The sequence below is a fragment of the Haliotis cracherodii genome, unplaced genomic scaffold, assembly GCF_022045235.1.
Source record: "Haliotis cracherodii isolate W230 unplaced genomic scaffold, xgHalCrac1.p SCAF_14, whole genome shotgun sequence".
NCBI lineage: Eukaryota > Metazoa > Mollusca > Gastropoda > Lepetellida > Haliotidae > Haliotis > Haliotis cracherodii.
The window spans coordinates 12,076,099-12,201,632 of NW_027266269.1; the positions used below are offsets into that span (position 1 = coordinate 12,076,099).

General features: G+C 40.4%; 2 protein-coding genes and 1 pseudogene across 2 annotated transcripts; 2 read left to right on the forward strand and 1 right to left on the reverse strand.

The window, feature by feature from the left end:
* Positions 1-24,792: 24,792 nt before the first annotated feature.
* Positions 24,793-32,488, forward strand: LOC139460559 (uncharacterized). Its single transcript, XM_071242026.1, has 4 exons — positions 24,793-24,864; positions 26,056-26,245; positions 27,870-28,245; positions 31,842-32,488. The coding sequence occupies exons 1-4, from the start codon at positions 24,851-24,853 to the stop codon at positions 32,483-32,485; spliced, it is 1,224 nt and encodes a 407-aa protein (XP_071098127.1). The 5' UTR covers positions 24,793-24,850; the 3' UTR covers positions 32,486-32,488.
* Positions 32,489-38,297: 5,809 nt separating this feature from the next.
* LOC139460560 (ras-related protein Rab-13-like) lies at positions 38,298-106,764 on the reverse strand. Its single transcript, XM_071242027.1, has 8 exons — positions 106,533-106,764; positions 101,386-101,560; positions 57,216-57,276; positions 56,617-56,677; positions 45,818-45,895; positions 41,066-41,182; positions 38,968-39,087; positions 38,298-38,539 (listed from the first exon to the last, which is right to left on the reverse strand). The coding sequence occupies exons 2-8, from the start codon at positions 101,516-101,518 to the stop codon at positions 38,363-38,365; spliced, it is 747 nt and encodes a 248-aa protein (XP_071098128.1). The 5' UTR covers positions 101,519-101,560; positions 106,533-106,764; the 3' UTR covers positions 38,298-38,362.
* Positions 106,765-113,365: 6,601 nt separating this feature from the next.
* Positions 113,366-120,394, forward strand: LOC139460222 (uncharacterized; annotated as a pseudogene).
* The last annotated feature ends 5,140 nt before the right edge of the window (positions 120,395-125,534 follow it).

Consider the following 125,534-nt stretch of genomic DNA (forward strand, 5'->3'; position numbering starts at 1 on the left):
AACAGATCGATAGTGTCAGTACACACGAATATTGCCAACCAGTGAATAACAGAGGATCGATTAACACTGTCAATTAATAAACCTGTATCAAAAATATGTTTGAATAAAAAAAAATCTCACTAGAAAATGTCTTGAGATGGTCATAATCCGTTTTCACAGAATTTATTCCTTTTCCACTATTCAATAGTCCTTGCAGTTTTGCTTCCAAGTGGTGGCACATTTCTTACGTGTATGAAAAGAAATAAAATCTGTCCATAATATGGTGCCATGGCCTTGAATGATATTGAATTAGATTGTATCCTGTGAGTTACACTTTGAGAGTCGGACCACTATATTACTTCTGACAGGTTCTCTTTGAATTCCTCAAAAAATTGTCTTGGCGATGAAAGGTGCCATGGGTTCCAATCTTGGTATGGTTGCTGGATGCGTTAAGCTACTCTTGCCTTGTTGAACACCAACTGTACTTCTGTTACAGTACAAGCTAAAACAAAAGGAAATAAGAATTGTTACATTTGTTGTGACCCTGTCTGGCGCTCGGTATTAAGGGGCTAAAACAAGGACTGGTCGGCTCGGAGTCAGTATACTGTGTCTGAGTGGGGTATTCATTTTAAACTGCGGCATGGTATCTCAGTCAGCTAGCACTATGAATCGGCATCAGTCCGGACTAGTACAAGCAGCCACACACACACATACATGCATGCACGTCGCTATATAAGTGAAATACTCTTGGACGCGACGTTAAACCCAATTTCACCTCACATAACCTACAAGGTACATCTTATCATAACATCAAAACACAAACTTTCCGGATTTTAAACGAAGCCAGCTGTGACACACACTTCAACATGAAACTTACCATTTTACAACATTGACATTTGTTATAACATTGCCATTTATGATCTACAGGTTGTTTATGGTATTTGTTCACACTTTCAAATTTTGTGGGCCCTCTACACCGTATACAAATGAATTTGCAGCTTTAGTTGACCCTTTTGCGCAAACATTTTTTCGGATGGTGAACTATGTAAAAACCGAACTACCAGTCCGTTTGCTGCAATGACATGCCGATGGAATGCAAATTAGATAAAATACGAAAGCCACTATTCGTCTTAGATGGCATGACATATATTTATTTTGATATTTTGCTTGATAACGATGTTAGAACCGCTCTAAATTGTAATAAAGAAGTTGTTCATCCATAAATTCTTATTAATGCCTATTGTTACAAGGTGTGTGTGTTACAAGGTTGGGGGTCTGCCCAATTATCATAACAGCTTAAGGATATCACGGAACACAGGGATAGTCTCAAAACTTCTATTCCGAAATATTTTCAACTGAAATAATAATTTGACTGAAAGTTGCATGATCTAAACAATCTCTAGTACAATATGAAGCTTAAATTCCAGTCTCTACTTTGTCGGTGCCACCTTCTGACTTGCATTAATGTAACCGGGTTTTCTTGGCTTTATCCATGATTTTTTTTATAGATGACACCAAGACAGCTACGGGGTGTGAGGCTTATATTTATTTGGTGAATAATCACGATAGTCACCCCTATGTGTGGCACAAGGGTGTAAAACGTGTTACCCTTGAAATGTCACCATTCATGATATGTCCTTTTGTGGTGATCTATGAATACTCCCAGTGCAGTGCACAGTGAAGGTGGTAATATGGAGTTAGTCAGAGCAAGAAGGTAAAGTTTGAATGTGGCCAATCACAGGATCGCTTGGGGTGTGATTGATCAGCAGAGGGCTGGACAAAGAATGTAGTTGAGCTTGGGTTGTGATTGATCACTGAGGCCTGGACTTAGAATGATGGGATAAAAAACAAACACACACCTCTGTTGAATAAAGTTCAACAGAAACAAAACTTGAAATAGATTTATTTACAAAAAGACTAAAATTCAAATATATACACCTGCTACATTAATCATTAACGTGAAATACCAAGGTTTTCAAATCGTCTCTGAGTTTCATCATGTACCGAATTTTAATGATATATTGAGTTCTTGCTGTTTATACTTTATTATTTGCATTTAAAATTAGCTGAATAGCAATACCAAGAATATCCCTTACATTGCTTTGAGAATATTTTACATATTCTCATTGCATATTCCGTTCACTAACTATTACAGAAAGATACGCGTCTGATTTAGACTTTTCAGTTGATAGATTTTTATTACAGAAAAGACAGTAGTGGTTTGGCCTTACACGGGCAAATTTCACGTGCGAATGTAGGGCTGTTCAGTTTACAGTGCATACCCCCTTGTAAAAACAGGCATTAAACCACCAACAATACCACCAAACAACGTTTTCTATCCTTCATGACAATATCTGAAATTATGGTGATGGGTTGGTATGGACAAATAATTAACTTTCAAGCCATTTAAGACGAATTGTTGCTTTCGGATTCATATTTATTGTGATTTCGCCTCAAAAGGATTATTATTACTTAACATGAAAAAGAAGCGCACATAAAAGAACCATAGCGAACACTCTCATGAGCAGCTTAACAACACTGTCCATAAGGTAAGGCCATAAGGTAATGTGGTAAGGTATGAAACGGTTGCTTAGGGGAGTGAGTGAGTTGGGTTTAACGCCGCTTTAAACAGAATTCCAGTTATATCACGGCGTGTCAGCTTAATATGGGAGGAAGGCCCGAAGTGATGCAGGTCTCAGACGTTTACCACTTCGGTGAAACCCACGAGCACGGGTATGGTGCTGACAAACCTAGCAACATAGTCGTGGCGAACCGGGATTCGAACCCACAATCATAGGTTTCTGGCGTGCCCAAGGGACGCAACTCTGCACAGCGAATCGCGGCGCCTCGGCCACCCGTGCCCCCACGACGTGAACAGTATACCCGTCATAAGATTATATAAACAGGTTCAAAGCACAAACACCAAGCACATAGACGTGAGGGGGAGTGTTCCCACACACTTTACATGAGAAACTTTATGAACACTAACGAGCCATTGCTGGCAATATAATGCAGTTATGTTTCCGAACCATTGAAATAAATGCCATTTTTTGCAAATAAGGTAATCTCACTAAAATCTGATCTAAGTTCTCGCTGACGCTGAACAAAGATCTGAGGACATCCCATTACGGGTCACGTCAAAACGACCTTTCGGGAACCTTGACCTCCCACTGAAACGACAAACAAGATGTCGACATCAGCCAATTAGAAAGCAGCTTTCTCGAGCTTTACGGCACTCGTTTCAACCTGGCGACTTCCATTTCAGACTATGCTTGAAAAATATGTTCCTTAACCAAATCAATTGCTGTCCTTAAATCAATCTATATTGATTTCCTTAACTTAATCTATTGATTTCCTTGACTCAGTCGATTGATTTCCTTAACTCAGTATATTAATGTCCTTAACTCAATCTATTGATGTCCTTAACTCAGTATATTAATGTCCTTAACTCAATCTATTGATGTCCTTAACTCAGTATATTAATGTCCTTAACTTAATCTATTGATGTCCTTAACTTAATCTACTGTTGTCGTTAACTCAATCTATTGATTTCCTTAAATCAATCGATTGATTTCCTTAATTCAATCTATTGATGTCCTTAACTCAGTATGTTAATGTCCTTAACTTAATCTACTGTTGTACTTAACTCAATCGATTGATGTCCTTAAATCAATCTATTGATGTCCTTAACTCAATTTATTGATTTCCGTAACTCAACCTATCGATGTCCTCAACTTAATCTATTGATTTCCTTAACTCAATCTAGTGATTTCCTGAACTGAATTTATTGATGTCCTAAAATCAATCGATTGATTACCTTAACTCAATCTATGGATGTCCTTAACTCAATCTATTGATGTCCTTAATTCAATCTATTGATGTCCTTAACTTGATTGATTGCCTTAACTCAATCTATTGATGTCCTTAACTCAATCGATTGATTTCCTTAACTCAATCTAATGATGTCCTTAACTCAATCGATTGATGTCCTTAACTCAGTCTATTGATGTCCTTAACTCAATCGATTGATGTCCTTAACTCAATCTATTGATGTCCTTAACTCAATCGATTGATTTCCTTAACTCAGTATATTAATGTCCTTAATTCAATCTATTGATGTCCTTAAGTTTATCAATTTTTTTACTTCACTCAATCTATTAATGTCCTTTGTTCAATCTATTGATGTCCTTAACTCAGTCTGTTGATGTCCTTAACTCAATCGATTGATGTCCTTAACTCAATCTATTGATGTCCTTAACTCAATCGATTGATGTCCTTAACTCAGTATATTAATGTCCTTAATTCAATCTATTGATGTCCTTAAGTTTATCAATTTTTTTACTTCACTCAATCTATTAATGTCCTTTGTTCAATCTATTGATGTCCTTAACTTAATCTATTGATGTCCTTAACTTAATCTATTGATGTCCTTAACTTAATCTATTGATGTCCTTAACTCCTTCGATTGATGTCATTAACTCAATCAATTGATGTCCTTAACTCAATCTATTGATGTCCTCAATTCAATCTATTGATGTCCTTAAATTAATCAATTATTTTCCTTCACTCAATCTATTGATGTCCTTTATTCAATCTATTGATGTCCTTAACTTAATCTATTGATGTCCTTAACTTAATTTATTGATGTCCTTAACTTAATCTATTGATGTCCTTAACTCAATATATTGATATCCCTAAATCAGTCTATATTGATATCCTTAAATCAGTCTATATTGATGTCCTTAACTCAATCTAAATTTTTTTTTTGCAAACATGTACCGTGGATCTACATCACGACCGATATTCAGGATTAATTGACGCTGTGACTATCAATATTAATTGACTTACTGACGATAAACTTTTCATGACCCAGGACCGGGTAGCTAAGGGAAAGACCATGGAGCTGAGGGAACGACCATGACCCTGGGTCTTGACCCAGGACCGGGTAGCTCAGGGAACGACCATGACCCTGGACCATGACCCAGGCCCGGGTAGCTAAGGGAACGGCCATGACCCTGGGGCATGACCCAGGACCGGGTAGCTAAGGGAACGACCATGGCCCTGGAGCATGACCCAGGACCGGGTAGATAAGGGAACGACCATGACCCTGAAGCATGACCCAGGACCGGGTAGCTAAGGGAACGACCATGACCCCGGGGCATGACCCAGGACCGGGTAGCTAAGGGAACGACCATGACCCAGGACCAGGTAGCTAAGGGAACGACCATGGCCCTGGAGCATGACCCAGGACCGGGTAGATAAGGGAACGACCATGACCCTGGAGCATGACCCAGGACCGGGTAGCTAAGGGAACGACCATGACCCTGGAGCATGACCCAGGACCGGGTAGCTAAGGGAACGACCATGACCCTGGAGCATGACCCAGGACCGGGTAGCTAAGGGAACGACCATGACCCTGGAGCATGACCCAGGACCGGGTAGCTAAGGGAACGACCATGACCCTGGAGCATGACCCAGGACCGGGTAGCTAAGGGAACGACCATGGCCCTGGAGCATGACCCAGGACCGGGTAGATAAGGGAACGGCCATGACCCTGGAGTATGACCCAGGACCGAGTAGCTAAGGGAACGACCATGACCCTGGAGCATGACCCAGGACCGGGTAGCTAAGGGAACGACCATGACCCTGGAGCATGACCCAGGACCGGGTAGCTAAGGGAACGACCATGACCCTGGAGCATGACCCAGGACCGGGTAGCTAAGGGAACGACCATGACCCTGGAGCATGACCCAGGACCGGGTAGCTAAGGGAAAGACCATGTAGCTAAGGGAACGACCTTAACCTGGAACGGGGTAGCTAGCGGAACCACCATGACCCAGGAGCGGGGTAGCTAGGGGAACCACCATGACCCAGGAGCGGGGTAGGTAGGGGAACCACCATGACCCAGGAGCGGGGTAGGTAGGGGAACCACCATGACCCAGAGCCGGGCCAGCTAGGGGAACCACCATGACCCAGGAGCGGGGTAGCTAGGGGAACCACCATGACCCAGGAGCGGGGTAGGTAGGGGAACCACCATGACCCAGGGCCAGGGCAGCTAGCGGAACCACCGCTAAGGGAACGGCCTTGGCCCCAGAGCGGGGTAGTAAATATAATTTGTTCTTAGGTTTCACACACCCGTCCATCTCACTACTATCAACCCCTACCCCACAGCCACACCCATAGCCACACCCCACCCAACCCACACACACACACGTCCCTTGGGCACGCCAGAAACTTATGTTTGTGGGTTCTAATCCAGGTCCGCCCGATTATGTTTCTACGTTTGTCAGCACCATACCGTGTGCGATGGTTTCACCAAAGTGGTAAACATGTAGGACCTCTATCACTTTCGGCATTCCTCCCACATTAAGCTGGCACACCCGGATATAACTGAAACACTGTTGAAAGCGGGGTTAAACCCAACTCACCCACACTGAACAACATATTAGGGTGCAACACGTAATTATTCATTACTGGTCTAGTTAACTAGAAAGAAGACTCACACAAAAATGTCCTTTGAACCATTCACTGCGCTGTTCAATCTCTCGAGTGTCTGATATCAAATGGTAAGGGTACCAGCCATTCTAAACATCATGTTTGTTAGCGTTCTTTTCAACCATCGTTTAAGTTTCAGTGTACTAATATTCATAGCGGCGGTATTAATATTTCAAAGCTCATCGTCCTTCTGAGTAAACTGCAAGGGCCTTTTTCATGTCATCATTTATATAGGGTTGTAAATATTATGTCATTGTCACACAAAGCAAAACCGTGTTCATTAAAGGACGCATTCATGCATTATATACAGACGTTCAAATGGGAACTGCGATTGAGGGCGTTGTGGTGTGCCAAGTTGTGTCACTTTGTTGTTCATGTGAGCAAGTACACACAAAACACACATCACATCTATAGCGTAACTTTTATGTGGTGTCAGTTAAGCTTAAGAAAACCGTCAGGCTACTGTAGCTCACCTTGCTATACATTCAAGTTAGCTTCAAAGCGAGAGCGCGAGAGAGAGAGAGAGAGAGAGAGAGAGAGAGAGAGAGAGAGAGAGAGAGAGAGAGAGAGAGAGAGACACACACACACACACACACACACACACGGGGTTGGGGTGTAAAGTGAATGCAGTTCGTCAGTTCAAGTGACCAAAGAAAACCGATGTTAATCCCATTTTTAATAAATAAACAATGCTGCAGTGAATAAACGATTCTAATATTTATTCGGTAGAATGCAAATATTGAGTGTACATTGGAGCTGTATTGAGGTTAGAGCATTCGTGATCAAATGAAACTTTCAATACAGGCAATACCTCCCAACGACAAGTGCTGTTTGAAATGTCAATATCAAATAAACTATTACTGTTTCTGAAGTTTGTCACTTGATGTGGAGTTAAAGTATTTCATTTTTTCAAATCGGTTTATTTCACCATGACATCGTATAGGCTTTCAACCGGGAAGATCCGGAATATATCCGGATTAGAATGAGTATCCAGCAACGAGACTTGTCGGAGGAGGTGGTGGTCAGGATCGCTGATGCATGTCAACGATTCCCACTTCCGTAGATCGTTGCTCATGATGTCAATCACTGGATTGTCTGGTCACGACTCCTGATTTATTTACAGAGCGGCGTCATGTAGCTGGAGTATTGCTGGGTGCGGTGTTAAACAAATAAAGAAGCAAACCACACACACACACACACGCACACACACGCACGCACACACACACGCACGTACGCAAGCAAGCACACACGCACGCACGCACGCACACAATCGCACGCACGCATGCACGCACGCACACACACACACAAACACGCACGCGCACACACACACACACACACACGCACACATCTTATAGGTTTTACAGCTCGTGTGAACTCATACAGCTATGACTTCTTTCTTCCAGCTCCGTGGGGATCCCAGGTTCGAATTGTTCCCGAGTAACACATGCTGATCGTGATAGGCCGTCACTTGGTTCATAGCGTGCCTTCGTACCCCGACATATATTGCTTGCAGTATCGATAACCAGATTGTTTGGTCCAGATTGGATTATTGACAGGACATCGTCATACACCTGGAAAATTGATTATTGTGGCATTCAACATCAAAATCAAACGTCACCCTAATGCATGCACACAGCTGGCTTATATCTCTCGATTTACTTTTGTTTCAGAAAACGTCAAACATTTTAGACTTAAAAATATCTTGGTTGTAGAAATGCCTCAGTCATGTGTTAAAATTCATTTTCGGTTCTTTCTGACCGTAGTTTTACACAGACATTGTGATAGTTAAATATTTCATGTCATTATTAAAAATACAATGTGTATGTAAAAACGCTGATATAACAGGAATACTGTTAAAAGCGGCGTAAAAACCAAATTCACTCTCTCACTCAAGACCTTAATAATACTTTGCTTTTTTTAAAGTAAAACGCGGCCGTATTATTCCATTTTTTCATTTAAGTAGAACATACTGGTACCTTTAATAAGAACCGCCTGGTCCTGTAAGGATACGTTATTTATTTCCACGAGCTGAAAGTTACGAGAATGTCCTCGAATATAAAAAAAAAACATCCCCATATTTAAACAAAACACTCCGGATCATTGTGGAATTTGTTTGACAACCTAACTATACTCACCGCCAAAAGAAACGCGAACCATAGAGACAAATAGAGAAGTACGTACGTTAAGAAGAGATGTTTCCAATGTGTACCAAAACAAAATGTCAAAACTAACAATCAGTCAAGTGTTACCACAGATTGTCTTTATTCTTTTCACGATATGCTGTACGTAATTTCCAAAATTTACACGCTAATCCTGCACCAGACGAATGGTGTATCTCGAGTCCAGGATCTATGACGTCACATGTGATGCGTTCATGAGCATCGGTTCAAACAAAATAACAGTATGTTCGTTTGTGCATCGAATTAATCTAATAACTCTTAAATATGAAGATTCTTTTTATATATTAACCAACATGTATGGTTTTTGTGTTTCTTTTGGCGGTGAGTATAGAACTCTTTGTTGTCTTTATGTTCTGTGTATGTCGCCCTTCACTCTCACAATATTTCTCTCTTTCCGTCATTTTATGACCGCCTCCGTGGTCTAGTGGTAGAGCGTCCGCCCGGGGAGCGGCAGGTCCCGGGCTCGATCCTAGGCCGCGTCATACAAAAAGACGTTAAAATATGGTACTTGTTGTTACCCTGTCTGGCGCTCGGCATTAAGGGGCTAAAACAAGGACTGGTCGGCTCGGAGTCAGTATACTGTGTCTGAGTGGGGTATTCATTTTAAACTGCGGCATGGTATCTCAGTGAGCTAGCACTATAAATCGGCATAAGTTCGGACTAGTACAAGCAGCCACACACACACACACGTGCATGCACGTCGCTATATAAGTGCAATAATCTTGGACGCGACGTTAAAACCAATTTCACCTCACCTCATCTCAGCTCCGTCATTTTATCTTTTATTTTTCACTATTCCTCATGTTTCGTGTCGATTCCCAAATTGAAACAATATGTTATCCCAGAAACAAACAAACAAACAACAAATTGTATACAATCAACAATTAAACTACAAAATTAATTAGGTTAACAAATCAAAACAAATTACTGCACGGTAACTACAATGGCAGAACACAATAGAGTGATGGTACAATATCCAATGGCAGTACACAATAGAGTGGTTGTACAATATCCAATGGCGGTACACAATAGAGTGATGGTACAATATCCAATGGCGGTACACAATAGAGTGATGGTACAATATCCAATGGCAGTACACAATAGAGTGGTGGTACAATATCCAATGGCAGTATAAAATGTGACAGCAGTGGCAATGATAATGCCAAGAACAATAATCATCTCGCCGCAACAGCGGTTAAGCTTCTGAGAAAGTCCTAGGCTGGGAATCTGGGGTGATAGGTGATCTTCACACGAAAGCTGATCTTGATGTAATGTCAGATAACATGTAATATGGAATGTGAGATGAGGTGTGAGATGACAGACACGCTCCCGCTCCACATATACAGTCTAACGAGCTATGAGTACTTTCCACATAGTGCTTCACCAGTTCAGTGTCACTAGAACAGCACCGAATATTTCACATGTTTCTATAACGTTGACATCCATCCACTCTATTCCGGAAGTTTACAGATAATTCGAGCATCTAAATATGATAATTTATGACAACTACTCATTGTCCAAATACAATGAAATGAACGTCTACTGAATTTCCACGGAAATTAGGTAATACAATTTCATCATTGTTTAACAATAAACTGCACTACTTATAAAGAATAGCATGGGATGAATTAAATGAAGACGGATAACACGAGTGTTGAGATAGTGCGTTACTTAATGCTGAGTGAGTGAGGTCAGTTTCATATCAAAGTATGCCAGCTAGATATGGGAAGAAAGACCAAAGTTATACAAGTCTGACACGTTTGCCACTTTGGTGAAGCCCACGACCAAGAACCAGAACCAGCGTGAATCTGAGTTTCGGGCAAACAAACATAGGACTCCGGCACGCCTAATGGACGCAACTCTGCACAGCCATTGCGGCACAATAGGGATGCACGCTATAAGCAATTATACATCTGGGGCCTTAGTATTGACAACAATAACTAATTATATTTCAGCAAAAATTGGAAAAGATCTTATGTCCACAGCTTTTACACACACAAATATAGTTAATTGGACATGCAAGTTGTCTTGTAAAACGTGTGTTGTGAAAAACCTTAATTGTACTGCTCTTTCTGACGGACGGACATTCCCAAACCCATTCTGCCCCGGACTTCCTACGAGATGCTCACATGGACAGTCCCAAACTCATTCTTTCCCAGACTTCCTACGAGATGCTCACACGGACAGTCACAAACTCATTCTGTCCCGGACTTCCTACGATATGCTCACATGGATAGTCCCAAACTCGTCCTGTCCCAGACTTCCTACTATATGCTCACATGGACAGTCCCAAACCCATTCTGTTCCGGAATTCCTACGAGATTGTCACACGTACAGTCCCAAACCCATTCTGTCCCGGACTTCCTACGAGATGCTCACATGGACAGTCCCAAACCCATTCTGTCGCGGACTTCCTACGAGATTGTCACACGTACAGTCCCAAACCTATTCTGTCCCGGACTTCCTACGAGATTGTCACACGTACAGTCCCAAACCTATTCTGCCCCGGACTTCCTACGAGATTGTCACACATACAGTCCCAAACTCATTCTGTCTCGGACTTCCTACGATATGCTCACATGGACAGTCCCAAACCCATTCTGTCCCAGACTTCCTACGAGATGCTCACATGGACAGTCCCAAACCCATTATGTCCCGGACTTCCTACGAGATGCTCACACAGACAGTCCCAAACCCGTCCTGTCCCGGACTTCCTACGAGATGCTCACATGGACAGTCCCAAACCCATTCTGTCCCGGACTTCCTACGAGATTGTCACACGTACAGTCCCAAACCCATTCTGTCCCGGACTTCCTACGAGATTGTCACACATATAGTCCCAAACTCATTCTGTCCCGGATTTCCTACGAGATGCTCACACGGACAGTCCCAAACCCATTCTGTCGCGGACTTCCTACGAGATTGTCACACGTACAGTCCCAAACCTATTCTGTCCCGGACTTCCTACGAGATTGTCACACGTACAGTCCCAAACCTATTCTGCCCCGGACTTCCTACGAGATTGTCACACATACAGTCCCAAACTCATTCTGTCTCGGACTTCCTACGATATGCTCACATGGACAGTCCCAAACCCATTCTGTCCCAGACTTCCTACGAGATGCTCACATGGACAGTCCCAAACCCATTATGTCCCGGACTTCCTACGAGATGCTCACACAGACAGTCCCAAACCCGTCCTGTCCCGGACTTCCTACGAGATGCTCACATGGACAGTCCCAAACCCATTCTGTCCCGGACTTCCTACGAGATTGTCACACGTACAGTCCCAAACCCATTCTGTCCCGGACTTCCTACGAGATTGTCACACATATAGTCCCAAACTCATTCTGTCCCGGATTTCCTACGAGATGCTCACACGGACAGTCCCAAACCCATTCTGTCCCGGACTTCCTACGAGATTGTCACATGGACAGTCCCAAACTCATTCTGTCTCGGACTTCCTACGATATGCTCACATGGACAGTCCCAAACCCATTCTGTCCCGGATTTCCTACGAGATGCTCACATGGACAGTCCCAAACCCATTCTGTCCCAGACTTCCTACGAGATTGTCACATGGACAGTCCCAAACCCATTCTGTCCCGGACTTCCTACGAGATGCTCACATGGACAGTCCCAAACCCATTCTGTTCCGGAATTCCTACGAGATTGTCACACGTACAGTCCCAAACCCATTCTGTCCCGGACTTCCTACGAGATGCTCACATGGACAGTCCCAAACCCATTCTGTCGCGGACTTCCTACGAGATTGTCACACGTACAGTCCCAAACCTATTCTGTCCCGGACTTCCTACGAGATTGTCACACGTACAGTCCCAAACCTATTCTGTCCCGGACTTCCTACGAGATTGTCACACGTACAGTCCCAAACCCATTCTGTCCCGGACTTCCTACGAGATTGTCACACATATAGTCCCAAACTCATTCTGTCTCGGACTTCCTACGATATGCTCACATGGACAGTCCCAAACCCATTCTGTCCCAGACTTCCTACGAGATGCTCACATGGACAGTCCCAAACCCATTATGTCCCGGACTTCCTACGAGATGCTCACACAGACAGTCCCAAACCCGTCCTGTCCCGGACTTCCTACGAGATGCTCACATGGACAGTCCCAAACCCATTCTGTCCCGGACTTCCTACGAGATTGTCACACGTACAGTCCCAAACCCATTCTGTCCCGGACTTCCTACGAGATTGTCACACATATAGTCCCAAACTCATTCTGTCCCGGATTTCCTACGAGATGCTCACACGGACAGTCCCAAACCCATTCTGTCCCGGACTTCCTACGAGATTGTCACATGGACAGTCCCAAACTCATTCTGTCTCGGACTTCCTACGATATGCTCACATGGACAGTCCCAAACCCATTCTGTCCCAGACTTCCTACGAGATTGTCACATGGACAGTCCCAAACCCATTCTGTCGCGGACTTCCTACGAGATGCTCACATGGACAGTCCCAAACTCATTCTGTCCCGGACTTCCTACGAGATTGTCACACATACAGTCCCAAACCCATTCTGCCCCGGACTTCCTACGAGATGCTCACATGGACAGTCCCAAACTCATTCTTTCCCAGACTTCCTACGAGATGCTCACACAGACAGTCCCAAACCCATTCTGTCCCGGACTTCCTACGATATGCTCACATGGACAGTCCCAAACTCGTCCTGTCCCAGACTTCCTACTATATGCTCACATGGACAGTCCCAAACCCATTCTGTTCCGGAATTCCTACGAGATTGTCACACGTACAGTCCCAAACCCATTCTGTCCCGGACTTCCTACGAGATGCTCACATGGACAGTCCCAAACCCATTCTGTCGCGGACTTCCTACGAGATTGTCACACATATAGTCCCAAACTCATTCTGTCCCGGATTTCCTACGAGATGCTCACACGGACAGTCCCAAACCCATTCTGTCCCGGACTTCCTACGAGATTGTCACATGGACAGTCCCAAACTCATTCTGTCTCGGACTTCCTACGATATGCTCACATGGACAGTCCCAAACCCATTCTGTCCCGGACTTCCTACGAGATGCTCACACGTACAGTCCCAAACCCATTCTGTCCCGGACTTCCTACGAGCTGCTCACATGGACAGTCCCAAACCCATTCTGTCCCGGACTTCCTACGAGATGCTCACATGGACAGTCCCAACCCGTCCTGTCCCGGACTTCCTACGAGATGCTCACATGGACAGTCCTAAACTCATTCTGTCCCGGATTTCCTACGAGATTGTCACACGTACAGTCCCAAACCCATTCTGTCCCAGACTTCCTACGAGATGCTCACACAGACAGTCCCAAACCCATTCTGTCCCGGATTTCCTACGAGATGCTCACATGGACAGTCCCAAACTCATTCTGTCCCAGACTTCCTACGAGATTGTCACATGGACAGTCCCAAACCCATTCTGCCCCGGACTTCCTACGAGATGCTCACATGGACAGTCCCAAACCCATTCTGTCCCGGACTTCCTACGAGATTGTCACACATACAGTCCCAAACCCATTCTGCCCCGGACTTCCTACGAGATGCTCACATGGACAGTCCCAAACTCATTCTGTCCCGGACTTCCTACGAGATGCTCACACGGACAGTCCCAAACCAATTCTGTCCCGGACTTCCTACGAGATTGTCACACGTACAGTCCCAAACCCATCCTGCCCCAGACTTCCTACGAGATGCTCACATGGACAGTCCCAAACTCATTCTGTCCCGGACTTCCTACGAGATGCTCACACGTACAGTCCCAAACTCATTCTGTCCCGGATTTCCTACGAGATGCTCACATGGACAGTCCCAAACTCATTCTGTCCCGGACTTCCTACGAGATGCTCACACGTACAGTCCCAAACCCATTCTGTCCCGGATTTCCTACGAGATGCTCACATGGACAGTCCCAAACTCATTCTGTCCCGGACTTCCTACGAGATGCTCACATGGACAGTCCCAAACTCATTCTGTCTCGGACTTCCTACGATATGCTTACATGGACAGTCCCAAACCCATTCTGTTCCGGAATTCCTACGAGATTGTCACACGTACAGTCCCAAACCCATTCTGTCCCGGACTTCCTACGAGATTGTCACACATACAGTCCCAAACCCATTCTGTCCCGGACTTCCTACGAGATTGTCACACATACAGTCCCAAACCCATTCTGTCCCGGACTTCCTACGAGATTGTCACACGTACAGTCCCAAACCCATTCTGTCACGGACGTCCGACGATATGCTCACATGGACAGTCCCAAACCCATTCTGTCCCGGACTTCCTACGATATGCTCACACGTACAGTCCCAAACCCATTCTGTCCCAGACTTCCTACGAGATTGTCACACGTACAGTATCAAACCCATTCTGTCCCGGACTTCCTACGAGATGCTCACACAGACAGTCCCAACCCATTCTGTCCCGGACTTCCTACGAAATGCTCACACGGACAGTACCAAACCCATTCTGTCTCGGACTTCCTACGATATGCTCACACGGACAGTCCCAAACCCATTCTGTCCCGGACTTCCTACGAGATGCTCACATGGACAGTCCCAAACCCATTTTGTCCCGGACTTCCTAAGAGATGCTCACACGGACAGCGATACTTTGTTTACCTAACGGGTGGGTTTCGAAACATGCAATGTATAAGAGTCTTTTCTTCGCCATCTCGAATCTCATACACGACGCTCAGGTCCTAATATTTATCCAAAAGTAAACCATATGTGATCAAATGCGTGGAAATAGTTTCTTTCAAATGAACAATTCGCTTCCAATGCTCTAGACAGGTCATGATCGTGGCCATGACATAGTCAATATGAACATGAGAAATGTCAATACTTCTCTTGAACTAATGATGAATGTGAGTATGCGTTAGTCAAGGTTCTCTACCCTCATCCCTGCGATTATATTGACACACGTGTTAAGTGCTGATACAGTCACAGAAGTGACATACCGCATACGAAAAGAGAAAAATGGCATTTTTAACTGCTTCAGCTTCTAGTACTGTAAGGATCGGGGACACCGTGGGGGAGCCCAGTGGTTAAAGCGTTCGCTCGTCCACGCCCAGGTTCGATTCGCCTTTGACAATTTTATGCATCTCTTGCAATCAGTTTCTTTACAAGTTATCGCTTGATCTTACGCGATATCGCCTGTGGACGCCTGATTGGATGATAAGAAGCGGATAAAAAGTGAATAAAATGCGATTGGGGTTTGTTTTTTACTCAGCACAACGCAAAGACAAAATATATAACCCCATGCCTGTTAGGAGGCAATGAATAACCGAATGACCATCCACGATAAGGTTATACCAATGGAAAACTATAGGGATAGAGCTAGGGGTGATTATTGGCCTGGAAATCACTATTACGATAACTATTGATATTGAAAGAAACTATTGGATCAATATCGATATTGCAGGCAACTACTGCGATAAATATCAATAGTTTTCAGTGTATCATTTTAGATGGATTTTAGAGTTGAATTAATCCTTGGAACTGAAGTTTCCTTTGAATGTGATAACCCTAACAGCACATAAAAAGTACAGTTTGAGATATGACTGATTTGTTTTTTCTTTACCCTAATAATTTAATTAGAGGAAACTTCCACATTACCATGTGTAAATTACTACCACTCACGATCAAAAGGAAAACCAATTTGAACAGCATTGCATGTATTCTATTGTTATGGTAAATACAATCGATACTCTCGATATTCCAAACTGAAATCGATACTATTGATCGGAAACTGATTTAACAATCGATTTATTGACTTTAAGTGCTTACCAATAGCAATATATCGATATGTCGATTCATCGTGACACCCCCAGATAGAACCTCCTGTCATCTTCTCCGAATTTAACCTGACGAGTTTCAGGGCTTCCCCTAAACATGAACGTAATATAAAAAATCAGGAAAACACTTCATTTCATCTTATCAAATACGCAGGATACAAAATGATGTTGTTCTATACAACATATTGAATGTCTTTTCATACTGAACAAAGTTCACAGTACACATCCAGCCACATTTTTTTATATCTACCAACACATCATGTTTTGCATTATCGGAGGAACCTGGTCATCAAATATTTAAATGTATACAAGCAGGCTACTTTGTGTTAAGCCATTACAGTCCTTCACAAAAGAATCTGACCTCCTTCGCCGAGGTCGCGATCGACTTCAGAATGATTCAGAATGAGTAAACACTTGATGGCTTCTTTGTTGTGTAGGGTAATGTTAGTCGTGCAAGTGACATGGCGTGTTAATATTTGCACAGTTTCTTTTCCCTGCACTCTCTGATGAAGGAAGCTATTGAAGTACATAAGTCACGTGGTCTAATTGTATCCTCGTGGGGTAGGGGACTAAATGGAGTTAGGGGACCGTGAGTGAGCAGCGATCAGTGCGTGGGCGGAAAAAACAGAAGGGAGGAAGACTGAGTTGGTGGGAGGAAGAAGTCAGGGGAGGTCAGTTAGTGGGCGGGGATCACTTGATTCTTCCTTGACCATAACATCATCCTATTGAGTTGATCAGCATGTCGCTGTACAACTCCTGGACGCATTGATGACGTCCGAAGGAATGTTGTTTAAGGGCGCCAAGTCAAGACTATGCCTAAAAATAATATCAAAAAGGAAGAGAATCAATGAATGTAAACTTCTTTATTATGAGGGGCTCAACGTTTTGGAGTATATACTTACTCCTTCATCTGGTGAATAAATGCTATGAGGCAGAGAACATATACTCAACAACAAAAGTTCCTGTGACACCAACATTTTGGTGTATTTTTCAAACAAGTAAAATTTGCTTTAATTTCAATATTGTAGTACATGTATGGAATCAAGTCACAAAAACGCAAATGCTACAGAAAAGCATACATTCCATGCAAAAGTTGACTTTTATGCAAGCCCTATGCATTTCACTTCCCAAGAATGGGTATAAAAATATGTGCGTTAACGGGATTCCATATACATTGTTAAGCATCGTGCTGACAACAACCACTCAGAAAAACAACAAAATTACGCAATATTTCAACATTACGAAATGCTACGCTTGTCCGAAAATGAGCGTCTTTGATCCATTGGTATGCTTGAAGCAGGATCGAGTCAACGTGATGTTGCAAGTCAATTTAACGTCCACAGAAATACCATTTGGTGTTTATGGCAACGTTGACAACAGACGAATGCAGTCAGAGACCATCCTTGGAGTGGCAGGTCACGCGTAACCAATAATCGACAAGACAACTGGATTCGAACAACACACCTACGAAATCGATTCCAGCCAGTCAACAGTGACTGAAAGAAGCATCCCTGTCCTTCGACGAATATTTTCACAAACCGTACGTCGTCGCCTGGGATTGTCGACAGAAGACCCACCAGACGTCCCATTTTGACAGGAAACCACCGTCAAGCACGTCTACAGTGGAGCAGACAGCGTCTACGCTGGACGGCCATGCAGTGGGGACAAGTTCTATTCACTGACGAGTCTCGTTTTCATCTCAGCCACAGCGATGGACGGATTCGAGTGTACCGACGTCGAGGTGAACGTTACGTCAATCATTATGTCATGGAAGAAGATCGGTTCGGGGGCGGCAGCGTTATGGTATGGGGTGGGATTACAGCAAGACAGAGGACCCGTTTGATAGTGGTAGAGGGAAATCCCAATGGACAGAGCTACCGCGACGAGATCATCAGCCCTGTTGTTCTACCGTTTTTGCGTCGTCCTGGCCCAGGCATTACCTCTCAGCATGACAACGCCCGGCCTCATATTGCTCGACTTGTTCAGGATTCTCTTCAACAAAACAACGTGAATGTCATCCTCTGGCCGACTCGCTCCCCTGATCTCTCACCAATCGAGCACATGTGGGATGAGATGGATCGGCGCCTTCGACGTCAACCATGTGTTCCACAGACACTCCAGGAACTTCGAAACATGCTCCAGCAGATATGGACAGATATCCCACAGGACTTTGTGCGACGCCTGGTCCATGCCATGAGACGAAGATGTGTTGCTTGCATGGCAACCAGAGGTGGACACACACGCTATTGATTAATTTTGTAAATTGACATTTTGGCATGTTCGTGGGTTGTTTTTTTATGAAATCACGCATTTTCTGAAGGCAGTATGGCAAATTAAACCATTTGAACACTTACAGGGGTCTTTTATCTGTTGCCTACCGAAAATGTTTCAGATTTGGTAAAAAACATAACTTTGCCTTAAATCTTATTCAATGTCACAGGAACTTTTGTCGTCCAGTATATATATATATATATATATATATATATATGAACCTGTAATTGGTGCTGATGAGGGAGTAAGTATGTTTATCTAAACGTAGTGCTCCACATAATAAAGAAGTTGACATCCATAAATTCTCTACCCCGTGTGTATCACTTCTATATGCCTTTCAAAGACTTGAACATCGAAAAGCTTTGAATGATGATCCCTGTTGTTGTTGTTGTTGTTGTTGTTGTTGTTGTTGTTGTTGTTGTTGTTGTTGCTGCTGCTGCTGTAACCTATATGAAAAATGTTAACATTACATTCAATTTTGAGAACTTCCAAATTTGAATGTTCAATGCCAGGCGTTGCTTTAGTTAACATTGTAAAAATATATTATATGTATACAATAAGTTTATAATACTTAAGAACTGAACGTCAGTTTGGATGGGTTCATTGAAATGTGAACGATTGAAAAGCGATGGTTAAACTGTGTGAACCTCCGAGCTTGTTTCCCCACTCATACTCAGTTACGCAAAGAAAAATAGTTCTTTGAAGATATACAACATAATCTAGAAATATGTCAACATAATTTCATTCTCTGAACAAATTTACAAACAATATTTGGGATTAATCAAATCTTAAAAATAGGTTACAGGAAGTTGAACAAAAATATAAACATGACCTCGATGCACCCAGGCGAGGTCAACCTTTACGCGCGGATTTATATATGACGTCACATAAGTTTGTAAAGAGGTGCATTTCGAGTCGAACGGGAGCATGAGGATAAAATTTATACTTTAAAATTACTGCTGTTGAAAATGACGTTTATGGAGCAGTTATGGTAAAACACCTCGACGCGTGAACCCTATCATGGCACTAGCAAATTGGGAATATCACCGATTTATGATTGTGTTGCTTGTGTTTGGATAATCGCAAACTAATTCGGACGATGCGGAATGGACTGGTTGGGATTTCCCGATACGATAGTAAATCGGGTTTTAGTTTGGTATTGATCAGGAGCAGTCTGTCAGCGGCCACATCTGAGCAGGGTACGACATTATTTTCATTGGTGCTAGATTCCTGTCATTTCCGAAAACAAGGCATCAAAGTCAGTATCGCTCAATAAATCAATTTCGTTCTCCTCATTTATTTTACAGAATTAATTTTCTTCACTTGCGTTATTAGTATTGAAAGATAGCAGTTCCATATCCTAATCACCACAAGGACAATCCATTTTGTTTCATGTAGCAGCTAGACGACATCAATCACCAGAACCAAAGCATTTATTTATTCATATGTCAGATGAAATGTTACAAGACCAGGCAAAAATACTAAATTAATTATATTGCTGATAATTGCAGGTATTAAAAAGAAAATAGAAAATCGAGTTGATCGTAAACACCGATCGAGAATACGGGGAAACCCCGGAAAGTAGTTCCGGCAAAAGTTCACACGATCAATTTCACAAAAAATTGTTCACATCGTGCGAACTTTTTTTGTCCGTTCACAGGTGTGTGAACTCCAAATATCAGATCACGTAACTACCCCTTCAGCCAACTAGCAAGAAAGAAACAGTGTAAACTTCAAAGTATGAAATCATATAGCAATGATGCCATCTTTGTTCACGAACATAATTATACTTATAAAACCTTTCAAAAGGTACATTTCTAAAACGGAAACATTTGAGTGAGCAGTATTAATATATGTGTGTCTTTTTTTCCTTTTCTGTCAGAGATTGCAAATAACTGTGCATTTAGAAACAGGTTGGTGGACATCGTTGTCGTGGCCAGTCCTTTCCATCTGAATGAAATACTGAAACTAGAAATGCTTTACCGTCGATGTACGATTACACACAATCAGCCAATGATGTCGATTAGTGAGGTCATTGCAAGTATTGAGTGCATTCGGGATTAATGCACTTTTATAGCGACGGGCATGTAGACAGGGAAAAACATCAAACACTCCACGTCAAACAAGATATATATGGTGGTGGTGGTGCGGGGGTGGGGGTGGGGGTGGGGGTGGGGGGGGGGGGGGGGGCGCACTGTCTGCAGTGGAGCTTTCGTCTTATCACGAATGCTCCAACATCAATGCACGGGGCACTATGTATACTCGATATTTACAATCTACCGAATAAATACTAGAATCGTTATTCACAGCCTCGGTGTTTATTTTTTAAAACGTAATAAAGTTTTTATTTTGCTCACATGAACTGACGCCATGTATTCGCTTTCTCAATAAAATAATTTTCCCACAGTGTGTGTGAGAGTGTGTGTGTGTATGTGTCTGTATCTGTGTGAGTGTGTATGAGAGAATGTCTGTGTGTCTTTCTGTGTGTGTATTTGTGTGTGAGTGAGTGTGTGAGTGTGAGTGTGAAGGTGTGTGTGTGTGTGTGTGTGTGTGTGTGTGTGTGTGTGTGTGTGTGTGTGTGTGTGTGTGTGTGTGTGTGTGTGTGTGTGTGTGCGCGCGCGTGTGTGTGTGTGCGTGTTAGTGTGTTAGTGTGTGTATGAGTGAATGGCTGCTTGTTCTAATGTCGGTTATATAGAATTAGCCTACTTCGATCCAATGGTTTAACATAAAAATCCCACTCAGACACCGAACACAGAAAAAAAGGTAAATCTGTAAACATCATTTGGTATGGCGCGGCCAGAAGATCGGACTCACGACCTTCCGCTCTCCTGGCGGGCGTTCTAGCGACTTGACCTTGGAGGCGGTCTTACCATGCACTGCAACACTGTCCACCGCCATGATCAGTGAAAATAGACACAGGCAGAATCAATTCTGGAAAATTTAAATATATGAACAGTGAATAATACTGGTATGGACTGATGATATCCGTGAGGTGTGCTTGAATCTTTAACCAGACAATCCAGTTATTGATGTGTGACCAATAGGGATGTCACGATGAATCGACATATCGATATATTGCTATTGGTAAGCACTTAAAGTCAATAAATCGATTGTTAAATCAGTTTCCGATCAATAGTATCGATTTCAGTTAGGAATATCGATAGTTTCGATAGAATTTACTATATCAATAAAATACATGCGATGCTGTTCAAATTGGTTTTTCTTTTGATCATGAGTGGTAGTTATTTACACATGGTAATGTGGAAGTTTCTTCTACTTAAATTATTAGGGTAAAGAAAAAACAAATCAGTCATATCTCAAACTGTACTTTTTATGTGTTGTTAGGGTTATCACGTTCAAAGGGAACTTCAGTTCCAAGGTTTAATTCAACTCAAAAATTCATCTAAAATCATACACTGAAAACTATCGATATTTATAGTAATAGTTGCTTGCAATATCGATAGTTATGGCAATAGTTTCTTTCAATATCAATAGTTATCGCAATAGTGATTTCCAGACCAATAGTCACTCCTTGTGACTAACGACCTACGACGGCGAGGTACGATAACACCCAATCCACCAAGTCTGACCACCCGATTCATCACATCGCTCGTACATGCATAGGTTGCAGTGTGCCGGAATCCACTCGGGGCTGTCCATGAAGTAAACAGGAGACTCTCTGTGCGATCAGTTGATCGTAGTCGGGTGAGCATGTAATCATCTTTAATGTCACAGCTTACATACAGTCCAACCACACTCTAATACATACAATCAAACCAACTTAAGAGAAATATATACATTGTGATCTTGACATGGACAGGGTGCACGGGAGAGTTTCGTCCCTTGGGCATGCGAGAAACCTATGGTTGTGGGTTCGAATCCCGGTTCGCCCAGATTATCTTTCTAGGTTTGTCAGCACCATACCCGTGGGTTTCACCAAAATGGTAAACGTCTAAGGCCTGCATCACTTCGGGCTTTCCTCACACATTAAGCTGAGAGGCTTTACTGTTAAAGCGGCGTTAAACCCAACTCACTCACTCACTCACTAAAAGCTGGTGTCTCAGATCATCGTAGCGGGGTCAAAATAAAAGAACACGGGTTTCATTAACTATTTTGGATGGACATACTCTATTTTCTTCTGAAATGTTTTCAAGTTTGTACCTGCGACTAACGCGTCGTTATGGCGGCCGTTACTGTATTCCGCGACTTCACGCACGATAGCGATATTAGTCACTTGTGTATGCTGTTCAAACATAGTTAGCACAAGAACCATTTCAGACTGTATGAGATGAACTCCGAAAAGTATTTTGTTCGGTCACTGTAGATAGTCATTAAATATCTACATATTTACATTGACGTCAATCTCAACGTTACACTCCTTTGACCTCTGTGAGGTCAACAAGTTGTTTACGTATTGTCTGATCAGATTATATTTGAAATGTATCTGATTGGTATTATTTGCATTTAATTAAATTGGGATTATAACACAAGAAACTATATGAAGAAATCAGTTTTATCAATCTTGGAGAAGTTTAGTATTAGCATAATCTAAAGGAAATAAGTATCAGTTATTGCAGGACTATTCATCCTTTGAAGGATATTTGCCACTTCCAAAAATAGTGGTCTTGTCCAATTATAAAATTCCGAACATCTAACCACAATCTGTCAACAGAAGCTGGAAGATGATTTGGTCTACCCCGAGAGGAGAGAGCCTGTCATCTTTGTGACTCGCCTGCACTAGTAGATGAATTACATTACATCTTAATATGTACTGCCTTTGAAAAGGGGAGAAAACAGTATGTTAGTGAATTGTGTTATATATGACCTAATTTATATAACGTATATTCGTACATTCAAACATATTTTATGCTGTCAAAAGAGAAGTGACCTTTTATCACAGTATATCCATATTATTAATGTGCGTTTTAAGCACATTTGAGTGAGTGAGTGAGTTGGGTTTAACGCCTCTTTTAACAGTATTCCAGTTATATCGCGGCGTGTCAGCTTAATATGGGAGGAAAGCCCGAAGTGATGCAGGTCTCAGACATTTACCACTTCGGTGAAACCCACAAGCACGAGTATGATGCTGACAAACTTAGAAACATAATCGGGGCGAACCGAGATTCGAACCCACAATCATAGGTTTCTGGCGTGCCCAAGGGACGCAACTTTGCACAGCGAACCGCGGCGCCTTAGACGACGGGGCCACCCGTGCCCCCTTAAGCACATTGAGAATTCTGCATTTTTGTCGTAAATCGTAACGATTCTTGTCATATCCTCTAAATTATGTGAGTGATTGAGTAAGTGACATTATACAGTTCAACCTGCACTCATCCACCCAATAGAAACTTCAGCACATTGTGTGTAACACTGCTACTGAATGTGTTAAAAGGATTGACTGTTACAGCATGTGGTTCGTCAAGTTACGAATACAAATCAGCGTCCCAGATTCTTACAATTTTTTCACTCTATTTGGTTTTCCAAAACCGGACTTTTGATATTCTCTGCCAAAGGGATTGTTTGCTGAGGATGTGGGATTTCCTGAACAAGTCTGTGTTATGAAAAGCGTTTTGTACAAAAGCAAATCTCAATTTACTGTATAAAAGCAGAGCGTAATGACAGTCGACCATCTGTCCATTTTCTTTTCCATATGCAAGACGCACAAACACTCGTGACCAGCATTCAAGTCAACATATCCTGGTTTACTAGTACTCGCTATAACACAAAAGACACATACAGAATCATTTTCCCAAATTTAATTATATTTTCTTTTATGAAGGAGTGATCAAGATCCGTGTATGTATTATATACTTATTTGCAACATCGCGCCTCTCAAAGGCTTTAGAAGGGGTACTTGGTAAACATTTGACGACCTCGATGATATCAGACAACTCGAGCCCACCAGTCGTGTTCAGAAAGAGTACCTGGTCAAATATATCCAGCTTTTGTTGGAAATTCTTTTCATAAATTACCTCATCTGTGCATACATGTTCACAAAGTGGGCTATGTATATAAGAGCGTTCTGGCGGGGCTGTTCAGCTGCGTCCTTGCCGTTGTCGGAGATACACCTGTCCTTAACAGTAAAAGATAAGGATAGAGTATGTCTCCCTGCAGGTTGGTAGAACTGTTGCTTTTTCGCGTTGGTCCAACACATTTTGATATTTTTTTATAATTTCATACCACAAATATGTATTTATCAGTTGAATTCTTACACTTTGGATGACTTTAATCTTTTCTCTAGTCAACGCTTATAGTATAACATGTGTTATGACGATAAATAGTTGCGAGTGGCACGTTCTCAGTGTCACTTAGTTAACATCACTAAACATTCACCAATTTGTCATCGAATTATATATTTCCAAATATTTGGGGAAATGGTGTGTTATGTTGCTTTTTAGCCAAAGGGTAATTAGTTCGCACGATTTCCCATGGGCATTACAACGATGTAGTTGGTACTTGAATCCAAAATATTTCAGGATTGATTGATATTAAACTTCGTCGTATGAAATTAAGGTACTGAACACATATATTCTAGGGAGGCTGGCGGGGAGCTGGAAGTGTTTAACAGAAACAGCATACTTACACGGCCACTGCTTCAATTCTTTTCACTGAGAAATATGGCCAATTTTATTATCAGTATTTTCAGGAACAAATTGTACATTTCCCAATTTTTGGAAATAATATACCAAAGAGTAATTCTTATTATGACAATAATTTCACAAAGTTCGAATTCGCACGATTTCCCGGAGGAGTTTCAACGATTCTGTAGGTTTACATGTCGAAGATGATTCAGGATTTCTTGATATTAAGAATTATTCAGTATGTCCAGGCAAGCAATTACTTTATTTTATCTTCTTTGTTTTTGGCATGAAGGGGTGGTTTTGGATGGGGGTTGGGTGTTGGGGGTTGGGGGTTGGGGTTTGGGTGGTGGAGTTTGTGGTGGTTAAGACGTGAGGCAATTTGTTTCCAGTATTTATAACAAATTATTCCAAGTAGCACACCAGTACCCAAAGAAGACACTTAAATACGTATTTGTACATCTGACGAAAGCACTAACATGTGTAGTACACGGTCGACCGGGGTCGTTTCTTTCAAAGATTGAATATTGTTACTATTCTTCCATCGGAGCGGTCGGATAGCCTAGTGGTTAAAGCTCGCTCGTCACGCCGAAGACCCGGGTTCGATTCCCGGCATGGGTACAATGTGTGAAACCCATTTCTGGTGTCCCCCGCCGTGATATTGCTGAACTATTGCTAAAAGCGGCGAAAAATCATACTCACTCCCTCACTACTATCCTTCTTGCAGATCGAAGCGGTCTGCGATGCGTTCCGTTGTTGTGTGCACGTGGCTTGTGCTGGCGTGGACAGTGGTCACTGAGGTGGACGGCCATGGCTACATGCTGGTTCCCCCTGGTCGGTCTTCAGCCTGGAGAGTCAGCTTGAACTACTTCCACGTCAACTACAACGACAATGCTAACTACTGTGGTGGCCGTTCTGTAAGTACTACCTTGATACTGATACCCATTGTTAGGCGGACCTGAATGGCGGCTACCGTCTCGGTAGTTTATATGCTGTATTTACTTTTATGTGAGGTGAATTTGTAGACTGGTGTAGTGGATAGAACGTCTGCAGGGCTAGCAGAAAGTCGGTGGTTCGATCCCCGGTCGCGTCATACGTAAAGACGTTAAAAGATGGTTCTTGTTGTTACCTCGCCTGGCGCTCGACATTAAGGGAATAGAACAAGGACTGGTCGGCTCGGAGTCAGTATACTGTGTCTAAGTAGGGTATCCTTGAAAACAACTGGGATAGGGTATCTCAGTGAGCTAGCACTATAAAACCGGCGTTAGTCGTACTGGTACAATTAGCCACACACACACACACACACACACACACACACACACACACACTCACACATACAAACACACACACACTCACACACACACACACACACACACACACACACACACACACACACACACACACACACACAGACAGACACACACACTCACACTCACACATACAAACACTCTCACACACACACACACGTGCATGCACGTCCCTATATAAATCCTATAATCTCGAACGCGAAAAATCTCATTTCACCTCACCTAACCTCACCTGAATTTGTAAACACTGGAGATAGAAAGTTGCGAAGTTAAGACATAATGACAGGGAATCGACTGACGATGACCACAATCACCGACCAGGCATGAATCATCTGATCACACCCAAAACATTATATCATGTCCACGTTTTTTTAGCCAATCAAAATGCAGTCTCAGAACAATAGGCAAACCAGGCGCGAACACCTTAACAAGACCTTCCAAGCGAGTAGTGGGTGTTTGCGGTCTAGAGATCTTGTGGGAGCTCGGTGCCAAAAGTTCTATAACAAGTCAGTCCTGTTAGTTGTGTATTTGAGGATGGGTGAGGTGAGGTGAAATGGACTTTAACGTCGCGTCCAAGATTATTGCATTTATATAGCGACGTGCATGCGCGTGTGTGTGTGGCTGCTTGTTCTAGTCCGGACTGATGCCGATTTATAGTGCTAGCACACTGAGATACGATGCCGCAGTTTAACATGAATACCCCACTCAGACACAGTATACTGACTCCGAGCCGACCAGTCCTTGTTTAAGCCCCTTAATGCCGAGCGCCAGACAGGGTAACAACAAGTACCATCTTTTAACGTCTTTTGGTATGACGCGGCCGGGGATCGAACCCCGGACCTTCCGCTCTCCGGGCGGACGCTCTTCCACTAGACCACGGAAGGGGTGTATTTGAGGATGGACTGAAGTGCAGTAAGGTTTCTAGAAGTGAGCATCAAACCACGTGTTGTAGTAATTCCTGTGTGGGTGTGCAACAGAACACGAGTGTACATGTAGGAATGAGGTATGGTCTCAGTGTGCTAGCGCTATAAATCGACATCAGTCCGGACTAGTACAAGCAGCCACACACACACACACACACACACACACACACACACACACACACACACACACACACACACACACACACACACACACACACGTGCATGCACGTGCAATAATCTTGGACGCGACGTTAAACCCAATTTCACCTTACCTCACTCTTTTTTCACATTTTCACCGACTTCATCTTCAGACACAGCACGACATCAACAACGGCAGCTGCGGACTCTGCGGAGACGACTTCAGGACTTCCCGCCCACGTGACAACGAAAGGGGCGGGTTCTATTCTACCGGCAACATCGTCGCGCAATATGCCAGCGGCGGCGTGCTGGACGTGGCGGTCGTCATTACTGCCAACCACATGGGGAAGTTCTACTTCGCCATCTTCCCTTCCAATGACCCAAGCGAGTGGGAAGAGGAGTCCTTGTTTCAGCCGCTGTACAATGCGGACACGGGGACGACGTACTATGACGTTCCTGACAACACAGCGCGGACTTTCAGCGTTAAGTTGAAGATACCAGACGACATGCTGTGCAGTAACTGTGTGCTTCGCTGGAAATACGTGGCAGGTCAGTAAGACCGAGTCACACAAAAATGGGTGTGGGTCGGAGGGTTTGTCTGTTTCAATTATTTTGTTTACAGTTTTAAGTTTTGTGATTTTGGTGCTTGTTCGGCTCTGTGATTGGTTGCAGTTTTCGCTTCAATATTTGTTGCATGTTCAGGTTTTTAAATCGGTTGCGGTGTACGCTTCTGGAATTTGTTGCAGTTTTAGGTTCGGTGACTTGGTGCAGTATTCGCTTCTACAATAAGTTCAGTTTAAAGGGCACGTTAAGTCAAAAGGCGATTTTGCGGATTATGATACATGTATTTAATCACAAATGGTTGACCAAAATTATATTTGAACAAGGGAAATAGCGTAAAACAGACGATAAAAACGACAGGCGGAATCGACCAGAAGCGAAAGATTCCGCCATTGGGGGGATTCCCCAAACTGGGGTTTAAGCGGGTTCTCGATGTTTGACGCGCTGCGCAATTTTAACGATCGGGGAGGCGCCCTGTCTGCTTGCTTCAGCCTCTGATTTTGTTATCGCTTTACGGGGTTTTTTTCTGCCTGTTCATTACTGCATCCACTACTTACTGTATCATGTCAAGTTATGGCTTAGAAGTAAGAACATAGGCAATAGCTTCAGTTGTCTACTCAGGGAATTAATCCAGTGAACGATTATTATTTCACCTCTAGTTGGTCTGTGAATCATGTAAGTGGAAATGTTAGATGTGAAATTGGACAAATAAGGTGAGGTGAAATTGGGTTTAACGTCGCGTTCAAGATTATTGCACTCATATAGCGACGTGCATGTACGTGTATGTGTTTGTGTGGCTGCTTGTACTAGTCCGGACTGATGCCGATTTATAGTGCTAGCTCACTGAGATACCATGCCGCAGTTTAACATGAATACCCCACTCAGACACAGTATACTGACTCCGAGCCGACCAGTCCTTGTTTTAGCCCCTTAAGGCCGAGCGCCAGACAGGGTAACAACAAGTACATTTTAAGGTCTTTTGGTATGACGCGGCCGGGGATGGAACCCCGGACCTTCAGCTCTCCAGACGGACGCTCTACCACTAGACCACGGAGGCGATCGGACAAATAAGACATGTACGAGATATATTTTAAAGAAAACGAATGCGGAATGCACGTATATACGGATGTATGTTGCTTAAAGAAACACGATGGGGATTATCCCTTGGCCTGCTGCAGGAAGTCAACGTCTGTGGTCCCCAAACAGGATGTTAGCTATAAAAAGGCTCATTACTGACAATTATTTTAATTATTCACAATGCCAAGGTCAAAGGTCGTTTCACTTACTCAACGATCTGTGCAATGTTTTGTTTGTAGGATTAACAGAAAGAGCAACACTTTTAGATTGACTGCTTCCTGACGTGTCTGTATAGCTGCTAAGCATCCCAAGTCTACATATTAGCATTTGTCACGCACCGCTGTACGGTAGCGCCGGTAGATTTAGGCCACTCCCTAATCCGATTACGGAGCGTTTGATTTCAGCACTTTCACTTGGACGTTTAAATACTTTCTACGAATTCAATTAACTCTGTGACTGGTTCCTGTGTTCGCTTCTGTGATTGGTTGCAATTTTGGTTTCGTGATTATTTAAAGTTTCCGGTTATTTGATATGTCTCGAGCAACCTATGCCGGTCTGTGGTTGGTTGCAGTGTTGGATTCTGTGAATGGTTCTGTTTGGCTCTATGAGTTGTTTGGTTTTGTGATTGGTTGCTGTGTTTGGTTCTATGATAGTTTTTTGCGTCACATTCGCTATTGTTTACTTTGTTCGGTTCTGTGATCGTTTCACGCATTCGGTTCTGTGAGTGGTCGCGATTCTGTGGTTGATTGTTGTGTACGACTCTGTGGTTGGTTGTTGTGTACGATTCTGTGGTTGGTTGTTGTGTACGACTCTGTGGTTGGTTGTTGTGTACGATTCTGTGGTTGGTTGTTGTGTACGATTCTGTGGTTGATTGTTGTGTACGATTTAGTGGTTGATTGTTGTGTACGATTCAATGGTTGATTGTTGTGTACGATTCTGTGGTTGATTGTTGTGTACGATTCAATGGTTGATTGTTGTGTACGATTCTGTGGTTGGTTGTTGTGTACGACTCTGTGGTTGGTTGTTGTGTACGATTCTGTGTTTGATTGTTGTGTACGATTCAGTGGTTGATTGTTGTGTACGATTCTGTGTTTGATTGTTGTGTACGATTTAGTGGTTGATTGTTGTGTACGATTCAATGGTTGATTGTTGTGTACGATTCTGTGGTTGGTTGTTGTGTACGATTCTGTGGTTGGTTGTTGTGTACGATTCTGTGTTTGATTGTTGTGTACGATTTAGTGGTTGATTGTTGTGTACGATTCAATGGTTGATTGTTGTGTACGATTCTGTGGTTGATTGTTGTGTACGATTCTGTGGTTGGTTGCTGTGTACGATTCTATGGTTGATTGTTGTGTACGATTCTGTGGTTGATTGTTGTGTACGATTCTGTGGTTGGTTGTTGTGTACGATTCTGTGGTTGATTGTTGTGTACGATTCTGTGGTTGGTTGCTGTGTACGATTCTATGGTTGATTGTTGTGTACGATTCTGTGGTTGGTTGTTGTGTACGATTCAATGGTTGATTGTTGTGTACGATTCTGTGGTTGATTGTTGTGTACGATTCTGTGGTTGATTGTTGTGTACGATTCTGTGGTTGATTGTTGTGTACGATTCTGTGGTTGGTTGTTGTGTACGATTCAATGGTTGATTGTTGTGTACGATTCTGTGGTTGATTGTTGTGTACGATTCTGTGGTTGGTTGCTGTGTACGATTCTGTGGTTGATTGTTGTGTACGATTCTGTGGTTGGTTGCTATGTACGATTCTGTGGTTGGTTGCTATGTACGATTCTGTGGTTGGTTGCTATGTACGATTCTGTGGTTGGTTGCTATGTACGATTCTGTGTTTGGTTGCTGTTTACGATTCTGTTTGTTGCTGTGTTAGGATTTAAATGGTTGCTGTATTTGCTTCTGTGAATGGTTGCAGTGGTTATGGTATATGTAAGCGAAAAGGATTGTCAAACTTCAAACAAAAATATGGACAGGCACATCCTGAACGAATGTGATTGTGTGGCAGATTGATATTCTTTAATGTTTCCAACCTACGAAACCAAACATTTACAGCATTTAATTAAATCTTTGTACTTGTACACAACGGACGTAATTCAAAATTATCATGTAGTTTTCTGTTTACCAAAATCAGTAAATGCGTTATTGCGTCACTTGATTGTCTGGCCCATCACTTGATTGCCTGGCTTGTTTACAGGCCGCCGTTGCATGGCGGGAGTACTGTTGTGTTGGCAAAAGACAAACACTTACTTGTCCATGCAGATTGTGAGTGACAGGTGTTACCGATAAAGCAGGGCATACTTACGCTTTTCGCGAACAGCTGATGTCATCACTGATTTTCAATTATTTCACATTATTTTCACAGCTTTTTTGCCTTTTACGACCAATGGAATGTTTTGGTAGATAACTCAAGACTGGCGTTTTATATCATAACCTTCCTGTCCTTGCCCTGTCCATTCCATAGTTTACGTGTACCAATGACGTCATCGTCTGTGTGTTGTAGGCAACAGCTGGGGCTGCAACTCCCCCGACGACTGCTGTCTGGGATGCGGCAATCAACAGGAACAGTTTTACTCCTGCGCTGACGTCATGATAACAAGGTCGGGAACAGATGCTATTCCACAATGGATTGCACCGAATAAAGACTCTCCCAGCACACCTGGAACTGCGGCAACTACAACAGCTTCACCAACCGTTCCTATCGCACCTGAACCAACAACCACTACCCCTAAACCTACAACCACTACCCCTAAACCTACAACCACAACCCCTAAACCTGCAACCACAACCCGAAGACCTACCACCACTACCCGAAGACCTATCACCACTACCCGAAGACCTACGACCACTACCCGAAGACCTACAACTACTACTCGAAGACATACGACCAAAACCCCTAATCCTATTCCAAGGACCACCACTGCGAAATCTACTACCACGTCAACGACAACCAGAGCCCCCGCTAATCCGACCAGAGTCCCCGCTAATCCGACCAGAGCCCCCGCTAATCCGACACAGACAAATAAGCTGCCATTGGCCTGTACAATATATTGTTTTGCTGTCTGTAAACCAGGAAATACATCCACATTCTGTTATAAAGAGCTTTGTGAAAAGTGTCCTGGATATAAAAACATGTTTAATAAATGATATACTTGCTTTGTTGTTTTGTTCTGTTTTAAATCTTCAAAATCACAGACAGTGAAATCTCGATAACTCGAACTGGAACGCAATATATCCTTTAGGGCGATGGAACTTCATTGCCCCGAAAGAGTTTGGGTTGCTAAAGACCTAACTTAACCCGTGTCTTCACGGGTGGTCAATATATGGACAACTTCAACAATATTTCAACCCTGGTCATAACAGATTAACAAACAGGTTGGAATAATTTTCGCTTCGTTTAAGAGCGGCAGAGAACACAAGCAGCTGTCCATTCGTGAACAATAATGGAGCGCTCAAACATTAGAATGACGTCACAGATGTTTATATCATGTGAGGATGCGCCAAATATTTTTTACAATATGCATGTGTGCAAAAGAAGACTTTCGTATCAAGGAGACTGCGTGTAGCTGCATTATATAAACAAAATAAAGGTATATTTCCACAGTGTGTTATATTTTACGAACGCTTAAATTTGTAACATAGCCTTTATGCAAAGGTAAATGTGCCCGCAAAACCTTTTTTATAACAAAATTAGTTGCAATTACGATGTGAGTTTTTTTTATGTTAAACGTCGCACTCAGCAATATTCCAGCTATATAACGGTGGTCTGTAAATAATCGAGTCTGGACCAGACAATCCAGTGATTAACATTAGCATCGAGCTACGCAATTGGGATAAGATGGCATGCATCAACCTAGTTAGCGAACCTGTTTGTGTTTTCCATTCTATACTATGAACAAACTATATCGAAATATTCAGGTTTATTGAAAGGAAATAGTGGGTGTGAAAATGTCCAAGATGTCGATCTCCTATTTGGACTTGCGACGCGACCATTCGGTGCTTGTGAGTGAGTGAGTGAGTGAGTGAGTATGGTTTTACGCCGCTTTTAGCAATATTCCAGCAATATCACGGCGGGGTACACCAGACATGGGCTTCACACATTGTACCCATGTGGGGAATCGAACCCGGGTCTTCGGCGTGACGAGCGAACGCTTTAACCACTAGGCTACCCGACCGCCCCTCGGTGCTCGTGAAGGCCGGTACAAAACCAATCATGCATGTGTGACCAATACATTACAATCAGCGGTAGGTTTGATCTACTAGTCCGTTTTTAATGATAACATGTAGCAAAACCCTTAAAAAGGCAAATGTCTACTCGTCCTTATGATACCTTAACTATTGAGCTGTTTGGCAAGGACTACAGGACCAGTGCCAATTTCTAACGCAAACAGTATAATTGTAAAATTATGTATTGTATAGTCTAGATATGATACGTCTTATTTCAAACATCAAATATCGAGATAAAATGCTTTTTCGTCATCCTGTTCAATTAACTTTTTCCCCAATAATTTTACATGAACAGCTACACTGCCAACATGATCGACTGTTCCGATAAGTTTGTAGAAACAGCCGTGTCTCGTGATGAACCTGCAACCTCATGTGAAAAGATTTTGGTGTCTTTGTTTGCTTTTGCGCGATGACTGCCGTTAACATGTATAACTTTCGTAGAAGAATGGGCCTAAAGCGTAGCGGCGTTAAACAACATTCACTCACTTATTTCAAGGATATCAATGGTATGATAAAGTGACTGAGTGAGTATGGTTTTTTCGCCGCTTTTAGCAATATTCCAGCAATATCACGGCGGCGGACACCTGAAATGGGCTTCACACATTGTACCCATGTCGGGAATCGAACCCGGGTCTTCGACGTGACGAGCGAACGCTTTAACCACTAGGTCTCCCGACCACCCCGGTTTGATAAAGACTCTATTAGCTATTTTTAAACGAATCAGCACATCACAGGGCGGTTCGGTAAAAAGAATACTGAAAATGTCGATATATACCGGCAGCTGGTGGTGGTGAATAAGTGACGAGACAGGAGAAGATCTCCCCACTGCCGTAGGGCTGTCGTAAGATTGGACTAATGGGCCGTGTACACCTAGCCGGTTTTTCCCCTGTATCCGAGACCCGTGAAGATCCGGGGTAGAATAGGTCTTCAGCAACCCATGCTTGCCGTAAAAGGCGACTATGCTTGTCGAAAGAGGCGACAAATGGGATCGGATGGTCAGGCTCGCTAAATTGGTTGAAGCATATCATTGAAGTGAATAATAATTTAGGACCTAATTGAAAATACCAGTTTTGTAATATCTCATGTCCGATTAAAAATATATCTTCATTGTAATCATGTAATTTTGTGACCGCTGACATGATCCTGTCAGGGGTGGGTTTTTTGTTTGTTTTGTTTGTTGTTTAAAGTTGCACTCAGCAATATTCCAGCTCTATGACGGTGGTCCGTAAATAATCGAGTCTGGACTAGACAATCCAGTGGTTGACATCATGAGCATCAATCTACTCAATTGGGATAAAGTACATGCATCGACCAAGTCAGCTTGCCTAAACCACCTGGTCCCGTTAGTCGCCTCTTACGACATGCACAGTCGCCTCTTACGACATGCACAGTCGCCTCTTACGACAAGCACAATCGCCTCTTACGCCAGGCATTGGTTTCTGAAGACATATTCTAACCCGGATCTTCACGGGGACATTACAACATTCATATAAACTTGATGGGCGCCGTTATGCACGTCTGCAACAAGGGACACGCGTGGAAATATGTAAAGACGTGTGATCCCAGCTTCCCGAGGATTGGGGGACTACAATGTGTGACCACAGCTGTCGTATTGTGATCGTGCCCAGACACCATGGATCGCTGCTCATGCTATCGGCCACTGGTGTGCCGGGTCACGTCACGATTTCGGGGACACGGTGACATTTTTTATGACATGTAAGTGCATACGTATTCATTTTCCATGATAGTGTCGATGTTGTTGTTTTTAATTTTGTCAGGATGCCGCGAATGTTGAAATAAAGAAGACTGTCGTATCAGTGAAACTGATGGAAACTACATTATCCTAACAAAAGGCATATTTCTACAGGGTGTTATATTTTACGAATGCTTAAATCAGTAATATAGCCTTTATGTAAAAGTAAGTGTGATTGTATATCTTCTTTTAAAACTGAAAATGTGTTGTAATTACGATGATTTGATTTAAAACTGATGTACATTTCTTACTGGTAATAACATAACCTATACATTTCATAATACAGACTCTTCAGAAAGAGTTATAAGGTTATAACGAACTCAAAGGGACCACTAATTTTAGTTCGTAATAACCGTAGTTCGTGATAAGCATATTTACAGCCTACATCCAACAAATGGTCGGGACTAAAACCTAAGTTCGTTATATCGATCAGTTCGTTATAAGCGTGTTCGTTATAAACGTGGTTTACTGTAACCCTTCAGACATACTTCAGAAAATGCCGATGTTTAGGGATATTAGTTTTGAAAATTCATCACAGAATCACTTATATTCAAAGACAATCACTTTTATTGCATATAATGACGTTAAATACATTGATGCTTATACGTATTTTGGATTGTGATGGCATGCATGTGTCACGTGCACATAACCCATTGAAATCCATCTCCAATACTTGACAGGGTTGCATACACTGCGTTCGACCATCACCCGGGAATACATGACAGCGCGTGTTCAGCTTCAGAAGCTCAAAACTCAGTGCAGCAACCTTGTGCGAAGCCTACCCTTTGATTTCCATTAAAGCAATGTGTGGAATAGATGGAAGCATGGCTTTTGCACACGTTGCACACGAAATATTGCTGATGTAATCTGGGTGCTCATTGGTCTCTTGCTGAAACCAGATCGAGGCTAGTTTCGTTTGGACACAAATTAGGGGCGACGCCGCAAAGCTGTCGCATGTATTCACGGGTATTGGAGGAACGTTAGGAAGTATTAACGATGATAAAAATCAGACCTTTTATTAGAGGTGTAACGATACGGGAGGGTCGCGATACGATACGTATCGCGATACAGGGGTCGCGATACGATACGTATCACGATACAGTGTTTACTGGCACAAGCTTAGCCAAGTTGATGTCTTTCTGCTCTCTAAAAGATGTGACAAGTACAGTTGAAGAAGATATAAGGTGTTTATTTACTGTTATAGCAAAGTGTCAGCAATACAGTATGTTTTACTGAAACAACAAACTGGCTTTGAAACTGTTAAACGTATTTCATGTATTTTCTTGAGTATAGTGCCCACCAATGTATAATGCGCACCCCCCTCTAGCGGGTTCAATATTTTGGAAAAAAGAAATTTGAATATTTTTTCGCAGAAAAAAATTACACCGTACCCCTTCAGCGAAGTCCGGCAAACGAACGGGTGATGAGAAACTTCGTCAGTACAAATTCGAAATTTGAGATAAAAAATCACCAGACATGTTGATTTACCGTTTAAATTGTATTTTTTGTTCAGCTAGGCATTGTTTTATATCCAGGGATTAAGATTACCTTGTGTATTTTCTCGTAAACTAAGCCGGAAACAGCAATCAGCTGTACACACGTTTTCTTGGAATCTACCGGTGATTCGGTCAAGACACACCCAATGATATAACTTTACAGGATTTTAAATGCAAGGATCGTCAAATGTTGTATCTGAAACTATTTTTTTTATCAGGAATAATATATTCCAATATCTTGTTAATTTAGATGCAGCATTTACTAAACATATTTAAAATAATGATAACCCTAAGCGAAGCAGCTGATCGCTATTGCCGGGTATTATTTTTCACATGGAACCAGTCTGACCAGTCACCGTCAAGGCTCCCGTGCACGTGATCGCGTGATAACGAGAATTACGTGTTGACATAGAATCGTCCAACAAAAACAAATATGACTTTTAACGAATCAAAGTATGGCATTTATGATATATGTATCCATTCTCTGTCAACTTAAGTTCGTTTCAAGGCGTCAATAGCGGTAATCTGACCGTGGTTGCTGTTAATAACGGTGAGTTGTGCGATCTTCCGATCGCTTCCGATTTCGCCGAAATTTTTAAAAGGATATTAAAAGGAACTTTGAATAAAATTAATGAATTAAGTTACAAACATAAGTCCAGATATACAAAAAACACTTTTTATAGCCAGACAGTGTAATTACATGAATAATTTGCGAACTTCAGTATGGATTTGTTGACATGGTATTTCCAGTGTTACGTGCTCACGGTAATGTCTTTCCATGGGGGAAAAAACACCAAAACTCATTAATTCGTGTATAATGCGCACCCCCTTCTACACAGCTGTGTTTTTTGGGAAAAAAGTGGGCACTATACTCAAGAATATACGGTAAGTAAAACTGTGTTATGAAAATATCGTATGTATCGCGATACATGCTTTCCAAATCGATGCATAGCATCGTGGGCTGTGCATCGGGATACAATACTGTATCGCCGTATCGTTACACCATTACCTTTTATTCACACTCGATAATTCTCTGTCAAGATCTGAAAACTCACCAACGTCAACGGAACTCTGAACGAACTTTGATCCCCGAATCATTGTGAGCATGTGTGGGTTTTTGAAACAATCAGATTTCCGATAGTGACCGATTTCGGTTTCAAACGGGCGGTCTTGTCAATGATTTTGCGGGGAATTCTGCTGGATGTTGGTGTAGGAGAAAATAACAGCTAAAAAAAGTTCTTATGACGTTCACTGAAAGACGTCACTAAAACGATTGTCAAAATATTCACACAACAGCGTGGTCATTATTATTGTTCATTCGGAACTGCCCGTTTACGATCGTTTTCGAGATACAGACGTTGGATATGCTGCTTCGAATTCTTCGCTCGGTGGGTAACTGAACTCGGGCCTTCGGCGTGACGAGCGAACCTTTAAACCAAAAGGCTACCCCGCCCCGCCCCGCCCCGCCCGGCCCCTCCCCGCCCCGGTAAAAAGATCTGATTGTAATGAATGGTTATTAGATTGAACATGAAGCTGTGATATCCTTCGTCACCTGAAACACCCGCAACAGAAACTCTTTTTCCACTTGACACACTTCTTCCCCTCTTTAGGGACAATCTTGTCTTTCTTAGTTGTAGTCCTTTTTGGCTTGACATGGTCACGTGCCTCATCGGTTGTTTCCGTGTCGTCATAGCAACGTATCATGTAGGGGTGGTAGGATTTCATCTGGAGTGAAACATATGAGAGTGAGTGAGGTTGGTTAAACGCCGTTTGAACAGTATTACAGTTATATAACGGCGTGTTAAATTGATGTGGGATGAAAGCTTAACTAGGTAAGGTCTTAGACCTTTACCATTTTTATGAATTCCATGAGATCACACAGCGAAACCATAATCTGGGCGAGTCTTTGATTCTGGCACGCCTAAAGAATGCAAGAGGCGACTAACGGGATCGGGTGGTCAGGCTCGCTGACTTGGTTGATGCATGTCATCGTATCCAAATTGAGTTGATCGATGCTCATGTTATCAATCAGTGGATTGTCTGGCCCAGACTCGATTATTGACAGACCGCCGTCATATCGCTGGAATATGGATGCGTGCGGCGTTAAATAACAAACAAACAAACAAACAAACAAACAAACAAACAAAACCTACCAACTTCGGGTTATGGATGTCTGTCACGTGATATGCCAGACGCTGGAATGAAGGGAAGACATTGGTGCCTGTCTTAGCGCTCGTCTCGAAGAACTCGAACGCCATTTCTTTCTCAGCCAACTGAAATAGAACGCCAACTTTACTGTGCTTCATCAGATAGGCAGCTACACCGTCATGAACAGCGACACGAGATAAGTTGTAGACCTGGTTCAGAGTTCATGGTGAGTGAGTGAATGTTGTCATCCTCGCCACCAGTTTATATTTACAAACTGCCGTCATATTGGCTGAGGTATTGCTGATTGCGGCGTTAAACAACAAACATCTCCATGGCCGACTCATCAACAGCTCCATGGTCGATTCACAAACATCTACATTGTCGATTCACAAACATCTACATTTTCGATTCACAAATATCTACATTGTCGATTCACAAACATCTACATTTTCGATTCACAAACATCTACATTGTCGATTCACAAACATCTACATTGTCGATTCACAAACGACTCACAAACATCTACATTGTCGATTCACAAACATCTACATTGTCGATTCACAAACATCTACATTGTCGATTCACAAACATCTACATTGTCGATTCACAAACATCTATATTGTCTGTTCACAAACATCTACATGGTCGACATACAAACATCTATATTGCCGACCTTCAAACATCTACATGGTCGACATACAAACATCTACATGGTCGACATACAAACATCTATATTGCCGACCTTCAAACATCTACATGGTCGACATACAAACATCTACATGGTCGACTTACAAACATCTATATTGCCGACCTTCAAACATCTACATGGTCGACATACAAACATCTACATGGTCGACATACAAACATCTACATGGTCGACATACAAACATCTACATGGTCGACATACAAACATCTATATTGCCGACCTTCAAACATCTACATGGTCGACATACAAACATCTACATGGTCGACATACAAACATCTATATTGCCGACCTTCAAACATCTACATGGCCGACATACAAACATCTACATGGTCGACATACAAACATCTACATGGCCGACATACAAACATCTACATGGCCGACATACAAACATCTACATGGCCGACATACAAACATCTACATGGCCGACTCACAAACATCTACATGGCCGACATACAAACATCTACATGGTCGACATACAAACATCTACATGACCGACTCACAAACATCTACATGGCCGACATACAAACATCTACATGGCCGACATACAAACATCTACATGGTCGACATACAAACATCTACATGGTCGACATACAAACATCTACATGGTCGACTTACAAACATCTACATGGTCGACATACAAACATCTACATGGTCGACATACAAACATCTATATTACCGACCTTCAAACATCTACATGGTCGACATACAAACATCTACATGGTCGACATACAAACATCTACATGGCCGACATACAAACATCTACATGGCCGACATACAAACATCTACATGGCCGACATACAAACATCTACATGGCCGACATACAAACATCTACATGGCCGACATACAAACATCTATATTGCCGACCTTCAAACATCTACATGGCCGACATACAAACATCTACATGGTCGACATACAAACATCTACATGGCCGACATACAAACATCTACATGGCCGACATACAAACATCTACATGGCCGACTCACAAACATCTACATGACCGACTCACAAACATCTACATGGCCGACATACAAACATCTACATGGCCGACATACAAACATCTACATGGTCGACATACAAACATCTACATGGTCGACATACAAACATCTACATGGCCGACATACAAACATCTACATGGTCGACATACAAACATCTACATGGCCGACATACAAACATCTACATGGTCGACATACAAACATCTACATGGCCGACATACAAACATCTACATGGTCGACATACAAACATCTACATGGCCGACATACAAACATCTACATGGTCGACATACAAACATCTACATGGCCGACATACAAACATCTACATGGTCGACATACAAACATCTACATGGTCGACATACAAACATCTACATGGTCGACATACAAACATCTATATTGCCGACTCACTCTGTATCCTTTGCTAGCCTTCACCCGTCGCTTCTCGTCCATATCGCATTTATTGCCGCAAAGGATGATGGGTATCGGCTCATACCTGCCGCGTCCACTGTGGCAGTGCGCAACTTCCTGTAGAAGTAGAACGTAGCAGAAACATTAATATTTGTTTGTTTGTTGTTTAACGCCGCACTCTATCGCCAAGCAATTGTGGTCAGTCATCCCATGCCACGATTTTTGTCATTTGCCATGGTTCAGAAATAGGGGTGTGCTTGACTTTTTTTCTTTGTGTATATGTGACTCACAGTGAAAAACTCACGGCGGTCTGTAAATAATCGAGTCTTGATCAGACAATCCACTGGTTGACCTCATGACCATCGATCCACGAAATTGGGGTACGATGACATGCATCAACCAAGTCAGCGAGTCTGACCACCCGATCCCGTTAGTCGCTCTTACGACAAGCATTGTCGCCTTTTACGGCAAGCATGGGTTGCTGAAGACCTATTCTACCCCGGATCTTCACTGGCTAGATACATTAATAAATATTTGAGAATGCATGAGCATGGGGACGTTGCTCGTACACTCACTAACTAATTTCTCTCGTCCTATAACGACAATATACAGCCGTCGTGGTATCGCTGGAGTATTACTGACTGCGCCGTTAAACAATATTCATTCCCCCGGCCTATTCTACGGTGTTGTGTTTTCCTCTGAAACTACGACTCTAGATATACTCTACATGTGCAGTGTCGCTATATGGCTAGAATAAGTGAGTGAATGATTGAGTACGGTTCTACGCCGCTTTTAGCAATATTCCAGCAATATCACGGCGGAGGACACCAGAAATGAGCTTCACACATTGTACCCATGTCGGGAATCGAACACGGGTCTTCGGCGTGAAGAGTGAACGTTTACCCACTAGGCTACCCGACCGCCTGGCTAGAATAATGTCTGTGCGACGTTAAACTTTAACTCACTCCCTACAGGTTCTGACAGACCCGAACATATAATGAAAGTGAACCGAGATTGGAGTAAGTGAGTGAGTTGGGTTTAACGCCGCTTTTAACAGAATTCCAGTTATATCACGGCGTGTCAGCTTAATGTGGGAGAAAAGCCCGAAGTGATGTAGGTCTCAGACGTTTACCACTTCGGTGAAATCTACGAGCACGGGTATGGTGCTGCCAAACCTAGAAACATAAATAGGGCGAACCGGGATTGGAGTAAGTGAGTGAGTTGGGTTTAACTCCGCTTTTAACAGTATGACAGTTATATCGCGGCGTGCCAGCTTAATGTGGGAGGAAAGCCCGAAGTGATGCAGGTTTCAGACGTTTACCACTTCGGTGAAACCCACGGGCACGGGTATGGTGCTGACAAACCTAGAAACATAATCGGGGCGAACCGGGATTCGTTCCCACAATCATAGGATACTGGCAAGCCCAAGGGACGCAACTCTGCACAGCGAATCGCGGCGCCTTAGACGACTGGGCCACCCGTGACCCCGAACCGAGATTGGAAGCCACAATTATAGGTATGCTCATTTCTAAGGCATTACTAAGTCAATTAAATATCTAGCTATCTATATTTATCGTAGTACATTGTCAGCACAATAAGATATGTGTACGTCACGTCCATTGTAATACAAATGTAATCATTGGCCGATGGCCTACACGAAATAAAACAAAATTGAATTGAAATCCAGAAAACTACGGTTATAACGAACACGCTTATAACGAACTGACGGATATAACGAACTTACGTTTTTGGTCCCGACTATTTGCTGTAGTTATGCTGTATATATGCTTATAACGAACTACAGTTATAACGAACTAAAATTAGTAGTCCCCTTGAGTTCGTTATAACCGTACTTTACTGTACTAAGGGAAGAACCTGCCTCGGTTAGATGACCGGGCCATTCCTCAAATCAATATGTTCAAACTGACTTGATTTGCAAAATATAACGGGGAGAAATCATTAACGATAGCTGACCCGGCCAATATCAGAGACGTGACTCTTGTTTTAAAACCTTACACGTACAGCTTTGTACGCCGCCCCACACACACTACAGCACTTGCATTCAACTCAGTAGCCATGGCAGCTCTCGCGAGATCGGCCCGAGACTATCAGCCATATGTAATGGCCAATTGGAAAGTGCTTATGGTCGACAACCTTTCTCCCAAAGCTGTTTATATCGCTGGACTATTGCTGTGTCCAGCTTTAAACAATAAACAAACAACGTTGGTCATTAAGAGTGGCCAGGATATTCACACGAGTCAGTTTATGGTCACAAGAAATGGCATTTAAGTCCAATGCTCAACTGAACCCCTATCATTCGGGCAGTCTCTTGTGTGCTGTGCTGTTAAAAGGAAGCGGCGCTTATCCATAGGTTGTTTTAGCCATTATTTTCTTTTGGAACCTATACTGCGTTGGGGCAATATATGTGCCCCACATGGAGAAAATGGACCTTCTAGGTTGGTTGGTTGGTTGGTTTTTAACAACGCACTCAGAAATATTCCAGCTATATGACGGCGGTCTGTAAATACTCGAGTCGGGACCAGACAATCCAGTTATTAATATCATGAGCATCGATCCACGCAATTGGGATCAATGACATGTATCAACCATGTCAGCGAGCCTGACCCCCCGATCCCGTTAGTCGTCTCATACAACAAGCATAGTCGCTTTCTACCTCAAGCGTGGGTTGCTGAAGTCCAATTCTACCCCGGGTCTTCACCAGAAATGGGCTTCACACGTTGTACCCATGTGGGAAATCGATCCCGGGCCTTCGGCGTGACGAGCGAACGCTTTAACCACTAGGCTACCCGACCGCCAAAACTACCACATGATTTGTAGGCAAACGGAGAGTCAGAAGTACGTGGTCAATCCTAAAGCACACATTGGCAGACTGTTCATGTTTACTTCTTGTCAACCACTTTATTTACCGGAGTTTCCCGTATTTAAGCCCATGTGAGATTAAGACCATGGGCGTAATAACGGAAAATAATTCCGTATTTTGGCTTTATTCGGATTACTTCATGCAAATAATATTCCACAAAATGAAGAAGTTTAAATTGTTAAAGAATTGTTTTGTCTAAAAGAAGAAATACGACAGTGATGTACTATCATGTATGACAGAAAAGTATGAACATTAAAACTAGGATGAAGTAACTATTTCGCGGTTTTGTCAGATTTCTGGCTTCGTTAATTGTAAAGTCTGACTTTGGTATTCTTGAATCTGACGTAATCCTTCACGAGTTTAAGCCCTGGGCTTAATTTCGGACAAAATATTATCTCCCTAAAAGCCCGGGTGTTATATTCGGCAAATCCCGGTATTATTAGGTGTTTTTATGCAATGATGAGCATTAGCCGTGACGGGATTCGCTGATCGGAGTCATAACTCATCAGTGCACATGGGGCGCTAGACGTATCTGGCGTCGCTTGAGCTTTCCTTTCACAATATGGGGCGCAGGTGACCCAGTCGTCTGAGGCGCCCAAATTCACTGTGCCGAGTTGCGTCCCTTTGTAACGCCAGAAAGCTGTGAATGTGGGTTCGAATCCCTGTTCGCCCCGATTATGTGTCTAGGTTTGTCGGCACCATACCCCTGCTCGTGGGTTTCACCAAAGTGATAAACGTCTGAGACCTGCTTCCGTTCGAGGTGTCGTCCTATATTAAGCTGACACGCCGTGATATAACTGGAATTGTCTTCCAAGCGGCGTTAAACTTGTGAGTTTGGTTTTACGACGCTTTTTGAAATATTATATCAGTATCGCGACGGGGGACACCAGAAATAGGCCTCACACATTGTGCCAATGTAGGGAATCGAACCCGGTTTTCGGCGTGACGAGCGAACTCTTTAACTACCAGGCTACCCCATCGCCGGGACGTTAAGCTTTAGACTGATATCCCACGATATTAATGATATTTTGTTCAAAGTGGATCACTCCGTTTCACTTGATATAAAAGATAATCCAAACCACAAAAAAACATAAGAATATTTCCGACAGATTTATAAGAAACAGTTCCTTTTTGACGTCAAAATAGTTATTAATATTCAACATTGTTCGGAGCCATTTGTGTTGCTACTGAAGCAGATGTTCCTGTCGATAAGTTTGCTTCCGAAACCCTTGAAATATTGGTCAAGAGAGCAAAATCCATTACTCCTGTGAAGTGCGGGAAAACTCCGAGATTACGCACCTGTTCCAGTGCTCTGTCAACACCTGTCAGCGCACCGTGAATAATTCTGTCAGGGCGCGAGCGTGATTGGTGAATGCATTTTACCACAAGCACGTGCTTCCCATGCAAAACAAAAATCACGATTTGTCAGCGGTGCATGGGTGGACCAGTCCATTTTGGTGTTAGGTAGGTTGATAATTCGCAATGGTTGGGTAGCACATTCGTAAGGCGCCACAAGTCATACGTTTTTGGTAGATTTCCATTATTTACCAACATACAAATGTTTTCTTCTTGTTTCAGCTTCTTCGGACTATGGTTTTATAACTCCATATTCAGCCTTTGATTTCAGTCGGGGCAGAGTTGTGTCCCTTAGACGTCCCAGAATGTTATAATCGAATTGTCAGCACCGTCCTCGTGGGTTTCGCCAGAGCGGAAAATGTCTGAGACCTGCATCACTTCAGTTTTCCTACGCATCAAGTTGACACACCGTGATATTACTGAAATACTGTTCAAAATTAAACAAAAACTCACTCGTGACCATTCACTCGAAATACACGAAACACAAAATGATGCCCATATTTGGCAATACTTACATACTGTATACTTGTAATCCAATAAGTAAGATGTGAAAAGGATGCGATATTTGTGACGTCATACACGAGGACAATTCCCTGAAATGAGAAAAGAAAATTGAAAGAAAGTTTTCATCGTGTTCAGTAACGTCTAGTTATGTTTTTATTGTGTATTGCTCTTCAGCCGCTGGTATTAACATACTGTCGTACGATAAAAATGAAAAGAGTTGTTATTTTTATATCTGACCCTCCGCCCGCTTGGATATACTTTTTGTCTCCCCACTCTGGACAAAAGGAATTTGGTGTCTCGTGATAAAAAAAGGTTTAGATTGGCTTAATGTACAGTAAATTTAGAAATTTGTTTCTCTATTTTTGTCAGATCATTCTAATACTGGAACGTGTAACATTTCTTTACTTGCATTAGACATTTAGGTACGTTAGACCAGTGATGATATGTTTGTGTGAAATATACAATAATCGTTGTTGTACAATAGCTCGAGGATAGTTACAGACTCGTACTCTTATACGATAATGGATAACTTATGATTATGCAGAATTTAAAATACATAGTACATAGTTTTAGGTCGTAATATATAATTCTCAAAATTTGAAACTTGATAACATATTGGTAATATATACCTTTAGAACTTGATTTGATATTTTCCATCCAAACAGTGTGTATAAGTATATGTACGATATTTGAACCAATCAAGGGCGTTGTACATGACCAGATGGGGGACATCTTCCCGAGGCAAGAGAGTTAACTGACTTTAAAAGATCAGTTTTCACCCTTGTCGAACTAGGCTGGAATTCCTGGGCTCGATCGTAGCGCCACCAGTGGTTAACGTTATTACGAGTTATGTCCCTTCTAAACCTCTCCTATGGACCAATCAGATTCCACCTCTCGTATCACTTGCATTTGATTCAAACAAGACGATCCGATCGATAATCAAGATCTATTTTGGGATAAAACGAGTCTTACATCGGGAAGTGCATCAAATCACGTGGACACCTTGATTAAAATCATGAAAAGATTTGGAAAATATGTGTTGACAAGGAGTTGGTGGTGCACATGCTTTGTAAAATCCTGCAATCGACCGAAATCAGCACGACAGTTTACAAACCGGATTTCGATTTCGTTATGCGATTTTGATTGGACTATGCATAGACTCGTTAGCCCAGCCAAAATGGAACTCCATAATACCAGCCTAGTTCGGCAAGGGTGGAAACTGGACTTTTATAGTCAGTTAACTCACTTGCCTAGGGAAGATGGATGGGTGAGTGAGTGAGTATGGTTTAACGCCACTTTTAGCAATATTCCAGCAATATCACGATGGGGGACACCAGAAATGGACTTCACACATTGTACCCATGTAGGGAATCGACCCCGGGTCTTCGGCGTGACGAGCGAACGCTTCAACAACTAGGCTACCCAACCGCCCCTTTAACCCTGAAAGTTTTGAGAAACAAACACAAAATTAAAACAACAGATAAACACATAAAAGGTTTCTATTGATAGTCACAAGACAAGGAATGAACGAAAGCAGAAAATAAAATGAAAACGCCAATCAGGACATTGGACACAAACAACTCTCTGAAACTTCACAAAACGGAAAGAAATCTCCACAAACAACGCAATGACGCCCCTCATGACCAGATGGATCTTCAAACACCACAATTAATCCGACATTATACGGATCTCATCTTATACTTTCTTACCAAGACTAACGGTACCAATGGGGTTCGCCAATACATCTGGTGTTTCACTAAACAAACGGCGAAACAGTGTTTATAATAAAGGTGGGTGAGGCCGAACTAAAGCCTGCCACTTAAAGACATCTGTCGGTCAAAGATATTTAGAATTCTGGTACTGTTATATTTCGTGTAAACTGCTAAAGGGTGTGTTCACCTAAACACGTGTACCATTCAAGGTCATATCCAGTTTGTTAACAAATAATGGCATAGGAACTTTATTATTGTTTTATAAATCAGCCCGTAGTTACTTTATACATCTTATAAGTGTACTGAAACACGACCTTCGAATACAAGAATACAAGGAAAATAACAGTATTTTTACAATATTTCCCTTGCCATGGTGGAGATTAACATATGTATTTCAGATAAATGAAGAAAGTATTTCTTCCGGTTGACTTAGAAGTCGGATGTGCAACTACTGACAAGATCGACTGAAATAGTGAAGCTGACCAGGCCTACTGTCGTGTCATCGTGGCAAACAAGAAACATCTATTTTTTTTTAAATGCATTAAATACCGCCGGAGCAGTAAAACAGAACATGTGCTTTAGGCCTCATCATGAAATGAACATTTGTGTAGTGAGACCCATGACCAACATAAGGGGTGGGTCGTATGATATTCTGGGTCGGATTGTGCGTGTGCGTGTGTGTAGCTATGTGTGTAAATGAGTGTGTGTATGTGCGTGTGTGAATTAGTGTTGTGAATGTGTGTAGCGTGTACGTGCAGATGAGTGTGTGTATGTGTGTGTGTGAATGTGTGGTGTGAATGTGTGTAGCGTTATATGTAAATGAGTGTGTGTATGTGTGTAAATGAGTGTATTTATGTGCGTGTGTGAATGTGTGGTGTGAGTGTGTGTAGCGTGTACGTGCAGATGAGCGTGTGTATGTGCGTCTGTGAATGTGTGATGTGAATGTGTGTTGCGTTATATGTAAATGAGCGTGTGTATTTGTGTAAATGATTGTGTGTATGTGCGTGTGTGAATGTGTGGTGTGAGTGTGTGTAGCGTGTACGTGTAGATGAATGTGTGTATGTGCGTGTGTGAATGTGTGCCGTGAGTGCGTGTAGCGTGTACGTGCAGATGAGTGTCTGTATGTGCGTGTGTGAATGTGTGGCGTGAGTGTGTGTACGTGCAGATGAGCGTGTGTATGTGCGTGTGTGGCGTGAGTGTGTGTAGCGTGTACGTGCAGATGAGCGTGTGTATGTGCGTGTGTGAATATGTGGCGTGAGTGTGTGTAGCGTGTACGTGTAAATGATTGTGTGTATGTGCGTGTGTGAATGTGTGGTGTGAATGTGTGTAGCGTTTTCGTGCAGATGAGTGTATGTATGTGCGTGTGTATGTGCGTGTGTGAATGTGTGCCGTGAGTGCGTGTAGCGTGTACGTGTAGATGTGTATGTGTGTGAATGTGTGTTGTGAATGTGTGAAGCGTGTACGTGTGTAAACGAGTGTGTGTATGTGTATAGATAAGTGTGTGTATGTGCGTGTGTGAATGCGTGGTGTGAATGTGTGTATCGTGTACGTGTAGATGAGTGTGTGTATGTGTGTGAATGTGTGTAGATGAGTGTGTGTATGTGCGTGTGTGAATGTGCGTGTGTGAATGCGTGGTGTGAATGTGTGTATCGTGTACGTGTAGATGAGTGTGTGTATGTGCGTGTGTGAATATGTGTAGATGAGTGTGTGTATGTGCGTGTGTGAATGTGTGTATCGTGTACGTGTAGATGAGTGTGTGTATGTGTGTGAATGTGTGTAGATGAGTGTGTGTGTGTGAATGTGTGTTGTGTATCGGTGTAAATGAGTGTGTTTGTGTGTGCGCATGAGCGTGTTTGTGAATGTGTGTGTCTGTGTGCGTGTGTAAGGGGACAAGGGGTGTTCCTGGGATTTGGAGGAATAAATAATTTGGTTGAGAAAATGCAGCCAAAACTAGAAAATCAAATAATGAAAGACAAATTATGTATCGACTCCGCCGGATAAAAACGAATTCGGGATTGTTTCTTTTAAAGCTATTTATAGAATAAGATTTGAAACCAGAGCAAGTCACCATTTCTCAGACCGGTGAAGATCAGAGTTTAGAATAGATCTTCAGCAACCCATGCTTATGGTAAGAGGCGACTTACGAGGTGGTCAGCCTCGCTGACTTGGTTCATGCATGTCATCGTTTGCGACGAACCAATTGCGTGAATCGATACTGATAATATTAATCACTGGATAGTCTGGTCCAGACTTGATTATTTCTCAGCTGTGACCTGGCTGACCTGGCATTGCGTCGTATCCCGATGGCAACGATAAGTGTTCCAATAAGGCCCAGGTGAATATGACATAGGCCACAGTCATTCATTTTATTTACCAAGCAAAAATAATAATCACAATTATGCATTTTACATTGCGCCGTGTTCCCGCACCAGTGCATGCTTATGGCATGAAATATTTATCCGGTCATCGGATTAGTACGAATTCCAAATTCTCCTTGGGGAGTAGCAAACTGAATCTGCGCGTGCACTACCAATGAACTCAACAAAGGGAATCACGACCTGTCGATTAACGCCATGAATATTCATGAGTGGCAGTCTCAGCAGTGAAGGGTAATGCCTCGTAAATGAGGTAAATGTCTATTGCTGTAACTTGTCAAGTTAATGGTGCCACAGAGACCATCATTCAACTTATCAAATGTGATTTGATGTATCGTGTACGTATTATTTTAAGTTGTGGCCGTATGAATGCATATTTGAGTCGAATTGCGTGGTGACAGTGGTGGTGTTGGATTACTTGCCTTCGACTATTGCAATTCCAGGAAACTGAGTCGACCGAGGCATTTCTGGCAATAATAATAATAAGTGCATTTATAATGCGCCAGATTCCATTCACCAAGTGGATGCTCATAGCGCTACACTATTATTACCCCGGTCAATGGATCAGTGAGCACTCGATTTTCATTCTCAGCTCCCTGAGGAGTATACAACCCAAGCTGCCTGTGAGGCGCTAGAAGGTTAACAGCCACATTACCATCTCATCCTACCGGGTACCCACTCACTGCTGGGTGAACAGGGGCACATTTCGAACAAAGTCACTTGCCTTATGAGACACCACATGTGTTACATGTGCTTCAGTGTGGGGCTGGACCGAAGCCCTAGAAACTCTCAGGAGCCAAGCTGCTGAACGCGGTCACCCACCCAACTACTCTCCGAGACCGACGTTGCTTAACTTCACCTGATTTGTGATCTGTGCGCTGTGCACAGGACCACGTGCCACCACAAATCAAATCAAAGTACCACATGTCTGGCAGCCAGGGTTGAATAGATTCAACCTGTGTAAAACCAGAGCAGTACGCGAAATCAAATGCATGAAATGCCACCATAGTTGTACAAAGGACGTATAGAGATCTATGTCTTTGGTTTTACAAAATGGCTGCGAGAAGAGAGGACACAACAACCATTTATCATACCTCCATGTCAGAATGATGAAATATGATTGCTCCACGTCATCTTGATTAAATACTGTGTAACCCGCCCGGGTGGGTAATGCAATTCTCAGCAGGGGAATAAATCTCTTATACCCCGCCACGAGTGGCCAAGTCGTCTAAGACGCCGCGATTCGCTGTGCAGAGTTGCGTCCCTTGGGCACGCCAGAAACCTATGATTGTGGGTTCGAATCCCGGTTCGCCCCATTTATGTTTCTAGGTTTGTTAGCACCATACCCGTGTTCGTGGGTTTCACCAAAGTGGTAAACGTCTGAGACCTGCATCACTTCGGGCTTTCCTCTCATATTAAGCTGACACGCCGTGATATAACAGGAATACTGTTAAAGCGGCGTTAAACTCAAACTCACTCACTCACTCACTATCCCACCACGAGCAATACAGGCTGCACGTGGATTTCTGAGAGACAGAATAAATCCCTTATACCCCGCTTCAAAGCAAACATCCGCACACTTTTTCCGAGTCAATGGAAGTCACGTGACATAGCACAAGTTGATCTCAGCTCCATCGAACAGCTGTTTCTGTCAATTTTGATTGATTAATGCTTTTACAGTGTCACATTAAATCATGACGGTATTGTTATAAGGCTAAAATGCGTCTCAAAAACATTAGAAAATGGTAACAAATTAAACCTTTTATAGCTTCAATGATGAGTTGCGTTAGATATACAAAGTTTGTGACAGAAAACTTTTAGATGGAAAGGAATTAATAGAAAAAAGTCATTTCACATTTATCACAAGCGTATTCTGAACATTGCATATTAAGAGAACTTTTAGTTCGAAAGGAATTGATAGATGAAAGACATTTCAAATTTATCACAACAGTATTCTCGACATTTCATATTTATCACTGGATTGGTTCCATGATATCGTCGATTAGTTAATGAAACAAGCAGAGAGGTAAGATACTTTTCATTTGTAACATCCGGAGTAAGTCACAAAATCAATAGAGAGATGATCAATCTGGCACGTAGGCTTCGTTATTTTTCCGATTACGACACACATGAGTTCATGGTCAGATCTAACTTTTAACGAATGAAAATGAGGTATTGTGACATGTGACAAAGACAGGCCAGGCCCGAACACTATAAAATGATACCTTTTCAACATTAGGAGAGGAGAGCGCGGTTTGCAGTCAATCCAGTCGAAACCCGATCGATTCAATTTTTCCATTAAGTGACGAGCCTGGCCGGTCTGATCCTGTCGTGTATTGATAGACGGACTGAGAGTAAGTGAAACTATGTGAGTATAAAGCTGATGTTGCGTTTCTTTTTTATGCGAGTATGAATACTGATAGAGACAACTTGGAGTAAGCGTCTTTAGACCAATCACTCCTTGACGGAGCTGAACCGATGCTGACCAGGCGAGTTGCAAAGTCATGGCGAGATTGACCATGATGACACGGAACGGCAATACTTTCAGTAACTGTAGCAGGGTCGCACGTGACACCCGAAAGCAGTTAAGACAGTAAGATAAACTCGTTGTAGCAGGATCCCTCGGGGTACTTAGGGTTTTATGCGTCAAGTGATATAAAACCTTACGCGGGACGCTTAAAACCCTAAGTACCCCGCGTGAATCCTGCTACAACTTATAAAGTATTGCTGTAACGCAAAACTATGAGAGGTGAACAATTTTAAGTGTTCCATTGCCTGACAAAGCTACCATTGTACCTTTTCTATGTGATGTAAAACGACAAGAAAGTTCAAAATAACGCGGAGAACATACGAGGTGCAAAATAAACAAAGTTGCATTATTGACTCTAAAGTATTAATATCAACAGTCGAAAGTTAAATTTATCATCCAAAACTGGCTCCCACAGGAGATATCGCTTGGATCAGATTAAGCGATATCTACACTGTAGATATCGCTGCAATGAAATTACATTACAATGCTTTGCAGACCATTGTGACGCCACTGGTTACCATGACGTCACAACCAAATGACATCACTAATGGCTCTGCTACTGAAGCTGTTTGCAGTACTTTTTTCACTAAAGACACTGCTAATTACTGTCTACAAATTGAAAAAGTTGAAAGAATGATGTTGGATGATAAATAAAATCTCACCCTCGTGTCTTTTGATATCAAATATATCAACACTCGTTAATAAAAGTGGCAAAAATCCTCGGCAAGCCTCGGAATTTTTCCACTTTTATCAACTCGTGTTGATGTATTTGATATCAAAAGACACTCGGGTGAGATTCTCTATTTCCCTGACGCATATGAGAATCCATATGAAAACCTAGCCAATTAAAATGTGTTACTTCATGATTGAATCAATAAATGGAACTAATTAGCTTCCACGATGACGTCACTTGTAGTCTGCCAAGCAGAGTACCGAAACCCAGGTCTGTTTGTCTGTCTGTACGTACGTACGATGTGAACGTTCTGAATGTATAACTAATGTCTTTCCACGCTGAATAAGCACAGAAGCCTATTTAAGCACAAACTTTGTCAAGCCTAAACAACTAGAAATAACAACTGACAAAATGTCGTGAATTTTACGAGCTACTAGACCAAATGTGACATGGTATAAACAATTATTTATAAACATTGAAATGCATGTAGTTTTTTATTCAGTTACCCATAAGTTCCCTAAACTTTTCAGAAAACTATTATTAATAGAAAAAAAGTAATTCAGAATGTTATATCAACATTTAGAAGAAAAAAAATAATACTCGTTCGAATGCATTATTCGTTCACTAGTTCCACTTTTCTATGTTTTACTATTGTTTTGCCTCATATGCAGTTACCTCCCGTACTCACCGAATACTCCGTTAGAACCCTGTGGAATAAAGCGCGGTCGACTATTCAGGTCCATTTTATTATTGGGTCAAATTTTCTAACGCATGTTGTGGATTAAGGAGTTTCGTTAAAAGTACAACTGAACAACTAACAACATAACGGTAATGTGTAAAACATATACATGTATACGAAAAGTGAATTGTTTCAGACAATTGTAGACAGAATTAGAAAGGTATCAATTACCCATAAACCCCCAGAGACGTTTGGCAGAATTATTTCAAATAGACCACGGCGGCAAATTACCGTCTCATCCAACCGCCTACACTCGTTGCTGAGACAACAAAGCCAATTTGGAATCAAATTACTCGTCCAAGCAGACACGATATGTTTTTTGTAATCTGTGTTTCGTTTAGTGGCAACATATAGTCTGTGAAACTTTTTATTACACATTTGTCTCTTCTAACAATGTTTTTTATGCTGATTTCATGTGGAATTCAGCTAGCTAGACACAGACTTGCCTATTTTTATATCCATTATTGGTTTTGATCAAATTGAATGCATGTATTCCACAGTCATGGTTTAGGACCTAGCCGTGTCCAGTGCCGTCACCCACCAGCTTAGCTCCGTCAGATGTGTAATCTGTTCTATGAGCACATGACTTTAAGATAAATAGGAAAAAGTATAAATTGTGAAATATTGTGTTTCATATGATTAATTATTCATTTAAAGTAGGAAGGCGTTGACCGAGATTCTTACGACAGCGCCATATTAGAGTGCTAAAGTAACGTACATCCACTGACAGCTGTAGTTTTGAAAGAATTAATAATATGGTTTTGTCTCTTTAATTGACTCCAAGAGCTGCCTATTTTTACCGTGTGTTCGGGACAAACGTGATCACTGGTTCCACCAATGTGTTTAATTTTTAAAAATATTGGCTAAATATGGCCGCCATCGGATGACTGAATCAATGTTTAAGATTTTAATAAAGTGACTCGCGTACAACGCTAAATACAACTGCTGTGATCAATTTACAACAATCCTGGAACAAATTGACAGCAGTTCAATAATTCAGTTATTGCTATGTGTTAGGAGATACAGCGACGTAAACACATCGATAAACAACCATCCCAAACCACGACACAAAGAGCCACGGTTCCGGGCATCATTCCCGCCGCCCGCTCCATCGCCTGACCACTCCAATAAACAACAGCACTTAACAAGCAATACTCCTATTTCAATAAGCCATCTGTGGTCAAGGCAGTGAATGACCAATGGTCAATCTAGATCTGTCAATTAGTGGGGGGTGGTAATAACTATACGCTTAATTCCACTCTGCCGTGAACTAATAGTCTCCCCCCACACACACACTTTCATTGTGCCTACTCCCGCCTAACATGCTCCCTCTTACAGATTTGTTCCTTCCACATAAATATTCCTTCACCAAAGATACCTACATGATAAATGTCTATCCAACTTTTCCTGCGCCAAATGGGTCGAATCCCAATATGCATACACAAATTACGTCAAGTCGTCTAAGGCGCGGCGATTCGCTGTGCAGAGTTGCGTCCCTTGGGCACGCCAGAAACCTATGATTGTGGGTTCGAATCCCAGTTCACTCCGATTATGTTTCTAGGTTTGTCAGCACCATACCCGTGCTCGTGGGTTTCACCGAAGTGGTAAACGTCTGAGACCTGCATCACTTTGGGCTTTCCTACCAAATTAAGCTGACACGCCGCGATATAACTGTAATACTGTTAAAATCGGCGTTAAACACAACTCACTCACTCTCTAAGGCGCCACAATTCGCTGTGCAGAGTTGCGTCCCTTGGACACGCCAGAAACCTACGAATGAGGGCTCGAATCCCGGCTCGCCCCGATCGTTTCCAGGTTTGTCAGTACGATTCCAGTGTACGTGGGTTTCACCAAAGTGGTAAACATCTAAGACCTGAATCACTTCGGGCTGTCCTAGATCATTAAGCTGGCACGCCGTGATATACCTGAAATACTGTTAAAATCGGCGTTAATCACAACTCACTGAGTATGCCGACACCACATGTCGAACTCCCTTTTTCTGTCCCGTGATCGAGTGTTTCGCCAAAGTGGTAAACGTCTGAGACCTACATCACCTATTATAGTGAGTGTTTATAGCCACTTTTAACACTATTCCAGTTATATCGCGGTGTGTCAGCTTAGTGATACAGGTCTCAGACGCTTACCACTTCGGTGAATCCCACTAGCACGGGTATGGTGCTGACAAACCTAGAAACATAATCGGGGCGAATCGGGATTCGAACCCACAATCATAGGTTTCTGGCGTGCCCAAGGGACGCAACTCTGCACAGCGAATCGCGGCGCCTTAGACGACTGGGCCATCCGTGCCCCCAACCCCACCCCACCCCACCCCACCCCACCCCATCACCTATTATACAACAATTATACTTATATTATATATTCTCAGCAGTATTCATTCACACTGACTCAACCATAGAGTGTACAAATTCCCCCTGGCCTAAACTCTATTATTAAATCGACGCCGACCTTTAGCTGAAATGTTACTATTTGTTTGGTTGTTTTTTGTTTAATAACTCCGCACTCAGCAATATTCTAGCTGTATGACAGCGGTCTGTAAATAATGGTGTCTGGACAAGACATTTCAGTGATTGACATCATAAGCATCGATCCAAGCAATTGGGATACGATGACATGGATCAACCAAGTTAAAAAGTGTGTCTGATTTTAGGAATGCCCTGTCAATCACAGGCGAAATAATGACACCAATGCAGTGAACCCAGAGAGCGAGATGTGCTCACACTTTCGCTCACTGGTTTCCCTGGTTCAGACTCGACTACGTACCTGCACTCCTCTATACTGGTATTTGGTGATGGACCGGAACCGCTCCTGTCCGGCAGTGTCCCTGTGTCACGAGGATGGTAAATTTCAAAATGACGATTCACTGAACAGCTTGAGATATGAATAAAAACATTTGTTGCGACAAGGTAAAATATTTAGAATATGCATTTTATTAACCCCTTGGAGATTCCGGGGAAGTATCCCATGTTTGTGAAGAGCCGACTCAATACGGCGATCGGAGGGTCAGACTCTCTGACGTGCGTCGTTACTCTTAATATCAATCACTGTCCACTGGTTCAGACTCGATTATTTACAGACCGCATCAAATAGCTGGAATATTGCTAAGTGCGGCGTTAAACAACAAACATCATTGTTACCAAGACAACACGGCGGCCAGAGAAGTTTCAGAAAAGTTGTATGCAAAGTTGCTTCCCTTCGCCTAGTGAGGATCCGCTGAACCTGGTTTGAATCTCAGACTCGCTCTGGTAATGATCCTGAGTCATTAGGTTCCTTTTCCTCTTACGCTGACACGCCGTCAGATAAGCGGACACTGTTCAAAGGAGCGTTAAACCCTATTCACTGACTCACCCATCAGTACTCACCATATCACCAGCTGGATAAGGGCTCCATCGACTTCGAATATTTTCTTAACAAAGTCAACGCCTGAAAGAAAAACAAATTCAAACACAGTTACATAGGCTACATGAGACATTATTTAATTGTTTCGATTTTATTATTTATCAAGGATTTGACTTTTTTTCTGTTGAGACAATGCCGAAAGGAAGTTACATTTTGTTATACACACAAAAAAGGTATTATTGATATTGTATGTAAGATAATTGTGTTGGACAGAAGCCATATCAATTCTACGGCTCCAAAGAATCTATTCACCCCAGTACAGGCCGGTACAAACCAGTTTATATTGCCCTTAACGAGTTGATCACAACGGCTAAGCAGTTTTACACAGAGGGAAATTGTATTTCGTGAGAACCAAAGACGGGTTTCTTGCCAGGATGTCTATCGGATCCTTTGATTGTCATAAGATCCGAATAAAATTAGGGCCTTGGGGCGACATACACCCTCCATTATCAAGCGCATTATTTAGATCCATGCTATTTTGACAATACTCTGGGCATTCGTGACCAACTCGAGTTATTCCGGGACAAGCCGAATAGCGACTCGTGCCCCTCTCGTGGCCATTTTTGCGACCGGGTTCCGTCTTAGCGCAAACGGGCAAACCAAATGTAATTGTCAACTCGTCGCGTAATGGTTCACATATATTTCCCCATATATTATATATATTTCAGATGCAATGTAAAGCACATCTGGACATGCGGAATTATACAGTATGATTGAACACATTTAACTGTGCCTTGGGTATATTTTTAGATGCAAGACATATGTAAAATCAACAATTATTTCAGACGAAATTCTTTGACGAAGAACTTGAAATCATACGCGCATTCTGATTGGTTTGTCGTATTTTCGTACATAACATTCATCGATAGGGGGACGAGTCTTCTTGCAGGTTACGAAAAGGGACGAGTGGTGACGAATGGTAAACGGGCATAACTAAAAGAATTGTCAACTCTTTGCGTAGTGATTCACGTATATTTCCCCCATATACTATATATATACCAGATGCCATTCAACACATCGGGATTTACGGTATTATACAGAATGCTTGAAAACCTTTAACTGTATCTTGGGTATATTGTTAGATGCAAGACAAATGTAAATTCAAACTTTATTCCGCAGGGATTTTTTGACCGAAATGCTTGAAGTCTTTCGCGCATTCTGATTGGTTTGTCGTATGTTCGCACATACCATTCATTGATAAGGGGCCGAGTATCTTTGCAGCTAACGGAAAAGGCCGAGTAATAACGAACGCTTATGTCACTCGCCTTGCACAAATTGTATCTCGCTTAATTGATTGAGTGACTATTCCAGCAGTATCACGGCAGGGAACACCAGAAATGGGCTTCACACATTGTACCCATGTGGGGCATTGAACCCGGGTCTTCGGCGTGTCTCTCGCTCAGGAGCGTCTTTTGATTGGATGTCTATTTTTATTTCCGGGTCATTCGAATCTTGCTTAAAACAAAGCTTTCGTCCACGGTATTTATCACAACAGATAATGAACATATTTTGTTTGTTGTTAAAAGCCGCACTCAGCAATATTCCAGCTATATGTCGGCAGTCTGTAAATACTCGATTCTGGACCAGACATTCCAGTGATTGACATCATGAGCATCGCTCTACGCAATTGGGATACGATGACATGCATCAACCAAGTCAGCGAGCCTGACCACCTGATCCCATTAGTCGCCTCTTACGACAAGCATAGTCGCCTCTTACGGCAAGCATGGGTTGCTGAAGACCTATTCTACCCCGGATCTTCACAGGTTATACTATACTGGATAATGGACGATGGGTCATAATATGTTACCGGTTTTATTGTGATCGTGCATAGACGTCGCAGATCGATACCAATGCTGAGCCATTGGTCCCTTGGGTCTAGGCTCGATCATTTCCCCGCCATCCTGTTATCACCGGAATGTTGTGACGTCAAACGCCAGCCTTTCACTCAACTCTTAAGTGGTAAACCCAGACATGACGTGAGTGTCAGGTAGGTATCCTCTAGGTAATTATACATTGTTGAAATGCACACCGCCTCCCACTTGTGTTATAAATATAAGTTAATGACAAGCACGGAGAGCTGGACATGTAAATGCCCTTCCGACTTCGGAAACAGGTGCCACTTTTTAACAAACCATATCCGCTTTCAGACCTCATTAAGCTTATCGGGTTATAGCCTGCAGTAATCTAAGGCCGCAGGTGGGTGGGTTTCACCAAAGCTTGGAATAGGTTAACTGGAAATGGGATCTTGTATTACATTCTGATGGGGCCCATGTTAATTTTCTAATTCCAGAACCGACTGCAGTGGATTGTTCGTCTAACAGAAATAGTGATGCACACTAGATATCCCTGAACGACCATTCTTCCTTCAGTTTGAATTAATGGCCGAATAATTGTGAGATAACAATTAAAACACGTCGATGTAATTTGTAATACTAATTGAAGGAGTGGTAAATGTTAGGTCACTTCAGCTACTCAAGATACAGAAGGCATACAAGAAAACTACAAGACACACACAATCTCTCTCACACACACACAGAGTTAATAGCAACTATACATTTGTTTACATTTGTTAATCACAATACATTGTGACTCCTTTAGTCTGCACCACGTCAGTTAGGACCACATTAGTCTGCACCCCGTTAGTCTGCACCCTGTTAGTCTGCACCCCGTTAGTCTGCGCCCCGTTAGTCTGCGCCCCTGTTAGTCTGGACCCTGTTAGTCTGGACCCGTTAGTCTGGACAACTTTTGTCTAGACCCCATTAGTCTTGCACCCGTTAGTCTTGCACCCGTTAGTCTGGACCACGTTAATCATGACCCCGTTAGTCAGGACCACGTTAGTCTGCACCCCGTTAGTCTGGACCCTGTTAGTCTGGACCCCGTTAGTCTGGACCACTTTTGTCTAGACCCCGTTAGTCTGCACCCCGTTAGCCTGCACCCCATTAGTCTGGACATAATACACCTTCTTCACACATAAAACACATACCTCCAAAGAAAAGACTACTCATTACTACTCAAGTCATTACGTTATTCCTCATGACATGGTTTCTTATCCATTCGGTTACAGCCTAACGCCTTTCTTATTCATATGCAAGACCAGATTTGGAATGTCGTTGTTCGTGAATTGATTAAGGAGAGCTTTCTCCCCAGATTGCACAGTACTGTCCGCAGTGTCGGCCTTGTAAATACGGACTGCTCCCTAGCACTCCCATGGGCTGTGGTGGGCAAGCCTGATGCATTGTATGCTATTATTACACAGGCAGTGTCGGTGCTAGCCCAGGCCTAATGTGTTAAATTGGCATGCTTAACACACGGCAAGTATTTATTGCGGATACCACGAAGGCCCGTCTGTTTCCAAACACCTTGATTTTAAAGAATGCTAAATCTTGTCATAACATGTCAGTTCATGTTTTACGTCACATCGGCAATATTTCAGCCATATCGAGTCTCTGTTACACCTACTTGTGTTATAATACCAACTGGTCTCGCTGTTTCATCTAGTGTTTAAGACGAAGTCTTGTTAAAGGGCAAGTTCACACGGAAATGAACCTTTTTTTTCTTGTACTTTTTCCACATTAAAAGTGTTAACATAGAAGTGTCATAGACAAAAATATAAAAACATCATATTTAATTAACATATTTTTTGCACTAAAACGATTTATATTTTTCACATTTACCAAGTGTTCTATTTCCATAACAAAAACACCAAGGCTTATGTCCCTTGCAATATGACGTCATTGGTGCCAATTGATAAACATTATGACGTCATCATGCTTTGTTAGAGCCGCTTCACGTGGTGTAGGTATAGTTTTGTGATTCTAGCATCTCAGATGCCAGCCAGAATTGTGTTATGCTGAGTCACCACTGCGCCGGATCGTGTCGTAGACCATGTTGTTTTACCGCAAACTGGTCCTTGATATCTTTTGCGTTGAGAATAGACAGGGACCCAGTTGAATTGGCACCAATTACGTCATAATCTAAGGGGGATAACTCAGGCCTATTTCGCTCGTAAAACGAAGGCCTCATAACGGCATATCACTTTCACACTATTGTGAGCTTCCTACTTTCACTGTGAAAAAAAAATGAGTGTATATTTTCAAACACAGATACTAACTAATACTAAAATTGCGTTTTGTTTAGAAAAAGAAAGAAAGCGATTTTTGCGTGTACACTTCCCCTTTAATACGCCTTGTTTTCTTATAACGGGGGACACTGGTGGCGCAGTCGTCTAAGGCGCCGCGATTCGCTGTGCAAAGTTGCACGCCAGAAACCTATGATTGTGGGATCGAATCCCCTTTGACCAAAATTATGTTTCTAGGTTTGTCAGCACCATACCCGTGCTAGTGGGTTTCATCGAAGTGGTAAATGTATGAGACGTGCATCACTTTGGGCTTTCCTCCCCCATTAAGCTGACACGCCGTGATATAACTGTAATAATGTTAAAATCGGCGTTAAACCCAACTCACTCACTTGTTATAATAGCAATTCTCGCTATTACACCTAATCTTATTATAACGCCAAGTCTCTCTGTTGCACCTAGCCTTAATATAATTCCAAGTCTCGTTATCACACCTAGTTGTATTATAATGCCAAGTGTCGCTATTACACCAAGTCGTATTAGTCCCATATAGCTAGCACTATAAAACCGCAGCCCCACACACCGTGCACGTGTGTAGCGACCAGAACTGGGATACGACCAGAACTGGGATAAACAGTCCACAATTTCGCAAAACCCCATTTACTGCGGTAATGCTTTCGGTTAGCTCTAAAACACATGGCGATATATATGCGGAGTATGATTTAGTTTATATTTTGGGGGGGACCGTACTGAATATGATCTTTTGTATATTTCCATGTCCCATTCCAAATAAATAACGCACATTAAATTCTTCACTATAAATTGGAAACATCTTTAGTTATTATTATTATTATTTTGTTATTTTGTACTTGACAAATATTCACACACCTTTCTGTGCGGCAATTCACATTTATGCACAAATGTCACAGTGTCTGTGCGATATTTCTTTTAACAAATTATGTTATAATTAGATCAATAATTGAAATCAAGGATGTGTTTCTACATCACATTGTGGTCACAATAGTGTATAGAATGTAATGGAATCGGCCATATTACAAAAGTAAAAGCGGTAACTCGAGGGGTTTATGAAATATTTCGGATTGTGGCCGTTAAATAAAAGAGCCCCGACACATTATGCATTCCATTTAGATTTTGTTTTGTTTGTAACTGTAAACAATTTTCCGTATTCTGTTGTTTGTGGGCCAATTTAACGTGCGGTCTCCTCCAATCCCACGATCTGAATAGAAATGCAAAACATGTATCCTCATTAATTTATTTAATGTAACTGTGCTGAATGGAATCCTTGTAATTCACACATGAGTAGATGTGAGAAATCATATTTATATAATTTCTAAACAATTATTTCACTTGCCTCTGTATTTAGACAAGCTCTTTCCACTTCTTTTAATTAGTTCGATGGGTTAATTGTATATGGTTTGCCAGAAGATTGAGGCGAAAATTACACAAGATGAAAGTGTTTTATAATTCTTCTTTACAAAGTTACGGGGAAGTACACAGGTACATCGGACATAAAATATACATTACTCAGAATGAAACGCGGGGTGTTGTATATCAGACATGTTATATACATCATTATAAGTGAAAGACGCGGGGGAGTATGTATATCGGATATAAACTATACATCACTCAGAACGATAGATAACGATAGAGGGTTTGTATCGGATGTATTATATTTTACATACTTCAGAATGCTGTAGATGCAGACCAATGTAAGCTTTGAAACATGCTAAGAAGTATCCAAGCTTGATATTGACGATTGTTTCAGAATGGCATTCTACCCACATATACAAGTTAGTGGTAACCTCAAATACCTCCTTAACTTAACCCTATCACATATACATGATGCAGGTAATGCAAGTTCAGAAGTTTGGTGTGCAAATTTTTTAATAAATGTATAAATATAAATGTAGAACTAACAGATATAAGCAGTAAGACGGATATGACTCCTCATGCATGCATGCATGCACCGGTAAACCAGACCTAACAGAAAGGAGTATAGAGTTACTCCATAGTGTTTTAGGAACCAGGCAGCTTCAATTTGAAATAAAGGAAAGATATATTGAAGCAAGTCGAAATAATATATTTATATATCTATCCTAAAATCATGATGATCCATGGACAGTGCATTGTGTATGTCAATGTTGGGCATTGCTTAAAATATACCCATCGCTTCGCTTGTCATGTTAGGCGACAATCGATGGTTGGTTGGTTGGTTGTTTAACGCCGCACTGAGCAATATTCCAGCTATATGACGGCGGTCTGTAAATAATCGAGTCTGGACCAGACAACACGGACAATCCAGTGATAGACATCATGAGCATCGATCCATGCATTTGGGATACGATGACATGCATCAACCAAGTCAGTGAGCCAGACCACCCGATCCCGTTAGTTGCCGTTTACGAGAAGCATAGTCGCCTTTTAGGGCAAGCATGGATTGCTGAAAAGACCTATTCTACCCCGGGTCTTCACGGGCACCACAATCGATGGACCGGGTGGGCATGCTTGTATAGTGACTTCGTTAATTGTGTGTCATGTACCCCGATATAAATACATGTAAATAAACGATTGGTTTAAGTATGAACAACGTCCCACGCCGACATGTACGATGTCTCGAAATCAACCAAATAACGAACCTGACTACCCGAGGCTCGTTAGTCGCCTCTCATCATACGATTCTAAGCCGGACTCCCCATCCGATCATGGGAATATTACCTGCATGGTCAGCTTTGCTGTTACTGGTTCTTGCAGTAAAATGTTGGTCCACATGGGCAGAGAGCAAAATAGTGATTGATATTATAAGCAAACATCCAGCACGTCGGAGGACCTTGAACCTCCGATCCATGAAGTCACCTAGTAAGACAATTAAAATTAAGCATGTGTTGCTGGGGACCCCTTCTACACGAAATCAACTGCCTGAGTGGTCTAGTGGATAGACGTCTGCAGAAGGAGTGAGTAAGTGGGTGAATATGTATTTACACTGCTTTTAGCAGCATTCCTGGAGTATCAAGGCACGGGACACCAGAAATAGGGTTTACTCATTGAACACATGATGGGAATCGAACCCGAGCCTTCGACGTGACGAGCGAACGCTTTGACCAATAGGCTAACCAATCGCACCCCAGACAGCGGAAGGTAAAATACACGGAATAAGATAGTACCCGTGCTTGACGATTGGCATTACATGGATAAACGTGGATAAACACAGTACATATTCTGTTTTACAAAACTCATGTAAGAATCCATGTATTACCTTCACCCTCACTGGGTAAATACAAGAATTTCTGAATTCTGACACTCCTTGTGTAACACACTTACTGGTATAATATTCCCTAGAAAAGTAACAATCATGACCTCCCTCAATATTTGCTAAGTTTGTGGTCCTAATCACTTTCAAAAGCTAAAAATAATTATAAATATTCAACAGTTAATAAATTTTAAATGTGTTATGACGCTTCTGCACGGCTTAATTACAGTAATACAAGGGTAAATATCTAATCGATAATTAATAAAAATCAGCTACAAGTATTCCATTATTTGTACATGTGAAAGGGCTATCCCATTTCTGGTCAAAGGGACATGAGTGATAATATAGTAAAAGGTCTCTTATAAATAGCAGTATTGACCAATTACATTAAGATTCTGCTCATAAGTGCGAAATATTATTTACTATCATCAACCAACAAGAAATCTTAAGATTCCATTAAATGTAGATTTTAAAGGCATTATCCCACTTCTGGTCAAGGTGATATGAGTCATAATATAGTCAAAAATCTCTTAAAATTAGAAATATTGTCCTATTACATTAAGATTCAGCCCACAAGTGTGAAATATTATTTACTATCATCAACCGACAAGAAATCTTAAGATTTCATTAAATGTAGATTTTAAAGGCATTATCCCACTTCTGGTCAAGGTGACATGAGTCATGATATAGTAAAAAATCTCTTAAAATTAGAAATATTGACCCATTACATTTAGACCTTTGTTCATAGGTCTGAAATATTATTTACTATCATCAACCGACAAGAAATCTTAAGATTCCATTAATTGTAGATTTTAAAGGCATTATCCCACTTCTGGTCAAGGTGATATGAGTCATAAAATAGTCAAAAAATTCTTAAAATTGGAAATTTTGACCCATTACATTAAGATTCTGTCCACAAGTGTGAAATATTATTTACTATCATCAACCGACAAGAAATCTTAAGATTCCATTAAATGTAGATTTTAAAGGCATTATCCCACTTCTGGTCAAGGTGATATGAGTCATAATATAGTCAAAAATCTCTTAAAATTGGAAATATTGTCCTATTACATTAAGATTCAGCCCACAAGTGTGAAATATTGTTTACTATCATCAACCGACAATAAATCTTAAGATTCCATTAAATGTAGATTTGAAAGGCATTATCCCACTTTTGGTCAAGGTGATATGAGTCATGATATAGTAAAAAATCTCTTATAATTAGAAATATTGTCCTATTACATTAAGATTCTGTCCACAAGTGTGAAATATCATTTACTATCATCAACCGACAAGAAATCTTAAGATTCCATTAATTGTAGATTTTAAAGGCATTATCCCACTTCTGGTCAAGGTGATATGAGTCATAAAATAGTAAAAAATCTCTTAAAATTGGAAATTTTGACCCATTACATTAAGATTCTGTCCACAAGTGTGAAATATTATTTACTATCATCAACCGACAAGAAATCTTAAGATTCCATTAAATGTAGATTTTAAAGGCATTATCCCACTTCTGGTCAAGGTGATATGAGTCATAATATAGTAAAAAATCTCTTAAAATTAGAAATATTGTCCTATTACATTAAGATTCTGTCCACAAGTGTGAAATATTATTTACTATCATCAACCGACAAGAAATCTTAAGATTCCATTAAATGTAGATTTGAAAGGCATTATCCCACTTCTGGTCAAGGTGATATGAGTCATGATATAGTAAAAAATCTCTTATAATTAGAAATATTGTCCTATTACATTAAGATTCTGTCCACAAGTGTGAAATATTATTTACTATCATCAACCAACAAGAAATCTTAAGATTCCATTAATTGTAGATTTTAAAGGCATTATCCCACTTCTGGTCAAGGTGATATGAGTCAGAAAATAGTCAAAAATCTCTTAAAATTAGAAATATTGTCCTATTACATTAAGATTCTGTCCACAAGTGTAAAATGTTATTTAATATCATCAACTGAGAAGAAATCTTAAGATTCCATTAATTGTAGATTTTAAAGGCATTATCCCATTTCTGGTCAAGGTGATACAAGTCATGATATAGTAAAAAATCTCTTAAAATTAGAAATATTGACCCATTACATTTAGACCTTTGTTCATAGGTCTGAAATATTATTTACTATCATCAACCGACAAGAAATCTTAAGATTCCATTAATTGTAGATTTTAAAGGCATTATCCCACTTCTGGTCAAGGTGATATGAGTCAAAATATAGTCAAAAATCTCTTAAAATTAGAAATATTGACCCATTACATTAAGATTCTGATCATAAGTGTGAAATATCATTTACTATCATCAACCGACAAGAAATCTTAAGATTCCATTAATTGTAGATTTTAAAGATATTATCCCACTTCTGGTCAAGGTGATATGAGTCATAAAATAGTAAAAAAATTCTTAAAATTGGAAATTTTGACCCATTACATTAAGATTCTGTCCACAAGTGTGAAATATTATTTACTATCATCAACCGACAAGAAATCTTAAGATTCCATTAATTGTAGATTTTAAAGATATTATCCCACTTCTGGTCAAGGTGATATGAGTCATAAAATAGTAAAAAATCTCTTATAATTAGAAATATTGTCCTATTACATTAAGATTCTGTCCACAAGTGTGAAATATCATTTACTATCATCAACCGACAAGAAATCTTAAGATTCCATTAATTGTAGATTTTAAAGGCATTATCCCATTTCTGGTCAAGGTGATACAAGTCATGATATAGTAAAAAATCTCTTAAAATTGGAAATATTGACCCATTACATTTAGACCTTTGTTCATAGGTCTGAAATATTATTTACTATCATCAACCGACAAGAAATCTTAAGATTCCATTAATTGTAGATTTTAAAGGCATTATTCCACTTCTGGTCAAGGTGATATGAGTCAAAATATAGTCAAAAATCTCTTAAAATTAGAAATATTGACCCATTACATTAAGATTCTGATCATAAGTGTGAAATATTATTTACTATCATCAACCGACAAGAAATCTTAAGATTCCATTAATTGTAGATTTTAAAGATATTATCCCACTTCTGGTCAAGGTGATATGAGTCATAAAATAGTAAAAAAATTCTTAAAATTGGAAATTTTGACCCATTACATTAAGATTCTGTCCACAAGTGTGAAATATTATTTACTATCATCAACCGACAAGAAATCTTAAGATTCCATTAAATGTAGATTTGAAAGGCATTATCCCACTTCTGGTCAAGGTGATATGAGTCATGATATAGTAAAAAATCTCTTATAATTAGAAATATTGTCCTATTACATTAAGATTCTGTCCACAAGTGTGAAATATCATTTACTATCATCAATCGACAAGAAATCTTAAGATTCCATTAATTGTAGATTTTAAAGGCATTATCCCACTTCTGGTCAAGGTGATATGAGTCATAAAATAGTCAAAAATCTCTTAAAATTGGAAATTTTGACCCATTACATTACGATTCTGTCCACAAGTGTGAAATATTATTTACTATCATCAACCGACAAGAAATCTTAAGATTCCATTAATTGTAGATTTTAAAGGCATTATCCCACTTCTGGTCAAGGTGATATGAGTCATAATATAGTCAAAAATCTCTTAAAATTAGAAATATTGACCCATTACATTTAGACCTTTGTTCATAGGTCTGAAATATTATTTACTATCATCAACCGACAAGAAATCTTAAGATTCCATTAATTGTAGATTTTAAAGGCATTATCCCACTTCTGGTCAAGGTGATATGAGTCAAAATATAGTCAAAAATCTCTTAAAATTAGAAATATTGACCCATTACATTAAGATTCTGATCATAAGTGTGAAATATCATTTACTATCATCAACCGACAAGAAATCTTAAGATTCCATTAATTGTAGATTTTAAAGGCATTATCCCACTTCTGGTCAAGGTGATATGAGTCATAAAATAGTAAAAAATCTCTTAAAATTGGAAATTTTGACCCATTACATTAAGATTCTGTCCACAAGTGTGAAATATTATTTACTATCATCAACCGACAAGAAATCTTAAGATTCCATTAAATGTAGATTTTAAAGGCATTATCCCACTTCTGGTCAAGGTGATATGAGTCATAATATAGTCAAAAATCTCTTAAAATTAGAAATATTGTCCTATTACATTAAGATTCAGCCCACAAGTGTGAAATATTATTTACTATCATCAACCGACAAGAAATCTTAAGATTCCATTAAATGTAGATTTGAAAGGCATTATCCCACTTCTGGTCAAGGTGATATGAGTCATGATATAGTAAAAAATCTCTTATAATTAGAAATATTGTCCTATTACATTAAGATTCTGTCCACAAGTGTGAAATATCATTTACTATCATCAACCGACAAGAAATCTTAAGATTCCATTAATTGTAGATTTTAAAGGCATTATCCCACTTCTGGTCAAGGTGATATGAGTCATAAAATAGTAAAAAATCTCTTAAAATTGGAAATTTTGACCCATTACATTAAGATTCTGTCCACAAGTGTGAAATATTATTTACTATCATCAACCGACAAGAAATCTTAAGATTCCATTAAATGTAGATTTTAAAGGCATTATCCCACTTCTGGTCAAGGTGATATGAGTCATAATATAGTAAAAAATCTCTTAAAATTAGAAATATTGTCCTATTACATTAAGATTCTGTCCACAAGTGTGAAATATTATTTACTATCATCAACCGACAAGAAATCTTAAGATTCCATTAAATGTAGATTTTAAAGGCATTATCCCACTTCTGGTCAAGGTGATATGAGTCATGATATAGTAAAAAATCTCTTATAATTAGAAATATTGTCCTATTACATTAAGATTCTGTCCACAAGTGTGAAATATTATTTACTATCATCAACCAACAAGAAATCTTAAGATTCCATTAATTGTAGATTTTAAAGGCATTATCCCACTTCTGGTCAAGGTGATATGAGTCAGAAAATAGTCAAAAATCTCTTAAAATTAGAAATATTGTCCTATTACATTAAGATTCTGTCCACAAGTGTAAAATGTTATTTAATATCATCAACTGAGAAGAAATCTTAAGATTCCATTAATTGTAGATTTTAAAGGCATTATCCCATTTCTGGTCAAGGTGATACAAGTCATGATATAGTAAAAAATCTCTTAAAATTAGAAATATTGACCCATTACATTTAGACCTTTGTTCATAGGTCTGAAATATTATTTACTATCATCAACCGACAAGAAATCTTAAGATTCCATTAATTGTAGATTTTAAAGGCATTATCCCACTTCTGGTCAAGGTGATATGAGTCAAAATATAGTCAAAAATCTCTTAAAATTAGAAATATTGACCCATTACATTAAGATTCTGATCATAAGTGTGAAATATCATTTACTATCATCAACCGACAAGAAATCTTAAGATTCCATTAATTGTAGATTTTAAAGATATTATCCCACTTCTGGTCAAGGTGATATGAGTCATAAAATAGTAAAAAAATTCTTAAAATTGGAAATTTTGACCCATTACATTAAGATTCTGTCCACAAGTGTGAAATATTATTTACTATCATCAACCGACAAGAAATCTTAAGATTCCATTAAATGTAGATTTGAAAGGCATTATCCCACTTCTGGTCAAGGTGATATGAGTCATGATATAGTAAAAAATCTCTTATAATTAGAAATATTGTCCTATTACATTAAGATTCTGTCCACAAGTGTGAAATATTATTTACTATCATCAACCGACAAGAAATCTTAAGATTCCATTAATTGTAGATTTTAAAGATATTATCCCACTTCTGGTCAAGGTGATATGAGTCATAAAATAGTAAAAAAATTCTTAAAATTGGAAATTTTGACCCATTACATTAAGATTCTGTCCACAAGTGTGAAATATTATTTACTATCATCAACCGACAAGAAATCTTAAGATTCCATTAAATGTAGATTTGAAAGGCATTATCCCACTTCTGGTCAAGGTGATATGAGTCATGATATAGTAAAAAATCTCTTATAATTAGAAATATTGTCCTATTACATTAAGATTCTGTCCACAAGTGTGAAATATCATTTACTATCATCAATCGACAAGAAATCTTAAGATTCCATTAATTGTAGATTTTAAAGGCATTATCCCACTTCTGGTCAAGGTGATATGAGTCATAAAATAGTCAAAAATCTCTTAAAATTGGAAATTTTGACCCATTACATTACGATTCTGTCCACAAGTGTGAAATATTATTTACTATCATCAACCGACAAGAAATCATAAGATTCCATTAATTGTAGATTTTAAAGGCATTATCCCACTTCTGGTCAAGGTGATATGAGTCATAATATAGTCAAAAATCTCTTAAAATTAGAAATATTGACCCATTACATTTAGACCTTTGTTCATAGGTCTGAAATATTATTTACTATCATCAACCGACAAGAAATCTTAAGATTCCATTAATTGTAGATTTTAAAGGCATTATCCCACTTCTGGTCAAGGTGATATGAGTCAAAATATAGTCAAAAATCTCTTAAAATTAGAAATATTGACCCATTACATTAAGATTCTGATCATAAGTGTGAAATATCATTTACTATCATCAACCGACAAGAAATCTTAAGATTCCATTAATTGTAGATTTTAAAGGCATTATCCCACTTCTGGTCAAGGTGATATGAGTCATAAAATAGTAAAAAATCTCTTAAAATTGGAAATTTTGACCCATTACATTAAGATTCTGTCCACAAGTGTGAAATATTATTTACTATCATCAACCGACAAGAAATCTTAAGATTCCATTAAATGTAGATTTTAAAGGCATTATCCCACTTCTGGTCAAGGTGATATGAGTCATAATATAGTCAAAAATCTCTTAAAATTAGAAATATTGTCCTATTACATTAAGATTCAGCCCACAAGTGTGAAATATTATTTACTATCATCAACCGACAAGAAATCTTAAGATTCCATTAAATGTAGATTTTAAAGGCATTATCCCACTTCTGGTCAAGGTGATATGAGTCATGATATAGTAAAAAATCTCTTATAATTAGAAATATTGTCCTATTACATTAAGATTCTGTCCACAAGTGTGAAATATTATTTACTATCATCAACCGACAAGAAATCTTAAGATTCCATTAATTGTAGATTTTAAAGGCATTATCCCACTTCTGGTCAAGGTGATATGAGTCAGAAAATAGTCAAAAATCTCTTAAAATTAGAAATATTGTCCTATTACATTAAGATTCTGTCCACAAGTGTAAAATGTTATTTAATATCATCAACTGAGAAGAAATCTTAAGATTCCATTAATTGTAGATTTTAAAGGCATTATCCCATTTCTGGTCAAGGTGATACAAGTCATGATATAGTAAAAAATCTCTTAAAATTAGAAATATTGACCCATTACATTTAGACCTTTGTTCATAGGTCTGAAATATTATTTACTATCATCAACCGACAAGAAATCTTAAGATTCCATTAATTGTAGATTTTAAAGGCATTATCCCACTTCTGGTCAAGGTGATATGAGTCAAAATATAGTCAAAAATCTCTTAAAATTGGAAATATTGACCCATTACATTAAGATTCTGATCATAAGTGTGAAATATTATTTACTATCATCAACCGACAAGAAATCTTAAGATTCCATTAATTGTAGATTTTAAAGATATTATCCCACTTCTGGTCAAGGTGATATGAGTCATAAAATAGTAAAAAAATTCTTAAAATTGGAAATTTTGACCCATTACATTAAGATTCTGTCCACAAGTGTGAAATATTATTTACTATCATCAACCGACAAGAAATCTTAAGATTCCATTAAATGTAGATTTGAAAGGCATTATCCCACTTCTGGTCAAGGTGATATGAGTCATGATATAGTAAAAAATCTCTTATAATTAGAAATATTGTCCTATTACATTAAGATTCTGTCCACAAGTGTGAAATATCATTTACTATCATCAACCGACAAGAAATCTTAAGATTCCATTAATTGTAGATTTTAAAGGCATTATCCCACTTCTGGTCAAGGTGATATGAGTCAGAAAATAGTCAAAAATCTCTTAAAATTAGAAATATTGTCCTATTACATTAAGATTCTGTCCACAAGTGTAAAATGTTATTTAATATCATCAACTGAGAAGAAATCTTAAGATTCCATTAATTGTAGATTTTAAAGGCATTATCCCATTTCTGGTCAAGGTGATACAAGTCATGATATAGTAAAAAATCTCTTAAAATTAGAAATATTGACCCATTACATTTAGACCTTTGTTCATAGGTCTGAAATATTATTTACTATCATCAACCGACAAGAAATCTTAAGATTCCATTAATTGTAGATTTTAAAGGCATTATCCCACTTCTGGTCAAGGTGATATGAGTCAAAATATAGTCAAAAATCTCTTAAAATTAGAAATATTGACCCATTACATTAAGATTCTGATCATAAGTGTGAAATATCATTTACTATCATCAACCGACAAGAAATCTTAAGATTCCATTAATTGTAGATTTTAAAGATATTATCCCACTTCTGGTCAAGGTGATATGAGTCATAAAATAGTAAAAAAATTCTTAAAATTGGAAATTTTGACCCATTACATTAAGATTCTGTCCACAAGTGTGAAATATTATTTACTATCATCAACCGACAAGAAATCTTAAGATTCCATTAAATGTAGATTTGAAAGGCATTATCCCACTTCTGGTCAAGGTGATATGAGTCATGATATAGTAAAAAATCTCTTATAATTAGAAATATTGTCCTATTACATTAAGATTCTGTCCACAAGTGTGAAATATCATTTACTATCATCAACCGACAAGAAATCTTAAGATTCCATTAATTGTAGATTTTAAAGGCATTATCCCATTTCTGGTCAAGGTGATACAAGTCATGATATAGTAAAAAATCTCTTAAAATTGGAAATATTGACCCATTACATTTAGACCTTTGTTCATAGGTCTGAAATATTATTTACTATCATCAACCGACAAGAAATCTTAAGATTCCATTAATTGTAGATTTTAAAGGCATTATTCCACTTCTGGTCAAGGTGATATGAGTCAAAATATAGTCAAAAATCTCTTAAAATTAGAAATATTGACCCATTACATTAAGATTCTGATCATAAGTGTGAAATATTATTTACTATCATCAACCGACAAGAAATCTTAAGATTCCATTAATTGTAGATTTTAAAGATATTATCCCACTTCTGGTCAAGGTGATATGAGTCATAAAATAGTAAAAAAATTCTTAAAATTGGAAATTTTGACCCATTACATTAAGATTCTGTCCACAAGTGTGAAATATTATTTACTATCATCAACCGACAAGAAATCTTAAGATTCCATTAAATGTAGATTTGAAAGGCATTATCCCACTTCTGGTCAAGGTGATATGAGTCATGATATAGTAAAAAATCTCTTATAATTAGAAATATTGTCCTATTACATTAAGATTCTGTCCACAAGTGTGAAATATCATTTACTATCATCAATCGACAAGAAATCTTAAGATTCCATTAATTGTAGATTTTAAAGGCATTATCCCACTTCTGGTCAAGGTGATATGAGTCATAAAATAGTCAAAAATCTCTTAAAATTGGAAATTTTGACCCATTACATTAAGATTCTGTCCACAAGTGTGAAATATTATTTACTATCATCAACCGACAAGAAATCATAAGATTCCATTAATTGTAGATTTTAAAGGCATTATCCCACTTCTGGTCAAGGTGATATGAGTCATAATATAGTCAAAAATCTCTTAAAATTAGAAATTTTGACCCATTACATTAAGATTCTGTCCACAAGTGTGAAATATCATTTACTATCATCAACCGACAAGAAATCTTAAGATTCCATTAATTGTAGATTTTAAAGGCATTATCCCACTTCTGGTCAAGGTGATATGAGTCATAAAATAGTAAAAAATCTCTTAAAATTGGAAATTTTGACCCATTACATTAAGATTCTGTCCACAAGTGTGAAATATTATTTACTATCATCAACCGACAAGAAATCTTAAGATTCCATTAAATGTAGATTTTAAAGGCATTATCCCACTTCTGGTCAAGGTGATATGAGTCATAATATAGTCAAAAATCTCTTAAAATTAGAAATATTGTCCTATTACATTAAGATTCAGCCCACAAGTGTGAAATATTATTTACTATCATCAACCGACAAGAAATCTTAAGATTCCATTAAATGTAGATTTTAAAGGCATTATCCCACTTCTGGTCAAGGTGATATGAGTCATGATATAGTAAAAAATCTCTTATAATTAGAAATATTGTCCTATTACATTAAGATTCTGTCCACAAGTGTGAAATATTATTTACTATCATCAACCGACAAGAAATCTTAAGATTCCATTAATTGTAGATTTTAAAGGCATTATCCCACTTCTGGTCAAGGTGATATGAGTCAGAAAATAGTCAAAAATCTCTTAAAATTAGAAATATTGTCCTATTACATTAAGATTCTGTCCACAAGTGTAAAATGTTATTTAATATCATCAACTGAGAAGAAATCTTAAGATTCCATTAATTGTAGATTTTAAAGGCATTATCCCATTTCTGGTCAAGGTGATACAAGTCATGATATAGTAAAAAATCTCTTAAAATTAGAAATATTGACCCATTACATTTAGACCTTTGTTCATAGGTCTGAAATATTATTTACTATCATCAACCGACAAGAAATCTTAAGATTCCATTAATTGTAGATTTTAAAGGCATTATCCCACTTCTGGTCAAGGTGATATGAGTCAAAATATAGTCAAAAATCTCTTAAAATTAGAAATATTGACCCATTACATTAAGATTCTGATCATAAGTGTGAAATATTATTTACTATCATCAACCGACAAGAAATCTTAAGATTCCATTAATTGTAGATTTTAAAGATATTATCCCACTTCTGGTCAAGGTGATATGAGTCATAAAATAGTAAAAAAATTCTTAAAATTGGAAATTTTGACCCATTACATTAAGATTCTGTCCACAAGTGTGAAATATTATTTACTATCATCAACCGACAAGAAATCTTAAGATTCCATTAAATGTAGATTTGAAAGGCATTATCCCACTTCTGGTCAAGGTGATATGAGTCATGATATAGTAAAAAATCTCTTATAATTAGAAATATTGTCCTATTACATTAAGATTCTGTCCACAAGTGTGAAATATCATTTACTATCATCAACCGACAAGAAATCTTAAGATTCCATTAATTATAGATTTTAAAGGCATTATCCCATTTCTGGTCAAGGTGATACAAGTCATGATATAGTAAAAAATCTCTTAAAATTAGAAATATTGACCCATTACATTTAGACCTTTGTTCATAGGTCTGAAATATTATTTACTATCATCAACCGACAAGAAATCTTAAGATTCCATTAATTGTAGATTTTAAAGGCATTATTCCACTTCTGGTCAAGGTGATATGAGTCAAAATATAGTCAAAAATCTCTTAAAATTAGAAATATTGACCCATTACATTAAGATTCTGATCATAAGTGTGAAATATTATTTACTATCATCAACCGACAAGAAATCTTAAGATTCCATTAATTGTAGATTTTAAAGATATTATCCCACTTCTGGTCAAGGTGATATGAGTCATAAAATAGTAAAAAAATTCTTAAAATTGGAAATTTTGACCCATTACATTAAGATTCTGTCCACAAGTGTGAAATATTATTTACTATCATCAACCGACAAGAAATCTTAAGATTCCATTAAATGTAGATTTGAAAGGCATTATCCCACTTCTGGTCAAGGTGATATGAGTCATGATATAGTAAAAAATCTCTTATAATTAGAAATATTGTCCTATTACATTAAGATTCTGTCCACAAGTGTGAAATATCATTTACTATCATCAATCGACAAGAAATCTTAAGATTCCATTAATTGTAGATTTTAAAGGCATTATCCCACTTCTGGTCAAGGTGATATGAGTCATAAAATAGTCAAAAATCTCTTAAAATTGGAAATTTTGACCCATTACATTAAGATTCTGTCCACAAGTGTGAAATATTATTTACTATCATCAACCGACAAGAAATCTTAAGATTCCATTAAATGTAGATTTGAAAGGCATTATCCCACTTCTGGTCAAGGTGATATGAGTCATAATATAGTCATAAATCTCTTAAAATTAGAAATATTGTCCTATTACATTAAGATTCAGCCCACAAGTGTGAAATATTATTTACTATCATCAACCGACAAGAAATCTTAAGATTCCATTAAATGTAGATTTGAAAGGCATTATCCCATTTCTGGTCAAGGTGATACAAGTCATGATATAGTAAAAAATCTCTTAAAATTGGAAATATTGACCCATTACATTTAGACCTTTGTTCATAGGTCTGAAATATTATTTACTATCATCAACCGACAAGAAATCTTAAGATTCCATTAATTGTAGATTTTAAAGGCATTATCCCACTTCTGGTCAAGGTGATATGAGTCAAAATATAGTCAAAAATCTCTTAAAATTAGAAATATTGACCCATTACATTAAGATTCTGATCATAAGTGTGAAATATTATTTACTATCATCAACCGACAAGAAATCTTAAGATTCCATTAATTGTAGATTTTAAAGATATTATCCCACTTCTGGTCAAGGTGATACAAGTCATGATATAGTAAAAAATCTCTTAAAATTAGAAATATTGACCCATTACACTATCATACACTATACACTATTATTTACTATCATCAACCGACAAGAAATCTTAAGATTCCATTAATTGTAGATTTTAAAGGCATTATCCCACTTCTGGTCAAGGTGATATGAGTCATAAAATAGTAAAAAAATTCTTAAAATTGGAAATTTTGACCCATTACATTAAGATTCTGTCCACAAGTGTGAAATATTATTTACTATCATCAACCGACAAGAAATCTTAAGATTCCATTAAATGTAGATTTGAAAGGCATTATCCCACTTCTGGTCAAGGTGATATGAGTCATGATATAGTCAAAAATCTCTTAAAATTAGAAATATTGTCCTATTACATTAAGATTCTGTCCACAAGTGTGAAATGTTATTTAATATCATCAACTGAGAAGAAATCTTAAGATTCCATTAATTGTAGATTTTAAAGGCATTATCCCACTTCTGGTCAAGGTGATACAAGTCATGATATAGTAAAAAATCTCTTAAAATTGGAAATATTGACCCATTACATTTAGACCTTTGTTCATAGGTCTGAAATATTATTTACTATCATCAACCGACAAGAAATCTTAGAATTCCATTAATTGTAGATTTTAAAGGCATTATCCCACTTCTGGTCAAGGTGATATGAGTCAAAATATAGTCAAAAATCTCTTAAAATTAGAAATATTGACCCATTACATTAAGATTCTGCTCATAAGTGCGAAATATTATTTACTATCATCAACCGACAAGAAATCTTAAGATTCCATTAATTGTAGATTTTAAAGGCATTATCCCACTTCTGGTCAAGGTGATATGAGTCATAATATAGTCAAACATCTCTTAAAATTAGAAATACTGACCCATTACATTAAGACCTTTGTTCATAGGTTTGAAATGTTATTTACTATCATCAACCGACAAGAAATCTTAAGATTCCATTAATTGTAGATTTTAAAGGCATTATCCCACTTCTGGTCAAGGTGATACAAGTCATGATATAGTAAAAAATCTCTTAAAATTAGAAATACTGACCCATTACATTAAGATTCTGTCCACAAGTGTGAAATATTATTTACTATCATCAACCGACAAGAAATCTTAAGATTCCATTAATTGTAGATTTTAAAGGCATTATCCCACTTCTGGTCAAGGTGATACAAGTCATGATATAGTAAAAAATCTCTTAAAATTAGAAATACTGACCCATTACATTAAGATTCTGTCCACAAGTGTGAAATGTTATTTACTATCATCAACCGACAAGAAATCTTAAGATTCCATTAATTGTAGATTTTAAAGGCATTATCCCACTTCTGGTCAAGGTGATATGAGTCATAAAAAAGTCAAAAATCTCTTAAAATTAGAAATATTGACCCATTGCATTCACATTTTGCTCACAAGTGTGAAATGTTATTTACTTTCTGCAGCCAACCAGAAATCTTAAGATTCCATTAATTGTAGATTTTAATGGCATTATTCCATTTATGGTCGAGGCAATATGAGTCTTAATATGGTCAAAAATCTTGTAAAATTAACAGTATTAACCCATTGCATTCACATTCTACTCACAAGTGCGAAATGTTATTTATTATCTTCAGCCGAGAACAAATCTTAAGATTCCATTAACTGTAGATGTTAAAGGTGTTATTCCATTTATGGTTGAGCGAGGAAGTGACTATGGTTTTATGCTGCTTACCAATATTCCAGCAATATCACTGGGGGACACCAGAAATGGGCTTCACTCATTGTACCCATATTGGGAATCAACCCAGGTCTTCGGCGTCACGAGCCAATGTTTTAACCACTAGGCTACCCGACCACCCCCACTTATGGTTGAGGTGATATGAGTGATAAATAGAGGTTATCACGCGAGTGTGTTTGGGGATGGTAAATATCCTGTATTAGGAATAAACATTGTATTTAGCGAGCCTTGGCTTGTTAAATACATAGTAATTGATATTTCTCCAGATTCTGATCGCTGAATGACAAGGGCGATGCCATGTTTGTTTATAAACAGTGAAAGTAGTCCCAACTTGACCTTTGATATTTGCATCTCTATCCGCATATGACCCCAACGGATATCGTTTTTATCCATTGGCTTTATTCTGCTGAGAAACCTACCCATTATATGATAATACAGTATAAAATCTCATAAAATTAGAAATATTGACCCATTACATTCAGATTCTGTCCACAAGTTTGAAATGTTATTTACTATCATCAGCTGAAAGAAAATCTAAAGATTCCATTAACTGTAGATTTTACAGGTGTTCTCCCTTTTTCTGGTCGAGGCCATATAAGTAATAATATATACTGAACAACAAAAGTTCCTGTGACATTAAATAAGATTTAATGCAAAGTTATGTTTTTTACCAAATCTGAAACAATTGCTGTTTGCAACAGATAAAAGACTCCTGTAAATGTTCAAATGGTTTAATTTGTCATACTAAATGTTTCTGAATCAGCTCCAAGTCATATGGTCTATGGCGAATGTGGTAGATACCCGTTATATATTTGTTCATATTTACGTTTACTCAGATACTGGCTCAAAATAACAGAGATGTCGCGGGAACGAATCCCAAGAAAATGCTACGAAATGCTTGTCTATCGTGATAGTGTTGCTTACGTAACCTGGGCATCAAACATTAAGCATTTACTCTTCTCTCACGGATTTGGATATGTTTGGCTAAATCAAAGCGTTGGAGACAAAATGTATTTTCTTAGCTCTTTTAAGCAGGTAGCAATTGATATGTTTACTCAAAACTGGAGGTCGTCACTAGATAACAGTACACGCTACGACGTCTATAAAACCTTTAAATATTGTCTAACACAAGAGGTTTACCTGCATACTATAACAGAGAGAAAAATTAGAGACACATTTATTAAACTCAGGCTAGGGTTAAATGATTTGATGTGCAACAGGGGTCGCTTCTCCTCTATTTCTAAGGATATGCGTTTTTGTCCATTCTTCGAAAACCATATTGAAAACGAATTACACTTTTTGTTTATATGTCCAATTTACGACAACCTAAGATTGAAATATATGCCTGATATCACTAAGAACCACTATTACATGAACAAAATATTATCTTTTAATGGTATCCCTAGTAAAAAATTAACTAAGATATTACAATACATCTATCAAAGTCTACGAGTGCGTAGTAAATTACTTAGTAAATCCGATATGTCCAGAAATAATTAGTTGTTTTGAAACTTTCGCATCTAGATCAGGAGTATCTACATTTCATTTTTGTCGGTTTGTTTCTACTAGAAATGCATATACATTTAAATTGTCAAATTGTCATGACATGATGAGTATATTACTGATAGATCCTTTTGTATTGAACGTCATGCTATGGCTGAAAGCCTTTGCGACGTAAAACTTCATATTTCCATTCCATTCCTTTTGTATTCCTTTTGTATTTCATACTACTACTGCTGTCACTGTGGTTATTACCACTGTTATTACAATACTTCTATTACATGTCAAGCATCATATTGGTTATCCAATAATTATATAATGCGCTGTACAGCTGTAAATGATATTGTTTATCTGAATGTGTATATGGGCCAATGGCCTTTCATACAATAAAGATTGATTGATTGACTTCAGAAAATGTGTGATTTCATAAAAAACATGAACATGCCAAAATGTCAATTTACAAATCAATAGTGTGTGTGTCCACCTCTGGCTGCAATGCAAGCAACACGTCTTCGTCTCATGGAATATACCAGGCGTCGCACAAAGTCATGTGGGATATCTGTCCATATCTGCTGGAGCATGTTTGAAGTTCCTGCTGTGTCTGTGGAACACGTGGTTGACGTTGAAGGCGCCGATCCATCTCATCCCATATGTGCTCGATTGGTGAGAGATCAGGGGAGTGAGCCGGCCAGGGGATGACAATTACGTTGGTTTGTTGAAGAGAATCCTGAACAAGTCGAACAATATGAGACCGGGCATTGTCATGTTGAAAGGTAATGCCTGGGCCATGACGACGACAAAACGGTAGAACAACAGGGCCAGTGATCTCGTCGCGGTAGCGCTGTCCAATGAGATTTCCCTTTACCACTATCAAACAGGTCCTCTGTCTTGCTGTAATCCCACCCCATACCATAATGCTGCCGCCCCCGAACCAATCTTCTTCCATAACAAAACGATTGAAGTAACATTCACCTTGACGTAGGTACACGAATCCGTCCATCGCTTTGGCTGAGGTGAAAACGAGACTCGTCAGTGAATAGAACTTGTCCCCACTGCATGGCCGTCCAGCGTAGACGCTGTCTACACCAGTGTAGACATGCTTGACGGTGGTTTCCTGTCAAAATGGGACTTCTGGTGGGTCTTCTGGCGACAATCCCTGCACATCTGAGGTGGTGAGGTACGGTTTGTGAAGATATTTGCTTCTTGCAGTCACTGTTGCTGGCTGAAATCGATTTCGTAGGTGTATTGTTCAAATCCAGTTGTCTTGTCGATTATTGGTTACGCATGGCCTGCCACTGCGAGGATGGTCTCTGACTGCAATCGTCTGTTGCCAATGTTGCCATAAACACCAAATTGCTCACAGGCGCTCATTTTCGGACAAGCGGGGCATTTCGTAATGTGGAATAATTGCGTAAATTTGTTGTTTTTCTGAGTGGTTGTTGTCAGCACGATGCTAAACAATGCACATGGAATCCAGTTAACACACATGTTTTTATACCCATTCTTGGGTAGTGAAAGGCATGGGGCTTGCATAAAAGTCAACTTTTGCATCGAATGCATGCTTTTTCTGTAGCAGTTGCGTTTTTGTGACTAGATTCCATACATGTACTACAATATTGAAAACCAAACTTCACTTGTTTGAAAAATACACTAAAATATTGGTGTCACAGGAACTTTTGTTGTTGAGTATAGTACCTGGCAAATGAAATGAGAACAAAGAAGTACTGCTTATTACCATAGTTAATGTAGAGATCTACTTGAATGTTGAGGTAAAATGTACATATTGATAATCTATGTCAGGCAGAATAGTTTCTTTTTGTCTTTGCTTCAGGAGTTCACAAAGTATTAGTAAGAATTAGTCTTCAGGCGAATCATATGTCCTGTGAAGAAAATATGAGGGCTATATTGAATTTTACTTATCGCGTACATGATGACACTTTCAAAGACATGTTAGGAGGGGTTACTTTGATCAGAAACATTATTCTTCAAGGTCAAATTGTTGGTTCTCAAACTCGCTCCAAGAGAGCATTGCTACCTTTTATTGGTGAATTCTCACACAATTTATTTGGTGCCGCCCTGACAGCGACGTGAACATAATACGACAACATATCAATATCTTATCAAACAGAATGAGAGCTGAAGAAGCAGCTTTTAATGTGTCACAGGATTACATGGGTTTGTACATATTTAAGGCTAATGACAGAATGGATGGTTTGAAGCAAGGTATAATTCAAATAATTCCAGTAAAGTAAAATTATTTTTTTCTGCTACAACATTAACAATATGAGCGAATGACCTTGCTTAAATTTACACTGAGGTTCTCACACCCTTCATAGAGATAGTTCCTCCTTGGAATTCAAGTATCAACAATCTCCTGAGCAGTAAGAGATCTGAACAGACAACTAGTCAGTAGTAATTAGGGAATCATCTTGTGACATGTTTATGGCTAGTGTGTCAGGTCAGTGCTAGCAGTAGCTTGACTGTATTCAGTTGTTTGAGCCCTCAACAGACCAATGAACCCTTCAGTATAAACTATCAATTTCCACTTTCCCCAGTTTGGCTTTAGCAAGTCTAGAAATAGACAAATACACACTTCCATGGAAGGTGGTAATACATCAATCTATACAGATGTTCACAGGTCATAATCAACCTAGGACATTTTATACACAATATCATCATACAATCTACACTAAATGGAATGTTAAGATTTCTTCTTGGCTGATGATAGTAAATCACATTTCAAACTTGTGAGCAGAACCTGAGTGTTATGGGTCAATGTCTAATTTTAAGAGATTTTTTGCTATTTTATTACTCATATCCCCTCGACCAGAAATGGGATAACACCTATAAAATCTACAGTTAACGGAATCTGAAGATTTTCTTTTGGCTGCGGATAGTAAATCACATTTCTAGCTTGTGAGCAGATTCTGAATGCTATGGGTTAATATTTCTAAGTTTAAGAGATTTTTTACAATATCATTACTCATCTCCCTTCAGCCAGAAATGGGATAAAGTCTATAAACTCGACAAATAATGGAATCTTAAGATTTCTTCTTGGCCGATGATAGTAAATAACATTTCTAGCCCGTGAGCAAAGCCTGAATACTTTGAGTCAAGATTTCTAATTTCTTGTCGGTTGATGATAGTAAATAACATTTCAAACCTATGAACAAAGGTCTAAATGTAATGGGTCAGTATTTCTAATTTTAAGAGATTTTTGACTATATTATGACTCATATCACCTTGACCAGAAGTGGGATAATGCCTTTAAAATCTACAATTAATAGAATCTAAAGCTTTCTTCTCGGTTGATGATAGTAAATAATATTTCACACTTGTGGACAGAATCTTAATGTAATGGGTCAGTGTTTCTAATTTTAAGAGATTTTTGACTATTTTATGACTCATATCACCTTGACCAGAAATGGGATAATGCCTTTAAAATCTACAATTAATGGAATCTTAAGATTTCTTCTTGGTTGATGATAGTAAATAATATTTCACACTTGTGAACAGAATCTTAATGTAATGGGTCAATAATACTAATTTTAAGAGATTTTTGACTATATTATGACTCATATCACCTTGACCAGAAGTGGGATAATGCCTTTAAAATCTACAATTAATGGAATCTTAAGATTTCTTGTCGGTTGATGATAGTAAATAACATTTCAAACCTATGAACAATGGTCTAAATGTAATGGGTCAGTATTTCTAATTTTAAGAGATGTTTGACTATATTATGACTCATATCACCTTGACCAGAAGTGGGATAATGCCTTTAAAATCTACAATTAATGGAATCTTAAGAATTCTCCTCGGTTGATGATAGTAAATAATATTTCACACTTGTGGACAGAATCTTAATGTAATGGGTCAGTGTTTCTAATTTTAAGAGATTTTTGACTATTTTATGACTCATATCACCTTGACCAGAAGTGGGATAATGCCTTTAAAATCTACAATTAATGGAATCTTAAGATTTCTTGTCGGTTGATGATAGTAAATAACATTTCAAACCTATGAACAATGGTCTAAATGTAATGGGTCAGTATTTCTAATTTTAAGAGATGTTTGACTATATTATGACTCATATCACCTTGACCAGAAGTGGGATAATGCCTTTAAAATCTACAATTCATGGAATCTTAAGAATTCTCCTCGGTTGATGATAGTAAATAATATTTCACACTTGTGGACAGAATCTTAATGTAATGGGTCAGTGTTTCTAATTTTAAGAGATTTTTGACTATTTTATGACTCATATCACCTTGACCAGAAGTGGGATAATGCCTTTAAAATCTACAATTAATGGAATCTTAAGATTTCTTGTCGGTTGATGATAGTAAATAACATTTCAAACCTATGAACAAAGGTCTAAATGTAATGGGTTAATATTTCTAAGTTTAAGAGATTTTTTACAATATCATTACTCATCTCCCCTCAGCCAGAAATGGGATAAAGTCTATAAACTCAACAAATAATGGAATCTTAAGATTTCTTCTTGGCCGATGATAGTAAATAACATTTCTAGCCCGTGAGCAAAGCCTGAATACTTTGAGTCAAGATTTCTAATTTCTTGTCGGATGATGATAGTAAATAACATTTCAAACCTATGAACAAAGGTCTAAATGTAATGGGTCAGTATTTCTAATTTTAAGAGATTTTTGACTATATTATGACTCATATCACCTCAACAGAAATGGGATAATGCCTTTAAAATCTACAATTAATGGAATCTAAAGATTTCTTCTCGGTTGATGATAGTAAATAATATTTCACACTTGTGGACTGAATCTTAATGTAATAGGACAATATTTCTAATTTTAAGAGATTTTCTACTATATTAATACTCATATCACCTTGACCGGAAATGGGATAAAACCTACAAACTCGACAAATAATAGAATCTTAAGATTTTCTTTTGGCTGATGATAGTAAATCATATTTCAAACATGTGAGCAGAATTTGAGTGCTTTGGGTCAATATTTCTTATTTTAAGAGATTTTTGACTATATCCTTACTTATCTTGCCTTGACCAAAAATGGGATAACACCTTTAAACTCTACAATTAAGGTAATCTTAAGATTTTCTTTTGGCTACTGATGGTAAATCACATTTCTAACTTGTGAGCAGAATCTGAATGCTATTGACCAATATTTTTAATTTTAAAAGATTTTTTGCTATTTTATTACTCATATCCCCTAGACCAGAAATGAGATAACACCTATAAAATCTTCAGTTAACGGAATCTGAGGATTTCTTCATGACTACTGATAGTAAATAACATTTGAAACTTGTGAGCAGAATCTGAATGCAATGGGTCAATATTTCTAATTCTAAGAGATTTTCTACCATATTATTATTCATATAACCTTGACCAGAAATGGGATAACGCCTTTAAAATCTACAATTAATGAAATCTTAAGATTTTCTCTTGGCTGCTGATAGCAAAGCACATTTCTAGCTTGTGAGCAGAATCTGAATGCAATGGGTCAATATTTCTAATTTTTAAGTGAGTTGGGTTTAACACCGCTTTTAACATTATTCCAGTTATATCACGGTGTGTCAGCTTAATGTGGGAGGAAAGCCCGAACGAAGTGATGGTGCTGACAAACCTAGAAGCATTATTGGGGTGAACCGGGATTTGAACCAACCATCATAGGTTGCTGGCGGATCAAAGGGACGCAACTCTGCACAGTGAATCGCGGCGCCTTAGACGACACGGCCACCTGTGCCCCCTCTAATTTTAAGAGATTTTTTACTATATCATCACTCATCTGCCCTTGACCAGAAATGGGATAACACCTTTAAAATCTACAATTAAGGAAATCTTAAGATTTCTTCTTGGCTGATGATAGTAAATAACATTTCAAACCTGTGAGTAAAGCCTCAACACTTTGAGTCAAGATTTCTAATTTTAAGAGATTTTTTTACTATATTATTATTATTCATATAACCTTGACCAGAAATGGGATAACACCTTTAAAATCTACAATTAATGAAATCTTAAGATTTCTTCTTGGCTGATGACAGTAAATAACATTTCAAACCTGTGGACAAAGCCTCAACACTTTGAGTCAAGATTTCTAATTTTAAAAGATTTTTTTTATTATATTATTTATATAACCTTGACCAGAAATGGGATAACACCTTTAAAATCTACTATTAATGAAATCTTAAGATTTCTTCTTGGCTGATGATAGTAAATAACATTTCAAACCTGTGAGGAGAATCTGAATGCTATGGGTCAATATTGCTAATGTTAAGAGATTGTTGACTATATTATTACTCACATCCCCTCAACCAGAAGTGGCATAAATGTTATGCTTTCAAGAATGAAAGGAATCTTGAGAGTTTTGTTTTCTGAACATTGTCATTCACATTTACAACCTTTGAGAAACATGTACTTTGACAATAAGCTGTGCATATGAAACTACATAGTTTAAAAAAAAGCTTCGTCCCCTTCACACCTGTAATAGGCTAACTGATCATCATGGAGGGACTGACTGCACAATGCATGACATTGTGCTAGGTCTGTACCTGCCTTGATAGAAACCACAGAAAAAAGGTAAAAAGTAAAGGTATAATGACTTACCTACACATTCTCGTCTTTCAAAGAAATATTATCTTAGAAACTTCAGCCACTTGGCCTTCAACAGCAAGGACCAGACGACCATTTTGATCAAGTTGTAAAGGGAGGATAACTCTTACTGTTGCTTTTCTTGCAAATTTTAATGTCAATGGTTACAGAGCATGAGATAACAAGTTCAGTTCTCTATTAGTAATGGATTTATTAAATATATGTTATCTGTCTTAAGTTGGTAATTTTAAAACCTTTCTAAATATTTCAATCATATTAAATAATATCATTTAGATTCCATATCGTCTCCCCAGAAATATGAGGACATTTTGCTGGCAAAACGGTTATGAAAGCTTCAACGTTTTTATGTCAATAACCTACCAGGAATGGTTCAATGAGTTTCCCAGTTATTTTAATACTGACCAGGAAGGAGATTTTGTCATACCGGGTATTACATATGTATTTTTTCCTTTAAATCAATGAGAAAAAGAATAGTGTGGTGGGTGAATCAAAGGAACATTAAAGAAATCTTTTTTTAACAAGAGAAATCTTTTTCAACAATTTCTACTCTAATATTTCTATATGTAATTAGTTTCTTTTATTTTTTAAGTTAGACTTCTAAGATGAAGCACAAACTTTCTCACATCCTGCATCTGCTATGCCTGGAAGCAGTTACATGTACCTCCACCATTAATATAAGAAAATAGTTGCTTTTATCATCATGTACACAATAATCAAATGGAGTGATTTTTATTAATTGTTACCACTAAAATCTAACATGCTAATGATAGTAATATTTACAAAAAATGACTTTGGGACTTGAGAATACAAACAAAAATACACACATCAGTTGCCAGAGGGCTGTGAGGTGTTGTTGCTTAGAAATCCCTTGAACAGTACAAATTTAACTGTACCCCTTTCAACTCTGACATGTTGAGTATTCATTGTTTGATGTTTAATGACACACTTAGTTATATTCAAAATAATTAATATTATTATATTGATGTACATACCCTCCCACATATATTTTGTGAACATCATGGCCTATTGTACAATGTCATGAGTATTTATTCCTAGACATTTACCTGCTGTTTTACTGTGTATGAGAAGAAATATGTCCAACTCTCATAACTCTTGCAAAATTGCATAACACAAACATCCTAGGAACTTGAATTATTACGCTTGTATCCCCACCAATGAGTGGCATAACAACTTTAAAATACATAAATTAGAGAATAATTTTATTTTCATTTGGCTTTTGCTATTTTGTAGGAAACGCTGTGTTCAGAAGTGGCCAAGATATCTATTTAACAGAAAATTTACTCTGTTATTAAACATGTCACCACCTCACAAAGGTTATGATATGATAGACAATTAAATAATACATTTGGGACTGATATCATGGTTAGAAATTAAACAGGGCAATGGGCAGTAATTACAGATAATAAGCAACGCGACCATTTTTATAGGAATTGCATTTTGTCATGAGCAATATGCATAAAAAGAAGAAATTGTATTCCGCTTTAGTTCCGCATTACCACTTTTATACGCTGCTATATTTAGCTGCAAATGTCGGGCATCGAGTCAGTAGCATTGCCATTGGCGCACTTTGCAGAACGGAGTAAAAATACAAAACACAAGAAGTGCAGATGATTTTGCTCTTTTTAAATGTTTGTCAATTAAACACATAGTTGCATGCCACAGATATAATTCTCTACGGTGTTTATCCCAGTTCTGGTCGTATCCCAGTTCTGGTCGCTACACACGTGATGCACGTTGTTTTATGAGTGAACGCCACGTTAAGCCTAATTTTCCCTTCCTCTGTCTGAGATAGTGGAAGCTGTGATATCAGTTCGTGTCATCGATACGTTGTGTCACTCTACAGCCAGGCAGTCTACACATCGATTCCACGCCCACTCATCCTCCATTCATCTTGACTTCCCCCACCAACACAACACCTCGCAGCGCCTAAACAAGCCGATATTTATATTTAGACCCCAAAACTCCGTTTAGACCTTCTCAATGGAGCACAAGGTCAGCGTGACCAGGAGAGATGTATCAGCATGTATGAAAGATCCGTTGATGACAATCTATTAACATAACGCTCATGTGACCTCGATTTTGCCGGACAGTCTTTCTGTTCGGAGTAACAAAATTAACCACAGTATTAACTGAGAACATAAACACGTGTTTGACAGGCGATGGAACTATATAATGACCAGTTGCATTCTAGTGTAGCTTGATCGATACGAAACGATTGGAGCGGTTTCCTTGTAGAACAATGTTCTGAACGAAAGACATCGCGATCACAAATTGGTTGGCATTTGACATTAATTTTTCGGAGATGGAATTTTGTCTCCAGCAAAGGCCACAGGGTAACTGATTACACTGTTTGCGATATTGATTTCATGATAATACTTACAGTAAATGTTTGTTTCCATTTAAAATATGCGCAACCGTGGGACAGTTTGGGTTGGGTACCGATTGACATCGAATGCGTATGCAATCATACAAACATTAACAATTCAGAAGATTCAAACACTTATCTTGAAAATGTTTTTGTGCGTGCGCAAAAAGAACGCATCCGTTGTCTAGCGGTAGAGACGGTGATAGGGGGTTCGATCCCCTGGCCGCGTCATACCAAAAGTCGCTAAAAGATGGTACTTGTTGTTACTCTGCCTGGAGCTCGGCATTAAGGGGCTAAAACAAGGACTGGTCGACTCGGAGTCAGTATACTGTGTCTGAGTGGGGCATTCATGTTAAACTGTGACATGGTATCGCAGTGTGCTAGCATCAGTCCGGACTAGTACAAACAGCCACACAAGTGCAATAATCTTGGATGGGACGTTAAGCCGCATATCACCTCACATTGCGGACAAATAAGTGTTGACGTTGCCGCCGCTATAAACAAAATTCAATCCGTTTTCCGACCGGGGACACAAACATTCAACTTTCCAAATTGTACCTTTGTTGAGGAGCGAAAACTGTTCTTCGATCACGCGCAGTGTTAAACACATCGGCGATATCTACGCGTTCAAGTGCGGTTCTATGTCGTTAACCCAAGATAAGTGTTGTTACGACGGCTTATACCACCGGGCCACCTGCATAGGGTGTGGTCATGAGAGTCATCATTTACATGTCGGTATTCCCAGTCGGCGTAACGTCGTAAGTATACCAAGACTGCGCGAAACTGTATCATTCACATACTGCGTAAAATAGGCAGTATACCAAGACTGCGTAAAAATGTATCATTCACATACTGCGTAAAATACGCAGTATACCAAGACTGCGTAAAAATGTAGCATTCACATACTGCGTACTATACGCAGTATACCAAGACTGCATAAAAATGTAGCATTCACATACTGCGTAAAATACGCAGTATACCAAGACTGCGTAAAAATGTAGCATTCACATACTGCGTACTATACGCAGTATACGAAGACTGCATAAAAATGTAGCATTCACATACTGCGTACTATATACGTAGTATACCAAGACTGCGTAAAACTGTAGCATTCACATACTGCGTAAAATACGCAGTATACCAAGACGCGTACAGCATACAAATACAGCCTTCACAGAATGCGTAAAATACGCAGTATATTCCTGCTCTAAAACCAGGCTTTTAACCAAACGAATACCCGAACCTGGGGCTGATGCCTTTTGCTTTCAACCATGCACCACCTTCGCACAACTTAAGCAAAGTATAAGCCACCATCGATTCGGCAGGAACAGCTCACTGTCTACCATGCAAGCCGGTACTGGCCCATGGTGCGTGCACTGGCACGGTAACCGTAGCCGTTAAATTAATTCCAAAAATAATCCCATTATCTCGAAGCAACGAAGCATATGTAGTTTGTTGTTGTGCGGATATACTACTCAAAAGTCACTGGTTTGTTAGTGACAGGATCTGCTGATCGTGGGTTCTAGTCAATATTCGTCCTGATTACGAGCCTTGGATTGTTAGCACCCCACACGTGATCCTGGTTCATACTAAACAGGCAACTGTCTACGACCACCTTAAGTTCGGCTCCTGCCAAAGGACACTCGTTATGATGAATGATATTAATATGAAATGCTGGCCATAGCACCGTGGCAGTAGTCCAGTATCACCAAAGCTGGACACCCCACTAATGGGCCCCAATCATGATGGCCTTCGGACTGATTAGAAATATCCCATCGGGGGGCACTGACACACCTCCTCATTTATCGAGTGGTTTGGGTCTCCATTCTGTTAGAATAAACGCTCTGTACTCATTCTTTACGAACGTTTCGCTTTGAGCCCGATTCAAATCATATAACGTTAAAATATCCGTTTAAATCAAATTACACTCATGAGCGAGATATATTTTGTACACACAATGAGGTTTGGGATGTAGACAAATGTAACACACACACACACACAGAGTTAATAGCAACTATACATTTGTTTACATTTGTTAATCACAATACATTGTGACTCCTTTAGTCTGCACCACGTCAGTTAGGACCACATTAGTCTGCACCCCGTTAGTCAGCACCCTGTTAGTCTGCACCCCGTTAGTCTGCGCCCCGTTAGTCTGCGCCCCTGTTAGTCTGGACTCTGTTAGTCTGGACCCCGTTAGTCTGGACCACTTTTGTCTAGACCCCATTAGTCTTGGACCCGTTAGTCTTGCACCCGTTAGTCTGGACCACGTTAATCATGACCCCGTTAGTCTGCGCCCCGTTAGTCAGGACCACGTTAGTCTGCGCCCCGTTAGTCTGCGCCCCGTTAGTCAGGACCACGTTAGTCTGCGCCCCGTTAGTCTGCACCCCGTTAGTCTGGACCTTGTTAGTCTGGACCCTGTTAGTCTGGACCCCGTTAGTCTGGACCACTTTTGTCTAGACCCCGTTAGTCTGCACCCCGTTAGCCTGCACCCCATTAGTCTGGACATAATACACCTTCTTCACACATAAAACACATACCTCCAAAGAAAAGACTACTCATTACTACTCAAGTCATTACGTTATTCCTCATGACATGGTTTCTTATCCATTCGGTTACAGCCTAACGCCTTTCTTATTATATATGTAAGACCAGATTTGGAATGTCGTTGTTCGTGAATTGATTAAGGAGAGCTTTCTCCCCAGATTGCACAGTACTGTCCGCAGTGTCCGCCTTGGAAATATGGACTGCTCCCTAGAGGGCACAGTACTGTCCGCAGTGTCGGCCTTGTAAATACGGACTGCTCCCTAGCACTCCCATGGGCTGTGGTGGGCAAGCCTGATGCATTGTAGGCTATTATTACACAGGCAGTGTCGGTGCTAGCCCAGGCCTAATGTGTTAAATTGGCATGCTTAACACACGGCAAGTATTTATTGCGGATACCACGAAGGCCCGTCTGTTTCCAAACACCTTGATTTTTAAGAATGCTAAATCTTGTCATAACATGTCAGTTCATGTTTTACGTCACATCGGCAATATTTCAGCCATATCGAGTCTCTGTTACACCTACTTGTGTTATAATACCAACTGGTCTCGCTGTTTCATCTAGTTTAAGACGAAGTCTTGTTATTACGCCTTGTTTTCTTATAACGGGGGACACTGGTGGCGCAGTCGTCTAAGGCGCCGCGATTCGCTGTGCAGAGTTGCGTCCCTTGGGCACGCCAGAAACCTATGATTGTGGGATCGAATCCCCTTTGACCAAAATTATGTTTCTAGGTTTGTCAGCACCATACCCGTGCTCGTGGGTTTCACCGAAGTGACCTGCATCACTTCGGGCTTTCCTCCCACATTAAGCTGACACGCCGTGATATAACTGTAATACTGTTAAAAGCGGCGTTAAACCCAACTCACTCACTTGTTATAATAGCAATTCTCGCTATTACACCTAATCTTATTATAACGCCAAGTCTCTCTGTTGCACCTAGCCTTAATATAATTCCAAGTCTCGTTATCACACCTAGTTGTATTATAATGCCAAGTGTCGCTATTACACCAAGTCGTATTAGTCCCATATAGCTAGCACTATAAAACCGCAGCCCCACACACCGTGCACGTGATGCACGTTGTTTTATGAGTGAACGCCACGTTAAGCCTAATTTTCCCTTCCTCTGTCTGAGATAGTGGAAGCTGTGATATCAGTTCGTGTCATCGATACGTTGTGTCACTCTACAGCCAGGCAGTCTACACATCGATTCCACGCCCACTCATCCTCCATTCATCTTGACTTCCCCCACCAACACAACACCTCGCAGCGCCTAAACAAGCCGATATTTATATTTAGACCCCAAAACTCCGTTTAGACCTTCTCAATGGAGCACAAGGTCAGCGTGACCAGGAGAGATGTATCAGCATGTATGAAAGATCCGTTGATGACAATCTATTAACATAACGCTCATGTGACCTCGATTTTGCCGGACAGTCTTTCTGTTCGGAGTAACAAAATTAACCACAGTATTAACTGAGAACATAAACACGTGTTTGACAGGCGATGGAACTATATAATGACCAGTTGCATTCTAGTGTAGCTTGATCGATACGAAACGATTGGAGCGGTTTCCTTGTAGAACAATGTTCTGAACGAAAGACATCGCGATCACAAATTGGTTGGCATTTGACATTAATTTTTCGGAGATGGAATTTTGTCTCCAGCAAAGGCCACAGGGTAACTGATTACACTGTTTGCGATATTGATTTCATGATAATACTTACAGTAAATGTTTGTTTCCATTTAAAATATGCGCAACCGTGGGACAGTTTGGGTTGGGTACCGATTGACATCGAATGGAGGGTATTGTACGTGTCGAGTGACTACATATTTATCAAATTAGTCCAATATGACACGTTACACAAGGCAATCTCAGATCTACGACCATCTACATGCTTAAGTAGAATAGTTACAATCGAGTAGATCGCTATGCCAAAATTCAAGCATATCCAGACAGCCTACACTATACGTATGCAATCATACAAACATTTACAATTCAGAGGATTCAAACACTTATCTTGAAAATGTTTTTGTGCGTGCGCAAATAGACCGCATCCGTTGTCTAGCGGTAGAGACGGTGATAGGGGGTTCGATCCCCTGGCCGCGTCATACCAAAAGTCGCTAAAAGATGGTACTTGTTGTTACTCTGCCTGGAGCTCGGCATTAAGGGGCTAAAACAAGGACTGGTCGACTCGGAGTCAGTATACTGTGTCTGAGTGGGGCATTCATGTTAAACTGTGACATGGTATCGCAGTGTGCTAGCATCAGTCCGGACTAGTACAAACAGCCACACAAGTGCAATAATCTTGGATGGGACGTTAAGCCGCATATCACCTCACATTGCGGACAAATAAGTGTTGACGTTGCCGCCGCTATAAACAAAATTCAATCCGTTTTCCGACCGGGGACACAAAAATTCAACTTTCCAAATTGTACCTTTGTTGAGGAGCGAAAACTGTTCTTCGATCACGCGCAGTGTTAAACACATCGGTGATTTCTACGCGTTCAGGTGCGGTGCGGGCAGACCAACAATCTATGTCGTGAACCCAAGATAACTGTTGTTACGACGGCTTAAACCACAGGGCCACCTGCATAGGGTGTGGTCATGAGAGTCATCATTTACATGTCGGTATTCCCAGTCGGCGTAACGTCGTAAGTATACCAAGACTGCGTAAAACTGTAGCATTCACATACTGCGTACTATACGTAGTATACCAAGACTGTGTAAAACTGTAGCATTCACATACTGCGTTAAATACGCAGTATACCAAGACTGCGTAAAACTGTAGCATTCACATACTGCGTAAAATACGCAGTATACCAAGACGCGTACAGCATACAAATACAGCCTTCACAGACTGCGTAAAATACGCAGTATATTCCTGCTCTAAAACCAGTCTTTTAATCAAATGAATACCCGAACCTGGGGCTGATGCGTTATGCTTTCAACCATGCACCACCTTCGCACAACTTAAGCAAAGTATAAGCCACCATCGATTCGGTAGGAACAGCTCACTGTCTACCATGCAAGCCGGTACTGGCCCATGGTGCGTGCACTGGCTAACAGTAACCGTAGCCGTTAAATTAATTCCAAAAATAATCCCATTATCTCGAAGCAACGAAGCATATGTAGTTTGTTGTTGTGCGGATATACAAGAAACAGATGGCTGTTTCATCCAATATCCCGGCGACGGAAATCTCATTAAAACCTGGTTTAGGATCTATTAATGATCCGTGGTTGTATTTCTAGTTTACAAGGAAATCATTGTGACCCTTTTCTCCGTTTATCTCACGAACCTATTAAATTAGCCAACTTTAAAGACTGTTGGATGCTAGTCGGCATTTGTTTACAAGGCTGAAAATATTACGTTTTAGATTCTGATGACCAAGGGTCTGTTGTTGCGTGGATAACGCTCGCACTATCGTTGCATGTCCTCGTGTATACTACTCAAAAGTCACTGGTTTGTTAGTGACAGGATCTGCTGATCGTGGGTTCTAGTCAATATTCGTCCTGATTACGAGCCTTGGATTGTTAGCACCCCACACGTGATAGTGGTTCATACTAAACACGCAACTGTCTACGACCACCTTCAGTTCGGCTCCCTGCCAAAGGACACTCGTTATGATGAATGATATTAATATGAAATGCTGGCCATAGCATCGTGGTAGTAGTCTAGTATCACCAAAGCTGGACACCCCACTAATGGGCCCCAATCATGATGGCCTTCGGACTGATTAGAAATATCCCATCGGGGGGCACTGACACACCTCCTCATTTATCGAGTGGTTTGGGTCTCCATTCTGTTAGAATAAACGCTCTGTACTCATTCTTTACGAACGTTTCGCTTTGAGCCCGATTCAAATCATATAACGTTAAAATATCCGTTTAAATCAAATTACACTCATGAGCGAGGTATATTTTGTACACACAATGAGGTTTGGGATGTAGACAAATGTAACAAATGTTATATTTGGGATAAAACTTTCTTAGTGAAGTCCTATCCGGGATTCGAACCCACACTGCCAGAGTGAGGCAAACCAATTTAAAAAGTCTTTGCAAATATCACGATACAGACAAAAACTATACAACTAGATTAAAAAATATCTATGGCTGAAAATAGTTTGGAATGGCAATTAATCGAGACCTGTAAACAGTGTCTTCCTAATTCTGGTCGCTACAGGCCGTAGTCACGGGCAACACGTGTCGGTCAACACACACTTGCTTTTGTATCCAAAGTGTGTGAACGGTAGGTGTTAACGCTTGTTTGTTTTTTAACGCCGCACTCAGCAATATTCTTGCTTTTTTACGGTGGTCTGTAAATAATCGAGTCTGGACCAGACAACCCAGTGACTGACATCATGAGCATCGATCTAAGGGGTTTATCGTCGCGTTCAAGGTTATTGCACATATATAGCGACTTACATGCACGTGTGTGTGTGTGTGTGTGTGTGTGTGTACTTGTACTTGTACGGACTGATGCCGATTTATAGTACTAGTACACTGAGATACCATGTCGCAGTTTAACATGAATACCCCACTCAGACTAGGTATACTGCCGAGCCGACCAGTCCTTGTTTTAGCCCCTGAATGCCGAGCGCCAGACAGGGTAACAACAAGTACCATCTTTGAACGTCTTTTGGTATGACCTTCCAATCTCCGGGCGCGGACGCTCTACCTTTAAACCACTCTACGCAATTGGGATACGATGACATGCATCAACTTAGTCAGCTAGCCTGACAACCAGACCCGATATTTTGCCTTTTACGCCAAAAATAGAATGTTTCTTCGGATAATAGACACTGCTTATTCTTTGGCGTTGACGTCTTATGTTTAAAGATGTTAGACTTTTCTGTTCCAGGTTCTTTCAATCCTTTAAATTCTCTTTTGTTATACTCACCCAGAACGTATGTCTAATATATCGTTTATTAGGGTTTACAATGTTTTGTCGATAGAGGCGACATCAATCTCATGGTATGTTATGCGACACCGTTAATATGGAAATAAGGCACCTCCCTGTCTAAACCCCCTGAATATATTCTGAGGAAATCGTCTCTACACCGGCGCCCCCAGCATAACAAGTGGAGTGCCATTGTCTTGTTCCATCAGCTGTGGCTATTTCCTGCAGTGACAAATATCAAGTGGCAAATATTACGTATAAATGAATAACTTGCAGTGATTTGCATGACCTAACACAGTGGATGACTTGGTGTGAGTACTGACGGTGACCTTTGATATGATGAAGAGGGTATGATATGTTTTATATTGACCTTGAGGTACGTTCGAGAGATGGCGAACAACGTCCCTTGAACAGTAGTCAGAGAAGTAAAGCCGGAAGTGACGTCTTTGACGTTTGCCATTTTGACAAAGCAAAGATTACAGCGTTTGGGATTCGGAGCTATGATCAGCAGATCGTGTGACGCAACTCTCCACTTATGCGTAGCACTGACCCTGAGCACTGGGCCATCGTACGCGCGTTCTTACAGGCAGGGTGTAAATCTGACTACCATTAGCGTTATATGTTTTGATAGTGAGTGAGTGAGTTGGGTTTATAGCCGCTTTAAACAGTATTCCAGTAATATTGCGGCGTGTCAGCTTAATGTGGGAGGAAAGCCCGAAGTGATGCAGGTCTCAGACATTTACCACTTCGGTGAAACCCACAAGTACGGGTATGGTGCTGACAAACCTAGAAACATAATCGTGGCGAACCGGGATTCGAACCTACAATCATAGGTTTCAGGCGTGTCCAAGGGGCGCAACTCTGCACAGCGAATCGCGGCGCCTCAGACGACTGGGCCACATGTGCCCCTTTTTGTTAGTGAAATAAGAATGCATAACATGTGGTTATCGCCGCTTTGAACAGCATTGCATTAATATTGATTTCGACCCACTTTAGTGGGTAGGGGAGGGGATGCTGGGATGTTATATTGAGACGAGACATTATTTTAGCAACAGCTGCAAAACCAGATATTGTTTTAATTAAAACTATGAGTCAAAATATCTTTTTCCAAAAAAATACATTGCAACAATGTAATTTTTGTGGCAGACAATTTTTTTCCCATTTCACATGCATCAACCAAGTCAGCGAGCTTGACGACCCGATCCCAATAGTCGCCTTTTACGACAAGCATAGTCGCCTTTTACAGCAGGCATGGGTTGCTGAAGACCTATTCTACCCCGGATCTTCACGGATGGGGATCGTTGCTTGGGATATGAGACAGCTTGCACCAGTCTGCGTTTGTTATACATGTAATACTCCCGACTGTGCATAGAATGTGTGTCATCGGACCCAGGCAGTATGCCATCAACTAGTGGTTTGTCTCGCCCACATTTTATCATTTACCCCTTGCATAAAACAACATTCATTCGCCCACTGCCATCACTCACAGACTGTGGGCGATTACAGAAGTCTTTGCCGAGATGCATTCATCATTACTGACGCTTCGTTGTTTATTTGCTACAGTTGGGAAGTAAAATTAATCTCTCAGCAGACGTGTATCGAAAGCTTGATATGGTCTCCCCGTTTTCCCCTGTCAGAAAAGATTGATGACCGACCGTACAATGATAGATAAACACTGTTATGTTTAATAACACACCCTACTTCATTTGCTCGGGAGGCAGGAGACGGAATGAAAGAGATTTTTCGCGACATTTTACTTGTTTCGTAAATTGCTTCACGCATGCATTTTGTTTATTGATAAAACGCAGCAAAAATTGTTTTGGCTTCAATGAAATAAATAATCCATATTTAAGTATGCCTTCATTTCAATGAAATCCTTTTTAATAGTTTTATTGAATTAAAAACGAGACAATCCGAAAATATAAATCTGTCTGATCTCGCCTTTGGAGCATTAACCGACGATGATCGTTTTGAACACCTGTGCACGTGAATTCCGTGCATACAGTGCGTGAAGTGATTGTTGACTCGCGCAGGTGTCTTATTTCAGCGGGTTGCTATGGTGAATTATGTCAGTCGTGTACAGTTGTGTCACGTCTGCCTTTCAGAAAAGTCTTAATCAAATCAGTCAATGTTTTTCACCTGGGATTTGACGTTATCTTCAAACAGCTTACAACGGTGGAATGTTAACTGGGTGTTAGGTGGCCGAGTGGTTTCATTCGTTCGCCACCATTACTCGATTTCCGATATGAAGGTCGATCTATCTTCAATTGAAGAGCTTAGAGCTTAAAGGGGCCAAAATGCACTTCGGCCCTTTTTGCATATTATTGCATAAATAACATCTATGGGTTCTTGTCTACCTGTAGAAAAAATAATATATGTTTTCATTGATGCGTTTTTGAAATATAGCTACTTAAAATTCTGTAATAGGGCCGAAGTCAAGTTTCAAAAGGGCCGAAATCTAACAAAGTGACTTTGGCCGTTTTAGCTCTCATTTCCGTGTGTGGTTGAGACTGGTCGTCTGAGAGAGATTTTGAAAGTTTGGAACCTTATTATCATATTTCAACTATTTCAACAACGTTGGCATTAGTTTAAATCATTTAAAAGTACTTCAATAGCATGTGTTTGTACTTTTAGTGGTAGTTTATCAATCTCACATGGTAAATCCCATGCAAATGCCTGAGGGTCTAAAAGGGCCAAAATACAGACACAGGCCCTTTCCACCCTCACACAAATTACAAACATAAATTTATTTCCTTCATTGAATGTTTTTTATAACACCATTTATATCTCTGCTATCAGAATTTGTTAATGTCTAGGAATTTATCGGTGAAAAAAATGTTTATTAACATGGATAATATTATGTGTTTTTTAATCACTTTTCTCAAAACAGACTCCACATGACATTAGCCCTTATGGCTCTAAGCTCTTCAGTTGTATTTTTGCGTATTTTTATTTATTTTGTTTTTCAAAGATTTGATCGTGTTGTTAATATAACATTGATGTAGCGGTTAATACTGATTTGCAAGGATATGGTGTCACTTATTTAGTTGGGGCTTTTGGGTAGTCTAGTGGTTAAAACGTTTGCTCGTCACGCCGAAGACCCGGGTTCGAACAATGTGTGAAGGCTATTTCTGATATTGATGGAATATTGATGGAATAATTAAGTAGCGTATCACCATTTTCACTAACGTATTTAGTTAGACTCCATCCCTCACTCATCCACCAACTCACCCAATGTCCTATTCCGCCCGGGGGCACGGGTGGCCCAGTCGTCTAAGGCGCCGCGATTCGCTGTGCAGAGTTGCGTCCCGTTGACACGCCAGAAACCTAAGATTGTGGGTTCGAATCCCGGTTCGCCCCGATTATGTTTCTAGGTTTGTCATCACCATACCCGTGCTCCTGAGTTTCACCGAAGTGGTAAACGTCTGAGACCTGCATCACTTCGGGCTTTCCTCCCACATTAAGCTGACACGCCGTGATATAACTGTAATACTGTTTAAAGCGGCGTTAAACCCAACTCACTCACTCCTATTCCGCCCGGTTTATCATGAATGTTCACGTTCGCTGTGACCCAGGGATATTGATAAAACAAAACACAGTCCGGATCCAGCGTGTTGGTCTTGTAATTAAATCGTTTCAACGACCAATCTACACTCCTAAAAATGCTGCACCGGACGGACATGAAGCGGATTAATGTTTGCACGACATGTCACTGTAACGCATTACCGTGATGAAGCACCGCCACGCAGTCGTGATAATTACTAAAGTGAGCATTGTCTCATCGCCATTATGCCAGCGATCGTAGGTTTCACCAAAATGGAAACATTTTCGACCATCTTCACTTCGGGCTTTCCGACCACAGCAACGTGACACGCAAGACTACAATTTAAATACCGTTCAAAGCGGTGTTCAATAAAATTTACTCACTTGTTTGAGTACCGTCCTGCCGGTGAGCCGACACATTTCTTTAAGTGAGTGAGTGAGTTGGGATTAACGCTGCTTTTAACAGTATTCCAGTTATATACGGCGTGTCAGCCTAATGTGGGAGGAAAGCCTGAAGTGATGCAGGTCTCAGACGTTTACCACTTCGGTGAATCCCATGAGCTGACAAACCTAGAAACATAATCGTGGCGAAACGGGATTCGAACCCACAATCATAGGTTTCTGGCGTGCCCAAGGGACGCAACTCTGCGCAGCGAATCGCGGCGCCTTGTATGACTGGGCCATCCGTGCCACACCCCTACCGAACACCCACCCCATTTATTTTAAGAATTGAATTTATACTGCTTTGACGAATTATTTTTTGTAAAAATACAATCAATACCCCTTTTATAATTCTCTGCAAGCAATGTTTCACCTCAACAAGTTTGACAACAGTTTTCTATCACTTTCCAACCGGGTACCGTCCAGAAGACAGTTCTCTACCGGCTCGTGTGAACTTTTAACAGTTAAACCACCCACCTATAGTTGGGACCATGCTCTCCCTGAATTCTCGGCCAACGAGATTGTTGATGAGTGCAGTCTTGCCGACAGATGTTTCGCCTACTACTAACACTTTATAAGAAGCGAGGCAGTCTTTTTCACCCAGGGGCATTCTCCTGTTTTAATAAGCCTGTCTGTCAGTGCTGGCCTCCATCTGGAAAGAATGAAGCAGGTGTGTTAGGAGGTTAGTTCATTTGGATCTTGATTATCGTTTACTTACTTGGTTAAACTAGGAAACTACGTATATGGGGACTTTCAGGTGGCAGCGTTTGTACACTGATGAAGAAGGGTAGAAGAGCATGCTGATGAAGCTGGTCATCTACAACATGACGAAAGCCAAATTAAGCCACACGTGCCCAGTTGCTGCCGCTAACTTTCCTCATCTTTTCTGATTCCACCTTTTAGTCGCTTCTCTCCCCTCCCCATCACATACACACCTCCCCTCCCCCTCACACACCTCCCCTCCCCATCACATACACACCTCCCCTCCCCCTCACCCCCACCCATCACATACACAACTCCCCTCCCTCTCACACACACACCTCCCCTCCCCATCCCCCCCCCCATCACATACACAACTCCCCTCCCTCGCACACACACCTCCCCTCCCCCTCACACACACCTTCCCTCCCCCTCACCCCCCCCCCAATCACATACACACCTCACCTCCCCCTCACACACCTCCCCTCCCCCTCACACACCTCCCCTCCCTCTCACATACCTCCCCTCCCCCTCTCACAGACCTCCCCTCCCCCTCACCCCCCACCCCCCCATCACATACACACCTCACCTCCCTCTCACATACACCTCCCCTCCCCCTCACACAAACCTCCCCTCCGTCTAACACGCACACCTCCCCTCCCCCTCACACAAACCTCCCCTCCCCCTCACACACACCTCACCTCCGTCTAACACACATACCTCCCCTCCCCCTCACACACACCTCCCCTCCCCCTCACACACACCTCCCCTCCCCCTCACACACACCTCACCTCCGTCTAACACACACACCTCCCCTCCCCCTCACACACACCTCACCTCCGTCTAACACACACACCTCCCCTCACACACACACCTCCCCTCCCCCTCACACACACACCTCCCCTCCCTGACACACACCTCCCTTCCCTCTCACACCTCCCCTCCCCTCCCCCCTCACACACACCTCCATCTACCGTGTACCCCTTTATCTCATATTTTCCCAATCTATTCCCTTCACCCATCGACCTGTACTCTTCCCACCCTCCTTCCTTTCACAATCTTGTCCTCTTCCCACCCCTTCCTTTCATAATCTTGTCCTCTTCCCACCCTCCTTCCGTCCATCATCTTGTCTTCTTCCCACCCTCCTTCCTTCCATCATCTTGTCCTCTTCCCACCCTCCTTCCTTCCATAATCTTGTCCATTTCCCACCCCCCTTCCTTCCATAATCTTGTCTTCTTCCCACCCTCCTTCCTTCCATCATCTTGTCTTCTTCCCACCCTCCTTCCTTCCATCATCTTGTCCTCTTCCCACCCTCCTTCCTTCCATAATCTTGTCCTCTTCCCACCCCCCCTTCCTTCCATAATCTTGTCTTCTTCCCACCCTCCTTCCTTCCATCATCTTGTCTTCTTCCCACCCTCCTTCCTTCCATCACCTTGTCCTCTTCCCACCCTCCTTCCTTCCATATTCTTGTCCTCTTCCCACCCCCCTTCCTACCATAATCTTGTCCTCTTCCTACCCTCCATCCTTCCATAATCTTGTCCTCTTCCCACCCTCCTTCCTTCCATAATCTTGTCCTCTTCCCATCCCCTTTCCTTCCATAATCTTGTCCTCTTCCCACCCTCCTTCCTTCCATAATCTTATCCTCTTCCCACCCTCCTTCCTTCCATAATCTTATCCTCTTCCCATCCTCCTTCCTTCCATAATCTTGTCCTCTTCCTACCCTCCTTCCTTCCATAATCTTGTCCTCTTCCTACCATAATCTTGTCCTCTTCCTACCCTCCATCCTTCCATAATCTTGTCCTCTTCCCACCCTCCTTCCTTCCATAATCTTGTCCTCTTCCCACCCCCCTTCCTTCCATAATCTTGTCCTCTTCCCACCCTCCTTCCTTCCATAATCTTATCCTCTTCCCACCCTCCTCCCTTCCATAATCTTGTCCTCTTCCTACCCTCCTTCCTTCCATAATCTTGTCCTCTTCCCACCCCCCTTCCTACCATAATCTTATCCTCTTCCCACCCCCCTTCCTACCATAATCTTGTCCTCTTCCCACCCCCCTTCCTACCATAATCTTATCCTCTTCCCACCCCCCTTCCTACCATAATCTTATCCTCTTCCCACCCCCCTTCCTACCATAATCTTATCCTCTTCCCACCCCCCTTCCTACCATAATCTTATCCTCTTCCCACCCTCCTCCCTTCCATAATCTTGTCTTCTTCCCACCCTCCCTTCCATAATCTTGTCCTCTTCCTACCCTCCTTCCTTCCATAATCTTGTCCTCTTCCTACCCTCCTTCCTTCCATAATCTTATCCTCTTCCCACCCTCCTTCCTTCTATCCAGGGGTTGCGGGTAGCCTCGTGGTTAAAGCGTTCGCTCGTCACGCCGAAGACCTCCGATTTCCCACATGGGTACAATGTGTGAAGCCCAGTTTTCGAGTCCCACGCCGTGTTATTGCTGTAATATTGCTAAAAGCGGCGTAAAAGTATACTCACTCACTCCCTCCACCCTCTTGTCCTCGTTATCTCTGCCCTTTCGCCATCTCAACGTATACGTCCCCCCCCCCCCCCCCCCCCCCCCCCGCCCCTCCCCCTCTCTTTATCCCTCTCCCATCCATCCTACCTCTCAGTCACTGTCGCCATCCCACCTCCATCCGTACCAACTTTGTTTCCCTTCCTTCACGTGGAATATACGTTACGTATTTACAGTGTGGTCAGTCTTCAATGCTATCTAACTTCGTAAACAACACACCACTTGTTGACCAGGGTACATTGATTCTGTTTAGTGGTATATTGAAGTTCCATCTCATTAAAATAACATATGACCCGAGAAGATCGGTAGAATATGTCTTCAACAGCCCATGCTTGTCGAAAGAGGCGACTATGCTTGTCGCAAGAGGCGACTAACGGAATCGGGTAGTCAGGCTCGCTGACTTGGTTGAAGCATGTCGTATTCCAATTTCGTGGATCGATGGTCATGATATCAATCACAAGATTGTCTGGTCTAGACTCGATTATTTACAGACCGACGTCATATAGCTGGAATATTGCTGAGTGTGGCCTTTAACAACAAACAAAATAAGATATTACACCTCGATACGATACTTGTTTTTTTAGTGAAGTGAGTCTCAACATGACGATATGAATGATTTGTACATGATTTGTTTCTTTTGCCTTTGAGTATATTGAGTACACTGGCCGGCATTTCCTTCTCAGATTCCCACAGATTAACGTTATGGTTTGGACATATTAAAGGTGAAAAGATACACCGATATTCCGATGCATCGCGATACTTGACCCACGATACGATATACGATAAACGTGGGCACTTTTAACGATACGCCACGATACGGAACGGAAATCTCAAGTAAAGCGTTTCCTCGCTATTGTGCCTTTCAATAAACCACTAACTTGGTTATAGCGCGACGTAACGCATGGCTCCCAAAAACGTACTTACATTTTTAATAAGCTCAGGTTTTACACCGACAGATGTTTTTCCCCATCTCAAAAAACATTATCAGCTGATCCCTGCAAGCACATAACACCGCAAATAACTGTACGCAATTCAATACCATTATTATACTATCTTGTTATTAAAACGTGTTCATTATCTATCTGGAGTTGTGTTTGTAATATATTTTATTAATCTTATTCAAAATTTCATTTAATATTGTTTTCATTAAGTTATGTGAAATCGTGTGTGAAGAGATACTGCAACTACGGTCAGATTACCGCTTTTGACGCATTGAAACGAACTTTAGTTGCTAGAGAATGGATACATATATTAAAAATGCCATACTTTGACTCGTTAAAAGTCATATGTGTGGCAATTTGCCGAATATATGTCAACATAACGTTTTCGCAATCGAAATACATGTAGCACGGGAAGTCCCTAGGGTGACTGATCAAATTGTTCCATACGTAAAAATATCCTGCAACAGCAATCACCAGTACCAAATGCTACTCTTGTGGTTCTTATAATTTGAAATATATATATAGTAAAAGCTGCAACTAAGGTAACACGATATTGGAATATATTATTCCTGATAAAACAATAATTTCAGGTACAATTTCTTCGACCATTGCATCAAAATTCTTTGACGTTGTAGTACCGGTGGAGTACATTAATTATTTTCTGGTGTTTGAACTTTGAATTGTTTTTAAGGAAAGTTAGAGAAAGTTCCAACTTCAGTAGTCTTGTTATTATAAAATAATTTTGACTGTTCCAAAATCATGAAAGGTTCAATCTTGTTTTATTTATCATTGCGTATCGAGATACGTATCGTATCGTGACCAGAATATCTAGATGCGTATCGTATCGTGACCTTCCTGTATCGTTGCAGCCCTAGGACATATTATACAGTTTCTTGTTTACACAGTGTATGTGTTTGTGCAAACATTCAGTGAGTGAACCTGGTTCTGTGCCCCTTGTAACGGTATTTTAGTCATATCACGGCATGTGAGGAGGATGTGGGAGGCAAGCCCGTCGTTTGCGACTTTTATGCCGTAATGATAGTGAAATACTATTCAAGCGACACATTAGCACTGAAACACCGTGATATTATTAAAATACTATTCAAGCGACACATTAGCCTTTAAACTCCGTTGTATTATTGAAATACTATTCAAGCGACACATTAGCACTAAAATAAAATGATATTTTTGAAATACTATTCAAGCGACACATTAGCACTGAAACACCGTGATATTATTGAAAATACTATTCAAGCGACACATTAGCACTAAAATCAAATGATCTTATTGAAATACTATTCAAGCGACACATTAGCACTGAAACACCGTGATATTATTGAAATACAATTCAAGCGACATATTAGCACTGAAACACCGTGATACTATTGAAATACAATTCAAGCGACTTCAGAGCAACTTTTTCATTATAAATCAGACTCGGGTCTGCCACAAGTCGTACCTGCAAAATATGCTGTCGTTCCTGCAGCCGTCCTGCGCTGGAAATCCATCTCAAAGAACAGTTTTATTGATCAGTCATACCCCGCACAGTAAACCAACAACATCAACTGCAGTTCAATCTGACACAGCAAAGTCCCATAACAAACACAAGGTAAATCCAAATAGCATCATCATTCGAAATCCTCGCACGGGTTTGAAGGAAAGCGTTCTGAAGGGCCACACTGTTGCCACTGTTTAGCTTATCGCGGCGTGAATGAATGTTTGGAAGATTAACAGCGCCTGCGAGTCACGTGACTCGCAGAACGCCGATAACCCTGCGCCGCCAAGGAGAATGTTAGCGATTGCAATGAATGAGGCAAAGTGGCTCGCCATTCCATACAGGTTCGGCTTTGTTTAGACACGGGCTCTATATAACCAACCATTGCGGCTTAATGCCGAGTAATTATGACGGAACTAATATTGTTTTATGCCACCTTTGTTGCTTGGAGCTGAATACTCCTGAATTTGTTTAGGGTATCAAATTTCCTACAAGCCTCGTTAGAACATAGAGCCGTGACAGGCATAATGTAATTACATCGCTAGTTGATGAAACCGCACAATAACTTGGGATTCTGAGGGTTTGTTTGTTTGTTTGTTTGTTTAACGCCGTACTCAGCAATATTCCATCTATATGACGGCGGTCTGTAAATAATCGAGTCTGGACCAGACAACCCAGTGTTTGTTTGTTTGTTTGTTTGTTTGTTTGTTTGTTTAACGCCACACTCAGCAATATTTCAGCTATATGACGGCGGGCTTTAATTAATCGTCATATCGTCATGTTGAGACTCACTTCACTAAAAAAAAACAAGTATCGTATTGAGGTATAATATCATATTTTGTTTGTTGTTAAAGGCCACACTCAGCAGTATTCCAGCTATATGACGGAGGGCTTTAATTAATCGAGTCTGGAACAGGCAGTCCAGTGATTGACATCATGAGCATCGAACTACGCATTTGGGATACGATGACATGCTTCAACCAAGTCAGCGAACCTGACCACCCGATTCCGTTAGTCGCCTCTTTCGACAAGTATAGTTGCCTTTTACGGCAAGCATGGGTTGGTGAAGACCTATTCTACCCTGGCTCCTCACGGGTCACGTCGATGCTCGGGCGTCAGTTAGTGTCAATTATATGATGTCCTCCATTGTCGACTCAGCATGGGTTGCTGAAGACCTATTCTGAACAGGGTGTTCGCGGTTCTGAGAGTAAAATTGTAGCCCGAGTATCTCATGCGTGTCATAAGAGCCGAGACCCGTGAAGATCCGGGGTAGAATAGGTCTTCAACAACCCATGCTTGCCGTAACAGGCGGCTATGCTTGTCATAAGAGGCGATTAACGGTATCGGGTGGTCAGGCTCGCTAACTTGGTTGATGCATGTCATCATATCCCAAATTGTGTGGATCGATGCTCATGATGTCAGTCACTGGAATGTCTGGTCCAGACTCGATTATTCAGACCACCGTCATATAGCTCTATTATTGCTGAGTGCGTCGTTAAACAACAAACAAACAAATATAACAGACGACTTGAGAGGATCAGGTGGTCAGGGTCGGTAACCTGGCCTCGATGGCGTGTATCTTTGCTCATGATATCGGCCATTGGTTAGCCTAGTCCAGAATAGTGAATCATCTAAATTTAGAGGATATAATTCGTAGTGAAACAAAACGGGAGAATGAAATTAATTCTCAAATAACGGATGATTTGTGCAAAATAAATAATTTCATTGTTTTTCGGGAAACTAACAGCATCAAACTAAAATGGTTTCAATAACGAGTGGCACAATGAATTCTCACAACTACTAAAGACTTATACATCTAAAAATATAATATCACAATTATTTAGTTTTTGTGATGCTGAAGTTGAATCTATTATCCATCTGCTATTTGAATATACACATGTAAAACACATGTGGCACAGCTGGATGGGTCGAAAACCGCACATGCACAAAATTGGAAATAAATAAGCAAAATGTCATATTTGGATTTAAGGAAAAACGAAATGACGCACTAAACATTCCAACAAAATCATACATCTACAAAAACAAATGTACGAATCGCCTACCAAATTTGAATGGTGTCAAGACTATGTAAGCAAATTCGGGGCACGGGTGGCCCAGTCGTAAAAGGCGCCGCGATTCTCTGTGCAGAGTTGCGTCCCTTGGGCACACCAGAAACCTATGATTGTGGGTACGAATCCTGGTTCGCCACGATGATGTTTCTAGGTTTGTCAGCACCATACCCGTGCTCTTGGGTTTTCGTCTGAGATCTGTATCACTTCTGTCTTTCCTCCCACATTAAGCTGACACGCCGCGATATAACTGCAATATTGTTAAAAGCGGCGTTAAACTCCACTCACTCGCTCACTCACTCGCTCACTCACTACGTTATTATCATGATCATATCAACAAGTTCACTGCCTATTCAGAAAGCCTATTTTCGTCCTCATTTCACAACCTGTGGTTTATGTAGGTACTATTTATGCAATGTCCAATGTATACAGAGCACTAATAATATGGAATGTACGTGAGGTAATCTTACTGTCCTTCAATTTTCTCTTTGAAATGTGCCAATGGTGTCTGGAGCTTGCGGCAGCAGGTCACGTGCAAGAGCCGTGCTCAGCCAACCAGTTGATTTTCATCACGTAACGCACAAATTGCACGTGCGCCCGGCGTGCGACACACAGGCAGACAGCAGCCTTAGGGTGACAGTTCAGTGTCGGACAGGTTTCGCGTTGGTCTATTCGTACAACCATCCGCCAAGAAATTCTTTAAAAGTAGGACCTTGAAATGGAGTGAGAGTTTTGTTACCAGACAATTTCATATTATATAGTTGGTAAATTTGTTTGTGTATCCTTCGGCTCATGTTTGTTTGTTTGTTGTTTAACGCCGCAATATTCTAGCAATATGACGGCGGTCTGTAAATAATCGCCGAAGGTCCCGTTAACAGCGGACACCAGTAGCGGGGACGTGGGTATTAGTCTGGTAAAGCATATATGATGTGTGTCCAAACGAATCACGATCTTAACCCTTTCGTTCCCAGATTAATTGAACTTTGTGCAGATATTGAATCAAGCCCAGGCCCGAGTAATGAGTTGCGTTAAGGGACCCGTGAAGAGGGCTAGAATATATCTTCAGCAACCCATGCTCGCCGTAAAAGGCGACTATGCTTGTCGCAAAAAGCGACTGACGGGATCGGGTGGTCAGGCTCGCTGACTTGGTTGAAGCATGTCATCAATCCCAATTGCGTGGATCGATGCTCATGATATCAATCACTGGAGTGTCTGGTCCAGACTTGATTATTTACAGACAACCGTCATATAGCTGGAATATTGCTGAGTGTGGCGTAAAACAACAAACCAAACCAATATCATATAATTATTCAGGGTAATCATTCTTTGATGAAAGAAGTTTTGAAAAAATCCTCCAAAAGAGTTTGTTCATTTGGGTTGGGTCAAGCGTATGGTTTGGTGTATGCTCAGAGGATGGGGAGTGCTGGCATTTGGAAACGCCTCAGATGTTTGAAAAAGCAAATTGGCTTTCTTCAATACTGTTTGATTTTGGTACAGAGGATGACTCAGTTGACGAGTATCATCTGCATGACATCCTGATGGCAATTGATTGTCAACAAGACGAGTGAAATCAATGAGAGCATATGTACAGATAAGTCCAAGACATTCTGAAGTGAAATCTATAAGGGGATTGTTTTCGGAAGAGGATTGTGTAAGAAAAAAGGGATTTTGTTTCTGAAAAGATGGCCACATGATGAAATCAGGGTGTAAGATTTGAATTTGCTGAAGGTATTGCTGCATTTGAAGAAAATGGGGATTAAACTCAAGGATAGGATGTGCTGTGTTCTGACTTAAAATAAGATTGTAAAATGGGTTTGATATATATTCATTAAAAAAGGAAAGAGCATCAACTTTAGCAAGGAGCATGTCATTGGAAAGGTCTTCTTTCACAGCTTTGATGGTGATATTGGTCAGGAACTGCGTAAGGTGATGTTTGTGGGGGATTGTTGCTGCGGCATTATGGAAATTGATGTTGAAACGATTATGCTGAAATTGTTTAAAATGGATAGGCAGGTTGTTTGTTTTCATATAAGAAATGAAGTTTGCAGAGAGTCCAGCAGCAGGATGGCCTTTGGTGTTGATGAGGGATGATACTGATCGTATGACTTCCTCAGCACGGCTATTTTCATTTTTTATGTCCAGGCTAAACGATCATTTTAAAGCGTTCAGATTTCCATTATCAGTAAGAATTTTTTCATATGGGGAAACTGCAAGAGATGCTGAGTCGGCACAACCTAAAAGGACATGTGACAAAACCATTGGTTGATATTGACAGTTGGAGCTTTTGCAGTATCGGTCATTACAATCCAGCTATTTTTTTTCATTTTGACAAGATGGTCTGTCTAATTTCTTTTTAAAAACTTTGTTGACCTGTCATGAGATTTTTAAAGTTGAGAAACATTTCTTCATATAATTCTTTGATGAAAGAAGTTTTGAAAAATCCTCCAAAAGCGTATATATTGGGTTGTTGTGTCACCACACAGTTTCAACCATACACATGGCCATGCTGGGCAGCGATGAGGTGGACACTTGATACCCAAAGAAATGACGCTGTGATCCCTCGTGCCATCAACATGCAAAAAGCTGTTGGGATGATTAAGCAATATGTCATCAACTTGCAATTTTCCAATAAGGTTGGCTTCTTTTAGAATGTTGCATGACAAGGTAGTTTTGGGGTGTTAATATTGGTCAGGCCTTCAAGTTGGTCGGTTGGTTTGTTGTTTAACGCCACACTCAGCAATATTCCAGCTATATGACGGCGGTCTGTAAATAATCCAGTCTGGACCAGACAATCCAGTGATTAATGTCATGATCATCGTTCCACGCAATTGGGATCGATGCCATGCATCAACCAAGTCAGCGAGCCTGACCACCCGATCCCGTTAGTCGCCTTTTACAGCAAGTATGGGTTGCTAAAGACCTATTCTACCCCGGAATCTTCACGGGTCACATTCGGTATTAAGGCCAGGTGACCAGTTGCACGTGAAAAAACACTTTTGCCACTACAGTGCTGATACATGATTTTGATCGATTCACTTACACAAAACGGGTGTTATCTGAAGACGATACGTGGCCATTACTGTTTAACACAATAAGGGCCCACAATGATAACTGGTCAAAATTTTAGGATTGTGAAGTTTTTAATTTGGTTCAGTATATATATAATTTCATGAAAAACGGCAAGAGCATGTACTTCAGTTAGGTGGATGTCATTGGAGAGACCTTCTTTTACAGCTTTGATGATCAGATTTTCATTTGTGATATGTGCCAGGAACTGTGTAAAGTGATGTTTATGGGTGATTGTTGCTGCAACATTTAGGAGATAAACCAGACGGTCCGCCAGATGACGTGAGGTCAATACATGACGTCGAACAGGTCTTCGTGCAAAAAGTGCAGCCTCCCACAGTCTGTTTCGTACCGTTTGATCTGATATACTGCGTACCCCAGGGATCTGTGTGGCTGTGGTAGTGCGGTCTCGGAGGTGTCGCAGTCGGATGTATCAATCTTGTGCTTGGGTTGTCACCCTTGGTCTGTCGTCAACTCTGTTGTTGTATCGGGTCCACAGTGCGGAGATTGTCTGTGTGGATACGCCAAAGTGCCTGGCCACTTCTTGCTGAGTTGCTCCAGCTTGTAATCTCCCAATGGCGTTGTTCCGCTGAGCTGTATTCAGTCTTGGCATTCTGTCACCGCCTCTATAAGGACTGTATGACTGACTTGGGTTTAACGCCGCTTTTAACATTATTCCAGCTTAATGTGGGAGGAAAGCCCGAAGTCATGCAGGTCTCAGACGTTTACAACTTCTGTGAAACCCACGAGCACGGGTATGGTGCTGACAAACCTAGAAACATAATTGGGGCGAACTGGGATTCGAACCGACAATCATAGGTTTCTGGCGTGCCCAAGGGACGCAAATCGCGACGACTGGGCCACCAGTGCCCCCAGGACTGTATGAACAGCCGTTGATTTGGATTTTTATACCCATTCAGCAGGGGGGCCTGCATGACTAAATGCAGGATCCTGTGCTGCACGTTTTTAACAGGCGGTTGCGTTTGGATGAAGCTGTAAAATTGATCCCCAAAGGCTACGTTTATGTGCTTTCGCGAATTATAGACACATCATCATTCTGTTTGACTTATTTGGTTCTCATTTAATGGTATAATTTTAGATATTTGGCAAAATGTGGTTTTACATGTCAAGTTTCTTTTTTGGAAGAGTATATATGTAACAATTATTACTTAAGTTCAAGATTAAAAACACCATAGTCGTGAGGTGTTCAAAACACAGTTTTTCAAAGGAAGCTGACAAATAACACTCCAAAGACAGATGTTTTAATGTGGACTGACTGTCAATTCTTAGAAGTTGCGAGAGAGGTCATTTCTCTTGTGGGGGTGACAGGTTGTAGAAAAAGGTTTTAAAATGCTAAAGAATAAATTTCTACAACAAACTTTTTGAATTAACATTCTATTATACATTTAACATGTGTAAGTGTTTAGTTAGATAGCAATTATCCCCAGTAAACAATAAGATATCAAAATAAATGCCTCTCCCACCCGAACTTGGTTGTGGCAGAACCTGACCTACATCACGGTTACTCAGCTGTCAATGGCTGACAATCTTGTGTTTACATTCTCCGTTATCAAGATGACAACCCCGATCTATGATGTGGTTCAACATTAACCTGTAGATTTACTGGGAATGATCGAGCCTGCTGATACAATATGATTACCAATGGAACTGAGTATGACTGAACAGCAGCTTTTTAAGCCTGCAGACGAGCCTGACATTTTTTTACACGAGGTAGGGCCTATCTCAGAATCTGCATGGTGTGACCTCTCAATTTCAAGATTTCATGGATTCCAAAGCCAGAGTGTGAATGGAATGAGACATCCGTGGCCAAGACATTATTGTGTGTGTTCTGAAATGAAATGTTTCAAGTTTGACTACAATGATGTAGGGACATTGTTTTCATGGATTTTCCAGTGGACAAGTATTTTCTGAGTGATGGAATTTCAAATCATCTTCTGCCAAATCCTTACGATGGTGGTTGACCACAAAAGGGTTTGTAAACAACAGGTTGTGATGAATATAAAAAAAAAAAAATCAAACAATTTTTATTATGTTATATTTTTGTTTCAATGTGGAAATAGCTTAAATTGTTCCGATCCTGGTCACCATAGAACATTTGCCTTGCAGGATTTGCCCAAAAAAAGGAAATGTCACATAGCTGGACACTGTTCTTGAAACTTGTTGAAACATCGAGCAATATCTGTCCTAAATCACAACATCAACTGGGACAACGTCCAAATCCTCTCCAACAACCTCCATGATTTCACTAAAAGAAAATTAACAGAAGCAAATCCACATTAGCTGCCACAAATCAACAGATCAAGGCTATTTCATCCATCTACTATGAACTCATCAAGCAATAATCACTTCTCCTGTTTAATTGGCTGCATGTCCCATTGGCTTCCACCCATGTGTTCTCTAACAACTCAACTCGAAAGGGTGCACGGGAATCACGCACGCTGATACGCCCAACGCTAACACCGTATTCGTGCGTGCGTGATTCCCGTGCACCCTTTCGAGTTGATTGGTCTTCGCAACGCCTAATCCGCAATGAATCTGCCATCATCGCAAAATAAGGCCATCTCCCTCTAATACATCTTTGACCACATCAACCAGCTCAACACTACGCTCCAACCAGACACCTTCTCCACACTGCGCTCGGCCCAGACCCAGGCTAACAACAACCTGCACTCAAAGACCAAGGCCAACCACATCAACAATTTTCAGCACCTCCTCACCGAGAAGCCCCAAACCAGCACCACAAGTCGGCAGCACCACTGTAAGACCGTCATCAACCTCAGCAAAAAGCAACTTACTACAGAACAGACCAACGTCCTGTCGAAAGGCCTGAAGTACATTCCCACCAGACCACTACTGAACCACGATGACTTCATCTCCAACATCGAGAAAGGGCTTCAGTAACTCGCACCAGGGGGTAAGGTTGACTATCTGCCTCACCAGATCTGTGACATTCTTGCTAAAACCAAATCGCAAACCCCTAACCTCACCAGAGCTAAGACTAAAGCCATTAAACAACTCCGAGATGACAACATCATCAAGATTGCCCCTGCTATTTTCGCACATAACATTCATCATCTTGCAGGTTATGGAAAGGGTCGAGAGGTGACGAGTCATGACGAACGGATCAGGAGTCACGTGCTTTCCGTAAAGACCTTGTTAATGATTGGGACGTGGGAGTTTGTATTAAGAGTTAATTAGACAATTCAGTTTGGACAGAGAAGAGGTGTAATTTTGATATTCCTTCATATCATTATTTTTATGTTTTTTCAAGAGTGTGATACAGAGGTTTATCGAGATCCTCCAGGCAGCCAAGGACTCGCCTCTTGTAGCTGAGTATCTTGATTGAATATATTCTGTATATGCAATAATTTAAAACTGTTGAAACTGAATTATCTACAAAAATATCACAAGAAATAATCAGTGTTTATAAGGGTGGGGTTCACAAATGAGATCTTTATCATTAGTACGTTGCACATCAGTACGTGTCTCCCAAATTCAATAATGTCGCCTTTGGTTGTTTAGAAATGATGTTTCATGAATAATTTCTTATGTAACTTATGGATAAATGCAAAGTAAACGAAAGCACTGGATCCTATGTGTAACTGTGATGTGATTCGGACACTGTTGCAAGAGAACGGGTGATTGGTGAGGTCTGGAAAAATCACTCAAAGTAGGAATGGGCCAACAAGGACACTTTGCGAGGTATGATCAATTTTCAGGGTATGATATTGAGAGTACACCATATCAAAAGCACACTCACTTATCAGAATCCTGTGAATGTTAAGTACTAAGGAAACAGGCCAAGGGTCTGATACCAATAGACAAGGTATCTATACATACATGTACAAATAACTTGTACTTAAACAAGAACTGAAGACATACATAGCATGCAAAACAAGACCTGCAGTCAAAATTCAGTCACACATAATTATTTGAAAGTGTTCATTCAGATAAGGATTCTAATTAAACTCATTCAATAATCTTTCAGTTTCATCAAATATACAGTGTGGAAGTGTCTGTAATGTGAATGTTACTTATACTTGTAGCAACCTTCAAGAACATTTGGATGAACAGGAGAGATGGCCATAGCCGCAGCATCACCGGGAAGAAAGAAGAACACAGGCGAGCAGCCAGGAGGAACAAGAGAAGAACAGCAGTGAGGGATAATTTGCTATGACAATATCAGTAGGTTTATTTTGCTATTCGTAATGCAGGATAAATATTTAGATTTTACTAAGTTTCTTTGATGTAACTTATATCATCCTTCCCTGTTAAGTGTAAATTATTGGTAACTGCAACTTGCAATCAAGCAGAAGGAACATAAATCAATACTGGAGTACATCTCTTTACCTTACATTACAGAAACGGTAACTCATAAGTGAAATATCTAAGTCGTTGCATACCAGTGTCAGCAATCAATTTTTATTTTTTCATTAATTCTGCAGAAACTAAAGTCCCACCAGAAGTCACTGCGCCAGTGCCCCAAGCCAGGAGCCTGGAAGGAACAAGTGTAGGATGTCCTCAACCGGGAGTGTATCAAGCCAGGAGCCTGGAAGGAAAAAGTGAAGGATGTTGTCAACCGGGAGTGTACCAAGCCAGGAGCCTGGAAGGAAAAAGTGAAGGATGTCCTCAACCGGGAGTGTACCAAGCCAGCAGTCTGGAAGGAAAAAGTGAAGGATGTCCTCAACCGGGAGTGTACCAAGCCAGGAGCCTGGAAGGAAAAAGTGAAGGATGTCCTCAACCGGGAGTGTACCAAGCCAGGAGCCTGGAAGGAACAAGTGTAGGATGTCCTCAACCGGGAGTGTACCAAGCCAGCAGTCTGGAAGGAAAAAGTGAAGGATGTCCTCAACCGGGAGTGTACCAAGCCAGCAGTCTGGAAGGAAAAAGTGAAGGATGTCCTCAACCGGGAGTGTACCTCTCCAGATGTGAGTGACGAGGAGCAGCCTGGGATGAGGTTGGTCCTGGAACTTCACTGGGAGTCCACACAGATGGTAGATATAAAGAAGTATTTGGATGAACAAACCGAGGCCGCTCTGAAGCATGTGAAAAGACCACCCAAGGCCAAGCTGGAATACGACCCGACGAGGAGATGTGAGGAGCCCATTCCGAAGAAGTTGCCATCTTGGGCCATTCGATACACGCATAAGAGAGATGGTATACGTCACACTCTTTTTCAGACTTGTGGGACCAAAAACTAAATTTTATATTCACATTTGGATTAATAAAACCGTGACCTTTCACTGGAGTGGGTGGAGCTGGGATTTTGTGTGGATATAAATGTACATTGCTATGATAATACATGTGTATTTATGATATTAGACTTGTGAAGATGATCTCATATACAAAATGAAATTACAGTATCAAAAGTCATTTACATTCTTTGTTATCTTGTTGGAAGAGTTCATTTTACTTAAGGGATAAGGGTACAATTGTGATGTGCACTCATCCATTAATTTGTTTTGATAGTAGTGTAGGCGATATGAGGTGTAGGCCCCTGTGATGTGATGTAAGAATATAGATTCCCTGCAAGTTGGCAGCAAGCCATGCTTGCTGTAAGAGGTGATTAAATGGTTGGTTGTTTAATGCCGCACTCAGCATTATTCCAGCTATATGACGGCGGTCTGTAAAAAATCGACCAGACAATACAGTGATTTGACATTATGAGTATCGATCTACGCAATCGGGATAGGACATGCATCAACCAAGTCAGCGTGTCTGACCATCCGATCTCGTTAGTCGCCTCTTACGACAAGCATAGTCGCCTTAAAAAAACTTCAACATGTTTATTCATCATTAGAACCTAGAACGTAGTAACCATGACAGATTGATAATATTACTTTCAAATATGCTATGATGGGGCTTCGCAGTATTGGGCTAGATGTAAACTTGATATAATTGAGCAAAGGGAATAACACTGCATTGTTATCATTATGGATGTCCTCTTACTTTGAGGGAGTATGGTTTTAGCCGGCTTACAGCAATATTTCAGCATCACAGCGGGGAACACCGGAAAATGGGCATCACACTTTGTACCCATGTGGAGAATCGAGTGAGTGAGTTGTGTTTATCGCCGCTTTTAACAATATGTTAAAGTTATATCACAGCGTGTCAGCTTAATGTGGGAGGAAAGCCCGAAGTGATGCAGGTCTCGGACGTTTACCACTTCGGTGAAACCCACGAGCACGGGTATGGTGCTGACAAACCTAGAAACATAATCGGGGCGAACCGGGATTAGAACTCAACGGGACGCAACTCTGCACAGCGAATTGCGGCGCCTTAGACGATTGGTTCATCCGTGCCCCCTGTGGGGAATCGAACCCGTGGCTTTGGTCTGACAGGCCAACGCATTAACCACTAGGCTATCCCATCATCCCCTTTTACTTACGGAGTTACAAGACAGGAACAGTTTCTATTGAGTAAACAGAAAGAGATAGTTATCCTCAATTGAAATTATCTGTGCTACAAATTATAATTTTCTGTCTGTGAAATGCCTCTGTTGCGCAGTGGAATATTAACAATGATGATTTTCCCTCACTGTTGTATGCGGGGAACAAAACGTGAATCTCTATTTTGGCTAGCATTGTTGCGACGTCCTATCGTAAGTGACACGTTCTGCAATGACCCACCTTGACAAACTATAGAACGAAATTGCTGAATGTACGTCCTATCTCGACGACATCTCAAAACCAAACTGAACCTTACTCAACGAAGTCCGATTTTCCTCGTTATGCACGTGCTCGGAGAGCACGTGCCATGTTATACTTTTCCCTTTTCTCCGCGAAGCAAGATGCGTTCGAGCTATCTGTTCAAGCGTAACATGTCATCAAACCAGTCTCCATTAAATGGCTTTCAAGATTTAATCAGACAAAAAATCGGAAAGATTGTCATTTATTGTAACATTATGTTTGTAATCGTTATGTGCCGGAAACTGACAAATCATGAGAACCCAATTTCTCATCTTCCAAGACAAGCCATTGTGTATAGTTGATCATGAATAGTATACTCAACAACAAAAGTTCCTGTTTCACCAATATTTTAGTGTATTTTTCAAACAAGTAAAGTTTGATTCTCAATATTGTAGTACATGTATGGAAAGTATGGAAAGTCACAAAAACGAAACTGCTACAGAAAAGCATGCATTCCATGCAAAAGTTGACTTTTATGCAAGCCCTATGCATATCACTACCCAAGAATGGGTATAAAAACATGTGCGTTAACGGGATTCCATATGCATTGTTTAGCATCGTGTTGACAACAACCACTCAGAAAAACAACAAAATAACGCAATTATTCAACATTACGAAATGCTACGCCTGTCCGAAAATGAGCGTCTGCCATTGGTATGCTTGAAGCAGGATCGAGTCAACGTGATGTTGCAAGACAATTTAACGTCCACAGAAACACCATTTAGTGTGTATGGCAACGTTGGCAACAGACGAATGCAGTCAGAGACCATCCTCGGAGTGGCAGGCCACGCGTAACCAATAAACGACAAGACTACGGGATTCGAACAACACCTACGAAATCGATTTCAGCCAGCAACAGTGACTGCAAGAGGCATCCCTGGCCTTCGACAAATATCTTCACAAACCGTACGTCGTCGCCTCAGATGTGCAGGGATTGTCGACAGAAGAACCGCCAGACGTCCCACTTGTCACAGGAAACAACCGTCAAGCACGTCTTCACTGGTGCAGACAGCGTCTACGCTGGACAGCCATGCAGTGGGGACAAGTTCTATTCACTGACGAGTCTCATTTTCACCTCAGCCACAGCGATGGACGGATACGAATGTACCGACGTCGAGGTGAACGTTACGTCAATCATTGTGTTATGGAAGAAGATCGGATCAGGGGCGGCAGCGTTATGGTAAGGGGTGGGATTACAGAAAGACAGAGGACCCGTCTGATAGTGGTAGAGGGAAATCTCAATGGACAGCGCTACCGCGACGAGATCATCGGCCCTGTTGTTCTACCGTTTTTGCGTCGTCATGGCCCAGGCATCACTTTCAACAGGACAACGCCCGGCCTCATATTGCTTGACTTGTTCAGGATTCCCTTCAACAAAACAACGTGAATGTCATCCCCTGGCCAGCTCGCTCCCCTGATCTCTCACCAATCGAACACATGTGGAATGAGATGGATCGGCGCCTTCGACGTCAACCATGTGTCCAACAGACCTTCCAGGAACTTCGAAACATGCTCCAGCAGATATGGACAGACATCCCACAGGACTTTGTGCGACGCCTGGTCCATTCCATGAGACGAAGATGTGTTGCTTGCATCGCAACCAGAGGTGGACACGCACGCTATTGATTTGTAAATTGACATTTTGGCATGTTCGTGGTTTTTTTTATGAAATCTCGCATTTTCTGAAGTCAGTATGGCAAATTAAACCATTTGAACACTTACAGGAGTCTTTTATCTGTTGCAAACCGAAATTGTTTCAGATTTGGTAAACAACTTAACTTTGCATTACATTTTATTCAATGTCACATGAACTTTTGTCGTTCAGTATAGATAATTAATCCATTAATTGTGTATGCTGGAGCTTGCAAGAGTAATTTGAAAAAGCTGGATTCAATCCACCATCAAGGACTTAGACTGTGCCTTGGTGCTTTAAGAACTTCTCCTGTTGACAGCCTCTATGTCGAGGCTGATGGACCCTCCTTGAAACTACGCCGTATTCAATTGTCTCTTCAATATATCACTAAATTACACTCCAACCCTTTCACCCCTGCCTATGACCCCGTTTTACATCCCCTATATGAAGAACTGAGAAAACCAAAGCTTGTTCCCCCACTTGGAATTCGGATTAAATCACATGTTATTGCTGCTAATACAGATTTAAATATTATCTCTCCTTACCGCCTTTTGTCTTCTCCTCCCAGTTGGTGAGGCCAAAAGTAGACATTTCCCTCACACGTTTTATAAAATCTGAGACTAATCCACTAGCATATCAACAGGAATATTTACAGTTAAGAAATAAATACGACATTCACCGTTCAATCTTTACTGATGGATCCAAGGACGGTGGCAACGTAGCCTCTGCCACCGTCATTGGATCAAACATTTATCATCTAGAATACCAGACAATAGCTCTATATTCACTGCTGAGGCCAATGCTATCCTTACAGCCTTGGGATACATTCAAAAACAATCTGTATATAAACGATTTATAATCTTTTCTGATTCTTTATCTTGTCTTCAGGCACTAAAAAAAGTCTCTTCTAGTCATCCAATCATTTTAAACATTTTAGAACTTTATAATGATCTTTCAACTGGCCAATACGACATCGTCTTTTGTTGGTTGCCCAGTCATGTGGGCATAAAAGGCAACACAGTGGCTGATGCTGCAGCTAAAGCAGCCCTCAACAAATCTGTGACACCACTTCTACTTCCATACAGTGATTATAAACCTGTGATCAGATGTTACATCCGAGATCTTATGCAAAAGAAGTGGGACACCCAAGTAGGTATCAATAAATTACATCAAATTCAACCCAAAATCGGTTACACTTACTTGGGTTGTCAGTCCAGATTTGAAGAGGTCATTTTACGACGATGTCGTATTGGACATTCAAGATATACGCACGAATATTAATTAAAAGGTTAGTACCTCCGTTTTGTATCCCTTGTGATGAGAGAATCAGAGTCAAGCACCTACAGCTTGACCGTATTGATTGTGCCATTACAAGGGATCAATATTTCAAAGTTTCATCCATAAAGGATCTTTTTAATCTAAGTTCTCATTTAATAATAAGTTTTTTAAAACAAGTAGAATTAATTGATAAATTTTGATGTACATAGTTACTTTTTACGAAATGGTAGTGTATATAAAGGTTATCTCGCCAGTGTGTTTGGGGATGGTAAATATCCTGCATTAGGAATAAACATTGTATTCAGGGAGCCTTGGCGAGCTAAATCCATAGTGTTTATTCCTAATAAAGGATATTTACCATCCCCAAACACACTCGCGTGATAACCTCTTTATCATATAATGTGCTTGGAAATCGCTTTCCCTCTCTCACCGAAACATTGCAAGTTTTCCTGGAATGCGCACATTAATATTTATTCCGTCACAGGTTAAGAGTGGCGAAGCAACATAAACGCAAAACAACAATTGTTTTTACTTGCCTTTCGCGGCAATCCATCGGTCTGTCCGCTAGAGTAACTGCCCTTTGTCAAAGGGAAGCAACTCTAACCCTAGATTATGAGACGTCACGGCCACATTCAGACGTTGTTGACAGTCGGTCTGTCCTGTCATAACGTTAAGAAGTGTAGTCAGATGTACACACAGCGACAAAACGAAACAAGGTAACAATTCGAACATATTTCGGCCAAACCCAACTGTTTTAATTTGTGAAATAGGTTCCAAGCTGGAGAGGTCTACAAGAACAGATATGTACGCGTGGCTTGTGCCCTCGATAAATTGTTTCGCAAATTATATCTCCAAAGTTGCCCAAACTTGTAAAATGCCTTAGCTACGTCACTGATTTTCAGTATATTAGACTATTCTTTTCATAATGATAGCAATTATCGCTGTAGTTTCTCCACATTCCCGATGGTTAATTCTGACTCGATCGTCGAATGACAAGGGCGACGCCATGTTTGTTTATAAACAGTGAAAGTAGTCCCTACTTGATCTTTGATATTTGCATCTCTATCCGCATATGACTCCAACGGATATCGTTTTTATCTGTTGGCTTTATACTGCCGAGAAACCTACCCATTATATGATAAAATTATTAACCTAGATTGTTTGTGGCTGTGCCCTCGAAGGGGGTTGAGGTAGCGTAAACTTATTGCCCTCCTAAGAGGGTATCGTAAGACCAAATCATTCAGTTTGTTATTCCTACCGTATCTTTTAATCGTAGAATATTTGTAAATTTTAATTGTTGGCTAAAATTGACTACAATCACCAGCAGCTGAAGCGATGGTGTAAATCCTCCTGGGGAACCGTGTAGGTAGCAGAATTATCGTTAGTCCCCACGGTCCCCATTTTGGTGGCCTAACTTTGGTTGGTGCTGATCTACCTGTTTTTACAATGTATTGTTGAATCATAGGTTATTCTTTTAATTGTTCGCGCAACTAGTTTTACTTCTAAACTGTGATAGTCTTGTTATTACACTGTCCATCGATGACAGGTTTTTATTCGTCTATATTGAATTATTATAAATGTTCTCGTCACGATATGGCTGAAATACTGCCGATGTGACGTTAAAATTTAACTCACTCACTCACTTCTCTATTTACTAGGAAGTATATGTTGCAATTTACCACTCAATGAATGTCATTAGGTTCATAACATCAAACACTAAATGTGGGCACACACTCGTAAATATTCCTTTAATCCACACTCTAATCATCCAATTAACAAGTATCCCTCCCCCCTTTACTCCTCCTCCGGGGTTCGATCCCCGGCCGCGTCATACCAAAAGACGTTAAAAGATGGTACTTGTTGTTACCCTGTCTGGCGCTCGGCATTAAGGGGCTAAAACAAGGACTGGTCTGCTTGGAGTCAGTATACTGTGTCTGAGTGGGGTATTCATGCTCAACTGCGGCATGGTATCTCAGTGAGCTAGCACTATAAATCAGCATCACTCCGAACTAGTACAAGCAGCCACACACACGGACGTGCATGCACGTCTATATAAGTGCAATAATCTTAGACGCGACGTTAAACCCCATTTCACCTCACAGTTTGTGTGGATGTGGGTGGATGGGTGTGCGCGCGCGTGGATTTCACTTGTACAAAGTCTACTATTGTTGCACCATTTGAGTGTATTGTCTTGTCCATGATTTCTCTTTAGTCGACATCAGAGGGATGGTGTAAATCCTGCTGGGGAACCATGTAGGTAGCAGAAGTACCGTAAGTCCCCACGGTCCTCAGTATGGTGGTCTAACTTTGGTTGCTGGTGATCTATCGCTAATTCTTATATTGAATTGTGACATATAGTGATATCTTTTTATGGTTGTATGCTAGTTTTAATTATCAATCTGTGATATTCTAGTTATTTTACTGTCCATCGATGACAAGTTTTTATTTATTGATAATATATAGGAACTCGTCACGAAATGGCTGGAATATTGCCGATGTGACGTTAAAATTTTACTCACTCATTTAAGTCGACATCGTCTACCCCTTCTATAATATCTTGCAAGTTGCCGCTACTTATTTTGGTAATATAAAACTGGTCTTGGAGTTCGATTTAAAAGTGTCTATAATGTATGAATCGATTTTTCCCCATGAGGAAGTAGGTAGCAGACCCACATGTAGAGGTATCTGGATTCATCGAAAGGTTAGGGCCCAGTCACACATTCAGGATTTTTACTGCCGTCCTTGATAAGACCATTCCCGATTAAAATTTGCCAAAAGTCTGATCAAGATCCTGTGATTCGTGGCGGGAAATACACAAACAATCAGATATTGTTCAAGAAGCGTCCGATTCAGCCGTTTCCAGCCGAATTCGTCCCGATTCTCCCGTTCTCAATACGAATCTGATCCCATTTGTATCTTCCGCCTGGTAAAAAAAACCGACCGAATCTGTTCCGACAGCGTCCCGAATGCGATCCGACGAAGATAAGTGACCGGACAGAGGACCGACAAAGACGGTTCGCATTCGACAAGATATGGACGCAATCGGGAATCAATCGACAAAGAAACGGCAATGCCATACCCGTTCATCCCTTCATCCCTTTGGTCGGTTTATTCTTGTACAGTTTACCACTCGTACAGTTTTAGGTTTAATGTTTCACTTATCAGCTTGTGTACGCTGACAGGTAATGTTTGTGTGGTTTCTGTATGAGTGTATCTCAATAAAACTTTCCTCATCATTTCCCTTCCTCGTTCAACATTCGTCACCACTCGCCCATTTCCGTAACCTGTAAGAAGACTCGTCTCCCTATTGATCAATGTATTGTGCGAAAATACGACAAATCAATCCGAATGCGCGTATGACTTCAAGTACTCCCTCGGGAATAATTTGTGTTGTTATTTTTACATATGTCTTGCATCTAAAAATATACCCAAGATACAGTTAAATGTGTTCAATAATACCGCATAATACCGTAAATCCCGATGTGGGGCTTTACTAGCATCTGAGATATTTATGGTACATGGGGGAAATATACGTGAACCATCACGCAACGAGTTGACAAATGAACACACAATGCCATTTGTCAGAAGGGTACACTAAGTAGACTAGACTACCAGATGTTGAACTTTCATCTTTGTAGAAGCCTCGGTGGCTGAGTGGGTTAGATCGCTGACTTTGTGAGCTGGCGATTAGGTGCCTCACTCTGGTAGTGGAAAAGTACGAGAATCTGTACTTTACCGAGAAAGTGTTATCCCAAATATAACGTCTGTTACAGTTGACAATTCTTTTAGCTATGCCCATTTGGGCTTTGACGAAACCCAGTCGCAAAAAAATGGCTGCGAAAGGTGCACGATCTTGTCGCTATTCAGCTTGTCCCGTAATAACAGGAGTTGGTAAAAAAATATGCATCGTTCCACTCCGCACAATATCAGCATGTGATTTCTCTAGTTGCATGACTTTAGTTTCAAGATTCCTGAAATCCCTCTGGAAGTCTTCTCTCACTTTTTTCACTTAAGATTCTATTGCTGACTGATTTAGTGTCTTCAGATTTGTTTCCAAGTTCAATTCTAAATATGACATCCTCTTATAGTTGTTGACCGCACAGCCCCTTTCAAGTAATTTGCTAACAACAAACAGATCTATTCTCAGCCGGGGATCTAGTCTGACCTGGAATCCACGCATGCCCCTCAGCGCCCCTGTCATCCATCTCACAGG

Excerpts from the sequence above, each read along its gene's own strand:
- LOC139460560 (XM_071242027.1), bottom strand. The coding sequence starts at position 101,518 with ATGCCCCTGGGTGAAAAAGACTGCCTCGCTTCTTATAAAGTGTTAGTA. Across the intron at positions 45,896-56,616 it reads ACCAGTATAGAGGAGTGCAG|GGAATTGTCCTCGTGTATGA; the intron begins GTACGTAGTCGA and ends TTCTCATTTCAG. Across the intron at positions 39,088-41,065 it reads AGGCTAGCAAAGGATACAGA|TTGGCTGAGAAAGAAATGGC; the intron begins GTGAGTCGGCAA and ends GTTCTATTTCAG.
- LOC139460559 (XM_071242026.1), top strand. Across the intron at positions 26,246-27,869 it reads ACTACTGTGGTGGCCGTTCT|ACACAGCACGACATCAACAA; the intron begins GTAAGTACTACC and ends CTTCATCTTCAG. Across the intron at positions 28,246-31,841 it reads TCGCTGGAAATACGTGGCAG|GCAACAGCTGGGGCTGCAAC; the intron begins GTCAGTAAGACC and ends TGTGTGTTGTAG.